Source organism: Barbatula barbatula (assembly GCF_947034865.1).
Source record: "Barbatula barbatula genome assembly, chromosome: 13".
NCBI lineage: Eukaryota > Metazoa > Chordata > Actinopteri > Cypriniformes > Nemacheilidae > Barbatula > Barbatula barbatula.
In genome coordinates this window covers 13,303,303-13,447,481 of record NC_136776.1, presented here as the reverse complement: position 1 = coordinate 13,447,481, position 144,179 = coordinate 13,303,303, and the positions used below count along the sequence as shown (strand labels likewise).

Sequence of the window (144,179 nt, the reverse complement as noted above, 5' to 3'; positions counted from 1 at the left end):
ATATAATTTATATTCTTTATCTTTCGACTGAAGTCACACAAAAACATCTATAACATGGGCTATAAAATATGACTTTTCAAAAAAGTTTTCCATTGACACTTGTCCCAAGTTAGGATCAAAAACTGGCACACAAAATAAAATCTGTTAGCATTTACTCATATAGGGTTTTTACTGGAAGGGATACAGCTACAGTGGTGGGGAAAAGTGTTGGCCCCCTTCCTGGTTTCCTATTTTTTGAATGTTTGATCATCAAACAAATGTAAATATTAGTCAAAGATAACATCAGCATCTCAATAGGATTCAGGTCAGGACTTTCACAAGGCCACCTCAAAAACTTTCAGAGGTGGACTTTCTGGTTTGTTTTGGATCATTGTCCTGCTGCAGAACACAAGTTCGCTTCAGCTTGAGGCAGGGGCGGACTGGCCATCTGGCTTACCGGGCGTTTTCCGGGTGGGACGCTGTTGTTTTGGGGCCGGTAACGGACGCTTTGGCCGTTCAGAAGAACGTTTTATGAATGCGAATGCACATAACGCGAATTACGCACCCAAATCTTTGTTTTCTTTTTGCTCAGCAGCTGTGTTCCTCTTGGAACCAATGGTCATGCAGTCCATTTTGATCTTTTGGTCTACTTCACTTCTTCTTTGTCCAATTTTATGGCCGAAGACTCCTTTGAGTATTACCGCCACCTACTGTATATCTTGGGTGATGAATCTGTATTGTTCTGTTATTGTTATTTTATTTGGAGACGTGATGCCCCCCTCACCCAACAGGATCATAGCCTGTGTTTCAGATGGAGCTGCGTCTCCAGCTCCTCCATATTCCACACTAGGCTCCTCAACCTCCAGGATGAAAAGCATCATCCCATTCTCCAAGCACTATATCCTATCCTCTAATCCTGTACTAAATTTAATAACTCTTGCAAGTGTAGAATTTAAACCAGTACGTCCTAATCTAAGCCTGGAAATCGTTACTTCTTCCATCCTACATCTCCCATTACATTGCCTTTTTCCTACTATTCTAGCTATGATTCATTCTGAGGAGTATACTGACAGTTTATCTCTAATTCTTAAGCTTATTCCTATTTTAAGATCCTGAGTAAATACCCCTATACCAAGTTTTTGACTATGTGGATCTTTAGATCCATCTGTGTATTCCTGTCTGAAAGTGTTTCCTAAATAAACACTCATTTCTGTTACTGTAACCTTCTCCTCTGTCCCTGCCTCTAATGTCATTTCAACAAGAGGTCTGACAGCAAATTGGGGCAGATGTTTTCGTTCTCTAAACCACAATCCTTGACCCGTTTTATATATTTCTAATTTATATCTATTATTTTCTCCATTACTTTACACAATGTAGAAGTAAGAGCAATTGGTCTATAATTACTAGCTTTGGTTGCATCCTTCCCTGGTTTAGCTATGGGAATCACAATTGCGTTTTTCCAATCCTTAGGTAAACCGCCCTCCTTCCATATTTGATTGTATAGATTTAATATAATAATAATCTCTGGTAAATTTTTGAACATGCTATAACTAATCATGTCCCTTCCTGGAGTTGCATTCTTGCAGTTATCAATCAAAGTTATAATGTTTTCCTTCTTGCTCTATTTCCTGGAATTTGTTTGCTAACCCCATTCAATTTCTTTATCATTCTCCAGACCACATTCATATCGGTCTCTCTTCCAATTCTATTACAAAACTCTTTCCATGCCTTTCTTTTTGCATTCTTAATTACTCTTCTTGCAAATTGCCTTTGTCCTTTGATATTCCACAACTGTGTCTTAACGCTTGGAATGCTTTATTCCTTTCTTTCAGTGCCACTGTACACACTTCTGACCACCACAGTACACTTTCATGTTCTTTCCATTACTGCTTAGTTAAGGTATATTCTGCTTTGCTGCAACTCGAATTAATTCTACTGTTCCATTATAGTTTTCCTCTCTACTTCCTTCCAGTTTCATATAATTTCAGTCTACTTCACTTGTCAGGCAGGTCCTATTTAAATGATTTCTTAAATGAGAACAGGTGTGGCAGTAATCAGTTCTTGGTGTGGCTAGAGAAATTAAACTCAGGTGTGATAAAGCACAGTTAAGTTAACAGGGGCAAACCCTTTTTTCACACAGGTCCATGTAGTTTTGGATTTTGTTTTCCCTCTTTTAATAATAAAAACCTTTATTTAAAAACTGCATGTTGTGTTTACTTGTATTATCTTTGACTATTTAAATTTGTTTGATGATCTGAATCACTTAAGTGTGACAAACATGCAAAAAAAAATACGAAATCAGGAAGGGGGCCAACACTTTTTCACACCACTGTACCTCCACTGGGCATGCGCATTTCAATACAGCATCATTTTTGTAACGCTGAAAACAGTTGATTAATATTTTTTTATTATTGTACGGTTAGGTGTAGGGTTGTGGTAGGTGAAGCGTTAATAATTCATTATTAAAAATAAATAACATTTTAAAATGTTTTATAATTTTTCACCACTTCCGGCCTAAGCTGTATCCCTTCTAGCAACCACCCCTCATGGACTCGTAGACGAGCACACGCAATTTAAAACCACCAGACCGCAACTCCAAATGAAGTGCGCCATTTGGGAAATGTGATTGACACAACGTGAGGTCGTGTTTATTTTTTAACGTGCGAAAATTTCGTGCTCAAACTCAATGTGCGATTACTAGCCTACAAAAATACATCATCTCGAGGCCCTGGATTACTTTATCCCATATGACTGTGGTGTAAAAAATATACTTTAATTTATATAAAATTAATTTAAATTCAACTAAATAGATTTTAATCACCTTAAAATCTTTATAAAGTACATGCACACTGTAAACAACAACCTTTTGTGGTCTTTTAATGTATTGCTGTACAGAAGCAGAAGGTAGCTGTGAGCATAAAACACATATAGAGCAACAGTGTAACAAGAATTATAAATGATTAAAATGACATTCATATACTTGAATTAATATGTTTATTAATATGACAAAAAAAATGACGAATGGTTAATAGCATCCTTAGTGTGTACGACGACCCAAAAATAAAACCTATTCAACGTTGGCCATGTACCAAATGGCGCACTTCATGTGGATTTAAATTGGATTTAAATTTAAAGTCTGCTCGCAAGCGCCTCCTTTTGACCCTCAATGCTGTCTTTGGCGAAGCCCGCATCGAAGCATACTCCGCTTAAGTCCCCTTCCCAGGAATCCTTGCGAACGCCTAATCACAGAACGGATGGGAGAACCGTCGTGGATGTCAGACATTAACGTAAACATGACGGATACATTTTTAAATGTTTCTTTGATAAGCTGCTAAATTAATTCATTAATTAGTTACTTATTCATATTATTGCTTAATTATTTTCTATTAAGCCAGCTATTCAAGAATAAAACCTTTTAATGCAGTGCATTTTATTACTTAAGGTAATAGGCCATGTATTATTGCAGATGTATATAGTTGTCTCTGAGCTCTGTAAAGCTGAACAACACAAATCATGTATTATAAAAAATATGAAATAACAACATATATGCATATTAAGAAGTACAATACAAATAAATAAATATACATAAGCAGTTGTATTTGCGTCATGACAAATGAATGCATTACAAACATAAGTATATATTGCATAATGCTCGGGTGGCATATCAACATATGAAATACAGAACAATATAAACCTGCAGCTCCTGTCCTAAATAATTACAATGGGACAACAAGAGTGGTTGACTTCACGCGGCGCAGAATGATCAACGATTGACCACACAGTTCCGCGAAAGTGATTAGAAAGCACCGTTTTCTCTTTCCGGTGTGATGACCAAAAGTCTGTCCCAAAATGCACTCCTGTGTACGCTTGTGGACTCCTGCATAGTGCCCTGTAGGTCTGCCCTTCCTGACTTCACCAAGTGTGGACTCGGATGAGGCCGCGATTTGGGACAGGACCATGCAGTGAAATCGCTCCGGGTGGGAAACATCATTCCTGTTGTATTCAGTTCCGGAATTGAAATTAATGTTTGGTCGTCACATCGCAATTATGCTTCATTACATTTTAGAAATAATCGGTCAAATCCATCTATCGGTTAAGAAACAATAATCGGTCAAATCCATCTATCGGTTAAGAAACAAATAAACTATATATATATATATATATATATATATAAATACAGCACTGCTCTAGGCATATTTCAGGTGCCGGACGTCCGTAAGTTAGTCCATACTGAAACTCGGTCCAATCCTTGGTTTGTGACGTTACGTCACGAATAATAAAACTTATCATTATTAAGGAGATTTCCTGTTACCTTAAGGGTTATCTTCCAGAGTGAAGTCACAAAGGTAGGTATGACCTCCTCCTGTAATGTATTGGCTTCAATACGAGGCACGCTTGACGAATACATATCAAATATACATTCGTGCATTTGATCTTAAGCCGTTGATGATTATTTATCACATATAATGAAGGACATAATTTACGTTGTTCTAAACCGCTGCGTCCCCCACAAAACGCCTGTTTTGTTAAGAGACCCTCTGTGAACATACAACCTGAAATACACTTAAATGTGCAAACAACCACGTTAAACTCCCCTCCTGAAAATCCCAAATGGTAAACTGAGCATGGCGATACACTCCATAAACAGATGGGCTGTTTCAACACATGTTGGTTAAGACACCACAAGGCATATACAGAGATGAAGAGGAACAATAGCAGGCAGAAGTGCACGAGTTTATTAAATAGACATAATGATCATCCACAGTCTGACTAGAAACAGATTCAACAGGTTATGCAAATGATTAGTCTTATACCATTTTCCCATTATGTTATTGAACACTAAAAAAGAAACACATCTCTAAATGTAAAAACAATACAAGACACGACAATACATTACAAATTAATTGAAACACAACACTGTAAGACCCAAATTCAGTCAGTACCCAGACACGCGCACACACACACACACACACACACACACATACAGATAAAGCAAAGGCCAAGTATTTTATGTATAAGGCGGAGAAATAAAAAAGAACAGTAAAAAGCACACTATATTTACAATAAATAGACTGGTTAATATTCTAAACATATAAACAAAAACCAAGGGCTTGTAGCAACTGTATTTCAGATTGAAAGAAAAACAAACCCCCTTATGCAACCTTACTGCTTGACCAAATTGTTTCAAATAAACGACCAACCATCAGAAAATACTTTTAGAATTACTGTGAAAAACTATGTGGGTGTAAATACTTTCTACTTAAAATTTGATTCAGGTAATGTTGTCGAGCAAAGGTAATAAGAGAAGGGCATTGAGTTATTGTTGTCTGGTATTCTGCCAGAATATAAAACATTTCAAAAGCAGAATGAGAAGACATATTTTACTAAATGTCATCGCCTTTTCATTATCTTAATATGACTTCAGCAGCCATTTGTCATGCAGTCTAGTCAGAAATAAAAAACAATGGAAAAAAGTCCAGCTGGACATCTATGGACCATGCACAAAAACGTCCATTGAATAAGACAGTTTTGAAATGTAGCACAGGAAATGAAATTTACCCATCTACCTTGTGGACAAGCTCGTTACAATGTCACAACTGGCTGTATTTTAGAATTCAGAGCATCTAAATCAGTTCAGTAGCCCCCTAGGTCATTAAGATGAACATGACATTAGCTGTGACCCATTTCGACACATACTACTCGTACAAAACCCTCAAACCATTCAGTTTTAAAATAAATAATTATAAACAAATGTGGCTTGATGAAATGATACAAGGTGGAATATAGTAGTTGGGGTAGAGGAGGTATATAGAAAGAGTTGTCACTTAAGACAGAAAGGTGGTGGAAGAGTAAGCAGGTAGGCTGTGCCAGTAAATCAGGTACCCGAGCAAACATTTACAGAACTTTGTGGCATCAGTGCCACTGATCTTACATGTGAGAGGGGAGCCCTGCGTAATCCTGCTGACTCTGATTGGTTGGTTCAGGTGTGTTTGAAATCTGTTTGAATGCTCCAGTAGCAGATACCCCTGAACTAGAAGTTTTATATCCCCTTTTTATCACGCAGGCAATTATTATACATACAACAATAAGCAGGGAAACACAAATCACAGGAATAATTATGGTCCTCTTCTCTTCATGTGATGAATTTTCTTCATGTGATGGCTTTTCTTCTGGTGATTCTGTGCAAAATAAATAATTCAATTAATTTATCAATTCCTGCATCAGATTAAAAAAATTGGTTTTTACATACCATTCACAAGCAGCAGCACGGACACATGTTCTAAAGAATGTGAGATGAGGCACTGGTACTCTCCTGCATCAGTGCGTGTAAGATTGTTGAGTTTTAAGGTGAAGTTTCCGTCCTTGTACTCATCAGGGAAAGTTTTGTTCTGTTCTTGTACTTGAGCTTCTGATGCTCTACAGAAGCTTCACCATTAATGATGGCCAAGACATTTATGCTGTCATTGTATCTCCAAAGCACATTAATATCGTGAAGGTTCTGCTCATTTTTACTCGATTCACATGGCAAGGAAACATTGCGTCCAATAACCCCTTTAACTTTGTCGAGTGAATACACTGAAATAAAAGAAAACATTTTGTTTTGATCTGGTGTTTTTGCGTGTGGCCTGAAAATAACTTTCAAACTCTTTTGCTCACCTGTATCAGCAGTGCAGATGTTTTTCAGTAGAACAAATACACAGATGAAGCAACAACTGCAGGAAAAAATATACGAAAATGTGTTTCTGTAGCTACGACGATAATATAGTACTAGAAACATCAAGTTCATAGACTTATTTAGCTTCATACAAAACTTACTACAACCAAAAAATTGAACTACCACCAAACTAATATTCTCATTAACAAAACAGGGCTGTGGACTTTCTCTTTGGTACTGTGCGATTTCTTAACATTAAACGTAACCCAGTCAAAACTATATTAAGACAAATGCTAAAGACAAAATCTATAAAGTTGTTACCTAAGGCTATTGCAAAAGCATAATTAGCCCGTAACTTTAACCTGACCCCCGAGTATAGTTAAAGTTCTTTATATAGTTACAATTTGTAAAAGGGGAAAAGCATTAGCCATTCAATGCTAACAACTATGACGCATTTGACGATCTATGACATTTTACTCAGAATTCATTAAACATACCCAATGATCATGGTGCCACAGTATTATGAACCGATGAATATCGTACAAATATCTGAGAGTCCAAAGTCAGAAACTTCTTTCCTTTTTAAAACGACTGTGTAAACCAAGCATTGTTTGTGCTTCCGTCTATATTCCTAATGTTGTTTGTTCACCTCCATGCGGCGGTGCTCAGTCTGATCGGGTATGACATCAAAATACCGCGAGAGCGATTTCAGCGCTTACTGCTGCATATGTTTTAGAAACACTCTCGCGGCACCTTGATGTCACACGCTTTTGGTTGGCGCGGCATTGCATGATGACGTAAAACCCTACGATAAGGCGGGCTTGCGTATAACCCTCATATTGCTTCTCAATCTAAATACTAGTTTGAAATCTAAGAACTTGGCTTGAGCCAACAAATATAATAGTGTAAATCACATGACATTATGTTGGATTTTTCATGTGCTATGAACACATTTCCATTAAACAAAATCTCTTGACCACTAGGGGGCTTAAAACTTTACATTTACTCTCAGGATATGGTTACGATGGACCAAAGGTATATAGTAATGAAACTCAATTCCGTTCGTAAAATACTACATTTTATGACAAATTGTGAAATAAGTGGCGCCCCCCCATGGCCGACCGAGGAACATTCGGTAATAGTTCGACTTAGCATGACTCAAAGAATCAAACGAGATCACTCTTATAATTTAAGATGAAATATTTCAGAAGTTATTCAATCAAAATAGCCATTTTTATATTTTATGACCAGTAGGTGGTGCTGTGCTGAAACTTGATGTTTCACCTAAGGTCTTAACTTTGATGACAAACCTTGTTTCATATAAACCCGAGCTTATCCCCGAGCCCACTTCAGAGCCTTCCCAAGAGCCCTTTCCAATATTCACTTATGAACCCGAGCACAGCCAGGAGCCCGCTCGGTGCCTCGAGTGCGCCGGGGAGTGCTCGGATGATTGCCCGGACCCAGAGTCCACCACAGGGACCGTGATGGCGTTGGCGGTGGCATCCATTTGGCGGAATGACGACCCGTAATTTTTCAGTCTCGATTCCCCCCAGCCAGCAACAAGCTCTGGCAATAAGAGCTCTCCCTGCTGCAGTGTTGTGATTGTTATGGCCATCAGCAGCTTCCTTGCTATGGCCAATGCAACCAAATTCTCCTCCGTTCCCAGCTCTATTGTCACAGCCGCAACAGCCATTATCTCTGTTAACTCCTCAGCTCTCCGCTCCAGCCTCATGGCCAAGGTGGATGTTTATTCCTCAGTTCCTCGCTTCAATGTAACGGTAATGGCGGCTGCCCTCTCCTGCACCGCCCCGGCCCCCTGAACTACCTGCACCTTTCTGACTCCCGGTGCTGACCCTCCGTGGTTGTACCAGAGTAGGCATGAGGAAAAACCGTCCCGGAGGGGGAGTACTGTCACGGTCCCATCAGTTCCCCTTGTCTGTGTAGTATCACATGATGTCAAACACACCTTATGACAAGCCAGGCGGCGTTTGAAGTGGGCTTAATATGTACATTTACTTGAACATGCTATTTGATTATACATACGTGTCACAATAGTTTATTTAAACCAAGTCCATTTTATAATCCCATAAATTTGTAACAATTTTGTAACAGTGTTTCAAAAATGGTGTTTCAGATTTTAGCTCTCTGTTATTTCACAGTGGGCAAAGTACATCCACGACAGGTGACAGACACTGTACATGAGCATAGATCCCAGCCTCATATACTCGCTGAAGCAGAGAGAGATATCAGGCTCGTCTGAGATGAGCAAATCTGCACAAAACTGATCACCACAAAATGGATGCCATTTTGAAATATGTCTGAGAGTGTCCTTGCGCCAATGTCATACTGACATTTGGCAAAGTATTCTCCCAAGAGTGAGATGGCTTTCCCGGATTCTGCAGCTGGGCGTGATTGCTCTCCCCCAACTTTTTTGTTCAAAAGCACAATAGGCAACAACTTAATCCTCATTGGCTAAGAATGTCAGCTGATAACGTTATTTCAATTCTGTATCTTTTCTTGATTCTTTTTTTGAAGTGCATTAACTAGTAGTGTTTAATATTTAATATTGCATTGTTTCAATGCATTTATTTTTTCATTTGATCTACTATGACTACATGCAATGGTATTTGTGGCAAGGTAAGAGAAAACACGGACACAAGTTGGCTAGAAGTCAGCAACCCCGGAAGGAATTTTATTCACATTAAGAGCAGACAAAAAGGTTCTCCGGTGTGCTGGGGTGGAAGCGTGTCTTTGTGTCCAAGCTTGTGCTCGTGCTCGTTCTTGTTGTCTTGTTTTTTCGTTATCACAACTTAATTTTTATGTGTTCTATTGCACGTTCAGCATCATCGCAGCACCATGGATAATCGCATTCACTTTTACTTTGATCAGGGACTAACCCAAAGTGAAATGGCTCTGTGTCTGTCAGTAATTGACAACTTAAACATAAGTGTCCGACACTTGAGAAGGAGGCTGTCAGGGCTGCAACTTTATAGTCGACAATATAGCAACCCTGCGCGTGTAGTTCATTTCATTGCCAGCCAACTTGAGGGACCGGGACGTCTGCATGGCTACCGAATGATGCATGAAAGATGCCGTTTGAGGGGCTTGCGGCTGACTAGAGCAATGGTCAGAGAGATACAGTTAAGTCTTGATCCATTAGGTGTGGAGAAAAAAGAGGGATAAGGTTGCGGAGGCGACATTATCGTGTTCCAGGCCCTAACTATCTTTGGCACATGGATCCTAATGACAAACTGAAGCCGTATGGCATAGGAGTTAACGGCTGCATTGACGGTTGCTCGAGGCACATAATCGGGATGCAAGTGTAACGGAGGCCAGCTAGTGAAGAGCTGTGCAGTGTGTAAAGCCTCACTCCCAGACCAACAGAGACGCTCTAGCGACAGACGCTGGCCTAGTGGTTAGAGCGTTGGGCTTGTGATCAAAGGTTGCAGGTTAAAATCTCAGTGCCAGCAGGTCATGACTGAAGTGCCCTTGAGCAAGGCACCTTACTCCTGATTGCTCTGTAGTAATGTGACACTGTAAAAAAACTACTTGTAAGTCGCTTTGGATAAAAGCGTCTGCCAAATGAATAAATGTAAATGTGTACATATTACAAAAATATGTCAACTTAATTTATTTGAGTACATTTAAATGCAACATTGCTGCCCAAAGCGCTTAACACATTTAACTTCATCAGCATCTTCAGCTGGGACTTAAAAACCTCAATAGGCGGGGCTTGCCGAATATACAGGGGAAGACAGTTCCATAACTATGGCCCTATTACAGAAAAGGCTCGGTCCCCTTTTGACTTGTGTTGACAAATGAGGGGGAAAACAACACAAAGACTGCTGTGAATCATAAGACACTGTTTATTCTTTCAATTTTTTTAAGTTTTAATATGCCATATATTTGTAATTAACATTCTACTGCTTCAGAAAATACTGCGGATTCACTGGATTGTACTCCATTATTAATGCCTAATATGCTTTGTTTTTAGGACGAACTGGACACTGTTGTAAACATGTGGAATAACCACAGAATACAACGCAGCATGGGAAGCCCTTCGATCCTCATGTAAAACTTACCAGAACTTTATCAATCAAAAGACTACTTGAATCCTTTAGATGCTGATAGATTGGATGTGATTATCCATGAAAATAACTGCCTGTGGAAATCAGACATACCCTTTGATTGCAACCTATATGACCACTGTGTTCTTGTTGTGGAGGGAAATAATCTACAGCTAGGTGCAACAACCACAGAGGCATTACGACTGTAATGGAAATGTTCTAGTCTAGCTTCTTGATGTGTCTGTCTATATGTTTACGAAGTGTTTATCTATGTTTTCTTTTAATTGTTATCATGTTTTTCTCTATACACGTCATACCACTCTGCCTTTGCCCTCGAGCAGAGGCCAAGATGTTCTGTTTGGAATAACGGAACTCCTCGTAAACCAGCTCGGGATTCTTGTTAGGGGGCAAAGGGAGGGGGTGTCACGTTTTTAATCATATATATACTCTGGGTGCAGGAGGAAAGAGCGCCTTTGCTCTGCACCATGCTCATTGCTTATGATGCAGATTAAACGACAATAAAATACTTTGCAAAGTACCTGATGTCTCTGTATATTGCGTTTGTCAAAATTGACTCACCTTGATTAAGGAATAAGAAAATTCCACAACACGACTCTACATAAACCTTCAACCTCTGGTTAGGGAACTTTTAGGTATTTAGATTATGCACATATGCCATAAAACATATAATTTAATTTCTAAATGTATATAATGGAATGTTGTAATTTAAACTTTACTTTACAAAATGACATTCTGTATGCAAATGTTTTATTTTAAATTCATTCTTTTTCTGAAATTTTGAAACCTAATGAAACCAGTTGCGAAGGTATTACAACAAAAGGTGAATTTAAGAATTTAAATACCAATCATTCATACAATTGTATAAAAAAATCATAAAAAATAAACAATTCAGGTGCACATTTTGCTTACATAACAGATTATTGAGACCTGTTGTACGTATTGTGACGAGTCACCCCATGCGCAATCAGCCTCGCACCTCATCAGAGCCGCTATAAAAAGTTATGCTACAGAAGCCAGGGTGAGCAAGATCTCCACAAGCACATACCTAACTTATGTATGGTGCCTTCTAAAATGGTTCGGACGACTGAACGACCGTCAGGACACCGCCACCCAGACGACCGGCAGGACACCGCCAGCCTGACAACCGGCAGGACACCGCCACCCTGGCGACCGGCAGGACACCGCCACCCAAACGACCAGCGCAACACACCGCCCACTCAAAGGTCCGGAATTTGGGATGAGCTGCCATGGTTAGCAGGAGCTAATTTCCCTGTCTTCTATTCCTGCTCCCACAGACATTTATATAAAAGTTGCTTTACAGGGTTGAGTTTGGCAATTTTCGTGTACGTGTCTTTACTCTGCCCGCCACAGTATGTATAAATGGGAAATAAATATTCCCTGATGAATGTACACATGCTTTGTTGAGAAACAGTATACAGTACGACTTCAAAAGTTATTTTAATACAATTTGTGTCAATATAACTTTTTCAGAAAAGGAACATTCAGGAGACAATTGTTTGAAAAATATCAGTTGATGCAAATAAAACAATTTGAGTGCAAATGCATTATAAAAGCTTAAGTGCAACAAACGCAATTGTACATGAATGGAAAAACCCCATCTGACATTCAACCGTCTTGGTCAAATCTAAAATTGTATTTCCCCTTCAGAAAAAAATACTATTCCAATAAAATCACTCCTATTTACAACTTCATGAACTTGTAAAGTATCAAAAGAACTTTAATAAAGAATCACATCAACAGGTTCAATACTGGACAACGTTTATTCGGGCCAACCGCCAAGAGAGCATCAACCCAACAAACTCAAAGTACAAAATTCTTTATTTCTATAAATGCAAGTTAAAAACACAGGGGGAGCCGACCGATCAGTCTCATCCCATTAAATTAAACATTACATTAAACTAATCATTACATTAAACCCCTAGAGTAGCGGAGGGTCCACAATATGTCCCGGTATAATACTTCCACAACATATGCAACCAGCAGGGATACAAAAGTATCGTACAATTCATAAGGTTAATTATGTGCCCACCCACAGTATACACACGTTACACAGCAAATATCAACAAACCCAGAAAGCTTCACAATGCACGTTATTCAATATTCCACACAATAATAAATAAACACCATCAATCATAAATTAGTACATGCAATTCATATCACTCAAGCTATACACATAGCTGTCGTCAATAGCGGTAAAATGTAAGCTGATAAATACATGAGAAATTAACGAAATGCTCTCATAACCCCTCATAACACACTCCCAAACACACATAAACAAACGCCGGGGGACCATTATAATTCATATTCATAAGGCTTACACTGCAGCGGGTCAGCTACTTCTGCCCTTCACGCCATGGCCATCCTGCAGATCCACCAGGCTAAGGTGTTGGAGTGGTTAGATGAGGGAAAGCAGGACCCAGGTCCCAGACGGTGTCTGCATCCCGGCTCCGGTGCCCCTCCTCAGGTGGCCCCCCATGGATGGAGATTTCAACGGAGGACATCAACTCCCTGCCAGGAAGCGGCCCTGGCAGCAGCAACCCGGGGAGACCCAGGACATCGGGCGCAGCTGGAGAAGGGGGCAATCGAGCCCGTCCCTCTGGCTGAGACGTTTCAGGGGTGACAACCCTACTTCATCGTCCCTGAGAAAAGGTGGGGGGCTGCGCCCCATCCTGCGAAGTTGACACAGAGGCGCATCCTGGAGTCCGTCCGATACCAGGATTGGTTCGTGGTTATTGACTCGAAGGATGCAGTTGCGCCCGATTGGCCCAACCAGACTTGGCTCTCGGAGCACATGCTCTGACGGATACTCCCCCTGGCCGATTCCCTTAAGAAGGGCACGGTCTGCCATCTGAGACCAGACCTCTGGAACCTCCGTTTCTGGACCCTGGACGGGAAGAGGAGATCCGAAGTGACCTGTCTCCCGCTCTCGTGAGCATGGTCACTCAGGCAAGAGTACCAACCACTAGGCGTTTGCAACTATACTACTTCCTGCAGCACAGAGTGCCCCAATCTGTGTCGTGCTGGGCAGCACGACCCGATCAGCAGATTACTAAGGGGTGCGCATTGGGCCATATCTCCCCTGTCCACTATCCGTACCCTCCTGGGACATTAACATGGTCCTGGTGGGCCTGCGTAAGGTCCCGTTCGAGACCCTGGAAAACCCGATCTTTCTCTCTAATGATGAAGACTCTTCTCCTGTCTGCGCTCGACTCCATCAGGAGGGTAGGGGATCAGCACGCTCTCACCGTGTCTCTGCCTAGAGTTGCAGGTACACCACGTGGGCTAGACCCCAACCTGGCCACATGCCAAGAGTCTCCATCACTCCCGCCGGGGTCTAGGTGGTGGGGAACCTGTAGGTGCTCCCCCAGGGAGGAAGTCCCAACCCTTTCTCTGTCGTGTAGTGTCCAGTACGTGCCCTGTGCCTTTACTCGGACCGAACACAGAGCTCTCGCTCTGAGCAGGCCACCGCTTGAACAGCCGATAGTAAGAGCCTCTCGTCGTGATCACATGAATTGATGCCTTACCACACCACTGGATGGTTACGGTTCGCAGGGACGCTTATTTTGACCCACCAAGGTTGGTCAGTGTCGTTCCGCTGGAAACCATGACACAGTGGCGTTTTCAATAGGAACCCCATTATGTCAGTGTCAATACAAAGCCGAGAGACCGACAGAAAGAGAACGTCTTGGTTATGTATGAAACCTCAGTCTGATGGAGGGAACGAGATGTTGTGTCCATCACGCCACATATTTATAATTTTAAATGACAGCTCACACATTTGAACATGTGGTGGAACTCCTACCAGGGGGTAGTCAGCTGTGGCTTTACTAAAAGTTAGTGAACTGAAAAGGAATTTCCCTACTCTCAAATGTGCCTTGGGAAATTAAATAATGCCACAAACATGAGCATAAGAGATAATGATTTACAGTTTTTTTCGATTGCTAAACGACAGTGAGCACAACTGCAGCTACATGTGCAAAACTCTAACTACAGTCTGCACATCACATCACCTGCAAAACTCATTCCAAGCAACACAACTCTTAACACACGGCTCAAAACAGGCTCAGTGCACCCTCACTGAGATAACACACACTGTCACTCACAACACAATGAGAGTAAAAACAATAGCATCAAACACCAATACAGAAAATTCAAACTTTTCATCTTTACAGTTTCAACTATTTCAGTGACTTTATACAAAGTCATATTTTTCCTCTTCCTCCTGTTGGGGCCGGCCTTTGGGTCCTGTTGTAAAAATATATTTTACAGTCAAACTTACTGTAATATATATCTGTGTAAATATTCTATAATTGCAATACAAAATACTGTAAATTCCTGTAATGTTTTCATTTACTGTAAGGATGTAACTCTCACCTGTTTGTATGATCGAAAATTCGCATTACAGATGCCACTGTGGATCTTTGCAGATTATGTTGCACCCTCAACCCATCCTCTCTCAATGAGAGACCATGATTCACGACAGGGTCTATAAGTGAAGTCCTTATTTCATCTGAAATAACAGCTCTGTGTCTTCTGTGTCTTCCTCCACGCATCCGCCCTCTCCCTGCCACGAACCCATCTTCCTTCCCAAAATTTGTCTTTCTGAGCTCTACTTATATATATATATGTATATGAAAAAGGCACAAGGCTGAAATCTATTCTGTTTTGAATGTGTGGTTCACAGTTTTGACAGCAGTGTGTTAGCATTTGAACAAAGTGCTGAAAATCCACAGTGTTGTGCAGGTTGTGGTTAAAGTCGTGGGATAAGTGTGTAGAGTTTTGAAAACTGTGTTCAAGCAATGAAAACCGAACTAGAGTTTGGTCCACATGAACTGCTGCTGTGCAGACTGTAGTTAGAGTTTTGAACATGTAGCTCCAGTTGTGCTCACTGGTGTTTAGCAATCGAAAAAAACTGTAAAACAGGTAATTTACCCAGTCAATATTACAGTTTTTTACGATTGCTAAACGCCTGTGAGCACAACTGCAGCTACATGTGCAAAACTCTAACTACAGTCTGCACAACCAACAGTCACCTGAGCTTAACTGTTCAGATCACCTGCAAAACTCATTCAAAGCAACACAACTCTTAACACACGGCTCAAAACAGACTCAGTGCAGCAAAACACAATGCACAACCCTCACTGAGATAACACACACTGTCACTCACAACACACTGAGAGTAAAAACACTAGCATCAAACACCAATACAGAAAATACTAACTTTTCATCTTTATAGTTTAAATAATTTCAGTGACTTCATACAAAGTCATATTTCTCCTCTTCCTCCTGTTGGGGTCAGCCTTTGGGTCCTGTTGTAAAAATATATTTTACAGTCGAATTTACTGTAATATATATCTGTGTAAATATTCTATACTGTAATTGCAATACAAAATAAATTCCTGTAATGTTTTCATTTACTGTAAGGATGTAACTCTCAGCTGTTTGTAGGATGGAAAATCCGACTTACAGATGCCACTGTGGATCTTTGCAGATTGTGTTGCACCCTCAACCCTTCCTCTCTCAATGAGAGACCATGATCCACCACAGGGTCTATAAGTGAAGCCCTTATTTCATCTGAAATAACAGATCTGTGTCTTCTGTGTCTTCTTCCACGCATCCGCCCTCTCCTGAACCCGTCTTCCTTGTTCCATTTCCAAAATTAGTCTTTCTGAGCTCTACCTATATATATATATATATATATATATATATATATATATATATATGTCTGTGTGTTCACTCACAAATCTAAAACAAGACACCTGCTTAGCCTTTCAGCTGAAATTGCAACCAGCAGTGTTTGAAAGGCACAAAGCTGAAATCTATTCTGTTTTGAATGTGTGGTTCACAGTTTTGACAGCAGTGTGTTAGCATTTGAACAAAGTGCTGTAAATCCACAGTGTTGTGCAGGTTGTGGTTAAAGTTGTGGGATAAGTGTGTAGAGTTTTGAAAACTGTGTTCAAGCAATGAAAAACGAACTAGAGTTTGGTCCACATGAACTGCTGCTGTGCAGACTGTAGTTAGAGTTTTGCACATGTAGCTGCAGTTGTGCTCACAGGCGTTTAGCAATCGTAAAAAACTGTATGTGGAAAACAGACCGGTTTGCAGCACTTGGATTAAAAAACGTGTTTAAATAATCATCATGAAAAGGTAAAAGCCATCAGGGCCTCAGTATTGTAAAAAGAAAAAGAGGATGAGAAAAAGAAATTAAAAAATAGAGGTATGCTACCAATTAGTAATTGTTTTGTAAGCTGGTCGCTGGTGTGTATCATCATTACAGCACAATATGACACTGCATATTAGAACTGAAGCATGTGAATATTTCAGTAAAAATATATATTAGCATAGTAAAGTAAACTTGACCAGAAATTCAATGTAAAAAATAATGTCAATAATTAGCTTTGTGAATTTTTGGAATATCAAGACAAGAATAAATTAAAAACATATCAAATGAAGGAATATTTAGGCTGTAGTGTTAATATAGCTACAAACAGACTGGCATTGATGTCTGTGTGTGTGTGTGGATTTGTTGTTTTAAGTACCGGATATATGTTAATGGTATAAACAAAACAATCATGACAGATGCACTGTTTTATGCTTACAGTTTTTTACGATTGCTAAACGACAGTGGGCACAACTGGAGTCACATGTGCAAAACTCTAACTACAGTCTGCATAGCTGCAGTTCATGTGGACCAAACTCTAGTTCAGTTTTCATTGCTTGAACACAGTTTGCAAAACTATAAACACTTATCCCACGACTTTAACCACAACCTGCACAACACTGTGGATTTACAGCACTTTGTTCAAATGCTAACACACTGCTGTCAAAACTGTGAACCACACATTCAAAACAGAATAGATTTCAGCCTTGTGCCTTTCAAACACTGCTGATTGCAATTTCAGCTGAAAGGCTAAGCAGGTGTCTTGTTTTAGATTTGTGAGTGAACACACAGACATATATATATATATATATATATATATATATATATATAGGTAGAGCTCAGAAAGACTAATTTTGGAAATGGAACAAGGAAGACGGGTTCGGGAGAGGGCGGATGCGTGGAGGAAGACATAGAAGACACAGAGCTGTTATTTCAGATGAAATAAGGGTTTCACTTATAGACCCTGTGGTGAATCATGGTCTCTCATTGAGAGAGGAAGGGTTGAGGGTGCAACACAATCTGCAAAGATCCACAGGGTCATCTGTAAGTCGGATTTTCCATCCTACAAACAGCTGAGAGTTACATCCTTACAGTAAATGAAAACATTACAGGAATTTATTTTGTATTGCAATTACAGTATAGAATATTTACACAGATATATATTACAGTAAATTGGACTGTAAAATATATTTTTACAACAGGACCCAAAGGCTGACCCCAACAGGAGGAAGAGGAGAAATATGACTTTGTATGAAGTCACTGAAATTATTGAAACTGTAAAGATGAAAAGTTTGTATTTTCTGTATTGGTGTTTGATGCTAGTGTTTTTCCTCTCAGTGTGTTGTGAGTGACAGTGTGTGTTATCTCAGTGAGGGTTGTGCAGTGTGTTTGGCTGCACTGAGTCTGTTTTGAGCCGTGTGTTAAGAGTTGTGTTGCTTTGAATGAGTTTTGCAGGTGATCTGAACAGTTTAGCTCAGGTGACTGTTGGTAGTGCAGACTGTAGTTAGAGTTTTGCACATGTAGCTGCAGTTGTGCTCACAGGCGTTTAGCAATCGTAAAAAACTGTAATAAAAAATTTGTTGCTTACATGACCTTGTAAACACTCGTTACTGTTTACGAATGTAATATGCTCTCCTACCTGTACGTCACTTTGGAAAAAAGTGTCTGCCAAATAATTAAATGTAAATGAAAGGGACTGTGACATTACTGTTGCATGTGTTCTCCTGTTTAAGTTTTTGTCTTTTATTGTTTTATTGTGGTTTGGGCTTTTTCATTTGCATTCATTCAATCTTAAAACACTCTATAAAAAGGAATAGGGGTCAGTTGTGGCCTGGGGGTTAGACCGTTGGGCTAGTGATCAGAACGTTGCTGGTTCAAATCTCAGTGCCAGCAGGTCATGACTGAAGTGCCCTTGAGCAAGACACCTTACCCCTGATTGCTCTGCAGTAATGTGTCACTGTAAATAAACTACTTGTAAGTCGCTTTGGATAAAAGTGTCTGCCAAATGAATAAATGTTACTCTCAACATGTTTTTATAGAGAATTAATAATTTCACAATACTTTCAAAAGCAAGTGTCCTGTGCAATAAACACAAGTGTATCAAAACAGTTGTGCTCTTTTACTCTTGTGATGTTAAATTAACAAAATCTTCACATGCTTCATTCACCACTTGCGTGGGAACTGTTTTTGCCATTGTGGTGATCTACAACTGCACTGTAGCACCAATTTGAGAACCACTAAACAGCACATCACCTTAGAATTCAAACATATATTATTTAATATTGGTCTATTCTCCCAAAAAGTGTGAAAAATAGTAGCTACACACTAATACTCTTAAAACAAAATAATCTTATTATTACCCATGATCTTACTTGAGATGATTAGTAAAATGATTACAGTTTTTTACAATCGCTATGACAGTTTTTTAATTACATTTAACAAGTTTCCTAAACTCTTAACACAGTTAGCACAACATCCATCTTTGTAGGCTATACAATTAACACATTTCTTGTTGCTATGACACAAAATGCATTCAGTTAACACAAATTTAAAATGCTTGAACTTCTTTTACACACAAGCTCAACCAATAACAAAACAATGTAATTTTACAGCCAAATTTACAAATGCTTTCACACTGTATGTCAGAACAGATAACATCATGTTCTAAACATAACTTATATAAGCTAAAGTCAAAGTGAACAGCTGTTCATATTGTGAATTGAAACACGAATATATTCCCTGTATTTTATTCTATTGCTAATGAGAAAAAGCTTATTGAAGTTATGCAAAAAATAAATCACAGCTGATTCCCATCTAGGAAGCACACTCAGGTGTTGAGTTTCTTTCAATCGCCTGACCATATGTTATAAAAGAGGACTCTTTGGGCTGATCTTGTGTGGAAAAGGAACAATATAGAGCAACACAAAGAGAGAAAGAGAGAAAGAAAGAAAATGCCTGCACGAGGGAGAGGAAGACGAGTACCAGGACAAGGGAGAGGAGTGGGGCAAGCGCAAGGGAGAGGAGTGGGGCAAGGGAGAGGAGTTGGGCAAGGGCAAGGGCAAGGGAGAGGAGTGGGGCAAGGGCAAGGGAGAGGGAGAGGAGTGGGGCAAGGGAGAGGAGTAGGGCAAGGTAGAGGGAGAGGAGTGGGGCTAGGGAGAGGAGTGGGGCAAGGGCAAGGGAGAGTAGTGGGGCAAGGGCAAGGGAGAGGAGTGGGGCAAGGGCAAGGGAGAGGAGTGGGGCAAGGGAAAGGGCAAGGGAGAGGAGTGGGGCAAGGGCAAGGGAAAGGAGTGGGGCAAGCGCAAGGGAGAGGAGTGGGGCAAGGGCAAGGGAGAGGGAGAGGAGTGGGGCAAGGGCAAGGGAGAGGGAGAGGAGTAGGGCAAGGTAGAGGGAGACGAGTGGGGCAAGGTAGAGGGAAAGGAGTGGGACAAGGGCAAGGTAGAGGGAGAGGAGTGGGGCTAGGGAGAGGAGTGGGGCAAGGGCAAGGGAGAGGAGTGGGGCAAGGGCAAGGGAGAGGAGTGGGGCAAGCGCAAGGGAGAGGAGTGGGGCAAGGGCAAGGGAGAGGGAGAGGAGTGGGGCAAGGGAGAGGAGTAGGGCAAGGTAGAGGGAGAGGAGTGGGGCAAGGGCAAGGGAGAGGGAGAGGAGTAGGGCAAGGTAGAGGGAGACGAGTGGGTCAAGGTAGAGGGAAAGGAGTGGGACAAGGGCAAGGGAGAGGGAGAGGAGTGGGGCAAGGACAAAAGGGAGAGGAGTGGGCCAAGGGCAAGGGAGAGGAGTGGGGCAAGCGCAAGGGAGAGGAGTGGGGCAAGGGAGAGGAGTAGGGCAAGGGAGAGGAGTGGGGCAAGGGCAAGGGCAAGGGAGAGGAGTGGGGCAAGGGCAAGGGAGAGGAGTGGGGCAAGGGAGAGGAGTAGGGCAAGGTAGAGGGAGAGGAGTGGGGCAAGGGCAAGGGAGAGGAGTGGGGCAAGGGCAAGGGAGAGGAGTGGGGCAAGCGCAAGGGAGAGGAGTGGGGCAAGGGCAAGGGAGAGGAGTGGGGCAAGGTAGAGGGAGAGGAGTGGGGCAAGGGAGAGGGCAAGGGAGAGGAGTGGGGCAAGGGCAAGGGAGAGGAGTGGGGCAAGCGCAAGGGAGAGGAGTGGGGCAAGGGCAAGGGAGAGGAGTGGGGCAAGGGCAAGGGAGAGGAGTGGGGCAAGGTAGAGGGAGAGGAGTGGGGCAAGGGAGAGGAGTAGGGCAAGGTAGAGGGAGAGGAGTGGGGCAAGGTAGAGGGAGAGGAGTGGGGCAAGGTAGAGGGAGAGGAGTGGCTGGTGAACGTGTACAGCCAAATCTCAGCCGGGACACAGTGGCATCCATTGTCCGTATTTTCAGAGAAACCAACAGGTAGGATATGCTTCTAGTAAAGTGTAAATAATTTTACCATTTAGTAGAGTGACTCTATGCCTCTGATCTCTAATATGTAACTGTATTTTGTCCCTCTAAGGATTCAACGTCTACCTCCCTAAGGGGGCAGAGGAAAGCTCCTAAATGAAGAACAGGAACTTGCTATTGTCAACATGGTGATTGCTGACAATGAAATAATACTGAAGGACATTCAGTCCAGTGTTGTAGAGGACAACCTTGTCTTTGGGAACATTGCAGCAATCAGCATAACATCAATTACTCGGACTCTAGCTAAACACAGAGTCTGAATGAAGCAACTATACAAAGTTCCTTTTGAAAGGAACAGTGAGCACATCAAAGAACTCCGTCACCAATATGTCCAGGTAAGGTTATGCAATACAGTCATTACTGTACTATACATTGTGTGTTTTGCAGTAAACTACTCTATGAACATGGAGAACATTAGGACATACAGTAAATATACAGCACAGCATTTACATACACTGTGTAATTACTTTCAGAGAGTCATGGAGTTGGAGGCCAATCAAGTCCCACATGAAATTATATATGTTGACGAGGCTGGCTTCAACTTGGCAAAAAGGCGTTGCCGTGGGAGAAACATAATTGGCAAAAGGGCCACAGTCACCGTGCCGGGCCAGAGAGGAGCCAACATCACCATTTGCGCCGCAATCTCCAACAACGGTGCACTCCTGCATAAATGTGAGATTGGCCCCTACAACACCGACCGCAATGGATGCTGCATGCCAAGACATCACAGCTGAACACTGCCAGGGGTGGATAAGGCATGCCAAAAGATTCTTCCCAAGATGCCTTGCCAGAGAAGATATCAGGTGTGATGTGGATGAGAACATGTGGCCAAATGCAGAAGACCGAGCAGATTAGAAGATTACTTTTTTTTATTATTATTATTATTATTATTATTCCGGTGCTTTTTCTGTTTGTATATCTTGCAGTAATGTCCTTTTTCAAATAAAGTCTTTACTGCAGCAATTATGTCTCTGTCTTTTTTTCATAAACTGTGCATTCTATAAAGCTACGCTGAGATGGTCATTCATTTTTGTATTATATTTCTGCAGCAAAAGAAACAAAATGCATGCATTTACTAAACCCAACAAAACTAAAATGTAGAGAGGCTTCAAAAGAAACTACAGTGCAAAACACAATCTATGATCAATACAATAAACTGTCTATTGTATAAGGGCAGACCTGACACATAAAATAATGCAGTTTCTGTAAATTCAGCTGATGTTAGTGTTTTTTTTTGTCATTGTGTTATGATTAACTAAATGTTCCTGTTGGAAGAGAACATGTGTTAATGTTTTGAATAATTATTTGATTTTGAAACATGTTTGCAGTGTTTTGTTAGACATAGTGTATTGTGTTAGTGAATTATTGTATTTTGAAAATTAGTTTTGGAGTTTAGTTTACAATGTGTGATTTTGAGCATGAAATTAACCGTTTTGCCAATTGTGTGTTTTAGGGTTAAGAGTTTAGGAAACTTGTTAAATGTATTGAAAAAACTGTAAGCCAATGTAGAATTCCGTGTTGAAAAAGAGTGTACATGTGGTCAGAGCAAACTTGACATACTTCCTCTACATTAGACGTTTTTTCCTCTCTGTGTGTCAGAGCTCTTTAGTGAAGTTCATTATAAACACTGTGATGTGAAGCACGTTTCAATATATTGAAGGTATCAGACCAAAGCAACAACATGAGGATTATTCTCCTTCAACTCTGTAAGTTTATTAAAGATGTCTTCTTGTATTAATGTACTAACTATTGTTAATTGTGCCTTTGAGTCATCTTAAAATGATTTTTATTGTCTTTTATAGATGTGTTCATATGGTGTCAGGCTGCAGAGACTTTAGATCAACCGACTGAATTGGGACAGAATGGGACTATAAACTGTGATCTGGATGATGAGGACGTTTATTGGGTTTTACAGAAACAATCAGATTCTCCTTCAGTGATACTGCGCTCATTCTCAAACCCAACATTTGCTTTTCACTTCAATAAAACATTGAAAAACAAATATTCAGTACAATCTAAACATCGTCTGGTTATATATAACATCACTGTAGATGAGTTAGGAGTTTATTACTGTATGAACAAAGATACACCTCCAAAACTCAGTAACAGCACAAGACTGAACATCATTGGTAAGTACTTTTGCTCCCCTAGAGACCAAAACAAAAAATTAATGTACAGAACTGTTCCCACTACTGGGGTGGAACCCTTAAGGGCTCCTTTTTGTACATCAGGTACAAAACAAAGTGTTTCTTTTGGGTACATAATTGTATGCGCCTATTGTGTATCTTTTAATGTACTGTTAAATGCTAGAGATAATAAACATTTAACTAATAGGTACCAACTTTTCTCCTGACAGTGTACTGCAGTTTTTAGATGAATATAATTGATGTTTATTTGTTGCTTCACCCACAGATGAATGAACTTATGTTGTTTGTAAGCCCTGATCCTGTAAAAATCAAGTAACCGTGACTATGGGGTTTGGGCCCATAAATTAAAAAATTTCATTTCATAATGTAAGGAATGTTAAGTTAACAGTTCAAAATGCAATGAGGAATACCCATAAACCCACTTGAATGTTATTTATTAGAAATTGGCACTTTGTTAGACGCATCTATATACTTTGTGTTATGATTTCATTAAATAAATTATGATTAAATAAGCACAAAGTTCAGCCAATTTAACAAATTAAGATGTTAATCTGCATGAGCATCAAGTTAATTAAACTTTAATATGCAAGTTTCGGGACACAAATAAATTCAGCTAACTATAGTCAACTTTCAGTCAGTCAATTTTTAGTTTATATAATAAACTTAACAACTATGCAGTCAGATATTGTCATCCACAGACAGTAACACTCTGTAACTTTACAGAACCAACTCAACTAAGTGAGTTCAATAGAAAGGAGTGCAAGAATCACACAGATGTAACAGAACAAAATTCAACACATTGGAAAACTTTAACTCTCATATCTGGTCTGCTGAATGCTGTTCTGATCATTACATTGATAGGTGAGTTCTAATTCTGTTGTAAGGTTGTTGTAATTGTGTAAAAAGCCTTTATACTTTTGGCTATTTGACATCTATACTGCATTTGTACTGTATTTACAAATGATCTTAAAATATTTCATAACCTTTATGTGGACATTATTAAACACTCTTTATTTTTAATAATTAGTTCAAATGCATTCTCATATACAATGAGAGACTACTTAAAAGCTTTACAACCTTAAAACCACTTTACACTTTTATAGGACTAACAAAAGTTTTCGTTACTAAAAATGGATGTTGGAAAATATCCGGAAACAGCTCAGAGCAACTTCATCAAACGGATCTACAGCAAGTTTCAGAACAGCCACAAGACCCAAACCAACTACAGGTAAAATATTACAGAATGTCTTTTTTATTATGAATTCTTGTTATAAACTGTTACTGCCAAACTATGAATGACTATGAAACATCAATGAAAACTGCAGTTTGAATGTTACTGATTCTCTGTTGATCTTACAGTATGCTGCAGTGGACTTTAGCAAACTGCGCACAAAGATTCGGCCAAGCCAAGACAACAGCACATATGCTGCTTTGAAGCTGCCAAAGTCGAAAGCAAAAGAATATGAATAACCAAAATATGAACAATTTATCTGCAATATACAGTATTATTAACTATAAAAATCATAATTTTCTGTTTAGTTCTTCGTTTTTATACTTGATAATCCTCTGCCCGAAATAACTTATCAATACAATACAACTACAGTTTCTTTGTTAGTCATTAGAAATTACTTATTCAATCTGTTTCTATATGAACTGTATTAGTCCCTCGTGTTTTGTGTTTGCTGTCTCGTGCTAGTTGGAGACATTATTTATTAGCATTATACTATGAACTAAATTATTTGTAAAAAAAACAGCGATTATTTTGTTTATTACTGACAAAGTCGGTCACCATATGTGCCAAAACTGTGAACACAGGTAAAAACTGACCGCAATGTAGTATGTGGCAGGTATGATGAACTGTACCTCACAGTGTATCCCTTTGTCCAGATCTCCGCAAAAGAAGCTGTCCATTCCAATCCACATATGCCTCAGATAAACTTCAGATAATACATGCACATTTTTGTATAAAGGAAGTCCTGCTCCTCTTTTTCTCCACCTGTAAAACTTTTATGTTTTGCTATAACATTATATAGTGAGCTATGGGTTAAAATTGTGTTCCTTTTTTCAGAGTTTGAACTGTTTATTGCTTGATTACTGTTTATAGAAGTTTAACTTGGTCTCTTTGATGTGACTGAAAATGTAACGTAACCTCTCTGGCATTTTACATGTAACATGGTGAAATCCAATTCCATTTAGTACTGTAAATGTTCATGAAGTCATTTATTTATATAATAACGAATAAATAACAAATAAACTGGTAGAAATAAACAATTCACATCAGCCACTGTTCAATGTCACTGTCTTTTTAAATTAGATATTCAGTTGAATGTTTTATTCTTGACTCACCGGTACAGTTTAATATAACATTTTTAGATACCGTATACTGTAAGCTGCTGCCCATAATGCATAAATAATATCACCAGATATTATCAGACATTAAAACCAATAATTTGGTTTCATAACAAACAGACTTTCTGTTAAATATAAGCATGTTATCAAGGGTAGCTTAATTCATATGTTTCATTTTGATATCTGAAATTAAAAAAGTTATAACAAGGTAGAAGGAAAAAAGAAAGAAAGAATTGCATGCAAAGGTGTATGTCAGTGTATCCAGTGTGGTTTAACTTAAAAAATAATTCCACGGGTTTGGTCACTTGGTAACCGTTGACTTAAATAGAGTCTCAACTTTGACTAGACTGGAGGTTTAACCTTCAACCGAGTGCAGTGTGTTTCTCATACCTGTAAACATTTGTTTAAACCGCATGGGAACATGGTGGCATTGCAGTTTGCAACAGGGTAGCATTTGCAATGATGCTCTTTGTGTTTGTGCAATGATGCACGTGTGTCTTGATTTAAGCATACCATAGAGTCACCAATCAAAGCCTCTTCTTTTCTATGAAGCAAACTTTTTAACCAAAATGATGTAAAGAAAAGCACAACATCTTCATGGTACAGCAGGTTTTCAGAAAATGACTGGAACTTGTTGAAGAATTAAACATTAGTAGGCTTGCTTTCAGTCGTGCATGGTTTTCCAGTACTGAACTAAAAATAATAAATATATAAAGGAAATGAATCATCCACACTTTATATTTAGGTTTTGTTGCACTGGCATTTACAAAGACACTTAAGAAGGAGAGCCCATTGTCATTGGGCAAGACTTGATTCTATTCGGAAATATGAATAAAGATATTTATTGCATGGTTATATATTGCATGCTACTTATTTAAAAAAGCTACTGAGTCAAAAAGTTTGTTCTCACCCGCAGACCCTTCAAGCCAGGGTGACACTTCGAGGTTTCTTTGAAGTGTCTTCAGCTTTAGTCTGGTTGAAGTTAGATTTTAAACATGAAAAACAAGTGTTTCTAAGTTTTATTTTTTAAATAAAGAGCATAATATCAATCTCAGTAACTTCAGCTTGTATGAGTTAATTTCCATCATGATCACACCAAGATCACATTATTTCCAAATAACTGGTGTGTTTATTTAAAGTATCAGTGGCTTGATATGTCATGTTTAGATATGTTAGATAAAGAGTAGAAGCATTATAATAAACAGATATCATAGGAACCCAAACATGAAAATAAAAATGTCAGAAACATACAAATCTAAAGTGACATACAGCTTATAATTAAAATAGAACATTTCTTTCTATTCTGTGACCCAGAAAACATCTCTTCCTCTGAGTGGAAACACTACCAAGCTTTAAACAAAAGCCTCCACACAAAAACCACACAGAACAGTTAGTGTGCCATAGCAGAATTAATGGCATCTTCTCTTTATCGTTTTATTTTTGTATTTACTTTTTTGTATTTATATTTATTATTACCTTGGTGAAGGTATAAAGTGTGCATGTAAAAGTACAAAAAGGTGCGTCAAAGGGTTATTTTAATAGAAACCCTAAAGAAACTTTAACGTCTGAAGAACCTTTTTGTTTCACAAAATTTTCTTTGTGGCAAAAAGGATTCTTCAGGTTATAAAAAATAAGAAAGAGATGCTTCTCTTAAGAACCATAGACTGAATGATTCTACGTGGAACCAAAAATGTTTCTTATATGTCATCGCTGTGAAGAACCTTTTAAGCACCTGTATTTTTAAGAGTGTACACAGTATAACATAGAATTACGTCTTGTAACGTGGAGTCAGAGATGTACTGATCCAAATGCGGTATTTATTAAGAGAATGGTCAAACAAGCAGAGATCAACAACAGTGTATGGTATGTTAGGGAATATCCAAAATCATCAACAGTCACAAGCAGAGGTCGGGGCAGGCAGCAGAGCATCACAGTCAATATCAAAAGTCCAAGGTAATACAAGGAAGGCATAAACACAGGGCCCCGCTCAGAAATGTCAGAATGGCTAAACAATACTTCAGGTAATACTTCATTGAGAGTCCAAACACAGTTTATATAGCGGAGGGGTAATGGGGAACACCTGGTGGCGGTTAGCATGGGATTGTGGGAAATGGAGTTGCCAGAGTGGAGTGCCCTCTACTGGAGTTCATGGGCACTCCAGCTGACGATCGTGACACGTCTGTAAAAAATCTGAAATGCAGTGTATTCTTTAAAGCAATGTGTCTAATGTGTCATTCATAAAAATAATGCATTAATGTTAACTTGAGATAAACAGAAATACAATAATAATTACAACTAACTGAGAAAATGTCAATTTAATGGCTATTTATTATACGGCTATTTATACATTACAATGACAGTTTTATATGCAGCAGAATACTCACTCCTGCCCTCTATGAGGCCTTATAAGGCCTAACCATGAGTCAAGGAGAGATTCTTATTTCATGCTATGCACTATACTAAATATAGATTTTTAAATACATATTAAATGTTAGCATCTAAGTAAACACCATAAAAAATGTAATGAAGATGTATATTTGACTTCCTCTCTGCATTCAAATATGAAACCGTTTGAATTATTTGCTGCGTAGTGGTGTTATAAAGACAGTCAGCAGCATTACTGCTTGTGTATTTAGGATTAATAATAATTGTTATCACTTGTTAAACCAAAGAGTTTGTCACTTCCACAAATGTAAAATGCAGGGACATACATTATTGTAAACACAGATGTGTTAGCGAAAATAGTCCATTAGGGGGCGCCACTAATGTAAAATTCAAGCTGCTTAGTTTAGGGTTACAGTTTAGACACAAAACAAAATTCACAAGAAAATAAAGTGATGAATATTTCATTTTTTCAGTCACTACACTTTTTATTTCACAACACACAAAAACACAAAAAGAAGAGCCTGTATCAATAAATCAACAAACCTTGGATAGTAAGAAAAACTTAAGCAAATGTTATGGTAGAAACGTTGTAAATACACATGATTGTAAATGCATGTGTAATTATGTTAAAAGAGATACAAAGTCTGTTGTGTGTTACAAGTACATAATCTAACATTTAAACACACAACTTAAAAAACGACTGTTGCACTTAAAACTCTGTAATGCAAACTTTGAAGCTTAGTTATTTAAAAATTTAACAATCCAATAAATAACCAATATTTAATTGACATTCTAAAATATATACAGTTATGAGTTCATAAACCTGGTATAATGTATTCATTGTATAATCTAAAATCAATTTTGAGCGTGCGATAAAAGTGAAATGTCTTTCATTATTTTTCATAACATTTGTCATTATAATTATGCATTTGCACTGCTTTTAATAATAATTCTCATTGCACATGACTGTATTAAACGGTTGCTGTACTGTACGGTTAAATGTAATACAATTATTAAAACAATTGAAATCAGCACTGATTAAAGACTTAAAAATCTTAAATAACTACATATTTATATATAGATTATGAGAAAGAAATGTGCTAATTGTCATAAAAAAATTTAAATGAAAAAGAAAACAAAACTTAATGGTCCAAAAATTAGCATCTTTATATATATTTTTATTTTCCTTTCCATTCACTTTTGAATAAAATACAACATGTACGTGACTAGTTTTGTTGAATTTCGATTTCTGAGATGACATGATAAAAGTAAATTTTTATGCTTAATACCTTATTGTTTATTATTTATATATTTTTTATTGTTCTGGCCCATAATCTGAACCAACTATGAAACAATCTGGGATTATACCAGAGGGCAGGCAAGGACACAACTTCGACAGCTGCAGAGGAGAACAGATCCTGGAAGTGGTTTTCATGGCCAGTGAAGGTCATTTTCAAAGCTCAATGCTGGATCTATGGGGCCATCTCTTCAATTTATCTGTCCCAGATGTCTCAACACATCAATATGTCTCAAAAGACACACATAGAGTTACTGTATTCAGGTGGGCTATGACGTGATGTGTAGAGAGATTTGCTTGACTTTCGAGACTAACATGAAAAGAGTCATAAAAACGAGCAAATTATTTACTCAAGGATGTTCTCAGGAAAGAGCCAAAGAGATTGGTCATGGAGAGGAAGGAAACATATGAAGGGCACGTCCTGGGTTGTGTAAAAGAGTATAAGCAAACTTCCTCACAACATGAAGGCACCTGCCACTGTCAGATTTGTACACTTGAGAACAGTCAGTAAATTACAGTCTTTTTTCTGATTTCTACAAATTATCCACCTTGGAAAATACTTCAGAATAAAAAAAATGATAAAAAGACGATTACATCTTAGTGAAGGAAAGAGAAGTCTGTTTATGGTTGTGCAGAGGTTTGTTCCTGGCACTGTGGTTGGTTGTCTTTTTATACCATAAGCTTTCCAAACAATCATAGCTGTTAGCATAGGTGCTTTTCTTGTCAAAGGTTATAGATGAAGAAAGACTCACAAAAGCTGTCTTCAAATCTGGGCTGAGAGAACATATTTACAATATGAGCGCATATGAGCAAACAGTTTACATCGTGAATTTTCTAAATCGCTACATTTCCTACATTTCCAATCATTCTCTGGTGCAGCGCAAGAAAAGGTTTGCAATTTTTCACATACGTTGGGATTGATAAAAAATTAACTTATACAGACACGATACAAAAAAGTTGTATACATTGTATTCCCTTAATGTGCATTTTTAGTTTGTAATTTTATTATTTACATTTTCTTTATTGAAATCGAAACAATGTAATCACTCCCCATATAGCACAGGTACTTTCGTAAGATATCTGCTAAAGATGTGGAAAACATCTGCTGTTTAATAACATCGGATAAACGTCTTAGAAAGAGCGGTTTTACATCCATTCTAATCATAAACATCCTACAGACGTCTTCTCGATGTCTATATGACATCTGAGAGTAGATGTCTCATAGATGTATTGCAGATGAGCACCTAATACAAAATATGTGGTGCAGATGTAAATGCATTAATCAAATAAACGTCTCTCTATGTATGCTATCAGGGTCGTCATGCTGGTTTCTGAACTCGTAAAAACAAAACGTCTAGGAGGACTTAAAGACAGAATCAATAAACAACAGAAACAGATTGAGAATAACACAAAGTGAAGTATGGAATAGTTACAGCTACAGACTACACAAATACATTCCAGCTGCCCAGCTACAGGCTGAGCGATTGGGTCATTTTGTGCTAATGTTACATGTTGTGCTGTTACTGCCAAGGGCTTTAAAACTACAAAATAAAAGCTTGCTTAAACATATGAAAGGACTCAACAGAAATAAAAAGTAAATAAAAGTTTTTTGTTGTCTGTAGCCCTTGAAGCCTTAGCGATTAAGCTACAAGCAAGCAATTTTTCGTCCAAATAGTCAAACTGTCTTTTTCCTTATTAAAAGTCTGCTGTTTCACCTCATTCAAGAGGTTCGTAGTGTGGATTTTGCCTCCTAACTCTCGCTTTACGATTTTCTGCCTCTTGCTTCCACTTCAGCGTACGGAGTTTTTGTTGTCTGCGTTTTTCGCGGTACCAGAGCTGTTCGCAGTACTCGTCTGCCGTTAACCCGCTGACCCCCATCAAATGAAGTTCTTTGAAGCTTCGCGGCAAGGCAGCATGATTCCCGTCGGGTTTCGAGTCGGAGGGTCGGGGGGTTTGCGATCTTGACATGTGGTTCTGGGGAATGACGTGCAGCTCGTAGCGAGCTAACGTGCGGGAGAACGAATGTTCGTAGGCCACGCACATGTACAGCCCAGCGTTGACAGATGATAAACTCCGGAGGAGGAGCCCACGTTGCATGTGGATTAGGTTTTGCTCACCAGCCACCAACTAAGAGACAGAGAGGAGTTTGCGTTAGATGTTAGCAGGCTAACTGGTGGAGATGCCCCGATACAAAATTTCTCCATAGCCGATTATTCAGCGTGATATCTGCCAATACCGATTCCGAAGGATAAATGTAATGACTATTAATATGGAAACTCAAACTGGTGATTTTCTTGTCCTCCTTTTGACTGACAGGATATATCGGCCCTGATCGCTTTTATTGTCCAATACCGATTAATGGCCGATATATCGGTGCATCTCTACAAACTGGTATACTTAATTCTGATTCGTCAAGGCTGACTGTATATTATAAATTTATGATCGCCCTAAAAAGTTTATAAAAAGGGATGCAAACGCACCTCTTTGCTGAATTGACTGTGGGTTGGCTGCATTATCCACTTCATCGACGCCTGCGTTGATCTTGGGATACATTCCAGGAAGGTTGAGTTTCCCTCCACACCATAAATGGTTTTCAGCTCGGCCTGATCTGAACATGTAAAAGAAACACAGCATTATTAGGAACAGCATCTTACAAAAATCGAATGAATTTTAGATTAAAAATGGAAACAAAACGGGTGGAGTAAAAAACGAATAGACATCTGTGGGAAAAGCAAAGGCTACAAATTTAAGATTCAAAGTTACAAACATTCAGTCACATGGTGAATGCAAAATTTCCAAATTTCATAGAGTCTGAACAAAGTTGTAGAGTATAGGTCTATTAGTGTTATATATTTATACACTAGAGGGAGTAGTCTGCTATTTATTTCAGTGTTGGTAATCATCAGAGCATAGGGAAAAGTTTAGAAAGGTGAAGGGCAAGTCATTTGTTACCATCTCTCATGTCCTGACACTGGCTCCAGGGGTCTCCGTACCTCACATCCTGTCTCCGGGCGCGCCTGCGGACCAAGAGAGGATGTTACCCATGTGTAGGACCCACCCTCAGATTTATTATTTGACAGCTTTGCTCCGTGTTGTACTGGAATATTCAGGGTTAACGTGATAGTTCACCCAGAATGAAAATCTTGTCATCCTTTACTCACCCTCTCGCCATTTCAAACCTGTATGACTGTATTAAAGATGTTGATAACCGAACACTGGTGGTACCCATTCACTTGCATTGGTTTTGTGTTCATACAATAGAAGTGAACGGATACCTTCGCTGTTCGGTTACCATCACTCTTCACATATCTTCTGTGTTCTGCAAGTCATAAACCTCTTGATTTAAATTATGATCTTGATCTTGAGTAAATTATGACAGAAGCTTCATTTTTGGGTGAATAATCATTTTAAATACAGTTTACTCTCCATCAACAAAACTGCTTTCCAAGCAAATGTGGCTCAGCAGGTTTCAGCAACAAATAAATTGTAATTCAACAAATGATGACAGAACACTTAGCTTACAGTTTATCTATTGTCTGTAAATATTAAAACGCAACAGTTGGAAAATGAGATCATTTCTAATAGACAGTACCGCTTTTGTCATTTTTCGAAATGTCTGGGCAGCACAAGATAGGATTTCACAGACCCCTTGCTTTTTAATAACAGGATTTTAAAAACATCAAAACAGCTTCCAAGGTCTTTTCTAGACTTTCATACATCAGAAGTGTAAATTAGTTTTTTATTAAATAAAAGATGAAAAAAATATACGTATTATTAACAAATTCAGACAACATGAGAATAAAATATGCATATAATGTGTGTTATATGCAATAGAAAAGAGATTGTACCTCTTGTTGCTGGGGAAGTAGTTGGTGCACGAGGAGCCGTCCCAAGCGCAGTATGGATCTCGAGCTAGACAGCAGTCTACACACGCTTTACCGTACAGATCACACCTCTGAACGGGCAGCTGGACGACACCTTCATCGCTGCTCACAAACAACACTTGCTGCAGGAAATAATAAGAAAACATGACATGTAAATGAGATATGAACAGTCCAACATTAAAGGGATAGTTCGGCCAGAAATGTAAATGACGTCCTCATTTGTCGGTGACCAAACAACAGCGGTGTCCATTGACTTCCATTGGCTTTCTGTCCATACAACAGAAGTGAATGGGTACCGCTGTTTTTTTTTCGGTTAGCAACATTCTTGAAAATATCTTTTGTGTTCTGCAGAAGAAAGAAAGTCATACAGGTTTGAAATGACATGAGGATGAGTAAATGATGACAGCATTTTCATTTTGGATGAACTGTTCCTTTAAGAAGCAAATGTTTAGTGAAGTGGATCCTTAATAGTGTTAAAAAATATCAGGGTATACACTTCTTTTCTTAAACGCTTGCCCCATTCCTTCAATTTCTCAGATGGAAAGTCTCCTGCTTGGCCACCCACCCTACAGGTCCACTTACTCTTTTTGTGGACAGCTCCATGTTCACAACTGGGGTTTGAGACTACAGAAAGAGAAAGACAGGAAAACACGTGTCAACGCATAAAATGAATCGTCTCCTGAACAAAGAGGAAAAAGATACGCATTGTTGGTTCTGAATGAGGTCAGATCATCATAACAGACCCTTGAGGACGTTTTAAAGCGTTCTGCTTCACTGGTTCATTTCTTCTCTATAATACTGACAGCAAATGGGCCTTGACTCCTAAAACCACCCGCTTTCTCCAAATTGCTGTGGGACGCCAGTGGACGGTGTCTGCTATCATATGTCACCTGGTGGCTCAAGAGCCCATACAGAAATCTAAAATATATGGCCATATACTATGTATATACTAAAAATACTAACAGAAGTAGTACAGTCACAGAAATACTGTTTATGTGACATATACACATAGTTAATTAATTAATTTAGTATTTTTTTATTGTATACTGTATATATACACAAAAATGTGATATTGTTATATATGCAAAATCCATACTTTACATTTTTTGAAAGTGAGGGCTAAATTTACAAAATATCACTATTTCCTTTAGTATCATCAAAAGAGACAGTATGTTCCTCAATGTTTGAAGTTTCAAATAAATGATCTTCTCTTTCCATTGAAAATAACTTGTGTCCCATACGTGCGATCGTGTGATACGTGTCCCATCACTGGGTTTGGTCTCTCTAGCACCTTTGGAAATCTGACAGTATCTGTTTTTCCTCTTTAGCAGTTATTTCTGTTTGGGAAGTGCTTGACATGGAAACAACAGTCAATAAGAGCACGGGGTAAAAGGTCACGAGAGGGTCCTGTAGATTGGTATGACAAACCAGCAGAGGAGGAAGAAGGAGACAGAGATAATATTCAACTACCTTGAAAACATTGAGCTCCTCTAAAACGATTTCTTCAGTCACCCAGTTGTCTTTAGGTATGGAGACCACCTTTAGCACCTTACCATCATCTGAAAACACAGAAGTCTTAGTATGATTCCACAATACAGGATGAAACCTGTGGAAATAGTTTTTGTAGTTTCCAACATAAAACTCTGTCGGCCATTTGTTGGACAAACAGGCAGCCGCATGCCAAACCAGCCAGACTCCTCAAACAAACTTGCAATTGCAATTCCATTCACCACTAGTTGTGGCAAACACATCCCATAATGCACAGTGTCTTAGTTACCATGGCTAGTGAGCCCTCCGCTTTTGGATTCCTCCCAGCATGCCATGTGGCTTTATCCAGCTGTTACATTGTTTTACTACTTGACACAGTACAAACACAAGCATGCTCTCTGTGCACAAAGGTTATTTGCCCTAAATGATTCACTTAGAAGTGGCACTATGGCAGAACTCAACACATCTACGGAAGGGCAAATGTTGGACAGGAAAGGAAACGTTGGCTCTCTGGAATGTCAGGATGATCCCAGGCAACAGGACCAGTGACCAGCGTGGGAACAGAGGTCGCGTTTAATACAGTTTACTCATTCCACAATAACAACATATCCTTAAGTCCACCTAGCAATACAAAACCAAACATTGAAGCTCAAATGTGTTAGCAATTGCAAAACAATTGTCAGAGCATTGCTCTGAACAGTCTTTAAACATTTACAAAGAAAAATAAACAAAACGAGAAAATATATTCAATAAAAAATTATATTTTTATGAGGTATCTTATGATTTGTTTTTTTCACGACATTGACAAATAGTTTAGTTCGTTTAGCATAAGCCATAACAAAAATAATGTGGTTAGGTCCCATGTTTATTTTCTTGAGCCCATAGATCTCCAACGTACCTGTGCCCAGGTGCAAGACATCATATTGTCCATCCTCTGCATCCACCCTGTCTACCACCAGTTTCTTCAGCCTGTATGGTGTGTTGATCCGAGTAAAGACAGGCCGTCTGTGGATGGGTACCACCGGCTCCCACATAAGCTGATGAGACCTCATGAAGCTCATAACATCATCTGGGAAATCACGGGTGGACTTGTGCAAAGGGTCATAGGTCTCGCTGGGACACTGAAAGGTAAGGCAGAAGAATGAAACGCATTCGATCTGAGTCACACAGAATTTGTTTTTATACCGCAACCATCCCAAAGTAAAATAGTCCAAATCAGTTGTACAGATGTGGGTTTTGCCACTGCATAAGCATCATAATTCATTTGTTCTTCCTATTGGGCAATTCAGTAGTAAAAAATAAGGCACTTCAAGTCTTTTAAAGTGAAAGTTTGGTTTCTTGAGAGGTTCTGGTATTGTTTTATTGTATACAGTATGTACCATTACGAAACAAAATATATGGCTATGTATTATACTAGAGAATATAATGCAATATGGAGAGATAATTGACAAAAACAGATTTTTTTAAGTGTTTTTTATTATGTTTTCATTTTGTTTGACTGTGTTAGTCAACTGCAGTTTAATTGATATCAGGCTACTTGGAAAGCACAATGAAAAACATGACTTTTGAAAGAAACAAACAATGAGTGTTCTTATTAATATATTAAATAATACATTGTTTTTATCAAAGTGCTTATATTTTTCAAAATATGAAAAGCTGAAATTCCTTATATAAATAATAATAAAGACATTAACATTGTTAGATTTAATTGTATGTATTGAACCAGTAAAAATGTTATTCACTTTCAGAAATGTGTTGATGCTTTTATTTCCAAGAATAAGCGTGTAACCTGTATGTTGGGAATATTTATTTTGATATAATTTATATAATAAATAAATTACAAAGTTTAGGCCTTATAGAACACATCATTTAAAACGTATTTGCCTAATGCATTTTTCTATAAGATGTTGCAGCCCAACTCAATCTTTAAAATGTTTTAATTTCAGGTAATCTGTTCCTTTATTTACAAAGAAAATCTATTTCTATTAGTTTCTATTTCTTTTTAATGTGATTTTATTGTGTCATCTAAGCTCTTTCTGCCCACAATGTCTCCAAATTCTATAAGTTCAAAGCTTTTATCTGTCCTTTAGGACAACTCTGTGGTTGTGACCTCGGAGGCTAATGGAGCAAACCTCACAGACCTGATGATTGACCTGCTTCACTGAAGAACTCAGCACTAAAAGCCCGCACTTTAGCCACTTCACCCTGACGCGTGACCCCATGAGCGACTGACGACAGTTTTACAGCCCCCTTGAGACAGTGCAGCTAGTTTCAATGGCTTCAATGCAGTGACACCACATGTGCAAATCAGAACCAAGAACCCAAGAGAGAAGGATTGCTCGAGGGTCCGGAGATCACCTGCGGATGTCATCCCCTCCCCCAAGTTCAGCCTAATATCGTATAGCAGAAAAAGTAAAAAATGTATTGTAAACTCACCGTCCCTGGCCGTGGATAAGGGATTTTCCCCTTGTACTCCATCCAGCGATAATCGGGCCCCTCCTTGTGTGCGAAAGGCCCGTTGAAGGCGGCTCTGATGGAGGCCATGGAGTAGACGCACACAGCCGAGCCTCTAAACACAGAACTGTTGAAGACAGAGACGCATGGAAACATGTTATAGTCTGATAGCGGGTTAGCATAAAAGAGTCTCTCCCGCTCGGTGACCTTTGAACCTTCTGAATGGCCTCAAGCTATCCATTCCTTGAGAGGGAGAACCAAGACGGATCGTTCTAGATGGATCGGGTGGGGAGGAGAGCAGACTGTTGATATTAGGGGCGTTTGATAGCGTTGGATAAACTAAGATAATCCGATTTTGGTTGTCGGAACAAACAAAGAGGTCTGACAAACTGAAAGGGTCGAATGAGTGTGACTGATGGGCAAATTTGGATGGAGACAATGATAAAGCAGGAATTATGAGGTAAACAGTCATGACATTGACAGGGAATGTGGTTAGAACGGGATTGTGGGTAATGTTCCTACCTGGAAGTGGAAAAGACACCATAGATGACTGGATTTTGTGGATCTTTGGTCTCCAGAATGAAAATGTCCTCTAAAGTAAAAGAAGTATAGGAAAAAAGGATGATACAGTAGGACTTAATGACATCATCGGAAAAAATAAGTTGTTTCAAGGGCAACATTGTACAGACTAAAGTTTATTTAGTGATTTTATGTAGATTATTGAAGAAGGACGTGGTTTGTGATTGGAGTGTGTGAACGTACGCAGTTCATCAAAGTGTGTGTCCATGCCTCCCGGTCCTGGTACTGAACACACCAGTCTGGTTTTTAGGAAGGTGCTCCAGCGATTTATTAAACTTCTCTTCCCTCCGATGTCATTCTGATAAACACAACAAGAACACGCAAGAAATTACCGTAGATGACATCACGGTATCTTCATCCAACTAAAATACTGTGTAAGGAAAACCTCTATAAATCATATCAGAACCTTGAAAATCGAACCCACAACCTTTGCAATGCAAACACAATATTACAAACACTATTAAAGAATTATTCAAATAATTTAGACATTAAAAGAAAATATGTAAAAATGTATATTGTTGTAAATAATCTTACACCGTAAAAAGAACTGTACAAAAACTGTATTTTCAGTAAAACTACGTAAAATGACAGTTGTGTAGTTTAGTTTCCAAGTCTCCCAAACAAACGCTTCATTCATTCTTCATTAGATACATGATGTTTCTGGATGACACAGCGGCTTACACATCCATTTATAAGCGCAAACAAAAGACGCTTTGTTTCAGGACACAAGATGAAAGCTCTTTCGGATATATTTTCATGTTTTAATTGGCTCATTACGAGACGTGACTCGGCGCTCACCTTGCAGACGCGGGCCACTCGGCTGTAGACGCGCTTGTCAAGTTGGTTGGACTCCACAGCGGTCTCTTTAAAAAAGAAGTAGACCTTGTCATCGTCTAAGCTGTGCGTGTCAGGGATGGAATATGATCCAACAAACTCCGGCTCTGTGAAAGAAAATTGCATTAAAGGGAAGGTCTGATGGAATTAGTTGCATAGCTGTTTTAGCAACCCTTAAGTCACAATGCTCAAAGTTCACAGAAAAGGTAGATGTTTTCTTTTTACAGGAATCACTTTTTAAAAACTACAATGAACCACGACAAACTGGACCCCAAAATTTATATTAAACCTGGCGCCTAGAACATGGATAGGGTAATGAGGAGGACATCTGATAACACATTTTTAAAAAAGTAGACCAATCATAAAAGACTGGCTCAGCTTGACCAATCAGAGCATTTCAGAAGGAGGGACTTCATAGGACCAGGAACTCAACAGCGTGTTTTTTGAGAATCGAGATGACTGTGTAAAACACAGAAATAACAAAAGCACAGTGGAGTTGGGGGGCACCAAGATGGGTCCAGGGGCCACAGTTTTTGTAGCATTTATGAAATTCATCATAAATTCTGTGCAATTAAACAACAGAAAAATAAGTCCACCAACAAAAAGAATTGATGTTCCAGCATTGTATAATTGTATATGTTTTTCGTTTATTTAAGTTTAGGATTATACGTTTTTATTTGGGGGCCACAAAGCGATGCACCAGGGAGCCTTACAAAGAATATGATTGAGAACCACTGGTTTAGCACATCATAAACATCATAAAGACTTTGAAAATAGACAAAATAGGAGCCCTTTAAAGTGCACATAATGCAATTAGACTTCATTGTTCATGTTTGCATACACACATATTAGACAGGATTGTATGAATTTATGGATTGTGGATGTATATCTTGATTTTATGTCAATTATTATAAACAACATTCAATATATTCTGACATTAAATTTACTTAATACAGAAAACTGATGCAAATTTCATAATAAAAAACGACTTTTTGTTCTTTATGAAGTGTATTTATGATGGGATCTTTAGTAATATTGTAATATGTATGTTTCACGCACAATCATTTGTTTATATCTCATATGCAATACATATAAAAACTCTTCTCTCTATACAGTATATTATTTTTGAAACATTTTTACTTCATTCATAAATTAAAACAATTGCAATTAAAAATATCTTATTTTGGTCCTTAAATCTATCAGTGATACATGCAATGTGAAATTTATTGACATGTATGGTATAGTTTGACATAAATTAGATCAACTCTCCAACATTACAAATATTTTGCTGCGTAACAAGGTTTGGGAATGGCGACAAGATGATCCTTAAACAAAAACGACGAACGATAAAATAACAAACTTTTTATTACGTGACCTCACCATTTAGCCAGTGGTCCTGGTAAGCTTCAGTGCGAATATAATGTTGATTGTTGCTATGCACAGATGTGCGAAATATGGCGGCGTTCGTTCCCATGAAGTCCACCGATGTCCCAGCGTACAGATCTCCATCTAAAGCGAGAGTCAAGAGCAAAACATCCAGAATAGCTTAAAATGATTGACGATTTCTAGATCATTTATACTGAATCTACTCCAGAGCTCAAAACTCTGTTGATACAGCAGCATGTGTGAATATAAAATGTCAATAATTTCAGATACACAGGAGATCATTAAATCACAAAAAGGCCTCTTTTTACTGTAATAGCCTTTAATTGAGAAGCATATGGTCTGTGTGAACCTCTGGGATGTATATGCTTTCAAAAAAACGTATAAAATCTAACATTTGCGGCTGGGTTTCATTTCCTGAGCACATTGTAACAGCGCCTGGGTAATTTTTATACATTCAGTAACTGTAACAGTGTAATTTGTGTCCTGTAGACGCTGATAAATATGGGGAACTTTCAAATTGCCTCATTTGAATCTAACAGCTGGTTGTGGGTTTTACCGTTTCATTTAGCAGAGATTTACAGTAAATGGGAGTATGTAGCAAACGGGACGTTTTGTGGGATTTTGATCATTCTTTCTTCCTGTGTGGGGCTGATGGGTAATTTTCAAGGCCGGTACCGGGGAACGATGTGTTTGGGAAGTCTTCTGTAGGGTCAACAACTCACCTGTCAGTCGGGCGGTAAATGATTCCTGCGGGCTGAAGGGACATTTTCCACGCCCGGATTCTACAGCGTGGCTTAGGAGGCGGAACGTGGGTTTCTAGGACACACAGAGACAAGACTGTCACACTTTTTGCACCATTAACCCTCATTGTTAGTTTAGCTTTACAGTCAACAACACTCACGCCAACTCCAAGCCCACCAATTCTGTCATCATTTACTCACCCACGGTTTGTTCCAAACCTGTATGAATTTCTTTGTTCCGCTAAACACAAAGGAAGATATTTGGAAGAATGTCAGTAACCAAACAGATCTCATCCCCCATTTACTGCCATAGTAGGGGAAATAAATACTATGGGAGTCAATGGGAGTCATTCTTTAAAAAATCTTCCTGTTTTTCTGTTTAGTGGAACTAAGACATTTTTACAGGTTTGGAACAATCTGAGGGTGAGTAAATGATGACAGAATTTTTATTTTTGGGTGAACTGTCCCATTTAAGTTATAGTCATGACTGCTTACCTCAAGATTGTGTCCGAGGTCAACATAAGTGCACTGTGGGTGAAAAGCGCCGGTCCCGCATACATACACATGGGTTTTGTTGAAAGGCTGCAGAAGTCTGACGTAATTGGCACAGTCTGTCTGTGAGATGCATGCGGTGTGTGATTTAAATTGTGATTTGTATTAAAGTACTAGAGAAAATAAATGCAAAACATTATAAATTACTCAATAATGTGACTATTGATGCTATGCCGGAGGGAATCATATAAAAAACAAGCAAAGAGACACAGATTTCCCCTCCCTCAAGACTTTCCAGTTGAATTATCTCCCCATGGGGCCATAAATATAAATTTTCATGCTTTATTCTTATCTCGAACTCTGAGAAAACATATAAAAATGTAACGACGTACAACCAGATGGGTTACTGAAGCTTTTCTCTCTACCCAGATCCACCTTTGTACCCTTTAAAGGTCTCTCGTCTTACCGTCACATTCTTTCCAGCATATTTGCAGTGTTCGATGTGCTCCTGCGCAGCTGGCCAGTGGATCTATAAATAAAAGAAGCTGTTTTCCCAAAGATGCAACATTGCATAACATAATAACTTAGTATATTTGTATATCAGGGTCATTTCTAAAGAAGGGTTGAATGCTTGAATGCTTCTGCAGAAAAATGATGAAAGGAATAGTTTGCACAAAAACAAATGTTATGTCAAACGTATCCATGTGTCGTATTTACAAACCCAAATCCTTGTATTGTAAAGTGGAACACAAATGCATTTTTTTAAGAATCTTAATGCAGCTTTTTCATTTTGACCATTTGGCGCATTACAAATCTGTGCTCGCTGAAACGGAGAAAAATACACCAGAAGCTTTGCAGAATTACAAGACGAATGACTTCAGAAGACTTGTAATATATCATGTGAACTACTTCTACTATGGGTATTATTTGGTTACTATGAACTTTAGTTGTACAACGTATGAAGTGTATTTACTTGTATGTGTAAATGACTAAATTTGACTAAATATTGGGACTCAATAATGGCAAACTTTTCATTTTTGGCTGAACTGTTCCTTAGTTATTATTCAATATAATTTAACGATGTCATTGCTGAAACTATAAATCCACTGAACTGAATAACTCGACACATTTGATAATTTATACATTTTAACATTCATGTTCCTGTAACAATATGCACAATAAGTCACAAACTCATGTGTTCAATGTGTTTTTGGAGTACGGCCATTCATTTGTGGTCAACCGACTTCATGCCTTACAAAATGTGATGATTTCCACATGGTCACATGTGCCGATATTGGCCTGGTCATCAATTCACTGTACTGTAAATTACAACATAATTGTGGCGTGAAAAAATCTGACGTGCTTAAGTTCTTATTAAAGATCACGCACACTTGATTATGACACGACCTCACATGTGACCTCATCATTTCCTACAGGCATCTTGATGTATTTCACTCATTAAATCAAAAGTAAAATGGAAATGAATGTAATTTATATTTGCTTATTTAACAGCATCATGCGAAACATACTGTACTTCACATGTGTGCTCCTGCAAAAATAGCAGTCAAGATGGACACGTTTTCTTACTTGAGCTGTAGATTTGTATAAAGTTGAAAGATCGAAGCTCGTGAAAAGTCCTGTCACTCCAAATCCAAATAAGTGCTTGTGTTTTGCAAGTTTGCTTGCTAAGCTTCTATTTTAAACATAGTGTATCCTGTAATTTCCCTCAAATTCTTAAAAACTCCTCTTTGCAAATGAAAGATCAAGTGGTCATTTTTTCAAACAGAGGTAATCGGCAGCAGACCACAGATGCATTCAATAGGGTTTATTTAACCTGAATTGCATCTTTGACCTCAGTAAGGCCATTATGACAACACTGGATGTCCGCTCATTATGCTGACAGTTTCAAGGTGGTGCTTAGTTTTCTGACCTTGCGTGCCGGTTGGGCGAGGCTGTCAAAGTTCAACATGTAAATGTGGTCTCGGCCTCCGACCAGCAGCCATCCGCGATCTTCATCAAGCAGTAAAGCCTGGTACGCTCCACCTTCTGCTCCGTCCCAAAACACGGCAGAGCTGTTCTTCGACCTGATATCTACCAAAGAAGAAAGGATAACTTGAACAAAACGGTTCGACTTAGCATCTGTGCTTAGCATTGCGATGACACATACTTAGAAACACCAGGTGGGTCTGATCTGATAGTTGATATGTAGAATAAACACGTCAATCACACACAAAAAGGACTTCAGCACACTTGCATTAATCTGATCATAAATATTTACGTTGCCACATGGAGGTACAAAGTCATCATTCATAGACATTCACGTAAGCTCACCAGTGGGGTCTGTGAAAGCAATGAAAAAAGATTTCCAATTAGAGCCAATTAACCCTGAACGCTGTTGCTTGACAGCTGCACTCAACTGCTACCCACAATTCCAATGGGACAGCTCTCTGACAGGCATATTTGGAGGCAAAGCAGAAAGTGTGTGCGATTACACCTCGACAAGTAATTTAACCGCCGCAACTACCGACTTTCGGAGGTGTCAGGACGCGTGGGGGGTATTGCGGTAACAAGCTATGACAGATGTTTTCTTTGCCTCACGCCTTGCCCTGGTATTGACGAAGGTGAACCGCAAAGGAAATAGTTGCAGGGCTAGAGAATACATTCTTGTCCCATGATGTCTCCAGCTGGTAATGTCCAGGTGATGCTTAAATGATACACCTGGATGTTGCTTTACTGCTTCTCATTGTGCGGCAATTCAGTCAGATTTATTGATTGCTTAAAGAAAGTAAACTAGGCATTTAAGTATTTAAAAACAATATATTTATTAAAAGATCAAAGAAAAGCAAGCAAAAAACAGATAAGAAAAATTCTTTGTATCTGCACTATTAAAATGTATTGCATTGTAAAAAAGATAATGTAAACAACAACATGTAATTTTACTTATTTATTAGTTTATTTTTTTAATATTCTATTATATTCATATTTCTAATATATTGTAATAAAGTATTTTTTAATTTATATATTTATTTTTACTTTAGAATTTAATGTTACCAAAGCCTTGGTTTTAAGTCATCATTTTAATACTTTAATAATTACAAATTGTATTTCATATAAATAATGTTTATGCCTAAATGACTAACAATGACAGACAACACAACATTTCCCTTAACTGAACATCACAACACATTTTATGGTACTTTTAACTCAACCCTTGTGTTTATTCTATTTTATTTGTTAAACACTAAATGACTCATAATGTGTTAAAAACATATAATTAGGGATGCACGATAAATGATTGGCCATATCATTTTAATGTTATCGGGTATCGGCTGATAATAAAATTTAGGCCGATATATTATAGCCGATAAATCTTACATCATTTCCTCTATTAAACGACTTCATCTGCACACTGCTCACAGTTAGAATACAGTACAGTACAATACAATATTTCTGTTGTTATCATTCACCTACTGCTATTATCCAAACATTGCTGATGCAGGTACAGTATGTAGATAGGATCAAAAGCATATTGTTTGAATCAGACTGCTGTCTGAATGCTTTCTGTACCCGTTAGACATGTGGCTATTTAGAACATTTTTATGGAACAACATCTATGATTTGTTTATTAAATATACCAGAAAAGAAAAAGAGAACTAAGGGTTACCTTGTTTTCTGCAGCAATATTTTCAAATAAAAGCAGTTCTTATAGATAAAAATATTAATATTAAGATACTGTATATCGTCCAATATATCGGTTATCGCATTCCAATGTTCAACAATTATCGGCCAAAATATACATATCGGCGCATCCCTACATATAATGTATTTAAATGTCATCACACAAACATAACACAAATACTGTATATTATATTATTTAACACATCCTTTTTGAGAGTGCAAGGAGCCAAAAAGTCAAAACAAACATTTGTTATTAAACATGACTCTTTCATTCGGTCGTTTGATCTTTCTTTCTGTCGTTCGTTCGTTCTTTCTCTCTCTATGTTACCATTACAGTTAGTACATTTACATTTACATTTATTCATTTGGCAGACGCTTTTATCCAAATAAAATGTAAATAGTATAACTTCAGTATTTTCCCATAACATTTAAATTTTTTCGGCGGTAACTACTGCCTGTTATTGAGTTTCTGTCACTCGCACCTGCCGCTTTCTTCTCTAAAGAATGTTGAACTTTATCCTGGTGTCAAGCCCATAGGGGGAATGCATTAAATGTTGGGTTCATTCATTTAAAAGAAAAACCGCCTGGAACGTGATTCATTACAATACATGAGATAATTACTGAACCCCTTGTATGTAATTAAAATGAATGCAATTAGGATCTGTGATTAATGTTACACAAGCTCCTGGCCGTATTATGTTTCACATCTTTACCTGTACTTCCTGAACTTCCATAGTCCATTAAAGCTCTACATTGCACGACTCACCATTAAAAGAATTCTCTACATGACAAAAGGCAATTTCTAACCGACATAATAAATCTCATAATTGGGGCATGTTGATGCCATCCATCATCAAACACATTTAGCAATGCCAATAAACAAGTCACGGCACCTGCTGGAATCCATTGCCCCACAGACGAGAGCAGACAAAGATCTAACTAAGGAATGTATTTTTAATGAACACTAAAATGAATACAACGGGGTATAACAACGGGGGTATAACAACGGGGTATAACAACGGGGGTATAACAACGGGGTATAACGACGGGGGTATAACAACCGGGGTATAACAACCGGGGTATAACAACCGGGGTATAACAACCGGGGTATAACAACCGGGAAATTACAGCGGGGAACGGACAATGAGTGCATGGGAAGACTGAGTCTATATAAAGAGTCCCGGTGATGAGGGATGATGACAGGCAGGTCCGATGATTACAAACACGTGACAGGTGCAGGAGCATGGGGTGTGATGGGAAATGGAGTCCTTGGGGGAAGCACAGGAGAAACAGGCGTGGGGACAGACGAGACTTTGATATATAGAGCTAAAGAGAATTTGGCACCCTTTCCAATTGAGGGTTGTTTAAATAGGTTGCAATAGCATCATTAGTTCAAATACCAATACATTAATATACAAAAAAAATGTATACTGTACATTTCTGCATTCACATAATGTATATGTATATTATATATTAATCGGAATGCACAATAAAAAAAACATGATTTTTTTAAATCTCTTATCTCATTTCGGAAACAAACTGTTTGTTTGTTTGTATTTAAAATGGAGTGTATCTTATTTTGGTACACTTAGACATTGTTTCCATTCTCACTACTGGATCAAAGGAAAAGTATATAAACATGAAGATAATAATATTTATTTATTCACAGTATTTGTAATCACAATGCTAGTGACTAGTGACTTAACTAAGAACACAAACCAAAATAATCTGAATTCCATTTGTTTTAAATGGATCTGAGATCAGTCTTGACCATCATATAGATCATCGTTCACATTTGTGCCAAAATTCTTGCAAATCATTTTCAGATCTGTAAAACACCCTAAAAAGCATTTGAGTTTGTGAAACACAATCTGGCCAGACGTGCACCATTTTCATGATCGCCAAAGGAAACATTTAGATGAGATCATGGCCATTGAAAGTCTAGCTTGTGTTGCTCGCGTGTCATGCGTTGGATCTCAAGCGTTTCCCACACTGTCTTATTTATCTGGATTTCGGAGGAAAAATCCCCCATCCCACCCACTTCCTAAACCCATACTATACATTCTCATTACTTGAGACAAGCATGTCCACAGAAAGTTTCTTTCCTCACTCCACCCTCTCCGTCGGGTCCTCTTATCAATGTAATGGGACAGACTGTTCCTGGCGGTTATAATGTTAAGGTATCGTGCCACTGTATGCAGGTTCATATCAAATGTTATTGAACAGATTATCCCAGGTCTTAAATTGTATTGACTTTATAAGCAGTATTTCAGTCCTAGAGGAATTGATTTGTTTAACGTGTCCCAGCAGTACAAGATCCAAGCGTTGTACAGTAGCCAATGAAATTTGCCCATAATGTAATGCATTAAACCGTTAAGTAAGAGATTACCATTATCACACAAAAAACTCTTTCAATTTTATGCTGCGATAATGACTAGCAGACTGTATATTATCACAAACGGACGTATTAATTACAGTTCAAATATTTATTGTGTAAGACAAAAAAGAGTGACACAGAAGTAAGTTGTCAATGACTATACAGAATGACAACTGACCAATCAGAATGAAGCATTTCCTGCGGCTTACTGGCAACGTGCTAATGCACCGCCTCTGTGACTGATGAGAGAATTTGGCACCCTTTCCAAATGAGGGTTAAGAAAATAAATCATAATTGAACAATTTGTTAAAGTTGTTTAAATATGTTCCAATAGCAATACCAATGTCATTAGTTCAAATTCCAAAAAATGAATAGACAAAAAAACTGTATAAATGTATTTGCATGCAAGAGTTTGTTTCCAAAATGAATTTTGATTTATTATGTTATGTGTATTTGTTTGTTATTATGGTTTAATCAAAACAAACCATCTGCAGTTTCATAGATATTAATTGGAATGCACTATGAAAACATCATTTTTGAAAAGATATGGCGTTCAGCCATGAGTTCTTCAACACAACGCCACACTGATCAAGACAGACGTGAAACATCTGGTCGACACGATACAGCTGGAATCAATCAAAACGTATCAATCGCATACGGAGAGCACTGGTGCATCTTGCTCCATTTATTAAGGTTCAAAGTTATTTTGAATTCAACCATCATGAACAACAATACAGTATAATAATGTTCAAATTACTTGTTGATTGTTTAATAATATTCTGAGTTGTTTAGCAATTTTATTCCAGGGGTATTACATCAACAAATACATAAAAACCAATAAACGTTTATAATTGCGCAAAATATTGTTTGTTTTTCCATTAATGTGTTTAACTTAAAATAAACGAATATTGACATTTAATAAAAAGATGCTGAGAAAGATAAAATAATCGGATAACAGGTTCGTATCCAAAATGTGAAACACAGGCAATAGTCACCAGTTTAGGGGGGATTTACACAGATTTGATCAGGGTCTTTAAATACAGCCATGCGGGACTCCTATTTGTACCCTGCCAGACCCTATTTGGTTCGTTCTTCGTTTGTTGTAACATTTCAAAAGACTTTCAATGCATTACCTATGTGACCATTGATTTGCCAGGTAGGGGGTCTTTCATTCACTATAAGTATTAAGTGTTTCAAACCGACAGATTAAATGGGTCAGAGCTCATCTCTTAATTGTGCACAGCAACACGTGGATTAGACTCTGAAACGGATTAGGCCACCCAGCACTCTATTCAACGCAGACCTTTTATTTCCAAACATCCCTGCCCTCTTTAATGAAGTGTCTTCCCAAATTCAATATTATTCAGACTAAATCCTGAAAATCAAGTCCAGAGTTGTTTTCCTCCTAGCGCCTTGAAGTGGGCCGCCAGTGCGTTCACAGCGTTGAGAGACTGTAAACACGAGAGCTCTGGTGTGTGACTCAAGCCATTTGTGATCTCCGCTGGAGCTTTCTCCAAACACCTGTAACAATCTTGTGCTTATCACAGGAGGTCAGAGGCCAATGGAAATGAAGAGAGACGGGTGCAACTCGCAGTCAACTCTGGAAAATGAAAGGGCGTGTGTCTAATGGAGCATAGACGCGGCTTGTTTGTGACAGCTCAATAACGTCACAACTTATTGGCTGTGGGGCTATTGCGCGCATGAATGGTTTTAATCAGTCTATTCAGATTTCAGATCTCTATGTCAGTGACCAACAACGTAGAAGATCTTAATCTGAAGCTAGTTTAAAACACATGGGCCCTGTTCCTATAGATATGGTCTGTGGTTGATTTGATGTTTTTCATTATTATTAAACAAATTGTAATGCAATGATGACTCTAATAGTGTCAAGTGATGTAACCGTCACATACATTTAATGTATGTTCTAACAAATGTGTACATTTAAGATTCAAACATGTTTTCAGGTAAAAAACATAGACATTTTGATTCATGTTCAGAATTTTCCAGGAGAATGTGAACTGAACCTGGAAATGTTATTTTTATCACATACTATTAAAATAGTTATGCATGTTAAGGTTAGCAAAAGCAAATGAAGATCAAGATAAGAAGAAGATCTTCTTATTTCCTGTTTCAGCCTTACAAACTTACTAAAAATGGTTTGTCACATAAACAAAAAAAAACTGAAAATTTGTATTTATTATGAACTATTACTAGATAACATAATCTTGTCACATAAACTAAAAAACTAAATATTAATACGTTTTATGCACTGCTCGTTTATATTACACTATTACTAAAGATATACTCTGTTCATTTAAACAAAATATTATTATTAATATTTGTTATTACCTATTATTTATTTTATTGTTATTATTATAACAATAATTATTCTTTTTTGTTGTTGCTACTGTTCTTTATGGATACAATTAAACAAAATTTGATTAAGTAATATGACTGCATATTAAAAGAACATTAACACTAAATTAGGTGTTTAACCTTTGTAATGAGCTCAGGACTGTTACACAACCCTGACATTTTTAACCAATAAATTAATAAAAATATGTATTTAGAATTTATTTATAAAACAATAGGTCTGGGCAAGATGGAAGTAAACTGTCATAGAATCATAGAAATACAAATCTTAATGGTATAATAGCATTTTAGATGGATGGATATACGACAGACCCTTAGCTTGACAACAGACCCTTCAGAGGTCATTGACAGATTCAATCACTCATCAAGCAGTGGGGAGTCTGTTCGTCTCATTAACTCACATTTCATCAAGCGCTGGTCACACTGGTGGTCTGAGTGACAGGAGCAACAATGTCAAGTTTTTTTTGCTGGCATGCTGGCAGAACATAAGTCCCAGGCACACAGGGAAGATATCTTGATCAAGAAAATATCTCCCTGTCCTCATCTACATCTGTGTCCCACAGCTTGAATAAGTAAACTGCTGTGCGGTATCAACATCAACATGTAGGTGGATCTGGTTTTGTAGATCTTTCCCATCTGCTGAAGCAAGGGATGCGTGTCTGTACAAATCAGCATCAATCTTTCGAACAACATAGAGGTTTGCATCTGTTGGCCCGCCGTGCCAAACTTTTCAGGCAGACCACTCAAATCAGCTCTTGAGTTTAGATGGTAGCCTGAACATGATATCTAGTCCATGCAAATAGACTATGTTGGAAAATGTATATCCGTGATCTTATTAAAAGCTGGTAGATCATCTTGGACCAAAGATAAACCAACTTGGACCAATTACAAATCTGCTGTCAGAAAGACTTTCAAGACCAGGTTGGGAGACCTGCAAACCATTTTATGGTGGAAAGACCAGCTCCCAAATACTCTTTTTTTCTCCTAAATGAATAAATGTATGTTGTGCCAGTCTATATATTTCGAGTGACGCAGGTATAGTTTCAGTTTTATAAATTTTTATCTCTAAGGTATCATATTTTCTATGTATTGAATATAACTCCTGTTGTTGTTCTGTTTTTTTTAAGACCGCTCTTAAGTGCTTTTGGCACATCTGTAATGACTCAAGTGTTGTATATAAAGTAAATGAAGCATGACTCATGGACTAATGATAACAACTTAATTACCCTGTAGTGTAGGAACACTCAAGAACAAAAGTGAGCTTCCTACTGTAGCCCTGGCAGGATTTTAAGTTAGGTACGTAGGTGCCTCCCAAAGCAGGGGTTGATCCAAAATCCAGGAAGAAAGATTATGCTGCCCTTTAAAATATCTTCGGCAAAACTCTAAGATGGCATCCTACAAGAATGAAATCCCACGAATAAAGCTGTAATTTTATGGTATGTCTCACTGAATTATCACATATTTTTTAAATGCGATAAAAAGGTAAAACTGCCAGAAAAATATTTTTAAAAAGTGTAAAGTGTTATTTTACACCCTACTTGCAAATTTGGAGTCTTTTCTGAAATTTGATGGGATTTAAGCAGTAATATCAAAAGTACATGAAAATTCTGTTAAAATAAATTTTTACAGTGTATGCTTATTAGAATACATCATTGTTAGCTTTCTAACGTGTCAAACTCTGTTGGTATCCGTTGTAAGTACAGTAAAGATCTTTGCTTTCTATTTTAAGTGCAAAAATGTCTCCTACAATTATGTAGACAATAGACAGCTAGTCGGCTCGATTGTTTTTTAACCAAGCTCAAGAGTGCTTCGGGACTGAACCGTCCCTGCCCTGTGAAATATGTGCTAAAACGTCTTTCACATAGCATCTGGAATCTGTGGTTTCAGCAAAGATGCCCCCACTGTCATTTGGACCAGACGTACGTCTAACTCCAGCAATTTCAATTCCACACAAACCAAACATAATGTGCATACCTTCATATTTGCAATTTTCCAGAAAAACAGGAACTAGCTGTAATGCGAAAAAGTTCCCAAACATGTATTTGACTAATAGCAGGGTTTAGAGGATTTGTGTGTACACTAAGTGCAGAAAGATATGATTTGTGGAGAATATACGTTAAGAAAATAGTATAAGAGTGCCAGTAACGATAATTTCAGTTTAGAATAAATAAAGAAATGGTATGTTAGCGATTTACGTTACAAATTATGATACCCACTACCCAGCAAGAGATCTAAAGATAAGATTTTTTCTCCTACTTGATGAGGAAGAAAAGGAAACCAGGAATCAAGACGTCCAGGAAACCATTAAGAACTCTGACTGAACCTTCTGTAACACTGGGGTCGATCGATTAACCACAAAGTTAAAAAACATAGTTCTCAACAAAAGATCATATGCTGTTGTAATCTGATTTACAAAAGAAATTGTATCTTTCTTTGACAAACAGTGATCACTTTTGCCTTATCTTGTTTCTAGTTTAATAACAACTCATACAAGCGTAACCGCATTACAAAATTGAATAATATATGATTGTGGTTTCTGAAATCCATGGGGCAATAAAAGCATTTATCTTGTGGTCATAGCGCAACATTGAGGTTTTATTCTCACCGAAAGTGTCTGAACAAGAATACATTTGGATTTAATGAATCTGCTCTGAATAGGAGTTGATCTGCCAAGTGTTTGCAATAAAACAGAATTAGCAAGAATGCTTCAGGCTGGCACTAAATGGCAACCAATAAAACATTACGGGTTTCCCAAGAGCTCCCCTCACAGAAGACGATTCTGACTGTTAAGAGACAGTAATGATTATGACTTTTATGAGCATGTTTACTTCTTTACTCTCTACACTTGCAAGTGCCAACCTATCACATACAGTATATAGTAAAAACTTTGGAAATCTATGATGGTTGTTGTTACTTAAAAGAATGAGCCAAATCTTGTATTAAGAAAAATATATAATTCCCATAAGATGTGTAGGTTCAATTTCAGCTTTATCCAAAATGAAACGACTGTCATTTAATTGATGCAACAACAGAAGTCAGTGGGAGGTCGATTAAGAGGGTGAACAACGTGAACTGTGAGAACGCGGGCCGTGTTTGTATTGTCTTCGTATCGGGTGGCCGAGCGACATCCTTTGACTGTTTTTCAATGCCAAGATGCATCCTTGTCTCCCTGCCAGGCCATTTCCAGCTGTTTGTTCAGAGGGATTGCAGGGAATGTTCAAGGTGCAAATGTTGCGCGATCGGGTTTCCTCCTGTAGGAACAGGTCTGAAAGGAACTGGCTTCAGGGCTTTAGTATGTTCTGTTGATCTGCACCCAAGTTAAACAGTGCTACTTTTGAGATAAAATCATAAGGATCTAATATATCTTGAATGTGTGACGTTAAAGGGATAGTTCACCCAAATATGAAAACGTGTTCCTTATTTATTCACCCCCTTGTCATTCCAAACCTGTATGACTTTCTTTTTTCCGCGGTACACAAAAGAAGATATTTTGAAGAATGTTGATAATCAAACAACATTGAACTCCATTGCATGAACACAACACCAACGAGACGTTGCTCAAAATATCTTCTTTTGTGTTCCTCCAACATATGACTTCAAAACAGATCGTTGTATTTGCTTGCGAATTTTTGAAACGTACACCAGATGAGGGTCTCTCTGAGAGCTGAGGACGGGCTGAGGTTAACTGCAATCTCTCCTCATTCGTCCCTCACAGTCATTCATTTTCCTGTCCTCCACCATTTGTCTTTTTCATACTGTCTAGAAAGGCTTTCTGCAGTGATGGAGCACATTGGCTGACTCCATCTGAACCGACTTTGGGTTTCCGTTTGGGTCAATGGCAGCATGTCACTCTAATTACTCACAAGCCTCGGTTGGAAGTTGCGTTCTGGGTCACCAGCACGAGCACAGCCAGGGCGAAAAAAGGAATAGAAAAACTAAGTGCATTCACTTTCATTTATCAAACCCCGGTTCGTTCAGATGGGAAATAATGAATGTAGGGGAAGGTTTGGACTGCTTATTACATAAAATTCTTTCTTGTATGCCAAATCAAAATGATTGTGTTTCACGTCATTCATTTTGATGTCAGGAACATTTCTTTATGGCTAGAAAGTAGAGGTTAGAGTGAACTGCTCCTTTGTTAAAAATCATAATAAAGACTAATCATGAAATCAAACCGAGTAAAGAGATTAGAAAGCAGACAGAATAATTTTAATGTAATAGTTATATATGGAATATATATATTTTTAATGTTGACAATAAAATGTCATCTAAAAATGTTACCTAACAGAACATGACATATTTTGTGAGAACTGATTCCTCGAAGGATAAATCCACTTCATGCTCTAACATGATTCATTTAAACAGTGTCAAAAAAAGTCTGTTATCCATCATGAAGTTTGGAATGCATCGATCTAACCCAAAGCAGCCAACAGCAAAGCCGCACACACGTCCCATCTAGAAAAGATAAAAAAATAAAACCTAAGTTTTGAACTCTAACCAGCCACAAGTTCAGTGGGATATGGCGTCCATTTGGTTATTAAGGTTCTAATGGCATCTCTCTGACAGTTGGAGGTCATCCTCTTGGCCCGCCTCATAAACCACTGCAGACCGCTCCATAAACCACTAATGACACTAATATCAATTCATTTCCCAATGGAATTCTCACTTTATACTCTGATGTTTGTTTTTAAAAGACTTTTCTGAACTTTACGGCCAAAGTTAAGATGTTGTTGTACTTCTTCAAACTTGTCAAACTTATGATCGATGAACTTTCACAATTCAGGTCTGCTTCAGCCATCACGCACTGAGAATTAAACAAACTTTTTAATCCTTTCGTAATAGTCTCTTTCATAAAACATGACAAAATAGAAATTTCCTTGTAAAGTGAATTTATCTTGATTTAAACATGCCTAGTATGAAAGGTTATTTTTCTAATTTGTATAATTTAGTACAATCTGCTTTCGCACTAGGTATGGTTTTGGGGTATACCGTCTATTTAGTTTTTTCTAATAAAATTTACTTTGTATCAATTCATATGAATCCTTTTCATAAAATAGTTATGAATTCTCGTGAGATCAAGGTGTGTTGTACAAACCTGTATTCTATATTATAGTATTTTAAATTCATACATGTCAAACTCATTTCTTGAATGAAAAAGATTTGACGTTGAGTAAATATTTGTTTTTGGTGTACTGTTCCTTTAAATGTTTTCTTGTGAAGGGACATTTACTGCTCCTTTGAATTATTAACACGAACAACACTCATAAAATACTGGAAGGACCCTGGAGGAAAACTAAAACTAAGACTTTCAGAGGGCCGGCACATGTAACTCTTTGTGGATGTGACCTCCACATTTTTTTAACAATCAGCATGGACTAAACGCTTCTCTCTGGGGATTGACGTGGTCGTACAGACCCACAGCTCTGATGAGAGGCCTCCAGTACATCACCTTCGACTTCAGAGCTGTTTTCTTCGTTATGTTCTGTACCACGTCATCTCCTTCGGGGGCCGCGGGGTGCATGTTTAATTGCTTCAGTGCCAAACTGGAGGTGCTGAAACTGTGCTTGCAAACACAAGGACACACAGACGTATGCCGCTTAAGTGCAGTGTGTGAGAGATACTTCAACCAAGTGAGGCAACCCAGATCCTGTCAATGACCCGGAGCTCCCTGCTGCTTCGCTCAAAACTCGCTATCATCTACCATCGTTCTGAAGGTCTTATCTGCTGAGCATGAGTGAAACGGCTTTGGTCTTTATCGCCAAATGTCGCTGTCTTTCATTGCAAAAGGTCGATTGAAAAAAGCTTTAGGTTTTTAAGCTTAATGTATAGGCTTTGGGAAAAGGTCTTAATTTTTAAGGAATTAAAGAACAAATTAAAGAACGTTGAAATCTAACATTAAAGGAATGTTTTACATGTTATAGAAGGCAATCTGTGACATCCTTTTGATTTCTACAGAAACCTATTTTTATGTGTCCCTCAATTGAAGAAGATAAACAATAAACATGTTTATGCCGATAAGACGAGCAAAAACAGTAAAAGCCCTTGATCTTTCAGATCGTAGCCTTCATTTTCATTGTTTTGCTTTTTGAATGACTTTAATTGTCTTTTCTTATCCTCTAATAAGCAGTGTTCTTCTCCTTGCGTCTGTCCAATATAAACACCTTGACGGAGTCATCAGACCCCTTAGGACCCCGGGACCCCGAGTCATCTGCCATGCTTATCTTCTGCACCTTGTTTCCATGGATACAGAGGGGGTGCAGAGTCAGGGGTCACCACAGTGACACAGTATTTTGTCAGCTATTAAAAAATACATCCCACAGGTCACACTGTAAATGCAATAAGAGCTGTATTTCTTTCATGTAAGAGAACATAATAAAAATGTTTTACTGTCTCACTTCGACTAAACCTCTGAGGGGCGTTGTGAAAATGAACTCACTTTATTTCACGCCTCTGTTTTAAACATGGTGAACAACCGTGAAGAACAAAGGAAATCTTAAAAATCAAGTAATTTCATGTTTTCTGGCCTCCTTTAATTTATCATTGATGACCACTGGTAAAGATGTGATGTGTTTTGACAGACTATAAAAATGTATATTCTGTTTTGCAACTAAACAGCATTGCGGATGCAAAATAAGTTGTGATTACCTTTTCATGTTGACCTTAAAGACTATTTCACTCTTAAAAGATAAAGGTACTACACAATACCATAAGGTTAAAAACTAACTGGCTCACACTTTTCAGTAAACAGGACTCACCTGTCACTTGTTATCATCATGGACTATTTAAAAAGTGATCTCTCAGGCAACAATTGTTTGGTTTTAGCAAAGACTTGAAGGACTGAGCTCCTGGTTAGATTCAAAAGTATGCTGGTGACATTTTCCTTATTCCATTTAGATTTAACAACGCTTTTATCCAAAGTGACTCACAGGGAGCAATGAGCGATATGTCATACAGGAGCAATAATACAATAGGTGCTAATACAAAGTTAATAGTTTCAACAAAAGCCAGACCAATACCATATTCAGCCACAACCGTTCCCCCAAGTTTAAGGGAAGTCATTTTGTTGACTGTTTTCCAGGACGTTTCTGCACGTTCCTCTGGCTGTGTTTTAAATGAAGATTAAAAGGGTTTAATCCAATCTAAGTGCAGATTGTGTAAACCTGCAGTGATTTCTTAATTCTGCTTTCTTGGCATTTCTATGAAAGGCATGTCTCCAGTTCTTGATCCTTTTGATGTTTGCTGCTAGTTTTGGACTTCCAATTGTGCCTTAAGACTTGTAGACTGTTGAACTTTTTCTGTATCACCTTGTGTTACTCGGCCGTTGTCTCAGTTCTATTTATAAAAAATCTTGTGATTCTGGATGTTCAGCATTTGTGTCATTACCATTTATGTACCATTTAGGGCTGGATGGTTTCATAAAGAACCATTAAAATCTGAAGAACCTTTGTTTCACAAACCTTGTGGTGGAAAAGTGTCCTTTAACTTTGGACTATCAAAGCGAATAAGGGAAAGATTTTGGGAAGTTTCAATGGTTCTCTGGGGAACTAAAATGTTTTTTATGGTTTCTCTGAACTTTATAACACTCATGTAAGCGTGCGAGCAGTACTTAAATGGAAAATAGAAATGGTTTGCTTGAGTGGCAAGTTGGGCCTGACCATGGAAGCCTCACATGTCCTGAAAAGTGAAGCTTTGGGATCTTTGATCGTCCCATGGTGGCTGGCTGCAGAACAGGTCATAAACCCTGCCCTCACCATGTAAAGAAATGGGACTGCAGCCACACTATCAAATCCAATTACACTTCAAATAAATAAAAAATTAAAAGTTTTCTGGTATTTTAGTCTGTTTGTATCACGTTGGTTTGTCCAAGTGTTCGTTTCTTTTTAATAAGTTTGGTCTACTTAAGTTTGGTTTACTTAAGATGTTATAAAAGGTGTATTAGCACCTATTGTACTATTGCTCTTTATATGAGATATCGCTTATTGCTCCCCGAACTCTTTGTACGTCGCTTTGGATAAAAGCGTCTGCTTAATGACTAAATGTAAAATGTAAATAATTTTTTGTTTATGATTTATTCATCAGGGAATATAGGCAGGACCTCGGTACCGCGCAGCACTTCTTGCTTCTTGCTAAATGTTTTATTTACACACTTATAACATCTAAATATTAGCTTTACAAAAGCTTTATTTGAAATTCAAGCATTACCAGAAGCAGACCCTTGAAACATCCCACCTTTGATATGTGCATTTAACAGACTCAAATCCTACAATGTGATTTTTGGGATGAAGTCAGAGATTCCACAAAGTCTATCTTCACTCCACACAGACTATGAAACGCAGCTGTCAAAATCAGACCTTTGGGTGTGAAGCCAACAAGTCTTGCAAGCTTGGAGAAATCAAGACATTTAGTCATTCTCGAGTGCCAGGAATGTTTCTCTTGGTTTTAATCCACCCATCTGCCAGCAAGACCATCTTCAAAATTTACAGGGAGTTTCAGTGGTCAACATCAGCGGGAATGTCACAGGTCATTGGAATATCAATTGTATGTCTGTCTGCCAGCAGAGATTTAGCTTCAGAGGTTAAACAAGCAGCAAGCGGGGAAGTTGACTCGAGTCAAACACAATGAATTAATTTTATATTGAAAAGGTTAAAATACATATCTGCTTTTCAACAAAAGTATCAGGAGCAACTGAGTATCGTAGGTTGATTATTTATACAACTATTGAAGATGAATGACTGAATAAAAAGTAGTTTATGAACCTTAGGGCAAACTCAAAGGTCTTACATTATATCAACCCCTTTACAAGTTAGTTTAAGGTAAGAGGAATTGTAAACCGTAAAGAATATGACGTTGAAATATGGATCTCCTAACCAATCCACCTGAAAAGCCGCCTTTGTATTCAGTTCCCATCTCTAGATTACCTTTTAAACCTGACTAGGATACTTGCAAGAAAAAAAATTTGCTTCACATTTTAATAAATAACATCTGAGTTTTCAGTCTCCGTTTGTTAAAACAGGCGCCGCAAAGATGATGTATACGCTAGAACCTTCCATTAACAGCACAGGAGATAATGGGAAGCACATTTACATTGAAGGAACAATATACTGTCCGACGCCGTCGTATACAGAATCTTCCTGTCAGGAAGCTGGCTCAGTCTCTCAAGTTCCCGAAAGTTCTGAGGGGTCAGTAGACGGGTCAACTATGACGCTAATAATGGGAGAGGCCTCGGGAGATGAGCGACTCCGTGGCGTTGGTGTCCAGACAGACGGAGAAATATCAAGTGACGTAATACTGGGTGGATAGTGTGATTGCCAAAAGCAAAGGTTATTTCTTCAGAGCTACGTTGTTTTAGGTTAGGAAATTTAATGCAAGTTTCTGTAAATTGTATGCTGTTAGATAGGCCTAACGCCATTAGTCTTTTTTTGTAAATTCATTTAAAAAGGAAATTTCCATTGTCATTGGCAATCACCTGACTGCAAAGTCCAAAGTTTATCTGGAGTCAAACATATTAGATACATATAAGCTTAAACTTGAATAGACTTGACTTGACTTGAGGCAAACACAGGGGTAGGCTATACATGCACAAGACAATCAAGGCTAACAAGACACACCTGGAGACAACTAGGGAAGGGTAACACAAAAGACTACTAGGACTACGAACTACAACTTCCAAATAAAAGACACAGAACTAGACAAAGCACAAAAACCCTTACAGTTCATCCATAAAGAGAAGTGTTACGATGCAAATATCCTGAAGTTTATTCAATTGTGCTATTACTGTAGTTCTTTTGAGCTAAAACAAATAGTGTACTTTTTGTATGTACTTCCTTATATTCGTAAGTTAAATCATCTTGGCTTTACAAGTCATTTGAACTAAGCTGACTTAAAAAGCAGCTTTTAAAGGTTTAAAGTTGACTGTTTAACTGTGTACTTAATAGTACACTTAAATAAACTTGACTTACACTGACAGAAAATTCGTATATTTTGCTTATACCTACACTCAGTCATACTTTTTGTGAAGTATACTACACAATAAACAATAAAATTGTTGAGAACTATCACTATAGTTTACCTGTATGGTGGCCGTACAAAAAACATATCTACTATAAACTAACTGTGTACTTAAACGTGACAAACGGTTATCCTAAAAGTTAACTTTTATAAACTAAATTTAAATCCAAGTAGTATTTAAATCGTAAATGTACTAGTCTACTTATATTATATAACTATACTATAACTAAACATAAATTATATAATATATATAATATAACATATATATGATACCCTACTTGTAAGTGTACTTAATAAAATGAGCCTAAAGTACAATTCCCAGGGAACACGGCTATTGATCAAATATGTATATCAAAAACATATCTTTGACTGCAACATAACAACTATTGGATATAAATGTCTGCCAAATCCCTACCTGTTAATGTTGTTAAAAGTACAGTAACTATATGCAAAAGTGCATACTCTGATTTGAAATGTGTCTCATCCAATTAGAATTCAAAGCAAATAAATGAACCTGTCTCAGGCAAAACCTTAAACTAAGTCCTTACAACCACAGACAAGAAATCGCAGCATCAGGGGATCTCAAAAACATGGGTCTGAGTTCATTTAAGCCTGCCACAGTGTACTCACATCCATGTGGGCTTCGTGTCCCAAAAGAAGTGACAATGGTTCTAAGATCAACTTATGGTTATAATTCTTTTGGGAAATGCATCCGTGGCCCATGTGATGCCCTAAAACCATTTTCCAGCACCTGAAAACTGCAGACACACAGGGAATCTGGCAAGCATCTCTTATATACTTTATTATTTTAAAAATTAAGTGATGTATCATTGAATTAATTTCATCAAACTGTATTTAAAACAACAAGGCAGAATGAGAACTCTCCATACACGAGACAGTGTAACTGTGTCTAGCTCCAGGAAGCAGAGGTTAACCCCCCCCCCACCCAACTAAATGGAAATAAGAGACGGCAGTTTGATCTTTCACTAATGGTGCTCTTATTAAAGACTTTGCTGAGATGTTTAATGTGAGGATCTGCAGACTGCCACAGCAAAGAGGCTTGGACAACATAACCATTAGTACTGTAGACATGATTTCATTATTGAAGTATTACAGTAACAATGTGAAAATTTTCTCCATGGCCGCCACAACACAATAACATGTGCTGTCATTGACGCAAAGATATTTTCATGATAGACTAGTCGTAGATTCAAAACAGATGTGTGCATTATATAGTGTTTAACTTTGCGTGTAAGGTTTCATCTTGGTGTGGATGATTCCTTAAAAGTGAGCTCGCAATGGAAGAAGTGGTATTGCAGTTCATTGGTCATTGTTCTGGAGGTCACTGATTTTAAAAATATATTCAGTATCTGTATATGTGTGTTTAAAAGAGAGTGAGATAGAGTTCTGACCTGTGTGAGAGAGCTGTAGTCGTGGTATATTTTGACCTTCTGATTTATCGGACCACACAAGAGGCAACACCAACTGGAGCAGAGCGACCAGCAGTGGACTGCATCGTCCAGTCCTCCACAGTCCCTCAATCCTCATCTCTAGCTTCCTCTAGTCTGTCAGTAGAGAGTGTCTTCTGTCACATTACCTTTGAAGCTCTGTAGAAATAAATAAAAACCATTATAATTATTGGTTGCAACTTATTTAACTTTCGTAATCAATTGTGAGAAACTTTATAGGGTGGGATTTGTTTCAAGAATTGATTCTATTTAGGAATTGGTTACAATAAAAAAGAGACATGCCTTAAAAACAAGGCTTCGTAACATTTTTTGTTGAATTTAAACCCATTTTTATATATAATATTTAAAATAAGATTTTTTAATCTTAATAAAGCAAACAAAGTCTAAACACCAAAAACCACAAGTTTGCTTCCAAGTTTTTATCAAAGGCGTTAGACTCCCATTTATTGACAGAATTTACTCTTTTGTAAACAGCAAACGTCACATGTGTCTACCAGACTGATTACCCCACATCAAACAAAAAATGCTTAGCCTCAGGATGGTAAAGACTCCCAAAGACATTCTTTTACAATGACACGAATCCTTCATATGTCATGTTATCTAAACAGAAAACAGATCACAACCCCCAGCCTCGGGGATGCCAACTACCAGGACGAAGCACGCGAGCACCAGCTGTGTGTCCCTGATGGTCTCCTCAGATCCAAACTGTCTGGTCAAGTGCTTAAACAAAAAAAAACAACGGATGACAACAGTGACCAATTATGTAAGAATTATTGGAATGACTCAAGCTGACTGAAAATCCAACACCTTTGAGCGTGCGAGGGACACGACGGAGCGACAATGAGGCTCACGCAAAGAGGGAAATCTAAGCATTGTTTCCAGAAAAGTTCCCATGCCTAATCAGCCGCCCTGATCTTTATGTTCTTTCCTTCAAGAGGTCACAGTACGTAAACAAGTCGCATGCGCAACCTAGAAAAACTTCAACAGTTCCTCCTTTAAATTCCTCCGATCGTCGATAGACATGCACTGTTAACATCTTCAACGCTGCAAAAAAAGAAATTCTTACGATGTTTCTTTGTCTTGTTTTGTAGTACTAACATTCTAAAATCAAAATACAATTACTTGACAAGAAAAGTGACCTTAGATATTTGTTCTTAGATAAATGTATGTTAATGGTAAAAACAAGCATAAAAATCTGTCCATGGGGTGAGAAAAATCTACTTGAATTAGGTACTTGAGAAAAAGGTCAAACTTTTCTTTTCAAGTAATTCTATATTGATTTAAGAAGTTTTTCACTATATATTTCACAATATTTTCAATAAAGACAAAACAGAATGCTTACTAGGAATATCATTTTTGCAGTGAATTAAATGGATTTTGGCCAACTTACGTATGATGTACGGTATTGAAAATCCAAGAATAGGATCTCATTGAAAGTTCTGCACTTTTTGTGTTGGCACTCAGGGGAACCATTTTCCCATGATGAGGGTATTGTGTGTAAGACCACAGAGCGCCACTTAGGGGACCCCCGGGGACAGTCACGAACCGAGAAAAATGGAAAAGGCCTCAAACATATGCAAAATGAAGATAGGCTTTCTCTTTTGCTCCATTCATTGATTCAAAGCTCATTACGTCATTGCTAAGACATAAAAACTCAAGTGAGATGGAAACCAAAGGCTCCCAACTGAGGTCCGTCTTGTTTGGTGAAATGATTTATGGGTACATTTCTGTGGGTAAATACCTGCGTTTATCAGACACTCGATATTGAGGATTCATATTCCAGTTTGATTACTCAAGGTTAAGAGAAGCAAAGACATTGGATTCTCTTACGGCCTTGACTTGACACGTACTACACCCCCAGGGGTGATTTACACCGTGCGCTTGTGATATTTTACCAGGGTAAGAAGCTGGATTTATTGCGTTGGCAGCAGCACAGGTGCCCAAGGAGTGATCAGAGACTTATTAGCTTACCTATGAATCTTCTTGAGAAAGTAAACACATCATTCTTGACTCAACAGCAACTATGCATGAGTTGTGCCAGGTGGTGATGATCTGGCATATACTTATATAGCATATTTTTTAAGATTATTTATGTAATATATCATGTCCCTTTTAGGAGTGAGTGAAAATGGCTAGCAAAGCATGAACGTTTTGAATTATTGTATTAACAAGAATTTCCTTCTGTAATCTTGACTATTGAGTGAATGAGATATGGTTTCAATCATATTTAATGACTCTGTGGAGGCATGTAGCATCCCGAGACAATTTGTGCTGACTACTTAAGAGTCTGAAAAGTTATAGCCTTAAGTAAGCCAGACTTCTAATCATTGCCATAGAGTCTGATCTACGTGTCTGGCTGCAAAACTACACATTTAGTGTGGAAGGGGCTGTTTAACAGGGTCTGAAATCGATGAAACCACAATAAATAGACAAGTGTTTAGAAAAAATCAATGTCATCTTTGAACAAATGTGCAGAAAACTGTTTAGAAATAAGCAGAAAAAAGGTGTAGACTTTTATTAGATATCTTGTCCATCTAAATGTAGCTTACCCTTAGCTCAGTGGTTAGAGCATGGTGCTAGCAATGCCAAGGTCGTAGGTTTGATCCTTGGGATTTCTTATACAAATGTATGGTATAATGCAATGTAAGTCACTTTGGATAACAGCGTCTGTCAAATGCATTAATGAAAATGTAAAAGTAACAAGTAGTGATAAAGTACACATAATGTATAATACAGGAGAAATGTGCACAAGTTGAGTTGAGTTTTCTTTTTTATTATTTTATAAATAAATAAAAGCGACTAACAGCATTACACATTTTTGTTTCAACATATACAAAAATATAATCTGCATCATTTATTCTTTTGGTCTCGATAATTGTGAAAAATTTAATATCATGATAGCCCTAATATAAACCCAGACTCCTGGAAGTTGTGCAGCAGTGGGCCAAACTGATTGGAATGACAAAAATCATAAAGACAGGCAGAAAATCAGACAAACGTTGGCTGTACAACACCTGGTCATCAACTTTTTCAATATGAGGAAAGAAAACAAACAAACCGTACTTGTGGGAAAGCCATAAAGCAACTGCAAGAGGAAGTTGTTGATATTAACTCACTTCCAGGTGACAAAGTCACACAACGTGAAACAAGAAAAATGCCAGCTCACTCCAGAGCCTGCTTCCTTGGATACGTCTTGTATCGTATTCTTGTCGTACTGTTTAATACATCTTTAACAACGCAATGCATACCAAAAAGGACAATTTAGACAAAAGACTGTTGGGGTCCGATTTGGGGGTCGGAAGTTAAAAATCACAAAATAGTGAAGTACCAGCATGTTTGTTCCTTCCAAGTTAAAAGGCATGCTGAGCCACTTCCAGTACAAAAAGTCAAGGATGTGGAAATGCTACAAACACCCCAAGCAGTGGACAGGAAAACAATTATCCCTGCAGGGTTACACATTGTATGGGACTTTGTCAAGGCACGGATGAAGACTCTCACTTCCTGTCAGCTCTGTGACCAGAGAGAATTCTGGGAACAGCGGGAGTTTTCACTATTCTGCTCCAATGATCTCTATCCAGATTCTTGACTGACAGACTTATTCGGGTTCTCTCTGTAGAAGTTCCATTAAAACCTGAACAACAATCGGACTGAACAGATTAGAAAAATGAAGCCATATTAATGGGTGAAACATTTATAGCCTACCGTGATATATACCGCTCAGATAATTGGCACATACAATGAACTGTACAAAATCGTAACTGGATTAAAAATGAGCAACAGAAACACAGCCATACAAAGAGAGATGTAGATTATGTATTCATTGAGAGCCTCGTTGTGAATGAAAAGGCGGGTCCGCACATTAAGATCCGCTCTGAGCCGTGAAAAGATCTTCTACCGCGTGAGCAAACAACACTGGGCTCAACCAGCCGAAAAACAAGCTACATAGTCACCCATTTTAACATTCACAAAGGCACCGGCTTAACATGGCGGGACATGTATCCATGGGCGCCTTACAACAAAACACATTCTAATTCAGCCCTATTCTTTCCGAACCACTGCCATTCATGTCAAAAACACAGAATTTTTCCTCAGGCGAGGAACTTTTATTATAATGGGTCTTATTATAATGCAAAACTCCTAGAAGTTTCTTGAAGCTTTCAAGAAATGAGGTGAAAAGGTCTGCTTGTGGTTTGATTTCATAAGCACGGGCATCTTAAGGGCGTGGGTCTAGGTGTCATCTGATTCCCATGGATAATGCCATGTTTCACTAGTGTTAAGGTTTTGGCGACACAAACACAATCTATGCCAGCGGCTCAAGGAGTTAAGAATGGAGGTGTTTACATGAATATGTCTTTGTAGGCTACAACAAGAAATTTGTTGAGGCCGTTAGGAAGACTTCAGGAAGGATTACAGTTTCTCTCCAACATAAAAATTAACAACTGAGTAACAAATGCCTCAGGTGCTGGAGGTCTTGAAGGTTATGAGTTTGCATGCAGAGAAGAGCTGAATAACGAGGAGGTGTCATTATTTCTTCAGTAGTGAAGGAGTGTCTTGAGTCAATGCACATCCACCGTGTTTGCGTCATGCAAGCAAAAGATTTAAGGAAGTTAAAAAAGTCAGTACAAGTTTAATCACCATTGACCAGGATCTGCAACTTTCTACTAGTGTGGCAAAAGGCACATTTACATGACAGCAGTGTACTACAATGGAAAAGTGTGTTTTTAAACGTTTCAACAACGTTGTCAAAACGATGCCCGTTCATGCAGATCCCCCCAAAAAAATGCTGCCTTATTCATGTTAGGCAAGTAGTTGGCACATAAAAATTGTTAAATTTTTTGTTAAAAAAAGGTGTCACAAACATGGTGCCATGAAAACATCTCTGCTAAAAACAACAATAGAAACCATAATCAAAACTCTAATGGTTTTTATTAAAATACCAGATTACAATTTATACTAAGGTACCCTTTATAAAGCATTTATAAATGTGTTTATTAATGATTAATAAGTCATTTACAAATGCATTATGAAGCAGTTATAACTGCATGAATAAAAAGAGGGATTCTAACAAAACACCTGCCAAATAGTGAGCCATTTTAACTTACATATTATAAATGCTTAATAAATGTATTTATTCATTATTTATTTGACTTGAAAGCAGATTCATTATTATCTTGATGTTGTTTGCAATAAAGGCTGTCAAACTGGACACTGTAGGGTGTTATGTTGTTTTTCTTATACCTGCTCACAATTTGGCAGGAATTTCATTAGAACCTCCCCCCCACCCTTTATTCATATTCATAATGCATTTGTAAATTACTTATTAATCATTAATGAACACATTAATAAATGCTTCATAAAGGGCACCTTAATGTAAAGTGTTACCAAATACCAATATGAACCGTCAGTCTTTTCATCACTATTCAAATAGTATCAATCTGCCAGATAAAAAATCCATCACATACCATTAGACACCGTTGTAGTTTCCATTAAAACCAATACAATCTCCAATATAACCATTTATTTTTTAATTGTGTTTTGGGCAGTGTTCCAATGTTTTTCTCATTAATAACCAGATAACCGAACAAAATGTTGAATGCTCCTTCATTTACAAGTCGCTTTGGGAGAAAAGCATCTGCTCAAAGCTAAATTAATCAATATCAATGTTCAAGCAAAATACCCATTTGTTTTAACTGCGAGTTATCTTGAAAAGAATAGATTTGAAAGTGCCTCATAGCCTGACATGTTATCTCTTTAAATAAAAAAATTGTTAAATTAAAAAGTGGTACTAGTCCAACATGTGATCATTCATCTGAACAAGCCCTCCCCATCTCTCAAAAGATAGTGTAATGGAAATTTTCTAGTCTAGCTTCTTGATGTGTCTATCTATATGTTTATGAAGTTTTTATCCATGTTTTCTTCTCTATGTTATCATGTTTTTCTCTATACGCGTCATACCACTCTGCCTTTGCCCTCGAGCAGAGGCCAAGATGTTCTGTTTGGAATAACGGGCATCACTTCTCGGAAACCAGCTCGGGATTCTGGCTAGGGGGCAAAGGGAGGGGGTTTTCACGTTTTAATATATAAACTCTGGGTGCAGAAGGAAAGAGTGCCTTTGCTCTGCACCATGCTCATTGCTTATGATGCAGATTAAACGACAATAAAATACTTTGCAAAGTACCTGATGTCTCTGTGTGTTGCGTTTGTCAAAATTGACTCACCTTGATTAAGGAATAAGAAAATTCCACAACAATTTGGCGACGAGGTATGGGATCACAAGGCTGACGGAGAACGGACTAGAGTTGACTGATCATCCTGGACATAGCAAATCCAGCTCTAACCCCATACAGGGATGAGAGAACTCTACTCCGGACCCCAAGCTGACGTGATCCCAAAAGAACTCAGTGCAAGGCACAAAAGTGAAAAACGGTGAGTCAAAAAGATTCTAAACAGCCTGATTAAGGGGAGACTACTTAGCGCTAAACAGTCTGATTTAAGAAGGGGGGACTACTCTGAATCGTGTTAGATTCTAAACAGCCTGATTAGAGGGGGGACTACTCTGAATCGTGTTAGATTCTAAACAGCCTGATTAGAGGGGGGACTACTCAGAATCGTGAATATGGATAAACCAACATACAGAGAAATGAGGAAAAGGTGGGGAACGGGAAGTTTACAAGGTGTACCCTATTAGAAAAAGCTAACTTTCCAGAAAACGGTACATTTAGTACCACAAAATTAGAGAAAATAAGAGAACACATGGGGAAAAAAGACATATTTAAAATGTCCAAAAGAGAAAGGGAAAAATATGATGAAGCGTGTAAATGTTTAGAGTTATGGGAGAGGGAAGCTAATAGACGTGACTATGTTTTTAAAGGAATGGCATTGGAAGAACTGCCACCACCGAAAACTCCATTGTACCCTGTTTTGCTTGAATATAATGATTTAACCCCTCTGTCTTCTTTACCCCCATCTATGACTGAGTACAAACACCAACCGGAGGATGATTGTGTCCCTCCTCACCGACATCTGAACCCGATCGAGGCAGCTCCAGTGCCCCCACCAGTGTCTCCACCAGCACAAGTGCCGTCTACACCACAGCCCGTGGTGCGTCAAAAGCAAGAAAGAGCGCAACCAGCACCGACAGATAAAGAACTTTTGACATTTTGCAAAGAATTCTCACCCTCAATGAAAGAATTAGAGAGACTGTTGAAAGTCAAACTGAAACCATCTGACCTGAGAAAGTTACAGGGTAAATGACCTGTGGAGGAAGTGTTTAAAGAACATTCTGGACTTCAACCTGATGCAGACGGACCAGACATTGGTCCCTTCGAAGGACATTTCAGATCCGCTTTTCTGCGAAACCTAAGGGGAGAGCTGAGACGAAAAGTGGAAAAATCGTGCATCGAGCCAGATCACATGAGAATGAGTGAGATCGTCCGTCATGCTGTACACGCCGAAAGACAAACAGGCAAGAAAGAGCTTCAGAAGAAAAACACCCAAGATAAAGAACTCCACATGGCTCTAATGAATATCGGAGGAGAACACGGAAGAATAGGAAGATGGCGAGGGAGAGGAGGTTTTAAACCCTCTAGTAATTATGATCCAGAGAAGTGTTTCAATTGTGGAAGAACGGGGCACTGGCACAAAGATTGTCCTGAGCCTCGGAGATCACGGAGGTCAAGAGAAAAGGTAGATGGAAGTGAGGAGGTGAGGCATCATTCCGAGGGTGGTGAGTATGATTTCCCTTAGCATATGCAATGAAGAAATGCTTTTTCCTACTGTATGCAACGAAGATCTGCTTAGCTCACATTCCATGATGAATGAAACCGCTTTCTGAACTTTGCTAAAATGCACAATGCTTGTGTGCAACAAACCGCTTGAATTTTTGATAGATTCAGGGGCAACAAATAGCCTACTGTGATTCACAAGAAGTGTTTAAATTTGCCAGAGTCTAAACTAGCTGTGTTTTCCCTAAATGCTAGTGGCTCTAATGTAAAATAATTTATGTCAAAAGGGTGCAATGTGAGTTGGGGAGTGTCAAATTTCAACACAGGTCTCTCATGTCTGACTGCTGCCCGATTCATTTGCTGGGCAGAGTCATAATGTGTATGATGACAGATTGAGCATGATACCAACACGACCCGAGTGCAGCGCTCGTACAGCTGTACGATGTAGTTTTGAATTACGTAAGTACGATGTAGAATGTATTGCCTCACAGAGCCTCATGACGTTGATTACAATGGTGTGGGGAGCTGTGGGTGTTTTTCTGACAAATATGCGCACGCCATAGAATGGGTTAAAAGGGATGACGTGCAATATTCAAATTTGTTGCATGCCCATCGTGAGAATCATGCCTGTCTGTCAGCAACAAGGGGACTTGAAGTGTTTTCACACACTAAAAAAGATTAATGATGAGTATTGACATACCAGAAATTTTGGGAAAGGTGCCCGTACAACTGTTGATAACAGGAAAATATTATGTTTGGTTGATTAGGAACTGTGAACCTGTTGTGTGATAACGCCCAAGGGTCATTTTCGTCCACGCAAACAGCAATTCCCCCTCAAAACAGAAGCCTCAAAACAGAAGCCCTCAATGGCATAAGGCCAATATTTAATGAGTTTAAAAAGATTAAAAAATAAAGGCATAGTTGTGCCATGCCCAAATTTACCGGTGCGCAGGTCTTTGTTTCCAGTTAAAAAGATAAGAGAAAAGAACACAAAGTAAATGTATCTAAAGTCCAGCTGGCAAAACGATTTGTTCATTTATTGGGTCACGAAAATACTGACCGCGGCAGACAGCTGTCCGCAAAGCGTGTCTGCAATTACAGACATCGCAAGTCCAAAAGAAAAGAAGCAATTGATATCATTTTTAGGGACCATTTCTCTGCTCAGACAGCAGAGCTCATTGCACTCACACGCGCATGCGAATTAGAAAAGACAGAGTGCAGAGAACCAGGTGGTAAGAAAAGTACAGAATTGAACAGTTTGGAAGTAGGGAATTAGGATTGCAGGGTAGGTTAGTTTTAGATGTGTTCACCGCAGAGAAAAGCAGCGTGTGTGTAAAAAGCTCAGGGTCAGTTGTTGTTTCTACATTCAGGAAGCTGGATGATATGACTGAACAGCCTGTTGAAGTGGTGGAATTGCTAAAGTTGGGGAATGGGGCTGAAGCAGGTGGTGTTACCAATTCTAGTGGGATTTTAAGAATTGTTTAGATAGAAGAATGAAACCTGTAAGAGAAAGGGCGTTGCTCATCTTACATGGTCAAAGTATAAAGATTTTGGTTATCATATATGATAAAAGGGGGGAATGTAATGGAAATTTTCTAGTCTAGCTTCTTGATGTGTCTATCTATATGTTTATGAAGTTTTTATCCATGTTTTCTTCTCTATGTTATCATGTTTTTCTCTATACGCGTCATACCACTCTGCCTTTGCCCTCGAGCAGAGGCCAAGATGTTCTGTTTGGAATAACGGGCATCACTTCTCGGAAACCAGCTCGGGATTCTGGCTAGGGGGCAAAGGGAGGGGGTTTTCACGTTTTAATATATAAACTCTGGGTGCAGAAGGAAAGAGTGCCTTTGCTCTGCACCATGCTCATTGCTTATGATGCAGATTAAACGACAATAAAATACTTTGCAAAGTACCTGATGTCTCTGTGTGTTGCGTTTGTCAAAATTGACTCACCTTGATTAAGGAATAAGAAAATTCCACAACAATAGACCTCCAGGACACTTGGAAACTCTGGTTTGCTTCATAACCAAATAACCAAACACAGCTATGTCATGCAGTTCATGTGAAGCCTCAGTGGTTTAGTCCATGCATCAGAGATTTATCAACCTTACAGCCTTACACCTCCCACGCCCACACCCCCGGTGACTCTGAACATCACAATAACAATCTGCACCCTACTGTAATCTACTGAAGTCTGGAATCAGTAGAGCAGGAAGACGTCTCTTTCACATACCGGCAGCTGAGCTCTGTTATCCTCACCTCTGGCAAGGTGAAGTGCAACGATGAAGAGGGACAGATTTACTCTCCACTTCACATGTTTTCAGTTTGACAGGATCCAGGTCTCCTCTACTTTGAAATGAGATTTGATGGGCTGGCTTAAATATCAGATAATATTCAGAGGTCAAGTGTGTAATTTTTCTATGTTAAAAGTCTAAACTTAATATGCAGAGACAAGTTTAAGCCATTTGTGGCTGATTTCCCTACAACATGCAAACGTGGTACTAAATTGTGGAGATATTAAACAAGGCTCTTCTTGTTGAGTTTCTTGACACCAAAACAGAAGATACGAAGATACAAATGTTACTTTTTCTTGTCCAGCATTCTTGGCAACGATAAATAATTGATGTTTTCTTTATTGTTGTTATTTAATGTTTTTAATTGTAATGACTACATTCTATAAAAAAATATCTTTAAAAGTAACCAGTATGTAACAATGAGAGTCTTCCTTCTCAGGATGTGTATTACTAGTGGTGTATGGTGTATGTGCTTGTGTGAGAGAGAGCGATAACAATAGATAAGCAAACATTTACAGTAACATAGGTTATTATGACTATGAATTGTGAAAGAAATGGGCAAAACTAATTTTATTTTAAATCTTTAAACTCAAACTTCCTTGTAACTTCTCTCTTTTTTCTCAGGAGCACCTGCAAATGTCTGCATCAGAAGCGTATCCCGGATGGGAAAAGTTGGGAATGAACCAACAATTAGTAACCTGTCAACTCGCGTTTACTACTGGAGCTTTTAAATCAACATTTAGTCCAAGTGACCGTCAGGACTCATTACGGCTCGTAACATTACAATAAACAGCCACCGGTCTGTACATTTTAAAACTGGGGAAATATCCACATGTTTGAAAATATCGTTACAGACAAATACCTTTGGTTTAGGGAACTGGAGGGGAGTGTATACCAGCTGTAGAATCCTGAGGGAATGTTGTGGTAGAGTTCCCAGACAGCAGATATTGTTACAAAACAGAAAGGGAGTGAAACAACACATATGACAAATGCGTCAAAACTGTAAAACATCTGTACATACTTCTTCAAGGTCCCTAGAGAAATTGTAGTCCATATGTAACCCTTATGCAATCTGCCATTGGCAATGGCAATTGAGCAGGAAACTGGTGGAAAGCGGAAAAACAATGTGCACAATTCCTGCCCATTTCCAAGAATTCACAAGCCATTGCTGTTGGCAATTGTGTAAACAGCTAATGAACCATCTACGTAGCAGGTCCCTGACCTAAGGGGACCAAGCCCCTTCTTCAAACTCTTTAAAACACAGCATGAATCTCCCAGGCAAAGGATGGTGACGATTTTCCCATTAGCTGAGATTTCCTCTCAAGACTTTACGGTTATCTCCCCTCAGGTTCTGAAATCATCTCCATTTACAGTACACTTGACCAATCTAGATGATAGTTTGATTCTTTTGTATTGAGCGCAGCAGTCTGGTTCTGAAAGTAAGAAATCTTTTAAACAGATAGTTCACCCAAAAAGTCATTTCAAACCTGTATGTCTTTCTTTCTTCTGCAGAACACAGGAGAAGATATTTTGAAGAATGTTGGTTAACAAACAGGATTGATCCCAATTGACTCCACTGTACGAACACAAAACCACTCAGACCTTTCTCAAAGTATCTTCTTTCCTGATAAAACACTGTCCAATCAAAGAACGCTTTTCTGTGGTGCTTTAAATTAAATGTGGTGGTAATGGTGCGATTTATCTCAAAGCTGTTTGATTTGGTTCAAGGCTGTTGAACTCTTTACTGAATATTTATTTTTAAATGTCCATGGAGGAAATGATTGGAAAAATATTTATTTCCAGAACCAAGGTTGCCAAAAAAGTGGGCTGTCACTGTTGCACTCCATTGAAGCTGATTTCTTTTCTATATCGGGACTTTTACTACAGCTTGTTAACATCACTGTCTAGACACATCATGTTGCTTTGGGATTTTGTTTAGTCTAAGATGATAGAATGCCAAACAACACCTGCTAGACTTAAAGCCGGTTTGATTCGGTGTCAAAACAAACAATGCACATTTATCCTTACCAAAAATCCATGGCAAAACATTTAACATTCTTTTTTACAAAGGGACATGTTCGTAACTCACAACTGCATTGAGCAAACACACAAATATTGCAAATTATGCTTGCTTTGGCTTGGGTCAAATGAGATATAGTCATTAAAAGTATGCAGTTAAAAACTATTTCTATTAACCATAACTCCAGCTAGAATCTTTAAAGGGATAGTTACTTAAACTTAACAACACACCCATTGACTTCTATTGTATGGACACAAAACCAATGGGTACTGCCGTTGTTCGTTCTCCAACATTCTTAAAAACATCTTCAATTGTGTTCTGCAGAAGAAAGAATGTCCTTCAGGTTTAAAATGACATGAGGGAAAATTCATTTTTGGGTGAGCTATACCTTTAAGAGATATCAATGCCGACACACCATCTGACCTCACATGAACACCACTTAAATTGTCCTTTATTAGATCATTTTCAGATAATTAACAACAATTATTTTGATTCACGTGCAAGGTTCCTTACATTTCTGACCGCGCTTACAACGTCAACAAACTTCTGCTTAACTTATAGGTTTTCATCCCCGGTGGTCCGAGTGACCTCATTCTAGACACTGGATGTCACACCACCCATAAAAAAGATTGTTACGCTTCCCGTTTATCGACCTCCAGTATTTTGACATTCAGACAGCAGAATCTAACTTTGACCATCAGTTTGTTTAAAATGATGTGCATATTTTGTCTTTGCTTATCCCACTTAGGGACATTATTTATTTCCCTTTAAACTGAAGGCCAACCTTTTTTTCATTACTGTTTTGTGTGATGGGTTTGTGGACCAGTCCCAATATTATGCATGGTTTTTGATCAAAGCATGTGTGCAGTTTATACAATAAAACATAAATATGTTCCATTCTTTCTAAAGGCGCCTAATTATAAGCAGACCCATGTAAATTCTTGATTCTGTACCCACAAAAAAGAGATCTTATGCAAAACTGGACGCCACAGTTCTACATATCATCCTTGCCTAATAATTTAATATAAAATGTGTACATTTCTCATTAAACGTTGATGCAAAACAAACTGTCCCATGTTTCTTTTAAAGGGATACTTTGTACAAAATTTACAATTATTTTATCATTTACATACGCTCTTGTCATTTCAAACCTGTATGACTTTATGACTGTATGACACAAAAGAAGATATTTTGTAGAATGTTGATAACCAAACAACATTGACCCCCATTGACTTTCATTGTATGAACACAAAACCACCAAGACATTTCTCAAAATATATTCTTTGGTGTTTGCTGATAGAAGGAGTCCTATACAAGTTGATGGCAGTATTTTCACATTTTGCACATACCACCCACCCCGCAGACATTCAACCAACACCTCCACGTACACAACAGAGAACAGTCTATCTGGGCCTACAGGAAAAGTACTCCATTTGAATTAAGCAAACTATTTCCAGAGAGACTCTTTTATACAAAAATGTTCCCAGGGCATTTGAGGGGACATGTATTTACAGCAGCGACAGAGCGAGAACTGTTCTTGTTGCTGTCTGTGAATGCTATTTATTCTGATAACTGTTTTAGCTCAAATGACATTAAACCCGAGAGGATATATATTAAAACTGGGGGCCAATTACAAATTTCCTCTCTTCTAAGCCTTTGAGAGCGATTTACAGATCCTTCTTCTAAGGACTTCTCTTTACAAACGGTAGATGAAACAGCAGGGGTCGACCCGCTCACTTAAAAGAGCGTACATCTTTGCAACGTGCCGCTCGACGGGTGTTGGCTTAGCGATAACTTGTAAATGATTTACACCAAATGTGAAACAGTGACTACGTTACTAAATCATGGGAAGTCTTTAATCTTTTAGCTGGTCCTACTTGGCCGTCGTACCTTTTTAATTCCTCTACCATATCATTCGTTCTGGCATGTAGGAAAACACAAAGAAGAATCAAGGAATGATACTGTAGGAGACCCCTTGACGATGGCGTTTTGTTATCCACGCTCCGAAAAGCTGCTGATGCGCAGTCGCCTATAATCTCAACATGATTTATCTTTGGCTTCTTGGCCCTGAAGAATTTCTGTGCTGATAGTTTGAAAGGATGAGAAAGCGGAGTAAGAGCCCCATACCAGGAGGTAAGCTTCCCCCGTGGAGCTCTCTGACATGCCAAGACCTCAAGGGTCATCCAACCAAACATTGAGAAGAATAGAAAGGGGGGAGCGGTTTGCTGCTAGTTGTATCTCTGCTCCAGGTGCGGCTTTTTTATTTGATGGAGTGCAACGGCCTGGTTTAAGTATCAAGAGCGTTGGTATGTTTCAGACAAGAAACTAAGATAAACAGTGATCAAAAACGAAGATGGACACATAAGGCACGCTTTCTCACAAAGTAATAAAAAAGTAGTTTGTAGCTCACTTGGTAGAGCATTGCGCTGCCCATGGGTTGGATCCTAGGGAACACACATACTAAAAAGGTATACGTTGGGGGTGGGCTTGTTTATACGTATTTTCTTTCTACTTTTTATTATTAATATTTAATGATATTTTTTTTACGTTTTTCATGTATGTGATTTTGATGTGTTAAGTTGTATGTTGTTCCTGTAAAAAAGAATAAATGTATACACTAGATATGTAAGTCACTTTGGGTAAACTTTGCATCCACCAAATTAATAAATGTAAATGTAAATAAAAAAACTTATATTGGTTACATTGAAATAGGATATAATCATTTTATAAACTCTGAAAATTTGCATGTGCTGTGTTCAGTTAAGGACAACACATTTTGTTATTTTTTACTTTTGTCCCTTTCATTTATTTCACACAAAATACACACAAAATGTAGCATAATGAACAATGTGTTACGAATAACACATCCATTTAAAGAGTGTAAGACGTTGCTGAACTTACATTTTTAATGGAACGTTTAAAACATTCACATATAAAAAAGAATGTTCGCAAAACATTCTTAGAACATATTTATCTTAGCTGGGCTGTAAGTTCACCTCAAGTTCAAGGATGTGTCCTTGCAGAGTAAAGGTTTTTCATATTTGAACATCCTTCAGGCTAAAATTGTATGTGTGATCTCTTAGAAAGGTTGTAACATATTTTTGACACTTCCAATTAAACATCATTCATGTTCACAGCACAAATGGAATGGGTGGTGTAAAGTTACTTATACATGTTCTTGCTAGCACTATATTCCCAGTTTAACTTTTTTCTTATGGGCAGAGAGAATAATATCCGTTTCGCAGTACTGCAATAATAGTGCATTTTATTATAAAACCCCAGAATAGACATTGGTGCTTCACTACTTTGAAAGACTTCATCACAAACATCATGAAAAATAAACCGTTTCACTTTACAATACTACAGACGCTCCAACACAATAGAAGTCGAAGATATATATGAGTCACGGCAGAAAAAACTGTCTCCCAGAACTCATAAGAACAGGGGCTTTCTGAAACTATATAACACAGCAAAATTTAGCTTGACTAAGGAATCGAGTTTGGCTAAATGATGACATAGTTTAATGACACAACAGTACACATAACTATTATTTGTCGAAACAGCTGGTTGTGTGTTTAGACAGAGCTTCCGTACTGACTCCCCCACATGGAGCCATTTCCAGCCTCGCTATGATCTTCCTGCGCTTGGCGCCAGACAGCAGGTTACAACAGATGCATTGTGGGAAGGAAGTACAGATTTTGCCAGAACGCTGTTATTGTTGAGCTGATGGAGAGAGGGGCCAATTAATTAAGATAATAGAGAGGCACCACAATGGGTCATTGAGTCATTCGCTCAGGATGTTGTTTGCCCTCTTGCCAACACACGCACATGGCTGGTGAGCCAATGACAGCCATTCTTTCACAAGCAGCCAAGCACAATGACAGTTTATCTGTACCGCTGGACGACTGCCCAAAATCCACCTGCCCAGTTCAATGCAGACAATCCCTAAAATGTACATTGAAGGAGGGACCCCAAACCGAATATTATGGGGTAACTTTTCCACATAAAAGAGAAACTTACTTTTGGAAAAATTATAAAATCTATTTAGATCAAAAAGAATATTTTTGTCATTTTTAGTTAAAAAGGACCTAAACCTTACCAAAAAAAGTTATATTTAGTCTAGTCTTCAAGAAAATGACATTTTGCGGTTCAATTATCTAATACCTGTGAAATTGGAGAATGCATTTCCACCAATCTTCCCCTATGTTGGGTCGAAACAGTGACAGTCATCACCAAACACTTCATTTCTAACAGAATCTTTTTTCACGCAGATATATGAACTTCAAACTCATATTCAGCTGAATAGTCTGACCAAAGCTTGCGGACACATTCATTCCACATTATTTATGATTCTGAGTTTCATCCAGAGGTACAGTTGGAGAAACATTAGTATAATAATAGATGAGACACCTGACATAACTTTAGCACATCACCTGATTATTACACAGCCTATACAAACCCATGAAAGCGCTCATGAATCCCAACTGACACTGCGATAGACTTTTATGAGACACGGCATCCAATTCCTCTTTTCCATATTAAGAGAAGCAAATTAACTTTTTCTGGGAGAAACGGATTTCGTTCAAGTGAGTCAATATTTTCCACATTGCACAGAAATTTGCAGAGTGGTTCTGTTATAGACTGTGTTAACCCATGATGAACGATAGAGACGGCAGATCTTTGGGTGGTCTATTTGCTTTTATCTCTTTTCAATTACTCAACAATTACTTTCCACATTTTACAATAATCGTAAAGACATCAAAACTACAATTTTGCAAAGAAATGAATGTCTTTATTAAATATGTCACATTTATATTGGCAAAGCATTAAAGAATTAGCCGTTGGATCAAAAGGTTTTTGAGATCAGAGGGTGCTTAAAAAGAAACATTTTTTTAAAGTTCAAAGAGTTAAAGAGGCATTTAGACAAATGCAGTAGGTTTAACTTGTCCTTCTCTAAACCCTTCAAAATAAAACTGCACTCACACAAAAAGCATCTTTAAATGCCATATACTATAAATGAATACCTGCTGAGATCTATTGCAACATCTATAAATGAAAAAAGAAACCTCCAAATGAGCTTGCAAATGAATTTACACCGAAGACCTGGCAGATCAGTATGGATGAAGGAAACAAATGGACAACCAGACGCAGACCTTTCGATAATAGAAAACAGATCTGCATTTATAAATCAAACCATATACCATAGCAAAAACTGGAGCATGGAGCAATCTGTAGATATATGCATAGCAAGAACAAAGAACGTTGACGTATCGGATGTTCCAGAGCCAAGACGTGAAATCATTCATGTGCTCTCAAGGGGAAAAGATGAACGGCATTGAAGTTCTTCTCCACAGAGAGTCATCCATAAAGGTCTATAAAATATCATCTGATACCCTGAAAACAAACTTCAACTGGTAAGATGGATTCAATTGTAGTCATTGCTTAACCTTAAAACCATGTTAAATACATAAACACAACATTAGCATAATATTCAAGCACAACAGATGCTATTGATTTCCACAGAAAGTAATTTTAACCTCAAATGGTAAAAAAAAATTATTGTTAGAATCAATGGGTGTGTCCCAACTTTGACACTGATTCTGGCACTTCAAGTACACTATAGTATTGGACAGTTCAAAGTGTATAACTGTTCACATTGACTTCAGTTATTGTTACCAGCAGAACAAAGCGTACTCCCGATAAAACAACAAAAGCTTTGGGACTGCAGTGCTGGTCAGCACAGATAAGGGTCTCACAATCACCGCCTGGCTTTTCTCATGTGGGCTCTACGTGAGGACCCCTCCCAAAACCAGAGCACACACACACACATCTGTCCGCGTGCTAGGAAGGAGTGTGAAACATAAACTCCCTGTGACAAGAACATGCACCCATTATCAGATCAGAGGTTTCACAATCTTCACAGCCCAATCCATCTGGCTTCAAATCATAGATAGACAAATGGCAAGCAGGCGTGTAATAAGTCTGATCCCTGGATTGTTTTAGATGTTTACTATATATGGGAGGAAATTTACAGTGTGCACAGAGGCGGAAACAAACAAATACACACACAATACGTGGAGCACCAAACAGGAAAAGCAAAGAATCAGGGGATGAACACCAGTGACGTCCAAAAAATGAAATACATTTAATGTACATCCTGCCCCATCTCCAAGGTTGTGTAAGGTTACAATGTAAAGTGTTAAACACTTACAGTCAGTATGACTTGAATTGATTATCATTATGAACTAACCCCCGTTCCATTTTGGGGTCTGAGAGACCCCCGTGCTCATTTTATTAGGCCAAAGACAATACTCCACATTTAAAACCTAATGAATTTGACTAATAACTGTTTATCAACTGATTTCAAACAGTTAATAAAGTTTCATCCGTCCAAAGTTGGCATTTCAAGCCAAGGCATTAATAATGAAAGGCAAGGAATAAATCAGGCATCTATGTTTACTGTAGGCATACACCTGTAAAACGCTTCAATATTTGATCTAAAAATATTTATATTTTGCTACAGAGGGAATGAAAACATTATTAGTAGTATTACGTAAACGTTAAAATAAACAACACCCTCAGATTTTCAGTCTGAATTGAGTCTGCAGATTTGATCAGCAAGTTTTCTTTCCGAAACTTTAAAAAGTAATTTCTATCTTAAGAAAAATTCAGATTTTAAAGGTCTTGTAGTGTATCCAGCCATAAGTCACACCTTCACTCAAATGAATTTAATTTAACTTCACAACATCATTAACAAACACCATAAAGAAAACATACATTTAGTTATACATATATCAATAATTCCGTATAAAGCCTCACCAATTGACATCAACACTGTGCCATACAGTCAGTAACTTTTACAAAATGGTTAAATATGACACATTCCTCAAAACAACATTTAAACACCTACCGGGTGTTATTTCCCTCTCCCCGTTTTTCGTTCTTGACACTGATATTCCACTTTACTGCAATGTGGACAGATGGGACAGAAGCGTAAAGATGCGCAGTGAGACTTGTGCGCTGTCCGCACCTCATTCACTCACTATAAACAAATGCGTTTGTTGCGTGATGCGCTGGACAGCCACGCCCCCTCCTGATTCAGACGCGGTGTGAGCGTCTTTTGTAGTTTATCCGCCAACAACAGACCACAGTAACAGTTAAAAAAAATACAAACGTGTTTCAGCTTGATGGAAATCTTAAGTGTTCTCATTTGGAAAGAACTGCGTCTTTGTTTCTGCCAAATATTAAGTTATAAAACCGTTATATGCGTTATGGGAACGTGACACCTGTGTGAATTTGGGTACATCGCATTCACAGCACTTGGCTAAAAGTAACTGAAAAAGCGCGTTTAACTTGTCTGGATATCTAATAAGCACCCAGCAACATTCTGACGATATAAGTGCATCAAGTGGCCAAATTCCTTTTAAGGATCTGAATGACACACATCAACAAAGCACTTCAGGCCATTTCTAACATTAAGTGTTTGATATGCATAGGGAGTCTCTTCATCAAAACATACTTCTCGACGTCAATATAATATGACAGATAAGTTACGGTAAAAGTTTCATCATAGGGAAAAAAACAATTTTATAGGAATTTATCAAATTCACGCTGGACAAGTATTCCTTATGGGGAAAAACAATCAGCTTGCGTCTCCTAGTGGATCAACGACGTCACTGCCAATTTGTCACAACACAAAATAATTTATGAGTTAAAATATTTACATAATCCAAATAGAAATTTTCAATGAATCAGTATTTCGAGATTGTGGTCATTCCAGTCCAGTCTCTGTTGAATTTTAACAAAATCAAACCTCAGGAGCGACACAAAGTCATCCAACAGCAATGTAAAAAACTGACAGTGTGACAAGACACATGAAACATTTACATTTAGTCATTTAGAAGACGCTTTTATCCAAAGTATGAGGTAAACAATGGAAGGATTTGGAACAACGTAAGTACAACAAAAAGCATACATTTCTTTTTTGATAGAAAGAGTAGAAAAGAGATCAGCTTAGGGAAAAACAGGGAGAAACAGGTCAAAATAACAGAAAGGATGTTCTGTATTTTTTGCAGATCATGAAAACTGATTAAAATCTGGGTTTTCACATAACAAATATTTGAGAACTTTTCCTAAATGCATGTTTATCACTGTTGTATTGCCTAAAAGTGAATATGAACTTGTTTTCTTTGCAGTGGGAGGTCTGTAAAAATACAGAACACTTTTTCTGTTATTTTGACCTGCTTCTCCAGTTTTCATTTTCTGCAAATAAATGCAAATAGAAACAAGATTTTGATTTGACATATGAGAGAAATAATGTTAGTAGATCACAGAATGAAATTAAAACAACCATTTTACCTAAACACAAATTTGAGAGCGGTATCTTATTTTGTTCCGCAGCTGGATGACAATGAATGTGAAATACATATATATACTGTATCTATAACCACACACGTCTCTGTTGAAATCATCTCACGGCAAATCTTTCTGTAATGTTATGTACACTTTTTTTATGTGACATTTTATTACCAAAAATAGTGAAACAAATTATAAATCATACTTTCCCAATAAATTTGTAGATGCACACTCAGACAAAAGAAAAAAGCTGTGCCAGTATAGCTCATGATGCATTATGCGTTTGGTCCCCAGAAGAACATGAGTAGAAACACTACAAAATACTGCAGGATGAGGGATATTTGGTGGTGTGAACCTTGTTTTCTCTACCAAAAACAAAGTAATCGTAGTCTTTCCCATTGTACGTGTAGAATACGTGAGTGAGAGGAACCAGCTCAATTGTTTGTCGCTGAAAGAAAATAAAAGTTTCTTCCTTAGTTCAAAAGAAAATATAATAGATTTTGTCAAATCTTGCCTTTCGTTTATTTTAATATCTTTGTTGAACCAAACAAATCCCTTTCTAGTGGTCAAGTGTTTAGTTGCACCCTCTTGAACATTACATGCTTTGCAGCACGAAAGTCTCATTATATTACTTCGTATAAGTACGTATATTCATTTGCTTGAACAATTATATTTATTGCGAATAATGAGTGTAGCTGTCACAATTACATTATAATGCAATGTTTGCTCTAAATATATTGTGCCTACCTGCTGAAAGATGCGGCTAACAGCAGAATATTTGAGGAGATGACTCTGAATTGTCCTTTTTGAAGCCTCACAGATGTCCTGGTCGGGAAAGCCATCTACCGGATAGACCTGAATGCAAGCATTTTCCCTAAATCTATTTTTTTTGGCTGAAAAATCCTCCTTACTTCGTGAAACACTTCACAATTTTTACAATAGTTATGCAATACGCATTAGTGATACGTTTTGGATTAATGCATCAGGTCAAAACATTATAACAAGGGATTGTTGTTACAAATATCACTATGTGCTTAGAAATGAAGAAACATATCTATACCAGGAGGTTTTCATCTACAAAGAACGCTTCTCCAGACACCTTGTCAAACTTCTTTAGGGGGAATTCAGGCACACGGTCAGGAATGAACTCAAACACCTGGTTTTTCCTAAGAAACACAGTCAGAACGGACATTATTGAACATATTTTTTGTGCATTCAAAACTAAAACAAAAACAGAAGGAAAAGTAACTAAAATTATACATTTACCGTAGTAACTCTCTCAAATGTTATGGTTAAATAATCTTTAATAAATTAAAGAAGACTTTATGTAAATCAGAATGAATGGATTTGATTTCGTCAGCATGTTTACCATGTAACTGTGAGTCGTATAAAATGCACAAGGTTTCTGTGGCCATTACACGTTACACAGATTTGGTGACCCTTTCTTTGACAAGAGACGCACCTGAAAAAGTGAATTAGCACATTTTATATTCAAGTAACATTTCAGGTAACAACAAGAAACAAATGCACTAAAAATACCTTCTTCTTCCTCTACCGTGACAGTTCCTGCACCCTCGGTGGTGAACGTGACCAGAGCCGTGACAAAACATACAACGAGTCTGATACACAAAAAGACAAACAAATTACGGGTAACTCAAGAGAACGTACGTGACAGGCTTTCACTGTTTAAAGGGTAACTTTAATTGACACCACCCAAAAATGAAAATTCGGTCATGAATAGTTGTTCCAGACATGTATAAACTTCAATGTTCGGTTGAACACAAAGAGAGATATTTTAGAATAATGTTAGCAACCAATATTCCTGAAGCACCATTATGTGCCATAGTAGGAAAACATTTTTGGTAATGATTTGGTTCTATTGAACACAAAAGAAGATATTTTGAGGAATGTAGGAAAACAAACAGTTCTGGGACACTTTTGACTACCATCTAAATGTGTCCTACTATGGCAGTCAATGGGGCTTCAGAACTGTTGGTTGCCAACATTATCATAAATATCTCTCTTTGTGTTCAGCCGAACAAAGAACTCATTTATAAATGTTTGGAACAACACAGTCGTGAGTAATTCATGACAGAATTTTTGGGTGCATCCCTTTAAAACATGCATTAAAAGGCATAATAGCAAATAAAATAAAGATTTAAAATGAAACTTCGACCCACCCATCCTTTTCCACGGCAGTGCGTGCACCTGACTCGGCCGATACCTTGACATCGGTAACAAGTCTGTAATCGCAATAAAATACAGCAGGCATAAGAACTCCATTAAAATTATGACTTTGAATTTGCTTTGTTGTTATGAGGAATAATTGCCCTGACAGACAACTATGAAAAGGTCAAAGCATTATGATAGCGTTTTGTGCGTGCACAGAGCCCATACATGGTAAACCGGAATCTAAGAGATTAGCAGTTGTTGGCTTGTCGTATGAGAACTGTATTTTGGTAGCATTACTTTGGAAATGTACCTGAAGGTCAGTGTAAAGCTTTGTTTACCGTTTAGGGTTGTTATTCTTTTTATTGTTTTTATCATTAATAATGTGTGCTATGGCACCAAAATGACCCACTGTAACTCTTAAAAGAAGAGGTGTTTGAAAATGGTATCTTCGCTTATATTTGCAACACCTTAAAGTTGATTAGTGAAGAAATAGAGGTGAACATTAATCGAAAACTTACTTTTTGTTATTTTTTAGTACTCAAGAAGTGTATAACAATAAATGGACTGCAATACCTTTATAAAAGAGGAGTGCGGCACCCTGACTTTCTGAACAAAATCTGTGAATTTGGGTGGGTAGGACACCTGGACCTGCCACGGTGGAGGACTCGCTCCATTCTCAGGCCCATCCACACACTGACCTGAGCAGACATCATTTTGTAAAAATGTAAGAGAGATTAATCTCAGGTTAAATCATATTTTTTCTCACGTATTCATTTCATGACACTTTAGGCACCTGTGTGTGGCTCTGATTCCCAAACACTTGATCTGGACTCTGTAAATGTTTCCAAGCGGTACTGAAAAAATACAGGACAAAGGATTTCTATTAACTTAAAACAAAGCAAATTAAACAAAAATGTCTTACAATTTCGAGGAAAACTGTCGTGGTTATTCATGGATGTTTTAGGTGGTTGCCAAATCAACGGTGCTACTATTGCGGCGGAACTTACACGGTAAACTGTAAAAGGCCTCATGTCTTTAAAGATCAGATTTTTGGCAGGCTTGCTGCTATATGTCCACTTTTTACCCACAAACTGCAGTAAAGCATCTCTTGCTGCATCTTCTGAGACAGTGGGCAGCCTACAGTATCAGAAAAATATATCATAAATAAATATGAATAAAGTGTATATAGGCATGCTACAAGGGGTGAGAACCAGAGGGGCGTAAATTATATTTAGGGTGAAATGGAGATATATATATATATATATATATCAAATGAAAGCTCTTTCTACTGCCAAAATGACACAAGTAAAATCGTAATCAATTTGGAGTTAGAAGCCAAAACTCATCACTGAACATAATAAGTCAGTTGGTGCCAAAAGAGTGTAACTGTATCGTGGAGAGAAGCCTATGGATAGCAGATGATTCAAAATGGCTGAAACATTGGTGCCAAAAAGGCGTTTTAATATGTACATAGTCATCTATGGCTGTGTATCGGCAAGTGCCTCCCGATGATACATATCACGATAGATGGGTCATGATACAATTACATATTGCTTTGTATTTCGATACGATACACATTTGTGATATATTGCTATTGCAGATCAAACTATGGTATTTTTTTGTTCTGACTCTTCGGTCAAGTTGATGAAATGTAATTTACGCCTCTCTGGTTCTCACCCCAACACGTTTTACCCACATAACATTTGAAACAAAAGCATTCTTTTCATTTTCAGGCCGAGGGACATAGTCTGGTGGAGGGGGACAAATTTGATCCGTGCACTCTGCAAAAGAAAGAAATCATAGAAAACAAGAGAGAAAACAACTTTAAGTCAAAATACATCTACGCATTAAAAACTGACGTTCATGATGATTTTTTAACAAAGGCAAATTTTTAATAACTAACACATTTTTACATTGTAAATACATCTGGGTGATCTTTTTACTATTTAAAACATAATTCTAGATAATACATATTTGCACAAACGTGTACATCACTAAGTTTTCTTGAAGCTGGTCTTCACGTTTCACTTTTTAATCTCTTGGGTCTGTGTTTAATATTTCTGTGTGAAATGTATACATGAGGCCCTCTGACCTCCACCTTTGTGCTCCTCATAACCTGTAACATTGTCCAGCCAGCCGGGGGGTGGAGCAGACGGACCCTCCTCGGGAATGCTGGGGTCAAATGTGTCTGCGGCAAGAAAGAGAGGAACTGTGACACTTCTATTGACCGTCCAATCAAGTGTTAAAACCGTTGAAAATTCCCGAAGGAACCCATATTGAATTGACTTTTTGTGTTGGGCTACATATTGTCGCCATGAACAGCTTTATTGAAAACACAACATCATAAACTCTCTCCCACTAGAATAAATGTTAATGTTGCATTACAAAGCAACAAAGTATAAATATAATTTTTTGCAATCAGTATTTGCCAGATGGTAATTTGGGACGTCAGCATCTGTGTTTGGAACTATATAAATACTTCTCACAATCAGCTTGGTAATGTTCATAAACAATGTTGCTAACAAGTGGATATAAATATCGCCTCGAATGGGTTTCCTTAAGCGGAGATCGTGCTTAAGATTTAGCGTGAACAATGACCTCAAAATATACCAGTGAATGAAGGAAGGAGCATGTAATCTGTGATACTATTCAAAAGTTAACTTAGCACGCGCATCCATCAAACTTCTATCTGTAACTATGAAAACGTTATTCTTTGAGGTCAGCAACTAGTGATATTAAAAGTGTCGAGACATGGAGCTCTACAGATATAAGGGCTGTTAACAATAGTTAGCCTAAATTAACATTTAACTATCTGAAGTTGAACTTTAAGTACAGTCCCCTATCCGTAAATAAATAGCTGCTATACAGAAAGGAAAAGTATACACTTAAACGTGATAATATAATAAAATAATGATGTTGGCATTAAGTGTAGGTGCTTGTAGTAACACAGTAAATATGTAAAGGTAAATTATCTGTAAATCGCTTCTTCAGTCTACAATGAATTATGTAGGTCATTGTTGCTTTAAGAATACAATCAATATTTGTGGCATAGATTTGTATTAGCAAACCAAAAAAACATTTAAGTAACATTTATATAACAGTTTTAGAATGTGAATTTGTTTTTGGGATACACGAAAGTTGTAAAATAATTTAGAGCAAGTAAAAAATAGTTTCTAAGAAGTATGTAAAGAACACATTGTAAGGCAGTTAACATATTGTCTCATACAGCTACAGACAAGTGAAATTGTTGCAAAAAGCTTGAATTTTGACTTAAGCATTGGTTTAGGACAAATGCTGAGCCAAACCTCCATATGTAACATGAGCTTTAGTTAAATGACCATGAGATGTTGATGAGTGTCACTCAGTATTCGTCCTGTTTCTTGTTCTTTCCGTAACTCATATTTGCTGTACATCTTCACTCAGAATACCCCTTTACTGTGTATAAATAAAAAATGTTCCACGGAGATGCATATCTGTGAAAACCCATTGGTGAAAATCCACATTTTGCACATTTATTGAAAAAAGATTCTAATTTATTAGTATGGTCCAAGGATCTGAAACCATAAATTTACAGTAGTCATCTCTGTCAGTTTAGAAAATAAGAAAGATTTATGATTTTGATCATTAAAACAAAAGTGTGGTTCTGAACTTTAGCTTACATATTTGGCAATATAAAAGAATAAGTATTTTAGTATCCGAGCATTTTAGTGTTACATATTGAAAATTCATGTGTTTATGAGAAGCCAACCATGTGATATTTATTTGTCACCAAATGGTTAAAGGCAAAGCCATCTATCTAAATTCAGAATTAAGCGTTTTAAAACAACACATATGTTTAGTTAAAGTTTCTGCTTTATGCATAGCCACATGGTTCAAAAATCATGCTTACACTACATATTGTATATGAACCCTTTCAAAGTTACATGCAAACTCTTCTCAGCAAACACTGAACATATGAGAAGTGTGAACTGTAATGAAATTGAGAGCAGAAGACGTTTAAAAGCATTTACAAAATCTTTTTAAGCATTGTGTACCCACCTATGTCGTCTTCATGATCCATAATATACACGAAATGCAGCGTGCCACCTTCGCTGAGAGCTTCTTCACCAAGTGAAACTCTGAAGTATGGCATGAATTGTGCACAAAAAAAGACACGCCCACAATAGTGTTCCCTCAGCTTGACTCGTTTTAAAGGAGTCTGAGTGATACTTCATTATTATCCAGGCTATTAAAAATCTCTTGCCTTGTTGTACTTTTTCTTTGTCATTCAGGCTTGAGTTGTACCATCTGCCTAGACTTTTCACAGGCTGCTCAGCAGACACTGTCGGTATTGGGTCGTCCCTGATACAGAACCTTATGTCTCTCAGTACCCCTTCGACTATGGAGATCTTCTTGATGCTCATTCTAACTAGAAATATAGATTCGACGGCCATTATTTTGCCAGTAATGAAAACTATTGATTCACAACTTCCCACAAAATGTTGACATTCAAATGAAGCACAACGTAAGATTATATAATGATATTTTAAAAGAAATAAGAATATATACAAATGTAATTGCACACATATAGAAATGAAAACCCATTTGATTTACCCTTTTTGTCATGTCATCCTACATAATGTAATGAACATTCTTTGAAAAATATTACCTTAATATCTTTAATACTGACTTTTGCCATTGAGTAATGCCATGTAAAAAATAAATTAATAACTTAATCAAACTTTGATTACATTAAGAGACTTTAGCCTGGATTCCACAGACAAGGTCACAATTGTAGAATTGTAAATTGTTAAGTTATGTGACATGGCTTACAGTCATAACCTTCTCTACCATAAAATACTGTCTCTAAAAGTTTTTAAAATGTTAATATTTCAGCAAATTTCACAGAGAACTATAGAACCATGTATTGCATCTTAGTAAATTCATTAAATTCAAGAGACATTTGCACAAAGCCTGCCATAGCCATGTATTTGACCAAAAATGAGCAGCATCTGTAAAAACTGACTGGGCATTGTCGTCTATTAAAAAACGAATTATTCACAAATGATTAAATACCACTGAGAATTCAACAACAGCCTTACTAAAAGCACGTGTAGAAACCTTGTTTTTCACAGATTACCATTTGTTAGTTTTACTACCAATAAACATTTTTGGAAAGACCATGTAGCATTAAAAATAATAAATATAAAAATTTAAAAAAATATTAACTATTAACTTTGTTAGTTCTGAAAACAAATCACAAAAATTGCCTTGATATCAAATTCAGCTTAATGCAATTTCATTGTGCGAAGAAATAACGTTCCTTCAGGACAAACACAGACACCCAGCCGAGACTACATTAAGTGAACAGTACAACGGTTGAAACCTTGGTGTTTTTTTTACTGTAAAGTTGCGTTTTTACAAAAATAAAGTATAAAACACAAGAATACACATATTAATAATTGAAAACCCTAAAAAGTACATTAAACTTTTTAAAATAGTCAGCACTAGTGGACGGAACAATTTCACATCTGTACCAACTTCCGCTGCCTGATAGTACTTCCGGGCCTTCGCTGCATCGCTTCCCTCTCTTCTCCTTGACTGTGTTCGGTAGAGACAGACCGACCGGTGAGCTCAAGCGAAATCTTCATTCATCCTTTAGTAGATTTATTAAAATCGCTCATCTTTACTAACTGATGTTGTGTTATTCGTCTCTACATTTAAACGCAGCAATATCGCGGATCACAGAGAGACAGAAGTTTAGATATTCATATGATTTAGCGCACAGGATCCGTATATGGCGGCTGTTGGTTCGGTGCATGTGAACTATCGAAGCTAGCGAACAAAATCCTACAATTTGCTCCTAAGCGTCCCAAAGAAACGTGTTTAACCTCTGAATAGTCCCGCAAGGGCGTTAAGCTGTCAATTTAGCATTTAAGGTTAGCTATATTAGCATCTTGCGATAGCGTGTGTTGTTTTCCTGCACGGCCAACATGTGTTGTTAACTGTTAACGAACATGGAAGCGAGTTTATAATTAAAGTGTCTTTATTAAAATACGTCTTGTTTAGGGACTGTGTTGTTTTCTCATTTTAGTCTTGACGTTTTATAAGTGCGCTAGCAATGTTTGCCGACTTTAAAAGGTGTACTCGATGTGTGTCATGAAGTATTACGATTGTCCATGAACATCTCTGTGCTCCACGAATGAGGTATTACCTAAACTGATGCTTTATTTTTAAATGTTTTGTTGCTTTTGTTTACTTTAGGCACCATGCCAGCCCTCCGACCCCTCACCAAACCTAAGATCGTAAAGAAAAGGACCAAGAAGTTCATCAGACATCAGTCAGATCGTTATGTCAAGATCAGTGTAAGAGACCATATTTAATACATTTGTATTGAATTTACTTTTCTCTTCATTGTGAAGTGTTTTTTTTTTCTAGTAGGTCCTGATCAACCAAACACAACAGTGTGTAACTATGACATCTGTGTTCTGTGTAGAAAAACTGGAGGAAGCCCAGGGGTATTGACAACAGAGTGCGAAGGCGCTTTAAGGGTCAGATGTTGATGCCCAGCATCGGTTATGGAAGCAGCAAGAAGACCAAACACATGCTGCCCTCTGGTTTCAGGAAGTTCCTGGTCAACAACGTCAAGGAACTTGAAGTCCTTATGATGAGCAACAAGTAAGAGTTTAAATGTTGTATTTGTTGCTAACTCTTGGTGTGTGCGTGTGTTAAGTGGACTCCTTCCAAAATGATCATCTTGCTTTAATTTTGGTCAGAAGCTAGAAATGTGCATGTCTCCAAGATCATACCTGCTGAATCGGTCATGTTCTGTCAGGTGTTAAATTTGGAGCGATAGTGTGGCAGAGGAAATGCCCATTCCACCTCTAGCTCTCTTCGTAGCCAGCAGGTGGAAGATAATCTGCAACAAGTGACTATCATTTGTCTTAGGCGTCTCTTTGAGACTTGGGGTGTTTTACTTATGTTTCTGACGTCAAAATGCATTCATTTTGAATGAGTTTAGGCATTATTGCTTTTAAACTACAATGACAGGGCTTGTGGTAACCTTAACTTTTTATTTGCAGGAGCTACTGCGCCGAAATTGCCCACAATGTGTCCTCCAAGAAAAGGAAGCTTATTGTGGAGAGGGCAGCTCAGCTGGCCATTAAGGTCACAAACCCCAACGCCAGACTCCGCAGCGAGGAAAACGAATAATCTGCTTGTCTCGTCTTTTCAATAAAGTGGAAAAACTAAAAAAATACAATTGTCACGTTTTTTTATGCACATTTTAGTTTGCATTTGACTATAAAACAGGTTTAGCTTTGTCAAACAAAACTCTAAAAAGAACAATGCAGTTTTCAATATCACAAGGGTTTAATGGGATCCTAAGTAGTGTCCATGGGTTCCACAGCCCCTGTTAAGGGGTCTCCTTGCAGGCTCTCAAAGATGGTTGCCATTTCGGCATTGCTTCTGATTTGATTGGCGAAGTCGGCCATAACAGGGCTCTTCTCTACTTCGCTGATGGACAGCAAGGCAGCAACAGCACGCATGGCGGAACGTCTCAGCTCTTCCTGCTTCTCAAATTCTTGCTTGACAGAGCCGGCTTTAACCTTTGTATGCACACAGATGAGACTTGAGTTGATGGAAAATTTTAAAAATGAAAGACAAACCAATCTCGGAATTTAAGTTTTGGGCACCCTTGAAAATGACTTTAATTTAAACTTCGAAGATGCAGCTTTACTTGGATAAAACTTACACCTCATGGAAAGGAAACTTGAGTTTTCAAATAACATTTATTCAGAACAATACAACAAGAATCGGCAAGAAACTAATTTAATAGAATCTCTTAACATAAAAAATAAAGGATAGTCCCAGATTCCAACTGCTGGTATTCAAGACCCTTCATTGTCATTGGCAGCTCAAACCTTTGTGTGACCTGATGCGTGAGTTAAAAAAATTGATAATGGGTTAAGAGTTTTTTACTGTGTTATTATCCATGTGACACTGAACTTTGACAAGGTTTCCAGTACAAGTTGGGAATAGTTTTTTGTAGAACAGCTTTCTTTAGCCTTTGCATGGTATAATAACTCTGTTTTATCAGTCCACAGTACATCCTTCCAAACTAATTATGGTGTGTCCCGATAATCCCTCGCATATCTCAAACTGCTTGTTGGCAGTAAGCAGAAAAGGTTTTTCTGCTTTTTTAACTACCCATCAAGCCGTTTCTCAACACAAAGATATTTTGGGAGCTCCCATTTGGAGGAGGTCTGCAGTTTGCCTTTGATCTTTACTTTCCAAATACTCTTCTTGCCCTTCCACATGGATTGATCCTTTCTGTGGTGGTGGAGACTTTGGACTTTTGCAATAACTCTCTAAAAGTGTTTTTAGGCCATTAGAAGTTGTCATGAGCAGAGCTTCCAGCAGAGAATCGAGAAGAAATTACCCATCAGCTACCTTACATATAATGAAATGGATGCACCTGTGTTTGCTGCATAAGGATTCATTGACCTAATAAAATCTATTTGTGTTTGCAAATAAGTGAATACAGGTATCCAGATTTACCTAATTGATAAGGGGCCTAAACTTTTGCACAACCTATTTTTTACCATTGATTTTGTTTCGTAAAAGTCAACCCATCTACACTAAGAATCTTTGTCTGAGAACATCATGTTATCCAGATTTCTCTAGAAACTAAATAGTCTATAACTACATTATTTTCTTATGAAGACAGAGCAAAATATAACAGTGCCTCAAAAGGGTGCCCAAACTTTTGCATAATACTGTACAGGCATCTACTGATTCCTTTTTAATTTCATTTTATTATAGCCATGAAAGTCGTTTTTGGATCTTTTACGCAATTTTTTAAAAACGTAGAACTTGCCTTTGTAGTGCACGTAGCTTTAAGTGGTTCAACTAGCCGGTCCAATCTTTGTATCACAGCAGCTGGACAGAGTTTAGAGAGTCTGGCGAGCATAATGAATGTCAGCATCTATAGAACCAGAAAAATGATAATTTTACTGTACAACATTCTTAATCATGTTCTATGTTAAATATTGTCAATAACATGATGTTTAGTTTATATTGGGAATACACTGGCAACTAATCTGTTTAATTGTGACAAATTAGATATTATAATATGGATAATGTGTAATTATATTTTATAAATGATGGAAACAATAACTTCCTTCAAGTGTGCAGTAGGCCAAACCCTTCTTAATTCCCACATCATCCAGAATATACTTACTTTAATGTCATAGTGATCTTTCAGACCTTCTTCCACATGATTCAGAAACTCAAAGATATCCAGACAGTCCAGACAGCTGTCCAGTAGAGTGTACATGCATTCAAACGCCGCCTTTCGGACGTCCAACCCATCATCTACCGTGTGTTTGAAGGGACCCATCTCAACCTGACAAATGATTGAAACGTTCAAAAAAAAACTTTATTAAAGTCAATAAGCAAAACATTTTCATGGGTGTTTTTAAAGTTGTAGCAAGTTTACCTCCCGGACCAGGTCTTTCCTGATATGGGTCTCGTTGTACAGATGTGGGAGAAGTGAGGTCAGAAGCCCACGGATCAGAGAGGGCTTGTTGTGGGCTGCCGAATTGAACATGACCAAAGCCACCCGCCGAACATTGAGATCAGGGTCCTGAAGAGTTTTCAAGAAGTCACCTAATAGGTGAATTAAAAAATGGATATTTAGTTCAATTATTTCAAATATATATGAAAATCAAGATTTATACACTGTTCATAAAAAAATCAAAATGTTCTTTTTTTGGTTAATTATTAAATTTCTATTTCTACAATATACATTTTTTAGAAATAGACGTATTTACAGACAGCGTCACAAAGTTTAAGGTGTAAATAATACACATTTACCAATGCATCCTTTTAAAAGTGAGTCTATGGGCATGGGATGATCGACTATGGTGAACTTCACTGCAGTTACGACTGTACTGCGGGACAGTGGAGAACCTGAAACAAACAACAGCAAAATTGCTTCTGATGTGTATATTTGAGCAACCGAATTATGAGACATATAAAAAAACAAAATCTCACTTACTCCTTTTATAAATGTATCAGTGTAACATTGACAATTTACAGCTTGTTTTATATTATTATATATTATATGTAAATAAACAAAATGCATGTAATTCTTTTTTGCAAAAAGCTGCTGATGATACAAATGGACAAAATAAACATGAATTCTATTCACAGATGGAGAAACAAAAAATAGTAAACACAGTTTATTTTAATATATTCTACTGACATTATTATACAACGTATGCTAAAATACACCTTAATTAAATTAAATGTTACAGCAACACTTTGTAGATTTTCAACCTTAAAATAATGCCTTAACCCGGACGAATTCTACTGCCGCTGCTACCTGAGCAGCCTCCTAGCGGCTACAACCAAACTCTGTAAGTTCTGTGTTTCGTGTCGGTACTCACAGCCCCGTCCATCCCCTGCCTGCGGAAGAGTGCGATGTGGTTTCCAAATAACATTTCTGCATTCAATGGTTCCATCAGTTTACTTAAACAAATTCATGTGTATTGCGCTGCCCACGGGGAAGTCAATTGTGCTTATCAACCACATGGGGGAACCCGTGAGCAAAAGATTTAAAGTGTTGCTTTAATGTATTTGTTTACAATAACCAGCCCGTGATCTACAGATGATAGTCAAACCAACATTTCATCTTTTATTACCTGAAGTGAGGTGTTTCTTTAGCCTCGGCAGAAGCTCAGACGGATTAACCAGTGTGAGTTTCCCCAAACATTCGGCGACGATATTGCGCGTACCCTCCTCCGCACATTCACAGTGTTTGAACAACAGCGCCCAGATGTTCTCCACGTGCGGTTTGAGAGACTCTGCGGATAAAGCGCTGATCGTCTCCTTCAGCGAGTGCAGAAGCAAATACTGTCTCTTCGGTTGGCTTTCGATCTCCTTCAGCATGAACGGCAGGTACTCTCCTAAATTTCCGACGCAGATGTTTCCCAGCGTGAAGGAGGCGGCAGACTTAACTTCCTCATTCGGGGATCCGAAAGCCTCCATTAAAACGCCCTTAAGCTCCTTCTGTCCTTCAAAATTCATAAGGCGTCCAATTTCCCCAAGACTCAACAGAGCTAGAATCCTGAGCGACTCCGAGGATTTGGGGTTCTTGACCTCTTGGATGAAGTTTGTGACCACTCCGGAGGCTTCTTTGGGACAGGCTGCCGACAACGCCGCTATGCACTTGGCCACTGAGAAGTAGGACTGTTTATGCGCGGATGTGTCGAACGACTTGGCTTCGTAAAACGGCCCCTTTAAGGCCATTAAGAGATTATTGTAGCTCATATTGTTGGCCTTGGTTGCCACGAGGACCCTGAAGAAGTCGAGAATTGAATTTAGGGCAACTCCTTGTAGCAATGGGGAATGGACTAAGTTGAGCACTTCGGGCAAGATGGTGCCCCCGATCTTGCTCAAGCAATTTGGACAAACTTTGGCCATGCAGGTGATAAGAGTGATGGCCACCTGCGAGATATGCATATCACTCTCCTGAATCAATCCAGGCACCTCAGTCAAAATAGATTCGATCATCGGAGGCTTGAGGCTGTCGCTGTAGTTAGCAACAATGACGTTCAAGGCTGTTATCGTGTTTAACTTAAGGGCACGCTGGTTCTTCCGTAAGAAGGATCCGAGTATTGGGATGCCATCTGTTAAAATTGGTTTTAGGTCGATTTTAAGTGGTGATGACGCAATGAGGGTCAATGTCTTTATCGCTATAAGTCTTGTGATTTCGTTTTTAAGTCTCTCCAGAAATATCTGCAAGGTGGGCTGCAGGTCGGCTCCAAGCTGGTCACCTAGATGACTCAAAATGTGACCCATGCAGAAAATGGCCCTCTCTTTGACCTCTTGGTCTATATCAGCTGCCTTCAACCTCTTTAGCGTACAAGAGAACACATTCTTCACGTAAGGCTTCATATCGAATGAGCTGGGTTTATCCAGCGGTCGGATGATCTTCACTATCTGTTGGGTGACTTGGAGGGCCTCAGATGTGATTTTATAAAAGGGATCTTCGATGCATTGGATTACAGGAGGTAAAATTACATTGATGTGTGGGTGGAAGACCTCTGGGTTGTGGCTACTTAGAAGGACATTGAGGAAAGATAGAGCATCAATCTTCATATTTGTAGAGGTTGACTTGTCGTTCAAGGAGTAAATGATACCTAAAATGAGATTTTAAGTTTTTAATTAAATTGCAATTGCACAGACTTCCAATGATAAGCCAGTAGACACCCGTGCATATTCCTGTTCACCTAAAATGTAGCATGATGTGTAAAAATAAAAAATGCAGGTATGTGTATGAGGTTTGACAGCTATGATGGATTTTCAGTGAATAATATGTCAAATACTTTTTTATTACACAAAGCTATGATATGGTTTTATAAGACTTGTTTATGCATAATTAAAAGTATAGACAATATAGCAACAATATAAACAAACGTTATGTGGTCCAAACTTAACTTCCGGTAGACATCCGAAAAGAATCAATAACTGTTTAATTTAATTTAATACAATAAATATACAATAAAATATACAAATAAGTTCAATATAAAATAAATAGTTTTATCATAACCAAACACACTAACTTCGAGCCAGTGCATCCCGATGAAACTGAAGTGTACCAATGGATAAGAAAAAATTATCAAAAAGTTTCAACTTTATTTAGTAAATTGAATTCAAGTTATTGTTTATTATTTTTGTTATATATGTTTATTATTTATGTTATATTCTTACTACATTGCCAGAATTGTTTTAAGGATACACATTTTTTCCCCCAGAAAGCAAGACTAAGGTCATTTTGCTTCTCAACTAAATGTATCTTAATTTAAAGTCCCATTGAAATAAAAAATTACTATGCCTTTTTTTAATGAAATATTGCAGCGTTTATAGTAAATAGTTTATCAAGGTGGGTCATTCTCTTTTAAAAAAATTTGTGCCCTCATTATCTTCAATTAAAATCTGAAAATGCACTTCTGCCCTGTAATGACTATCCATCTTAGATGACCTATGTTAGACGGCTTTGGCGGAGCATCCTTTAACTCCTCCCACTCAACTGTCAGTCTGCTGCCAGTTTCATTTCAAAATGCAACAGCAGTTTTTAGTCAACCAATCAAATCCCAGAGAAAGACGAAAGCCATGCCTATTTTCTCATTGAAAATTCAATTTCACTCAGGAATGCGTCAAAACCTGGAAGTGAAAACGATCGCAACTTCCGGTTCAAGGGGACTTTAAGATAAAGAGTTTAAAGAGTAGCTCACTTTTTCTCCCACAGAAGAAAGTCACACATCAAATTTCAGATATTGTCAAGAATTGATGCCCAGTTACTATACATTGAAGATTTATGTAAAGTATATTTATGTATTTATTTTTTATAAAAAACAAGAATTGTAATTTAACCTGGAATTAGGGCTGGTATGTGCTCTCCTAGTTGACCCGGCAGCACATTGGCCATCTCTGTCAGGAGACTAAAACAGCCTTGTCTACATCTCATGCTTTTATCCTTCAGCTGTCTGTGTAGCGCCTTTACTATTGTCGGCACCTGTGAGAACAAACGACAGATGTTTGCCATAAAAATTTGAAATAAGAAATAAAATGACTGAAATGATTCAAAATGAATATATAGAATCAGAAACTAATTTGAATTCACTGCTTTTCATGGGACACACAGGTTTCGACGTTGTAAATAAACATGCCCAACACACCTGTTTCTTCAACAGAGTGATCGCCGGTTCCTCTTTAGCCGCCGCGTCCAGAGTGGGACCGTGAGGGTGTCTCGTCTGTCTCATCAATGCCACGAAAGCTAAGAAAATATCAGTCTTAACATTCTCCTCTCGTTCTTTGAAGCGGGACACCAGGGTTGGACCTACAGACCCGTAGAGCTCCACCAGAAGGTCCCTGCGGCTGCTAATGATGGCCTCCAGACATTTAACAGAGGAACGTCGCACCTTCCAGCTCATGTCGTCATCGTCGCTGTATTCATCATCTGACTCTGTAGAGAAGATTACAGAAGAGAATGACGAATTGACCATGGCAACCAATGATGAAACGATGATGGAGACAAAATGGAGACAAACGTTACCCTGATCTTCATCATCCCTGTCCTCAATGTCCATGCCATCGTCTTGGTCCTCGTCAGCATCGTAGTTGTAATTGGGGTCGTAGGTGATGTATTTTAGACACAACTTGATAATCGTTTGGATGTGAGAGGACATTTCCTTTGGACATCTTTCCAAATAGTCATACAATAATTTGAATGTATAAGATAATATAATAATTTGAAATAAAGTTAATAAAAATACATACAAATACGTTTACCTGCTAACAAAAGCTTCAAAGGCCTGAAAGCAGAACTCGCGTAACTCATCATCCTCCACATTACAAAACTTCACCACCATGGGCACAATCGTCTCCAGATGTTCACCTTCACAAGACTCAATATTATATTTCTTGTATTATTTTAATTTGTTCAACACAATGTGAGTGTGTTTAATGCTATATTAACGAACACCGCTCTCTGTTGGTACTAGAGCAGTACTGCATACAGTTCGCCCTCACCGATCCTGTGTCCTCCTCGTCTGCTGACCGTAGCCAGGCATTGAATGTATGTCCCGACGTTGGCGGTGGGCTGTCCGCGGGACAGCTCCCTCATCAGGTGTTCAGTGAGCTGGGTAAAGAGGGCGGAGCTACAGCTAGGCACCAGGTGACCCAGGGCGATAATGGAGCGTTTTCTTACAGCCATACGAGGGCTTATGAGCTGGGTGAGTAGGCTGCTGAGAATTGACTGATGGAAGCCTGTGAGAGCAGTGCTCAACCTATATAAATGAAGCATGTTTTTTAGCAGGTATGAACTACAGTTTGTTTCTGTACGCCATTGAAAGCCGTACTGACTGACCTGCCTAGCATGTCAGAGAGAATATCCAAAGCTTCCAGTTGAACAGACACATCGTCGTGCATTCCCAGAGCTCCGATCAGCTGAGATGTGATCTTCTTACAGACGTTGACCGTAAGATTTGAACCTTGAACAAAATGACAATTACCATCATGATATCATTGAGTAAGTTGTTCCTGAATCACAAGTGGTCTTGGGTTCGAATCCCAGTGGTTTAAAGCAACGAAAAGTCATTCAATCATTTTAATGAATATCTGTGATTTGAGTTGACATCGTGGAAAATAAGGAGACCATAAATTTGCATTACCATGGTTACCTATAGGTGTTGGTGGCAGTTCAGCGATGACGGCCTTCAGGCCCATGCTGGAAATGTCTCTCATCTGCTCTTTATTGGACACCATGTTGGAACAAAGCGTGTCCACCATCGTCTCCACCTGACATTCCTTTACCTTTCCCACTAGAGGACCAAGACTTCACGAACCATTAATAATCATCAGTCACAAACCATGAGACAAATTCCGTACTCTGTTTTTCATACAGAAACCTTAACAAAGATCCTATTTTGTTACCATTTGACAGCCAGATTCTGAACCTCTCCATTTTTATCCTCCAGGAGTTTGAGCAGCATGGCCACGATCTTACTCTCGCTCTCCTCGTCCAGTTTAATGGAGTCTTTCTGAAGCTCCATCATCAGGTCATTGGCGGCCATAAACCTTTAGAGAAAACACATCTGTTTTTTCAGTTCTGATATACATAACTTCAATAAATTCTCAACATGGTTCAGAAAAACACTGTTCTGTCTTAATCTATAAGCATAGAGAAAAAAGGATTCAGACCATTATAGTGACCAATTACAGTTTACGTTAAACCAACACAATCTGTACCATTAAAACCATTATCATTTCTGTAATGTTTTATTCTATTCTGTATATTTGGCTATTATTCTATTAGTTTACTGTATTTAGCACCCGCTTGGAGAGTCTACGAGACCAGCAAAACCACTTTAGTCTGGTTCAGTCTGTTACTATACATTAGGGCTTAAATCTATGACATACATTCCGTGATTTCCTTATAAAGTCAATATTTATGTAAATTCACTCTTTGAGCTATCTTGAAAGCTTTATTTCAGGTATACATAAACAATGCAGACATTTGCTTTGTCATTGAGCTATTTTTATGTCCAAAAACATGCGTCTATAACACACACACCGCCTTACCGAAAGTCTTTATCGGTAGATGTCATTTTTTCCAACAGGTTGGAAATGTAAAACGTGACACTCGACATCTTGACTCTTAAAAGTACCGCAACCAAGACCGGGAATAACGCGACAATGTCAATTTAATACAAAAAGTTGGAGATCATCGCGCCCGTCTGGACAAGCTGGGAAATCTGACACTTGCGCGCAGTTATTTATAGAGATGAGCGACATTAATGTTGTGCACTTTGTCGCCATCTGTTGGAATGCACTTGAGTCGCGGTATTGTGTTCGACGCATCAGCGGAACCATTTGTACGTTCCGAGTTTCCGGCCGGAGAGTTTGGTAACGGAAGCGCAGTCCGCACCGGCAGTCAGTGTGCCACGTCTGAAATAACTACAGTAATAAAGATAAGCAGCGCAAATCAGACATATTTATAGGATAACATTAAAAAACAAGCTGTTAGGAGTCGTTTACAAACATGGTGAGTGTGTCGTTATTCGCTGTATATTCATTAATAGCTGATAATGGTTTTAAACATTTGTTTCCTGGGCGGTTTGACTGGAAGGCAAAACAATCTTCATTCTGTAGTTTTAAAATAAAAACTTCTGATAGAATATTTATTTGATTAAAACAGCAATTGTGTGTTCTGGAGAATAGAGTCTAAGAAGCAGCTCTGAATTGTTTACGTTACCATAGTATATACGTTTTTTTCTTGGACACGTACCATAGTAATACCATGTTTTAAATAAATAATCTACGGTATATTAATATATAAGCATTCAATATTTAAACATTCAATCATGGTATATGGTCCCTAAGCAAAATGTGTCTATGGTAACATGTACCATCCTTGTTTTATTATATCAGATTTATATAAATATATATATGAGAGAGAGAGAGAGAGAGAGAGAGAGAGAGAGAGAGATTACCATAGTTTACTACAAATACTTTGGTTAAAATAATATGTTTATTCTGCTCTGTAATATATAACAGTGGCTGTCCCGTTTACATTTTTGTGTCAAACACTTATTAGAAAATTACAATCTGTATGCTTAAATGTTTGAAATGACTTTTGTAGACAAAAGTATGATTGTGTCATTTCATTAGAAAACAGAAATTGTGTTAAAAAGAATTAAAATGGACGAAGGAAAATCAGCCAACGAAGAGCCCTAAGTAGTTTGTGGACTCCTTCAATACTCTTTTCAATATATTTTTGATGAGTTTACTAATATTATATAAGGTGGAGAAATCTAAATAAAATTCCAAACATTTGACTTGTACTCTATATGTGCTTACTACAGCATTACAACAAATGAAACCAAACGAACTACGGTTATTAAAGTTAAACCATTATGGATTTTTGGAAGGTTTAAGGTTATTTAAATAAACAGTACGGTAATCAAATCATGAAGTTTTGAGAAAGTGACATTGAGCATGTCTGTGGTCTTATATCTTTCAGGTGTCTGTCATCAATACAGTGGACACCTCACATGAGGACATGATCGTGAGTATTCTCTCATTCATACCCTGTAGCAATAACAGTTCAGTTCACTTATAGATGCCCATAAGATCACATAATATCTATACCTTCCTCTGAAATACAGATCCACATTAGCATCTATTAATACGACGTAATACAAGTAACTCCGTTATAACTGTGTCTCTTTATTCCCGTCTTTAGCATGATGCTCAGATGGATTACTACGGCACCAGACTAGCCACCTGCTCTTCTGATCGCTCTGTCAAGATCTTTGATGTCAAAAACGGTGGACAGATCCTTGTGGCCGATCTCAGGGGGTAAGTGATGTAGGGCTGATGTAAATCAATTGTAACACGCAAAATTTTCTCATGCAGTGATACTTATTCGGCTCAGCAGGGCTCTATCAGGTCTGTCTACAGAAGTTTTAATGCTTTTGGATATAAGCTTGTATTGTTTGAAACATTTGCGAAGTTTGGACAGCTGCATTTTTGAGTAAACTTCCTGAAATGACGACTGGATTAAACCCCATCAGAAGATACATAATCCTGACCAAGATCAAACTGATGACTGATCAAGCTATCTATCAGTCAACCAAAAAGTATTACATTGAATTATTGTGATCTGCTTTTTGGTCGCTGTGCGTGTAGTAATCCACTGTGTGGTCCAATTTGGCAAAAAATCTGAATAACACCTCACACACACATAAACACATTTGAATGTTTTGTGTCATTCTTGGCAGTCATGAGGGTCCAGTGTGGCAGGTTGCCTGGGCTCACCCCATGTATGGCAACATCCTGGCGTCCTGCTCTTACGACAGGAAGGTGATCATCTGGAAAGAGGAGAACGGCACCTGGGATAAGATGTATGAATACACAGGCCACGACTCCTCAGGTAACATTAGATTACAACATTGCATTTGCAACATCGGGGTTGTGGGATCAAGTCTCATAGAATGTAGTCATTAAGTGTTTACCCTGAATGCACAAATGTCATTGTAATGTAAATTGTTTTCTTGTTAAAATTGTTTAAATGTGTTTTGTTTTCTCGCAGTGAATTCTGTTTGCTGGGGACCGTATGACTTTGGCTTAATTCTGGCTTGTGGCAGCTCAGATGGTGCCATTTCAGTAATAACATGTTCAGGCGATGGCCATTGGGATATTAAAAAGATCAACAATGCACACACAGTGAGTATTCGCAGAAAGCACATGACTGACACGCAAAACAGCCAATGACACCGTTTGTTTGGTCATTTAGGGAATGGGGTTAGCGGAAATTTATTTGAACACATTAATAGATGTCTTGAGAAACATATTGGTTTGAACCAAATAGTTTTTGATCAAATAAATTGATAGAAGAACCATGCTTCAATGCATTTAAACCATGCTTTTGAGAAATGTGTTTAATTTTCACTGTTTTTTTATAAATTCAGCCATTCAGTTTAGTGCACATGTAAAAAAAAAGTCATTTCAAGTTTATAAACAATATGCTTCAGGTAGTTAGTTGAACAGATTGTGGGTGCTCGATGGACCTGAGGCTCAGACTATCACCCCAGCAACCACATAGTGGCACCCCTGCAGACCCCTTGCAGCATTCTAGCATCCCATCACTCATATTTTATTCAAAACATGTTAAATCTAGTCCGCAGTCTTGTGAGTTACATGCTGTCTTTTGTCTCCGGCAGATCGGCTGTAACGCAGTGAGCTGGGCCCCAGCTGTCGTCCCCGGGAGTCTGATAGAGCAGCCATCAGGACAGAAGCCCAACTACATCAAGAGATTCGTGTCTGGAGGCTGTGACAATCTGGTCAAGCTGTGGAAGTAAGCTCCGAACTTATTTTACAGCGTGTACTGTTTCGGTTACCTGCTGCCAGCTTTAACCGCATCGCTTCATATTAATGCTCTCTATTTTGTAACACAAAGATTTTGTGCTTATATGTTAATGTAGGCACTATACAACAAGTAATACAGCAATAATAGTTGCGCAGCATTGCATTTCGAAATATCTCAAAATAAAATATTTATACGGTCGCAGAAAAAATAGGAGATCATTCTAAATGTTCATCTCATCAGCATTTCTAGATGTATTGTTGCCATTTTATTTCAGTTCTATTGAATTTCAACAAAATTAAACCTCAGGGGTGATTAGACTAAAGTCATCCAACAGTAATGTGAAAGACTGACAGCATTACAAGACACATAAAAACTGTCATAATCCAGGTTATGACCTAATATTTTTTTATTTTTCCTATATACATGTACCAATAATATTTATTTTGTACTGCTCAGTGAATATGCCATATTTCAGATCTTTTTTGTTGTTTCTGAAGTTTTCAAATAAAATTATAATTATAATAAAAATAATAATCAATACTTGTATTCAAAGTTTGGAAGAAATATTGTTAGTAGTTCACAGAATAAAACAAAAATGATCATTTCATCCAAACGCATTAGATTTTTTAAAATGGTCTCTTAATGTTTTCGCAGCTGTATTTACCTATTCATAATATTTATTGTGTAAAGCCTTAAATTATGTTTTTGTTATTAATTGTATTGTTTGTGTGTTATGTTAAAAAGCAGATTTGTTTTTGTTTTAAGCATGAATTTAACAACATTGGATTTATACTTATACTTATAACCATAACCAAAACTATTCATACAAATGAGGAAAAATACATGTAAATGTAATTATTACTAATATATAATTATATTATCAATATTATTCATATCATCAAAATGGTTGATATGAATATTAATACTTTTTCGTCAGAGAGGAAGATGGACAATGGAAAGAGGACCAGAAGTTGGAGGCACACAGTGATTGGGTGAGAGACGTCGGCTGGGCTCCTTCCATTGGTCTACCGACTAGCACAATTGCCAGCTGCTCTCAGGTAACGTCAGAAAAACTGTACACTATATGTTCCAACTATAAAATCCTTTTTTAATTTCCAGAAACACGTTTAACTCTTTTTAAAAACCTTACAGGATGGCCGTGTGTTTATCTGGACGTGCGATGACCCGTCGGGCAACGCCTGGACGGCCAAACTCCTCCACAAATTCAACGACGTGGTGTGGCACGTGAGCTGGTCTATCACTGGAAACATCCTAGCTGTGTCAGGCGGGGACAACAAAGTATGCGCAACTTTCCTGTAACAGTTTGTTTGTTTTATAAAACACCTAATGTTGTTCCACAACGTTGACACCGAAGTTAGAGAAAATGATGACCACTTGTAAATTCAGAACAGGCCTTAAATCTTTTGCGACAAATCCACTGTGATTCATTGGCTACTTAGCATGAAATTTATGTTGAAACGCTTTGGCTCTCATCCTGTGAGATTACTGAAAAAAGTTCACAGGCCGCTTTCGGTGCCGCAGAGCAGCCATTTACCCAACGCCATTACTTATTTTACTGAGCCTGGGTATTAAAGCACTTTCAAGTTTCAGTGTTGTTTTAACTCAGGGTAACCCTGGCTGTGGAATCCGTCCTTAGCATCACCGCTTATATAAACGACGACTCTGTTTGTTGTGCTTCTCATTAGATATAACACCTTCTCATTATTCACAAAGATTGGCTCGGGCTTGTTTTTTACAGATGAACGCACTATTACCTGATGCATTCATAAACCGCCTGCATTCTGTGAGATTAATAATGCTAAAAGGTTTATAAATGAGATCCGATTAAATAGTCTTTTATTAAATGCCGGCATACTTTCACTTATTTTGTGTAGTCTTGATCAACTAATAAGGGTAAATTCATTATTAGGCCAAATGTTCTTTTACATTTTTGTAGCTGAATGAAAGATGCTGTCTGTGAAACGTTATTTAAAAGTCCTCATGGTGACCTGATTGAGGTTTTCTATTAACTTCTGCCCGCAGGTGACCCTTTGGAAAGAGCCTGTGGACGGCCAGTGGGCTTGTATCAGTGACGTCAACAAAGGCCAGGGGGCCGTTTCCTCCATCACAGAAAACCAACAGAACGAGCAATGAAGCTCATTTCCTCCGATCTCCAAACGTGTAGGATAAAGGACCTCAGATCATCCCTCAAAGACTTTTCTTAAAACGTTTAAAGGCACCTCTTGCCCGCAGATCACCAGGTTGCAACACCGAAATGAAATTCTGGTTGTCCGATTTTTGGTTTGTTTTCAAACAGGATGTTTTGTATAGTGTGTAAAAACAACACTTAATGTTAATTATGTTAAGAAATAAGTCATGTAAGTGAGATGGGCGAGAATTTAGTGAATATAGACTAAATGTCCAAATAATCTGGCAACCGTGGATATGTTTCAAGATCTGCACACTATTGAAGAATAAAGTTTTCTATAATATTCACGTTTACTTTTTTATAGTCATGCATATTTACTTCTCTTGCACTTGTTTGTCTTATCTATTGTGTTTAATTCATCAACATGTTCGTCTTTATAATCAAAATGTTATAACAGGCTTTGCCTCTAATAATCTATTTCAGGACATCACATATCCTTCTTTCCCCCCACTTTTGGCTACGTAATGTTTATTTAAATAGCTTTTTTACAGTCTCCATTCTGTACGGCGTTTCTTTCTGAATATTACGTTTAACAAGAAAAAGCATTATAAAATAATGTCTCTTAACAGGTTTGACCATAATAAAACAACACCTGGACTGAAGCAGATGGCATCACCTGCATGTATCCGTCTCAAACATCTCAACTTCTGTAGCGTGAATTTACTGTGGCAGTTGTTTCCATTACTGTCATGTGAAATTATCCCTAACATAAATTCTTGGCACAGTTGCTGAAGGGTTTGAAAGGTCAAAACGAGGGCCTGCCAATATTCTCTTCTGGCCTATAGTCATGAATTTGCATCTGGATGAGGAAATAAACACTGTATGCCAGTTTCTAACAAAAAGCAAGTGAGGTGTCATTTAGATTAATGTGTTGATTTATTGTTTTCAGAAATGGCCTTCACAGAGTGAAACTAGTGCCGGAAACATCAATGACAAGATCTTAATTCAACCCAGATAAATGGCAATTGGACATGCACCAAAATATAGAAATAAAGCATTTTTAATAGGAGTTTTGACTCGAAACGCATGACATAATATCAACTTAATGTCCCATAGCTCGTACAACTTCCCCATGTGACAACTAGCCCCAGTTCCCCTTATATAAGTTATAAGTGCAGTAGTAATATCCCGTTAGCTGTACACATTTTTTCAAATGTGTGATGTCAGACCCAATCCAAGGGTTTAACTTTGGATTTTAGCATATTGCATGCATCCGAGTGTCTCACAGTTTGATGGAGGCGGTGACACTCCGTGCGTCATTTGCGCTCCGATCTCCGCGGCGCGGTGCATGTGCGCGTCCTCATCTGGACCCGGAGTGACAGCTGATGCTCGCTCATGGACCACTGCATGAACACTACACGCTCTGTCCACGATACACCTGATCACCAGAAGACCTCGTCGTGCTGCGTATCCATCACCATCTGAAAGTCTCCGCGTAACGCATTACTCTTAGTTATCTGACATGCCAAGCTGGAGGATAAACCTGACTTTCTGTCTGCAGAAAATGCACGACGAAGGTAAGAAAGGCGATTTGTCATTGACGACTGTATGCATATTCGCTTATGTGTTGAAATAAACGCGCAAGATGTCCAAGTAAATGTCTGTGGTGTGCGTAAGAGACAGCTGCTGGCAGTGCGTTGGATTTATCACGAGTGACTGCGTTTGGCGATGTAAAACCACGTGTTAATTAAGTGGCTTGTTTCACTCCTTTTGTTTTGCTTCAGTATAATGTCTGTATTGAAATGTATAGTGTTTTAATTTTGTTCAAGGCAAACTGAGTTGTGATCCAGTATCCAAATCCATTATCTACCTATAATGAGCCAAAAAGTGTTTCAATTTTATGATATCATACTAGTTGGTTTCCTTTAACACAATTGCACATTGAATTTAAAATAGTATTACTATGATTTTGTTTTCTTTGCATTTTTTATTAAGGATAATATACTGTATATATGTTTTTCTTAAACATTTCTGATCCTTACCATCACTTTCCATCTTGTTTTTTCATATACCTAGACCTAAAAGCCAAAAGCCTAAATGACATTGTCACCTAGGAAGTGACATCATGCTTTGTTGAGAAAACAACGGCACAAACATCAGCAATGGATTTAATATATTTAGTTCTATGGTATTAGTCGGTTTGTCCCACTCTGAATCGTTGCATCTGACAAAATGACAAAAATGAGAATGAAAATTTCAAAAGGTCTCAACTGAGCTGGGCCTAAACACATAGCCGTGAGGGTCTCCCTAGCACTTGATTGATAATGATATAAAAGAGACAGTTTGTTGTTATTCATGAATTATTATGTACAACTGAGGGTTTATGACTTGAGGCTGAATGGTCTGATATTCATTGCCCAGGTGAGAGATTTGGAGTTCCCTAAACTATCTGATATTCTGGTATATGAATAAATCAGCATTAAAAGGACAAAAACCCATTTCTGTTTTTTATATTACATCTTTCATTCAAAAAGAGCTCTTTTTCTTATCAGCATTTGAGCTCAGATACGGGGCTCTCATTAATCATAAGACCCGAGTTAAATGAAAAGAGTGAGGATGAATGTGCAGTTTGCAGATGTGTGTTGTGTATGCGTGTGCATTTAGAGGAAGCTGTAGCTTTGATAGAGAGTAGGTTGATCATATCTTGGAGTGGCTGCAGCGGTTGTTGTATCTGGACACAGTCCCATGCTTTGTTCCAGCAGAATTGATCTTAAACGCATTGACTGCTTGAGCCCTCAAGCTCAATTTTCTGCAGTATGGTTTTTACCTTCCAAAATTGTTCAAAGTTATGATAATTTTCCTGTTGCATTTTTTAAGAGGCAACGGTTGGTTTGTTCACCAAAAGTATAATTGTTATAATGCACCAAATAGATTTGTATTATAGTTGTATTATAGAATAAACAAATTATGATGATATTTTGTAACGTAGGAATATAAACATTAATGTTAAATGATAATTCTTTATTTTCTTTGTCCTGTTCAAGTTTTTCAAGAATATTTCCATTTTCGTATAGCAAGTGACCATTTTCCATTTTAAGAAAAGGCCCAGGTGAACCATAAAGACATAAGAGAACATAACAAAACTTTCCTCTTCAAGTGGACGAATTCAAATAGTCAGTTTCTTCAGCCAAGTTATCATCTCTCAGTCTATGTGGAAACGTATTTTTCCTGTAGAAATGTTTTTACAAACGATTTATACGTTCCACTTGTGATTCAAGACTGAGGTCCATTTGAAATGGCAGTTTCTCTGCCATGTGTCTTGGAGCAGGACGAGTCCAGACAGCAGATTGTTCATATTCCATCCATCCATCACACTTCATTTTCCTCCTATTTATAGAATGAAGACTTACTGAACAAAATATCACAGCTTGTGTCCTGTTGACGAAGTCCGGTCATAGCAAACTTTAATTATGTCAGGAGTCAACAGGTCTATTAAATTGTTTGTTAAAATGTTCCTACATAATTGGACACGTTCATTCATTTGTATCTGCAAAGTGCTCTGAAATATTTGATCATCATATATTTATATTAACCTATGTTGAGTTTGCCAAGAAACCAATGTTTCCAAAGTTTAAAACTGTAGCAGAGACGCATGCGAGATCTCCTTCAGAGACAGGGACTTTTGTATTTAATATAATTACATGAAGAACTAACTCAGATTGAGTTTGTCTGTGCTTATGAATATTCAGTGAAATTAAAATATGGAACACTGTAACCATCCGCCCACTCTACCCCCCCAATGTCACTCAAGTGTGCTTTAAGTTCATCTTTCAGCACTTTTCATCTATTTCCACAACTGATCAAGATAACGTGTCCAATTTGCATAATCTACTCCTGTACTGCTCTTTACAAGTCCCTGTGGCAGATCTCACTAATAACCCATTTCTCTCCAAAAAAACACACACACTCTAGCTGTCTGCATCACATCAGCGTCTGCTCTCAACCTGAGACCCCGTATGCTCACGCACCGATCCTCGGCAGAGATAAAACTTTTTTCGCCTAATGGGCCAGCTGTTTAGATCTCCCCACGTGTCGTGGCGTGACGAACCCAGAACGTCTCTTCAGCTCTCATCTCCGGAACGCTTCATGTTCCATTAGAATAATAATTAGAGGTACGTCGGCACTCTGTGGGAATGTTGATGACTCCGTGCCGCCTCTGGTACAATAAAAAGCTGTAATGAAGAGATGTCGCGTGTTATCTTATGAATGAAAATGGGCGAGGAAACAAGGTCCTCGGGAGACGCTTTGAACCGATGGCTTAGGATAAAACACTCCCCAAAGACTGAAGTTTATATCAAGCACAGAATAGTTAAGCATACGAATGGATCATGATAGAAATCTTTTGTAATGTCAGTCCAGGGAGGTCAGCACCGGCAAAAAAGAACATTTCTTCACGTGAAAAACAAAGGTTTTGTGCTGGTGATCTAGTCTTTTTTGTGTATACACCCAGCATTGGGTTGTTAACCTATTCTGTTGTTTAACCCCAAATGCTGGGTTTTACGCCGTTGTTGGGTCAAATGGAAACATTTCCTGGTTTAATTTAACCTGTTGGGCGTGTCCCATTTTTGCCCCAACACTTGGTTGAAAATAACCCATGATTTTTGTATGCATATTTATTTTTTAAATAGAAGTGCTAAAACTAACATGTTGCATATAGTTCCAGTCACAATATTTGTGCATTTTGAGTTGTAATCCACAACTTTTGTCACTGTATGACCACCTCTGTTCCAAAAATGCTGGGTTATTTTCAATCCAGCGTTTGGTCAAAAAGGGACAAACCCAACTGTTGGGCTAAAACAACCCCAACAGTTTAATATATTGACCCGAAAATAGGTTAAAACAACCTCAAAAAAAAGAGTTGAACATAACCCAGCATTTTTAAAGTGTATCTTTACGTAGGTTGAAGACAAATGACATCAAACTGACATTTCCCACGAAATTGTGCCTGACAGCGTATAGATCATTCTTATACATTCTAAAATAAATTAACCCACCATTGGGTCAAAGAGTAACACAACCAACTGCTGGGTTAAATTAACCCAGCAATTGGTTTATATTTGACCAATCAATGGGTTAAAACAACCCAGCAATTTAGGTTGAACAAAACAGCGAAGGTTAAATGACAACATACGTTTTGTTTGTCCCTTTTAGACCCAACACTTGGTTTAAAATAACCCAGCATTTATTAGAATGCAAGCTTACCGTCATGAATCAGAGTAAGCAAGGTAGGGAAACCTTTTAGGGACTTGGGCAATATCAGGTTTTTTACCAAAAAGCTTTTAAAAACACATATGCAATATTTTTATTATATACAGTATATATATATATATATATATATATATATATATATATGTGTGTTATATTATATAATTTATTCTGAAGTTTATTATGTTATGTCTTGTTAATACATTTTATTTAATACAAATAATGCTGTCAGTCTTGTTAGAAAGAAATAAGCAGGTCAATTCTCCAACTTATTTAAAGTTAATTTATTGATATATAAAAATATATATATGAAATGATATTGTTTTTCAAGTACTCGACTTTTTGTCCTTAACCACCACATTCACGTTGATGTTGGCTATGTTCTTCCCAATCAGTAGTTGGTTCAGCATGTGGCCAAGTGTTTAATTGCTTGACTGTTTTTTTCCCAGCCCCACGTCGTGCCAGATCGTCCTACAGGCTTAGCTGCCGCTCGCACGCTTTTCAAACAGATAACAGTCAGGACAGGATCATTAAGCAAACCTGATTCTGAGCAATTCATTTGGCTTCCTGTATGCTTATTTCAGTGGATTATGGGATGTGAGGGGGCTGCGCACGTCTCTTTAAAACAGAAGGCGCCGGTTGAATGGTGTTTGCGTGAAACCATATTAAGTGACATGCGTGCCAGCAGCGTTGGCGAACCTTCATCTAGGTCACTCGTTGGAATTGTGGGTAATGTGTTTTTCATGACTCACCAAAGCAGATAAAACAGTATAGATTTTGCTCCTCATCTGAGAACGCCACATGTGTTAATTTAAAACAGACTAGACAACACTTCTAATGTTTGTTTCCTATTTCTTTCCCCATGAGAGATTCAGTGTGGTGCTCTGTTTGTTTGTGAAAGCGAATGTTTCTCACCGTGACTCATGCCACTCGGACGTGACATTCGACGAGCGACACCGATGGGTGAGCAACAGCGTCTCCGTACTCTCGTTTATCCGGCATGCTTGGTTTTGTGAAGCAAAGCCTGCTGGGATGCTCTGAGATGCAGTGGCCTGTAAATGCAGATGGCCATGGGGAGGGCAGTTCCTGTGAAAAGTCGGTCTTGCCATCCACACTTAGTCAGAGATCTGGGGTTCAGCTTGTTCACAAACATACGGCCGTGCTCTTTAAGTGTGACATCTGCGCCCTTTTATGTGGAGTTGCGTTTGGGCCACATCATCTGACCTTTACATGTTCTCACTTATGATTGGTTGCTCTACAGAAGGAAATGATTCCTCGATGTTATAATGTCAAAGTGAAAACCAAAGCATTCATTAATCTGATCAGATTGTTTTGATCAGGCTGTTCAATGATTAATCACGATTAATCGCTTCCAGAATAAAAGTTTGTGTTAACACAATATATTGGCGTATGTATATATTATGAAAATGCATACATGCGAATATTACACACACATACAGTACATAGAAAAATATAATTTTATTTTATTTTATATATATACAGTTTACTTATCTGTTTATATGTTTATCTGCTAGAGTAAAGTTAGTATAATTTTGTGTTCAGTTTTGTATACATAGAGTTTTCATGTCAATTAAAGGTTAATGTTTACCAATTTTGATATGAGCATTTGTCAGTGTTTTATTTATTAGTTTATTCTTTATGTATTAGCACCTAATGATCTATTGCTCTTTTATGACACATCGCTTATTGCTCCCTGAACTCTTTGTAAGTCGCTTTGGATAAAAGCGTCTGCTAAATGACTAAATGTAAATGTAAATGTTGCTCTCAATATAAAAACATGGTGAATAACCAATTTTATTTTTATAAAACACATAAAAATGTGATGACTGCAGCTTTTATATTAATAAACAGAATAAACAGTTATTATAAATAGACTAACTGTAGGTTGTTTACTGTTGCCAAGCCACGATAAATAAAAATAGTTTGACATTGTAGATTAGACTTTTCCAAAATGTTGCGTTTGTTGGAAATGACTGAAAATGTAGATGAGAAGCAGACAGGAACGATAACAAGTAAAACAGATAGCAGGCCTGAGGAAGAGATAGTCTGTCTATAAATTTTAAAGACATGTATTATCTGTTCCTGACACTCCCTGTCATTGGATTTGGTTGTTGAGGACGTTCGCCCAGTTCTTTCAGTTATCTACACAGATAAATGAACCAAGGAAAATGTATTGAGCCATAGAACTTGTCGAGCTGTAGTATCTGTGTGAATCTTTTACCGTGTCCAGACCAGACTGGATAAGTTTTAAAGCTTTAGTCTCAAGAGTTGTTTTTGGAATAGCAGACGCAAAAGAATTTCCTTCCTCGCATCCATACCTGACAGCTTAATACACTTTTTAAATAAATTACTTTATTCAAATTTTTGTCTTGTTTTCTTTTCAGACAAATATCTAAACATTAACATTAGTTAGCTTGTGTTTACAATAATAAACATCTATGCACTGTGCGTATTTATTTGTAGTTTATAAACACATACACATACATTTATTAATATAGTAAACATGAATGTTTATATATAATTTGTATTACTGTAAAGCAACCTGCAATTTAACGTTTTCAAACAGAGATGGCGACAGAGAGGCAGGTATACTTTGGTTTATTTTGTCATATTGCAGTGGTTTTATTCCTTCAGATAAAGTATTTTCACCAGTTTAGGCATTCCACACTGGCCAGAACACTGCTTTAGTATTCCTTCAAAAACATTTTGTGTATGGCGAATGTTGAGGCAATACAGGTTTGTTTAATACAGCGGTCTTGCTTGAGGAAACTTAATTTATTTTCTTTCCAATACACTTCGTAAGCTTTCCATCTCAAGTGGAAACTTGGGAAATGCTATGAATTCTGTTGTCATTGCTAAACCACTTATTCTAAAAATGTCCTAGTGCGGCAATGACTCACCGTGTCCACTGTCTTATCGGCCGACGCTCCTTTGGGCTGCACTGTATTAATTTCTCCAGTCCGGTTAATTAACAATTGAAATTGAGAGCTATTGTGAGCAGGGTTGCCATGGCATTTATGTGCCTTTACGTAAAGATGAAGCAAAAAAAGGAAGCCTGGAATTGTACTCAATCAGCAAACAAAGCTTTGTTTACAGCAGCGGATGCAAAGAGGACAGACTCGGATGAATTTGTCTCTTTGTCGGTTATCATGACAGCAATCTATTTTGGCTGGGGTGCACGTGTACGCACGTGTACATAGCATGGCATTGATTTACTTTTACAAATAATCTACGAAAGGAATTTACAAATCTACTGTAGCGCACGTAAACACTCACAATTCACTCAAAGCTCATCAGTCTGATCGGTGTTGGATATCATCACCTGCGTGATTGCTTCCACCTGCGAGATGTTTCAGACCCTTTTGGATGTTAGAAATGAGGCAGATGGCCATTAAGCAGGACAACACTGCGTGATTGTGCTTTCAGCGGTTAGCGGTTTCAGTTTATCTGTGCTAAACACTTGCCATACATTTATTCCACATCTTTATCGCAATCATTTGGTCTCTTTTGCTGTCTGCTCACAGATTCTGTTATTGTTTTATAATGATTGATTCGGGTCTATTTGAATCAAACCATGGTTCATTAAACCCGTCAGCAAAGTTTTGCATCTTTTATCATGCTATGCATCACTTTGGATGACAACGCTGGTTCAACGCAGAAGAACTTCCCGTTTTCAGTTTTTGAACACTACACAAACGTTTGAACAAAATACGACCAACAGACCATTTATTACTGAATCGAAATGTTAAACAAATACATTTAGGATTTAATTATATGTGACATTTAGACAAAACAAATGAAAGCAATTTTGACATCTTGTGAAGTGGTCTATATGCCTTTATCGCTGTTTACTTCTGTCATTGTGAACCATTCAATATCTATTATATAATAATATACAAATATATGAAGGTACATATTCCTATTTATCTTGATTTTATTGTCTTGGTAAATTCCTTAGATTATTCAATTCTCTTAATCTTAATTTTCTAAATGGTGTACTTTTCTCTCAATCTTATGTTTTCAGATTTCTTTCAATTCACTGCATAATGTGAGAACAGTTTTGTATAAAGCATTTTAGTATACAATATCATACTGTGTATGTTTTTACAGGACATGCATCTAATTACAACCACTCCTGTCATTAAAGATCCCTCAAAATGGTGCCAAACATATCGTATATGTTATGTATTCGACACTTATCTATAGCAACTAACATTGCAATTATGTAAAATTTGTGTCCCGAAGAAAAGTGAAAGTAATTTCAAGCAGAAACACGGCTTTTAAAATTTAATCATGACCTTAGATCTTTAGTTTATACAATAATCTTTTATTTTCATACAGTTTACAAGTGTCAAATTAAATAAAAGTGGCATATAGATGGTTTCAAAGTAACAACACGAAAAAAAAAGTTACTGCGCATGCGCACGTTCATAGACTGGACTTAACTTCCAGTATACATTCGCAAATAACATACAGCCCGTGGATTATTTCTGATGACAAGGAAAAGAAGAACCGTTACTTGGCTAAACTTGTCTCTGCAATATTTAGAATTTAGACTGCGATACCAAGCTAAACCGCTAGATGTCAATGTACCATACTGTATCTTTTAATGCGACCACACTACAGGACCCATTCAACAAATTCTTTATTTAATAAAATTAACATGGGTCTTAAATTGGTCTAACTTCCTGGAGTACAAAGAAATTGTAAACACATGAATGAACAAATGAGTTAAGTAGTACCAACCATGGTTTTCGTCCGATTTTATCTAGTTTTACTTCAAATCCCACAGGTAGACTATGGTTACTGTATTTGGGATTGCCACGGTTTTACATGTTGTTGTTTTTTTAAGTAAAACCATGGCTAATCTTTAAAAGTGACTCATATGTTAAGATTTTATTTCATACAAATTTAGTTTCTGGGTGTTTTTGGGGGGGTTTCCCCTCCCTTTTTCATTGTAAGTTCAATTCTGTCTTTCTGGCTGAGCTGATTTTGCGCATCCATGAAAAGATATAAAGATGAAGCACCGCTCTGTCATTGTGGCTGTAGGGCTTCTGTCACTTTGCGTTTAAGATCAGCGTATCATTTAAAGGAACATCCAATGTATTTGCATCTCTTCAGCATAAACCTTTAGCTAACATTGATTTATTTTTAGCTAACAATTGTAAGTATTATACTGTACATGTGCTTCTGAACTGTGTGTGTCAAATTAAACTATACATTGACAAAACTTTGAGAAGTGTATAAAATGGTCACTATTGTACTCAAAAGAACAGTAGTTGTAACAAATGCATCATGCTATCAGATGGTAATACAATAGACTTAAATTACTATTCATGTGGTTTTACAGTATATGACACTCCAAAGTAGAATTAATAATATAATTAACATATTATATCCACAAAAACATGGTAATAACATAGTACATGTCCAGAAACATTGTACTGTCAGGGACCAGGGCCAGTTACCCCCAAGGACCCCCTTATCATTTCCCTGTTCTTTCCTTTAGCTGCGTGGTTATAGAAAGTGAAAATTAAATTATTCAAACCGTTTTCACTCTGCGTCAAATTCCTGCGCTACGCTATTTTTCTCTACAAGTTGAATTAGTTACACGAAAAATCAATAATGAGGCAAAAGGCAGCGTATGAAAGACGTCTTTTATTAATCCCCATGTGACACTTGCCTGTAAGCATCAAGTCATACAAAAGATTCAGAAAATGTAATAAGAAAATTTGAATTCCAATACATTTTGGTGGACAGAAATGCAACCCAGCATATAAAACACTTGGCATCCTGTTCATGAGTCTCTTTCTTGTCTTCTTTGTCGTGCACCACATCATCGAAACTGAGTGCTTTTAAGAGTTCAGACTCAATGGCCATAAGCGACAAAGAGGTGAGACGTTCTTGGCAAATTCTTTTCGTGGCAAATTCGTTTTTTACTCGAGATATTTTGGAAAAGGAGCGCTCTCTGGCTTAAATAATAAGTTTAAGTAACATAAAAACATATGTTGCCAGACATTGTTGATCATATCTTTTAGTACAGTGTATTCACAGGGCCCAGTGCCAGGGACCCCTTTTAGACTTGGAGCCCTGCCCAAGAGGCCTTGTGTAGGCTATGCGAACCATATATTAAACACAAATAAACATTTGGTTTTTGTAAAATGAAAACTAATTTAATTCCCGGGCACAAGGTGGTCAAGGGCCCCTGGGCTCTGCCCCAGTTGGTAATCCATCCCTGTACAGTACAAACACTGTAAAATACTTTGTGGTACTGGTTTTGTTAGTTGTAGCTAGTAGCTCCATTGCACACCTGTGATATGAAATTCATCAGACGATTACTCAGGAAACATTTAGAAAAAGACTTCAGGACAGCAGAGGTATGCTCTGGAATTTCACGATCTGTGCCAAGCCCCTGTGCGGTCCAACGGAGTGCGAATAAATCTTTCTTCTCTCAACCTTTGACTCACACTGGCAGATTTGTCTCACACGAGCGCTCACGGCTTCCCGATTCGCCCCTATGCCACACGAGTGTAACATGAGGGATGTGAATTATCGGTGTGATGATGCACGAGAGAGATGTCTGCGCCTTTTCTCTTTTTTCACGTGTCGGTGGGTGGACGCTAAAGAGAGCTCTGGGGCAGGACTTGCAGACTGTGTGCTCGTCGAGATGAAGAATATAATCCAAGATGAAAGCTTGTGTTAAGACGGCAAGCATCTAAACCCATTCACTGAAACTGGCAGGAGGCCATGGAAACTGCAGCGAAAGCAATGTTTCTGGCTACGTGGCTTTCTTAGCTTAGCTGAAACTGGCACGAAGGCTGCATTGTCCGTTTGAGAAAGGTGAAAAACACATTCGGGGATAGAGAAATATGGATAATGGATGGATAAAACCCTAACCTCGAATTTAAAATCACAGTAAGGGTACAAAATGAATACTTGAAACACTAAATGCAAGTAAAAAAGCAAATTATATTTTGTGTATTATTGCATTCAGAAAATTGGTACTGGAGTAGAGCTGGTACGATATATCGTGCAATGCTTATGCTCAGTTTTTTAATGAATTACCATTAAATGCTGTCACATCCGCTAAATGCCGACAGAGGGCGCTCTCGCAGAGACTCCAAATATGGGACACAAAAGAAGAACGGTTTTCACACGTAGATTCAAGAAATGCCAATGGTCAATTTCTATCGCTGTTCTTCAAACCTTTTCAGGTATTTTCATGATAATAAAGTATATTTATAATGATGATGTTTGACAAGTCTTTTTCAAATGCACGTTATAAACGACTTAATCTCGTATTGAGTTTAGGTCGAGTACTTCCTGCTGATCAAAGAGCCGTAGGTCACGGCAGAGCTGTGCATAAAACACAGAATTGAAGCTTTTGCGATTTCATTATAGCCTTAGACAGGTGCATAATTAGTCAAGTATAATTATCATTTGTATAACTTGTGTGAATCGTGATTTATATCGCCCCCGCCCTAGACTGGAGTTTATAAAGCCACACAATGCATTTTATTTGTGTGGCCACAAGAGGCACTGTAGATCCCAACATAAATGTAAAAAGAATATGTGTAATTTTTAGGAGGATCTGTTGACAGAAATGCAATATAATATACACGACTATGTCTTCAGAGGTGTATGAAGACCTTACATAATGAAGTGTGATGTTTTTACTAGATTCAAAATGAGCTATTTTTCATCTACATACACCGCGGGTCTCTTGCATGGAATTCGCCATGTTGTTTCTACAGTAGCCCTAAACGGACAAACCGCTCTACAGAGCGCGATTCGTAAATATGTTTTCTCCTTTGGCAAAGAAGCCAAAACGTGAAATCGCCTTCGTAGTGCTTCAAAAGGGGAGGGTGGAGTAAGGCGTTATTTGCAATTCGCAACCTCACCACTAGGTGTCGCACAGTTTTATACTCTGGACCTTCAAACTGACAACATATTTATACTGTAGCTGTAGTTAAATAAAAACAAATAAAAAGCACACTGATGATAACAAATGTTGTTTAAAAAAAATATAATATTTCTATTTATGAATAATATTCACTCATTACGACATTAAAAAAAATTTGGAACTCTGACCAAGCGTTTTGTACAAACTTCTTTGCTTATTTTAATGCAGTCATGAAGTGTTTTTTTTTTGCTGTTAGAGAAACCGTTCAGAGCAAAAAAAGAGAAAAGATGAAATTGCATCCTTCATTCATACATTCACACAATATCCTCCCATAATTCCCATGATTACAGAGTCATCTCGGCATGGCAGATTATCGGATGCACAGAAGATGACAGATGATTGGTTTGAAACCTTTAGCTCTTTATGTGATCAATAGAGCTTGTCTAAAGAATCTATTTACTCGCACCGTCACATCGATCAGACATCACAACGCTCTCTGAATTCTCCCCAGTCAGGGAAGTTTCTCTACAATAGCAATTTTCTCTCACTGTTGAGACTGTTTGTAAGGCATGCATGAACAATATTAATTCAGGTTTTTATTTTTGCCTTTTTTAACCAACAAAAGCGGGGGAACAGAATCTCTTCAGGGTTTCGTTGTGATATTGTGCATATTTTCATTCCCAGCTCGTTGCTTACGACATTTTCAGCCCAGCGTGAAAGCCAATAAATCCTTTGTGGGGGGAAATTTCACAGTGGGTCACCACTGGTGGTAATGTGTGATGTAGCTTGTAGAAAGACTGTTGAGATAATTTCTCGAAGTGTTTGGTTCTTATGAGGTTGGGTTCCAACAGTTGTGTATATTGTCATATGTTGTTACTAAACAAGTTATTTTTGCCACTATATTGTCAACCACAAGGCCATTGCTCTGACATAGTTGGGGTTAAGGGTACCCCAATTTGTTTCCAAATCATCCAGTCATTTGGGACCAGCATCCCAGCCATCCAAAGGCAGTGGAGCCCATGTCAGCCCAACCTGTTCCTAGCTGCGCAAACACGCATGGCCGATGCTGTAAAGGCTGTACCCATAACAGCTCAGACCACTGCCGATCACAGCTAGCGTGGTAAATCAGAGCTTCAGAGATCGCCTCTACTGTCTGCTCTTCCAGGCGGTGTGTAATTTGTAAATTGTACTGTCGCGGAACACGGAGCAATGATAGATTTGACAGGTTGTGTTGAGGAAGGACACGGAACATCTATAATGAGTTTAAAGGGATAGCGCACCAAGAAATCTTAATTTTGTCATCATTTATTTACCATCATGTCGTTCATAACGTGTCTATGAGGAACACAAAAGAAAGTGTTTCGAGAAAGTGTCCACACAATGGAAGGCAATGGGGGTTGATCTTAATGGGGGTCGTTTGATTAGGAACATTCTTCAAAATGTCTTCTTTTGTGTACTGTGGAAGAAAGAAAGTCATATAGGTTTTGAATAACAAACTGCGGTAGATATTTTCCATAACAAAGCATCATTAAGTCCTTCTGAATGTTGTAACATTGTCAAGTTTAAGAGTGAAAAACTAGGTACCAGCGGGCCTGTTACAACAAATTATGCCCTGCTTCCAGGTTGGGCAACCTAACACTTTACATTCTGAGAAACTAGACATTACTGAAACTAGACATACATGTCAGATGGTTTCCGAAGTCCTGATTGACAAGGCTGGGTGGATATTTTGTGCGATCTTGATGCCAACGCTGATTATTATAAAAAAATCATGCTTTTATCTTTGCCCTTCTTTACCAGTTACGCTACACGAATACTATGATTTTCTTTCATTGACAAAATGTTCAGAAAGACGTCTTAGCGAATGCTGTCATCAAGTCCTCAGTGAAAAGAAACAGATCCCATGCCGAATTCAAAGTACTGTAGGCTATGCAAGTTTTTAAACATCAAACATTCAATGTGGGAACCCAGCAGAGAGAAAGCGCTCTTACTATGAGGTGTTAATGAAACCTCAAGATGTTGGGTGAAAAATAAAGCTGTTTTTTCCTACTGCACTGAACGGCTGTGAGCCACTTGATAGCGTGAAAGCCATCTGCTAACGTAACACTTCTCTGTGTGGGTGTTATATTATTTTAACAAAGATCTTATAATGCTAACTAATACAGTTCCACAAGAACGGCAAGGAGAGCAGTGTGGGTTTATTTGTGGAAACGTGATGCTAAATTCGTCAAGTTTTCGATTTGATTGAACTGGCAGATTATACTTGAGTTCAATTCAGTTTGGAGTAATAGATGTTGTTATTGGATTTGTTAGCCTTATATTATTTACAGTTATTCTTTAAACAATGCATTGGGATATGTAGGTAAACCACATACAGACCAATAGGCCTTTGTGCAGAATATGGTTCCAAGATGTACTTGGCCACTTAGCGCACACTTAAAAGTTCAACGCATGACATTTAGCGCCATCTATCAGTGAGATTGTGAATGGCAACCAACGGCTCACTCCACCCCTCCCCCTCCTTTTGAAGCACTATGGTGGCTGACACAGGACATAGAAAATAATGTATTTACGAAATGCACTCTGTAGAGCAGTTTGCGATGTATTGTCCTCTGATTTTTTTCTTCTCGTTTTTCCCCTGTAAAGCTGATTTGGAACAATGCAAATTGTGAAAAGCGCTATATAAATAAAATTTAATTATCTTGTCAGTCTGTTCACAAGGGCGCTTCGACGCATGCGCATTCGGTTGGGCAAAAAAGTGCAAGTCTTCCTCAATATCAAAAAAACATTATGCGAAGATCAGCGACTTCTTGTAAACACAGAGTTGCTTGTTGCTCGTTATTTTGGTTTGTTTTTCGCACATAAAGGATTCTCGTCGCTTAAAAAAAATCTATTGAGTCACTATGAGTGCATGGACCAATTTAACAATGTCTTTAGTACTTTTCTGAACCTTGGCCACAACTATAACCATCATGTCTACGGGGAGGCCTGGAAATCACTCGGAAGTCACCTAAAATATCTTTATTTGTGTTCCGAAGACGCCGGAAGGTCTCAAAACATGTTTAACGTCATGTGGGTGAGTAAAAAATCACACGCATTTGATTTTGGGATGAACTTACCCTTTAACAATGACGAGTAAGTAAACAATGAATTATAAAGTTGTTTTTTACAAAGTTAAGTGAATTATAAATCCTTTTTTACGTTTTCAACAGAGAATCGATATAACGGCAAAATTCTAAATTTTCCAGCAAAATAATTGGATTTTATAGCTAAAACAATATACTGATTTAAATGAAGAAGACAGTAGTTTAATATGATCTGTGGTTACTCTATATGACACATGTGTGAACTCGAGGGGAACAGACTGATAAAATCCCCTAGTCTTTTATTTAAGTTCTCATTACCTGGTTGGAAACATGTTATTTGTTTCAGTTAGTATAGTCAATAAAAAAAATATGACATTATCCCAATACGATCAGTAAGATAAACTGTACTCTGCAGGCAGAACTTTGTTTAAAAGATGTTTGACCTTTCGAAAGGGCTATATTCTATCTTGACTGATATACTAAAGGTTTTTTAAATTGATGCTTCCGGCAAGTCTGTCTTGCATGGCTGATTTGTTCCTCATCTTTTTTTAGAGACGCTAAACCAAGCTGATTATTTGCCTCCTCGCTGTGAGATAAAATGAAATCAAGCGCCAAGCGTGAAGTTCCTGTCCCCCCTTATATATTCGTTCAGTTTGCAAGTTTGGGATTTTTTACACACTTTATGGCATTAATATTCAGACGGGTCTCTTTGCTTTACATCATCAATTATCATCAGTTCAATCTGTCAGTGTTTATCTCTTCCTAAATGTTCAAGTGTACTCTTAGGTTGTTTTATATTCATCCTTGGTGGTTCAATGCGAACAGAACGTCATATTTTGGGATGTTTTCTTCACAGTGGGTACCAGCTTTGTTTTCTATTATTATTTTACCCGTCTCATGTTTTTGTCATCTGAGCAACAGCCAGATATCTATTTACCAGTTTGTTGAGCCTCACAATTATTTTATTCCGCTAATCGTTTGCATGATTTGGAAAGACAATAAAAACAATTTTCTCTCTCCCACCCCAGCTGTGATTTACGCTCAGCAGTCACATTAAACATTATCCATTTTGGGAGCCAAAATGTGTGAATATTTAAGGAGCGTGGCTTAGTTTATATGGGGGAGGCTTTTAGCGATTTACATTTTTGCCAGAAAAAGTCTAGTAACGTAGACACAAAACCTAACCACAACCTTCTGACCTAAAAAAATATTGATGAATCCCAACAAACATTATTATTTCTGCATTACAAACAGCCTGAAACGGGCTTTGGTACAATTACATAAAGTCTTATTTTAAGGCAAATGCATATGAATGTTGCTGAGCATCCCTGTTTCACATAGCTGACCTGTACCCAACAGCCCCAGAGCATAACATAATCTTTTTTTGCAAAATGCATTATGCTCTCTTTCCTGACAGGAGAGCTTAGAGTCATGAAGCCGGTGACCCCACAGTTGAACATCTTCAGGACATTCGTGTATGTGATATTTAAAATACTGTACTATACAGACTACATTTACTATTGTTGCTGTATTAGGACTATATTTCATACATACTCAGCCGTGACTCTACTTTCTCCGGACTGTTTTCTTCTAAGCATCGAAATGAAAACATCTTATTCGGTATTTCTTAATAGGCAAAAGAAATCTCACATGAAGGACATGGGAACAATAAGTGACAATTCATTCACAGAGTATGAAATTAGCATCTTGCTTTGCCAGCAAAAATTACACCAAGTACACATACATTTGATATCAAATAAACTCTTCCACCATCTTGCAAATTTTTGCAAATGGCCAGTGCAAAATAATGCGAGAGGCGCAATAAAAACAAAACGCTGATGGGATTGGAAATTTCTGTGGGATATTTACTAACAAGGAAAACATTAGAAAACAGACGCAATATCTTATTCCCATTATGACCAACGCAATCTACCTTGAGCAGCACAAATAAGTGCAGGGTTTATATGGCACGGATACGTGTTTTTCTGAGTCTTTGATGTGTTATAAGTTGCCATTGCATGTATAAGAGGGGTAATAGTACATCTGTAAGACGTCTGCTAAAGATCTGGAGATCTGGAAAACCTCTGCTGTGTAAAAACATATGCTAAACATCTTGGAAAGACAGAAGCCTATAAGACATCTGACAGCAGACATCTTCGAGACGTATTAAAGATGAGCAAACTACTGTATGTCTTGCAGATGCCAGCTAGTCATCTTAAGTTCTTCAAACCTACACCAAAGATATAGTGATGATGAAAGCCGACTGGGTTACACCCTAGAGAAAACTTTGCTCTGCAACAGTAAAAATATGTATGTTTTGCTATTGCATCGGAAGAAATATCTTCATGTGGATCTTGTCAGCTCTTATTCTGACGAAAAGATCAGAACTAAAGTGTACCTATGATTTTTACTACAATACAGCGATTTTCAAGTAGAAATAGTTTTTAATGCATAATAGTGACTGTAAAATATGTATTTTAGGTGGGATATGGGAGTGACATATTTTGGGTTTTGCTATTTGGCTTAGGGTCACAGGGATAGTTTTGATAAACCTTAGGACTTTTTTGCTATGAAGATCTGGCAACCCTTTGTTTTACAAAACATAAACAAGCTGCGCCTGCTTATTTATACTTAGTTACTTATTTATTTATGCTCATTTTATACTTGCTAATTCCTAACCTCTTAAAGTATAACAAGTATAACATTTAAGTTATTCAATTAATATAAAACCTTTATAATGTATTGTAACAAGATCCATAAAAGAAAGGAAGGAGGCGGGAACCAGCGAACATAAAAAGACTTTTAATAAAAGAAACAATCAATGTAAAAGGTTAATACAAACATAATAAAAACCACAACATAAACTCCAGGCATGGTGGTCTCTCACTGACAGCCCGGTCGCCCGTCCTCTTATGCTCCCGATCTCCTCCGTGATCCGAGATCCCGGCTCTCCTCCTCGAATCCCGGCTCCTGTGTACCTCACTACATGTACTGTATGTATTATTAAAGCTTCGAATCAGAGAATCAGATCCATTGATCTTTCTCACAAGTGATCTCAAACCAGATTCAAATTTGCCTTCAGAGGACACCTAGAAAATACGGTGCTTTATAAATCGCAAAAGTGGGAATTGGGACCGAAAACAACCGGCCATAGACTTGTCATGTCTTTATACCGAAGAGCTTTAGAAACATCCTTCATGTCAGGAGCCTATACCTACAGCATGATACCTTAAAATGCTGACTAGCTTATCGGGGTTAAAACAGAACTATTGTGTATCAGACAAAATAAATATTTGTATGCTTGCCACATTCTTTTAATCAGTAAGAGTGAAATGTGTGATCGTAAATGAAGCTGCGGTTCATCTATTGAAAGATTCAGTTTGCTTTTAATTAACTCCTGATGTCAGAGATATCGTTTCGGAGCAGATTCATAATTCATTCATAATTCTCCTTAATATTAAACGATACACAGAATGCACATTTTTTTCCCAGGTCTGAAAATTTTAAGGTTCATTTTAGGAAGGAACTTCAACTCGCGTCATTCACATAGATTGCATGAGCCTGGGTTTCTTCGATTGTGGACGTTGATGTCTTAGAGTGGCTGTCATTCTCCTTGAGAATGTTACAAGAGGAGATTAGATTTCCCATCAGCCTTAAATCAGTCAAAGCATCCAGAAGTCTTTTTCACTCTCTTTCTATTCTCTTTTTTTTCTTGAATGCTAAAATCAATGACAGTTTCCTAGCACAATGTCACATAGGCTGTGTTATATGGGAGACTGTTAGATTCGTTTTCAATTGTTCTAAAACAAGGTTAAAACTTCTCATCTCATCATTTTGTCTGCCCCGTTTTGCCTTAATAGAATAATTCACTCAATGACAAATGTTCTTTATTATTTATCCTCTTGGTGATCCAAATACATATGTCATCATTTGCTGCGGAAAACAAAAGCTTCCAGTACATCACATGTGTCTTTTTTGTGTCTAGTTATAAATCTTTGTGGCGGTTTCCCAGACAGGGATTAATGCTAGTCTTCGACAAAAGTGCACTTTTAAACTTGATTAATAGAAATCGTATTTCTAAGACATGGTTTAAAATAGTCTGACTTTTACTAGTCTTGATTTAAAAGGTCTGATTTCCAGAAGGAGGATCCGAGCTAGTCTAGGTCTAAATTAAGGATTCATTTAAACCTGGCCAGAGGCATGTTTAACTTCAGATTAACTTCTGTTGGCCACCAGGTTGACCCTGGCAATAGAGGAAAATGGATAAACTGGACTATTTCAATGACAATGAAAGAGCACCACCAGATAGAAGGGTGATTATGGACGGGAGCAACCCACTGAGTGATTTTGATGACATTAACTTTCGTGATCGATTTTGCATGTACAAACAAAATGCAGTTGACATAATTTGCATTCTTGAACCAAAGCTTTCACCCCACTCTTTTAGGGGAAGCCCTATCCCTCCTTCCCTGCAAGTACTGGTCGCCTTGAGGTATTTGGCATGTGGAATATTTCATCCTGAAACAGGAGATTTGTGTGGTGTAAATTAACCGACTGTGCAAAATAATCCATAAAGTTTGCAATTCTATATGTGAACTAAAAGATAATTACATGAAGTTCCCTGATGCTGCTGCACAAGCCATCTACAAGGTGTATTTCTAGGAATAAGGTAAATTCCCTGGAGTCATTGGCTGTATTGATGGATGTCATGTTCCCATAAAGTGTCGCTCTACAGCAGATGCTGAAGAGTACAGAAAACGTAAAAACCGGTTCTCAATAAATGTACAAGGTGTGTACGCTTTGAACCAAGATGTTGCTGTATTGTAATAATTTCAACAGCAGTGCTTCACAATTACATCAAACAACGCGGCTGGCCAGATCCTGAAATAGAAGATGATATTGACCCAGTGATTCCTATAGCTGAGGCCAACAATGACAGATATGGAATATTGCGCTCTGGTGTGCAACAGATATTGCGCTCTGGTGATCAACTGAAAAATCACTGTATTAATCATTAAAAAACTCTCTTTAAGAACATTACATATTTCCTGAAATGTAAGGATGGCACATTTTGAATGAATATTAGTATAATCTGTCTTTAGTCTGTGTCTGCATCTTTAGTCTAGTCTGTTTTCTTTAGTTTATATCTTTAGTCTAGTCTGTTTTTAGTCTAGTTTATCTTTAGTCTGTTTCTTTAGTTTATATCTTTAGTCTAGTTTTTCTTTAGTCTGTTTCTTAAGTTTATATCTTTAGTCTAGTCTGTCTTTAGTCTAGTTTTTCTTTAGTCTGTTTCTTTAGTTTATATCTTTAGTCTAGTTTTTCTTTAGTCTGTTTCTTTAGTTTATATCTTTAGTCTAGTCTGTCTTTAGTCTAGTTTTTCTTTAGTCTGTTTCTTTAGTTTATATCTTTAGTCTAGTTTTTCTTTAGTCTGTTTCTTTAGTTTATATCTTTAGTCTAGTCTGTCTTTAGTCTAGTTTTTCTTTAGTCTGTTTCTTTAGTTTATATCTTTAGTCTAGTTTTTCTTTAGTCTGTTTCTTTAGTTTATATCTTTAGTCTAGTCTGTCTTTAGTCTAGTTTTTCTTTAGTCTGTTTCTTTAGTTTATATCTTTAGTCTAGTCTGTCTTTAGTCTAGTTTTTCTTTAGTCTGTTTCTTTAGTTTATATCTTTAGTCTAGTCTGTCTTTAGTCTAGTTTTTCTTTAGTCTGTTTCTTTAGTTTATATCTTTAGTCTAGTTTTTCTTTAGTCTGTTTCTTTAGTTTATATCTTTAGTCTAGTCTGTCTTTAGTCTAGTTTTTCTTTAGTCTGTTTCTTTAGTTTATATCTTTAGTCTAGTTTTTCTTTAGTCTGTTTCTTTAGTTTATATCTTTAGTCTAGTCTGTCTTTAGTCTAGTAGATCTTTAGTCTGTTTCTTTAGTTTATATCTTTAGTCTAGTCGGTCTTTAGTCTAGTTTATCTTTAGTCTGTTTCTTTAGTTTAGATCTTTAGTCTAGTCTGTCTCTAGTCTAATTTATCTTTAGTCTGTTTCTTTAGTTTATATCTTTAGTCTTTCTTTAGTCTTTCTTTAGTCTTTGTCTTTAGTCTAGTCTGTTTTAAATCTGTGTCTTTAGTCTATCTTGAGTCTGTGTCTTTAGTCTAGTCTGTCTTTATTCTTTGTCTTTGGTCTAATCTGTATTTCTCATTAATCTAATCTGTGTTTAGTCTGTGTCTTTAGTATATCTATCTTCAGTTTGTGTCTTTAGTCTAGTCTTTCTTTAGTCTTTGGTCTAATCTGTATTTAGTCAATGTCTTTAGTCTAGTCTGCCTCTTAATGCTAGTCTATCTTCAGTTTGTGTCTTTAGTCTAGTCTTTCTTTAGTCTTTGGTCTAATCTGTATTTAGTCAATGTCTTTAGTCTAGACTGCCTCTTAATGCTAGTCTATCTTCAGTTTGTGTCTTTAGTCTAGTCTTTCTTTAGTCTTTGGTCTAATCTGTATTTAGTCAATGTCTTTAGTCTAGACTGCCTCTTAATGCTAGTCTATCTTCAGTTTGTGTCTTTAGTCTAGTCTATCTTTAGTTTGTGGCTTCAGTCTAGTCTATCTTCAGTCTGTGTCTTAGTCTATTCCTGAGGTCGGCAACCTTTTTGACATGGCGTGGCGTTTAAAATTTTTCTTGGTAATCACTGTGCCGTATCAACATATTTATCTCAATATAAGTATCCAGTATACATAATCTGTTTGCCATATCATTCGAATGAATTTGAACAAACATTCTATTTTTGAGGAAAAAGCATAATGCATTGAATACCTGTATGATAAACTGTGATCAAACAATTTTTTTTGTTTAAATGTCTTTGATAACAGTTGTATTATCTTAACTAATAAGTCAATGTTGTGGAAGTATTTTTAGTCAAGCTTATAATGTAGTTAACTAATGTTAACAAATAAAACCTTATTGTTTTCTGGGACAGTACAAACACCAGCTGCAGTGTCTGCACCACAGAGCCCCACACACGTAAATACATGTCATTTGTCAAAATCATATTTTTTGCACAAATAAACTTTATCATTGAGACCGCAAGATATATTTATCTGTTTGGGAATAACGTGTTTGTTTGTGTTTATTCTTTATTCTGTTTATTCAGTCTAGCCTATTTTTTGTCTAGTCTGTGTCTGTACCTTAGTCTTGTCTGTATTTAGTGTTCTGTTGTATATCTGCATCATCCGTATAGTGTGTCTAGTCTTTAGTCTTTGTGTCTGGGGTAATGTTTTGACAGCAATGCTGCAGTAAATAAAACAAATGATTTATGTATTACCAATGCTAGAAATGCCCAACAACAGTAGTTATAACAACCATTGTTGAATCCAAGTTTCAATTGAGTAGGCTTAGATAACTGGACATTTTCAGTTCACTTGTATATTGTACGTGCCTGGACATAAGAAGGTTTAGTCCAGCTTCTCGCATTTGCCTGAACTTTTCTCAATCTCTTCCCGCTCACAGGTTTAGACTGCTACTTTTGCCCACCGAGAGCATGCCTGGGTAATCCCTTCAGTTTGCAAAATAAAACGCTGCTCTATGTGGAGTTGTTCAAGCAGGAACAATGCAAACCATGAATTGAATTTTATAGTACAGCAGGGCCTGGTGTCATTTCAATTAAAACAACTTTCCCTCTGGGATGAATGTGAGCAAATATAGTCACAGGAACCCAGAACAAATATTACAAGGTTGACTTGAGTTCATTGTGTTTACTTTGTTTCATTTTACGTCTCGTGAAGGTTTTTACAGCACTTTCATGTTTCATGAGGTCTTCTCGCTGTTGCTTGTCGGAATCCAACTTGTTGAAGAAGAAATTTAACAGGTTGGACAAGAAGTTATGTCTTGCAATACAGGTCTTATAGCATCACAACAAAGTCTCACAGGAATTAGTGTCACAAAATGATATACTGTATATGAATTTCCCTATTGTATTTACATGTTATATGTAAATATATATTAGATAAAGATGTGTTTTGTAATCTTTTAGGGATACTTGGAATAAAACTAAAATTGACATTTCACGTCTTCATAGATGCAAAAGCTACGCTTACGCTTTCAACCTTCCAACGTTTCCACTACCGAAATAACGTAAATTGCTCCGTTTTCTTTCATAAAATGTGGCTTTTGTAGGGCCGCTAATACTCTTCACCCTCCAGCCAGGCTTCTGTTGCTGCATTCAAACTCGTGTCTTTGAGGTGGCATGCAAAAGCTTATCGCACACACTCACTGCTTCACACCAAGTGTAATGGATTCTGCCTTCAGGATAAGACTCTGAAATATCCCAACAATACTCAGCAGAAGCCTGGTGCTCGGGCACAATTTCCGTTTTCCATGGGGGGGAAGTGGCGAACGTGGGATATTTAAATGGAGATTATTTGATACAGTGCACATTTAGCATGTAGGGATTTGCATGGTTGTTAGCTGGAATGTCAGTGTTGTAATGCGCAGGTCACCAACACATACAGCACATCACTGCTGTATGTAATGTGTGTAACTTTTTGACTGGTTTTTCAAATAAAAAAATCATATATAGATATATTTAGTGTATACTTAACCCTTGTGTTGTGGTGTTCAGCGAACGGTTGTGGGTCTAGTAGACTGCATAGACATTCATGTAAATATACAGCCTCGGAAAAAAATTAAGAGACCATTTCAAAGATGCATTGTGGCCATTTCGGTTCAGTGTCTGTTGAATTTCAACAAAACCAAATCTCAAGAGTGACCAAATCATCCGACAGCAACGTGAACGATAAAAATCCAGGTTATCGCATAAAAAAATATTTACAATTTCCCAAATCAATGTACAAATATTACTGTTGTATTTCCTAAAAGTGAATATGAACTTGTTTTCTTTGCAGTGTGAGGTCTGAAAAAATATTTGACATTTGGGAGAAATATTGTTAGTAGTTTACAGAATCACACCAAAATAATTATTTGACCTTGAAAATAATTCCGGTTATTCCACGGCTGTGCATTCATATTCATAACCGGCAGCTTGTTTACAGTACAGTCCTGTCTCTGCCTTTACTACAGTCAGAATGACATATCCTAGTAGGAGATTTTCTATTCTGACAGTTCCTAGATAGAAATGTAAGTGGATGATAAAAAGCAAAGCCTGTTGCATTAACAGCCTGATGAATTTTTCAGGAGCTCATGGCCAGTTGTGGGTTTATTGGGGGACGTGTTTTATGACACCTTGTCACTCAACTGCACCTCTACTAGTAACCCATAGGGGGAGCTCATATGTCAGATATTAAATTGCATGGGTCTCTCTCTCTCCCTCTCTGTTTGCATACTTTTCTCACAGATAATACAAAAATGTATTCATTAAGTTGTGCTAATAAACACATAGAAGGTTAGAAGAAGGTTACCGCTCTTAAATTAGTCTGGTTAGAAGCGCATGGTGCAAAAAGCAATTTAACAATTGCTGAATTCATCCTTTGCGAGCGAATCACGGCGACTCCTCCAAATGAGATGTGCATCTGAGCACGAAGATTAATGGCACCTTTGAACCATTATATTACAGCACCCAAAATAATCAGGGCCGCGCTGCTAATGTTCACTGTGATGAGTCCCCTAAGCAGGAGCGAGAGAAACACACACCGCACACTTCACCGCTCTCAATGTCCTTGAATGACTGCTGCGTTCCCACCACCTGCTCAGATCGACTAACATCAAGTCGGTACTGTTTGATTTACTCTTCGGATGAAGGTCCAGTGTGTGATTTAAAGCAAGCGCTCACCAGAAAAGAAACGGGATAATTCACTTGAAAATGAGAATTCTTGCATCATTTATTTACCCTCGTGTCATTCCATAACACGTGTGACTTTCTTTTTTCTGCAGAACACAAAAGAAGATATTTTGAGGAACGTCTCTGTAACCGAACAACATTGAAACCCATTGACTTCCATGGTATGGACACAAAACCGCTCTTCTTTTGTGGTCCCTATAACTATGGAACCTAAGATACACACGGTGCAAAGCGCATTCAATAAAGTCAATTTACTAATAAAATGACGATTATAAAAGAACACATCTGTGTTTTGTGCACGACATACACGTTAATCCCATACACAAAATCATTCATTTACATCATTGTGCTGATGTGATTCTGTAGCTTGCTGTTTCTGTGTCCTTCCGTTGCATTGTGGGTACATGGAGTCAACCAATTTGTTTTCTTAAACATGCATCATTTGTTGCAGTCGACGGAATGCATAGGGCCCATTCATCTGCTTTACATGCCGACTCTGTGGGTTTAATGCGATGGAGACTAGATGACCTTTGATCATCTTTGGGTCAGAGCTTGTGCTATGAATGAAAAATTAAAGCGAATAAAGTTGAAATCAGCCACTTTTATGCTGCAGGGGTCTTATTTTATCCTCTTCAATGTATGTTTGTAGACAGCTGGGTCTCGTAAGCGGGCGATTTAACTAAAATGTGTGTTTTAGGAGAGTAGGCCTATATTTTTTCCACAGGAGGCAGTGCACTTGGGGTTATTCACCACAAGGTGGAGCTCTCTTCCACAAACTAGATGCATGTGCCTTCCAATTTTCTTTTTAATGTGCTCTCATTTAATGCTTCGGTGACTTCTGTTCTCTCAATTCCCATTAAGAGCCTGTATCTTTGACACAATTACTTGGAAAGAGCAGTCTTTTGAGGAAGAATTTGAGGAAGTGTTTTTTAAATGGTTTCGTAATCTTTGCATTTATCAATACTGCATGTCTAATGTTTTTTTGATGGAAGAAGATCGGTTCGAGCAAGTTTACGTTTAGCCTTCAACATTGCCATCATCATTGTTGACAATGAATGGAAATGGTCTTAATCGTACCTGTCTGGAAAACACCATTGAAAAGAAACATATAGCTTCAGCTTGTATTTATTAAAGGGATAGTCTATAGAAATAGTCACAAGATTGTGAAGTGAATCTTGGAAACATACAGCAGATCAAAGAATGTATCTGTACATACAACGGTTGCATATGTTTGTGAATTTTTCATTTGTAAATGTGTGCATTTAAACTTCTCCAACCTGACTTTGGGATTGGGATTGAAGGATGCTGTTTTTACATATTAAATTATTTATGTCCATAAAATATGTATTTATTTATAATTAAATACACTTATTTATGTTCATTTACTTGCTAAATCAATCATTTTGGATTTAGAAAATTACATTTCCACAAAATTTTACAAATTTGATTTCTGATGCTTTACAGATCTAAGGCATCCCTAGGCTTCCCTTACATAGAGCAGATCTCTTCACCTCAATATCCAACATCATCCTCTTTTAAATTGGAAAAATTCTTATTCATCCAGAACTCCATATTAAAAAAATACAGCCTTTTCAGTATATTTCAAGATATTTTAGATATTTCAAGATAAATGTAGTTTTTGTAAAGAGTTTTGTAAAGATTTATCACAATGTTTTTCCATAGATTTGATGGAGTGACCCAAATCTTAAACAGAGACTTGCAAACACTATTGGTTTAGTATTACATCCACTTCGGGCATTTTAGCAACAGCCTGGCAACGCATTAAAATCATTCAGAGCATCTTTTTCAGAATAGCAACACCCTAGCAACAGCCCCAAATGTGGCTTTTTGACAAGCGCCACTCTTTGAACATGTAAAAATCGCATTGGACCATTGCATGTTCATTTAATCTATTCAAAAATATTCTGGTCACGATTTCCGCACACGTGTTCCTCTAATTTGTTTGGAACTGTTAGTACAACCTTTTACAGAGACTGTTGTTGCATTAATAAAATGATCCGGGCGGTCTGTCTGGTGCACTATAGCATCAGTTTCTGGTTCAGCTGCATGTATAGGTCATGTCTAAATGGCTAGAATGGGATACAGTGTGCACCAGAATCATGTCAATAAACAACTCTCCTGTTCATAACGTTGAATCTCTGAGGCACTGTGCCTCTCTAGGATATCACTAAATAAATGCTATGATTAATTTATGAATGTCTAGTCAAGCAAGAGAATTCTGTGCTGTGATAGAGGTCATAGGAGACGGTTGACTGGAACACACACTGCATCAAAATGATTTTAGCCTGGCGGCTACAGCGCATGCGCTCCCACACACAGGTGACACGGGTTCAAATCCGGCTCATTTCTCTTTTTTTTATTTACCTCTGGCTATGTTAAGAATGAAAAACTTTCTGCCGTTTCCTGCTTACTCTTTTAAATGTGTAAACAATGATATATACAATATCAATTCAAACGAGACACACAAACCCATTACATCATTGTTCATAAAAGAAGAGGGAAATGTTATTGCTCAGAGGTTGTTCTTCTATATCTCATATTTGATATTTGAGTTCTCAGTTATGTTTCTGATCAATTTCACAAACTTTTAATAGACCAAGATATTTTCTTCCATGAAGATGTGAACATACAATAGATCAAGATCAGATTTTGACGCAGTTTCACATACCGTCTACGGTTCATGTCCGGCATCTTTTAGCGCTGGCACCATTTTGTCTATCAGTTTCAAACGATCTCCAAATCCAGCGTTATATCTACTGTTTATATGACATTCCTCACCGAAATGCAGTGAACAAACAAACACAGCTGAACTTCTGTTTTTTCGCATTGCCGGGCGCGCTCTTTCTCCCACTCTGGATGGCGCGTGCGTGGGCGTGCTTTTCCGGGAGAATTATCCAATAAGGGACTAAGAAAAGTTGTTACCTAAGGGAAATTCATGTTAAAAAAAACCTTCCGAAACCTATGGGGGTGGTTCGAGCCAAGAAATACTATGTGATTGGTCCAACTAGTTTTTTGATAAGTTGACCATGTTAAGCATGAGTAACCTGGACGTTTGATATTGTAAAGAAGTCAGAATGCGTAAAACATTATTGCAACACAAATAAAATGACAAATTTTTATGTTATTTTACGCCCAACTTGTAAATTTGCTGTAATTTTATTTGTATTTTGACTTTTTACCGCATTTCAGAAATGTCGTATTCTTTCAGAAGATGTCTAACAGCACCCCCTATTGTATAACAGTGAAAACATGAAAATCTGCAAAAATCATCAAAGGGATAGTAATTCAGGTATCATTTACTCACCTTCGTGTTGTTCCAAATCTGTAAACATTTCTTTGTTCTGACTAACACAGAGAAAGATATTTGGAGGAATGCTTAAAACCAAACAGATCTCGCCCCCCATTGACTCTCATAGTAGGAAAAAACACATTGGTTGTCAAAAGTGCCCCAGAACTGTTTGCTGTACATTCTTCAAAATTGTCTTAGATGTTCCTCCCACAATTGCATAGGGAGATAAAAAATACAGATAAATGTTAAAATTCATGTAGAGTATGTGTAAAATGAATGTAGACTGGGGGGCGGTTTCCCGGATAGGGATTAGGATATTTAAGCAGTTTTTACAGTCATGCAAAAAAAAAGCATTACTTTTGAAGTTGAAATTGCATCTTGAAAGTTTTTTTTGTCACTGCAAGCCATTTTCGGCTCTAACATTTATTTTAGTCTAGGACTAGTCTTAAACCCTGTCCGGGAAACCGCCCCATAAGTAACATAATCTAGATTTGGGTACATTTGAGGAGAAATGCTCGAGTTCATATTAAAATCCTTCTCAGGGGAAATTAAAATCTAAAAAATACGTATAGATTTCGGAGATATTAAAGAAATTACATCTTTGTTTTTTGGGGGGAAATGTTGTGTTTTTAAACATTTTGCAGTCAACAAACACAAACACAATGAGGTCTATAATATCTATACAGAGGATATAATTGTTAGCATTCTATTTTTTTGAGCCAATCTCCTTGAATCCAAAATGAGCATGAAAAATAACTTAGGCGGACAAACACACCCTTTTAAAATATAATGAAAGTATAAATGACTTCTTCTGTGCTATGTGCTGTGTAAGTCAGATGGGTGAGAAAACACCCACCTTCACCATATTCACCCTGTTTGAATTGAGATAGGTGAACATTATTACATTTCCGTCTATTCCTCACACAAAGCGTAGGATCGGACACAGGTCACACAGATTTTTTTTATAAAGCTTTTTGTCATTTCTTGTAGGTTTTTATGACGCATGGAAAAACAACAGAAACCACACGAGTGTGTGTTAACATAGACAAAATTGCTCAACCTCTGTCTGCATTAACGCTGTATTGTTGTGGGTCACTAAAGTCCCACAAGCATCGCTTTACATTCTGAGCCGAACCCCCACAATTCCCTGAAGCCCACGAGAGCAACCAGAGCGTTCGCTGAATGCTGAGAACATAAACACTTGTGTTCGTGTGCTTCAGAAACAAATTAAACTTTAATGGTACGCTCGCAAACTCAATCTTACAGGGGGAGGGATTTCACACAGATTCATAAACCACATATATGTATGCACTTTGAGATATACTATATATATTTATAACAACCAGTCTGGAGAACTTCCGAACGTGTTCTTTCAAACGTGTCTTTTTATGACACAGTGTCTGGCTTTGGAATCGACCTTGGTCTGTGATTTAATGAAAGTGAACATCTACTTACACAGTTCATAAACATCTCTCTCATGCATCTGTGTGTGTGTGTTGTCTGGGAGGTTAATTAAAATCTTCTCAGCCTACAGTTCATCTCTAGGGTTTTACTCTTTAGCACAAAAAAGGCTATTTTCAATAATAATGAGCATCATCAAAATAGAACTAACGGAGGAGAGGTTTGCTGGGATTTCTCTCATGAAACATCTGTTTTTGCCTCTTAAAACCGCGTTGTGCATCAGAAAGCGTGGCTGGAGCTTGACTGGAAGTTTGTGTTTACTTCCGTAAACTGACTTTACCGCTCAACATGTCAGTGCACAGCCCATTGGACCACTGGCACGGAAAAATGTATTAATAAAGGTTTACACGGATACATTTGGTTTATTTAGTTGGTAATGTGCACAGATGAAGATTTTAACAGTCATTACATCACTGCTGTTTTATTATTTTATTATACGTTCACGTCTATTCATTTATTATTAAAAAGCAATTCATTCGGAGAATGGCATGTATACATCTCTTAAATTAAATAACGGCAATGCTTCAAGAAAAATGATCTCATTAAAATGCTGGAAATGAATCATTTTTTATTAGTTTGCCATAAAGTATAATAAATAATTCAGATATGGCGATGTACCTTGAAATGCATTTTTTCCTTTATGAATCCTGTATGTGGCTCCTTATGAATAACTGTCAACAAACAAAGATGCAGAATGAATTAATCTGAAATAATGTTAGATGTATATGATATTATACTATATACCACATATACTATACCTCAAAAAGTGGGTTAAAACTCGATAAATACACTTTGTGGTCTGCTATTGTGGTCCAATATGAGCTTTAAAAATCGGATCACCTATTTTTTTTATTAAATAAAACTATTTTTTTTATTCAAATGTGATATATCAAAAATAAGATATAAAAAGTGTAGTTAGAAAATCGACCAGCAGGGGGCCTTCGCCTGTAAACACATAGTTTGTATTTAGTTTTATCATACTGTCGCCAAATGCTAGAAGCTACAACGAAAATTCGGTCTATCCTTTAAAGTGCATATTATGTTTACCTTAAAAATATGAAGACGATTGTAAATGTTACAAACGTTAGTTGTATTTTAATCTTAAATGTCACAAATAATCTGTTGATCGTATTTTGTTCTCACGTTTTTGTGAACTGAAACTGGATGTTGGTCTCGACCAGCTTAAGTGGTCCAAGGTTAACTTCCGGTCTGTTTTTGGATTATCGGTCTGGCTAGTGGCTAGCAATGTTACAATTTATTTTATGTTTAATTTATATTCAAATCAATTTAAATGAATATTACAATGTATATTACTTGTATTAAATGAAATTAAAACTACTCAACAGTTTGTTATTCTTTGCGGAGATCTACCCGAAGTTCGGTTTGGTCCGCATGTTGTTATTGCCGCTGAACCGTCTATATCTTATGCTACCACATACATACAAAATATGACAAATTTGATAAATACACAATCAGTTAATCTTTTGGATAGATAAGATATCATGATCCTATTTCCTTCTATTTATTTTTTGACTGACACATCTAAGCAATATATACTGTATTATAAAGTCAAATGTTGTACTATAGGTCATCGCTCACTGTTGGAGGTATAGAGAGTGTTCTCACTACAGGAGTGAAGAACGATTCAAGATAGATTGTTCAACTGTGTGTGGCTTGCAGAAGATTAACTCTCCTCTGTCTAAAATCAATGTACTTGTGCCCAAGTGGGTAATGTGTTAAACGGTGTAATTCATGTGATGTTTGACAGGTCGATCTGGCTCCTCTGTGAGTTTAGGGCTTGATGTGATATAGTTATTAACATGGCGCTTTTAATGGTATGAATGTAAATCACAATGGCAAATGCTCAACGTGACGTATTATCGATTTTCTCATCCGTTTATGAATGTTATGTGTCTTGGCTGTTTATTTGTTGTATGGTGATTTGTTTGCTGATATTTTGAGGTTATGGACGGAAAATATGGATTATAGCTGCAGCGGAATTGCTGTCGTCTAGAGTAATGGGTGATATTTTTTAATGTGGTGCTAAGCAGGCACGCTTTAAAGAACTGGGCCAGCTTCCCAGATAAAAGATTAAACTGTTTATTGGGTAATGGCCATAGGTTTAGTCTAGGTAAACCTTAAACACATCACGTTTCTCATAAGGGTAAAAAAATGCCAGCCATTTATGATGCCAGATGCATTTTATGATGTCCCCATCCTATTCTTGGCTACAGCGTTCCTTGTGGATTATTTGGGTGACTACTGAGAATGCAGTAGTGTTGGCAGTCAAAGACGAAAAAGTTTACCCTTTTGTTTTTTAATCCACGTTCTCACTTTGAAAACATTCAAGGGATAGTTCACCCAAACATTCATGAATCATGTACTCATACTTATGCCGTTTCAAACCTGCGTAACTTACTTCCGCGAACCTGTACACACACGCCATTAAGAGTCGTCCTATACAATCCTTGTATCCCAAAACTACACAGCAGGTTTTGCTTTTAACTCTTCTCGCATCTCCAGTTGAAGTGTGTCGGAGTCGGCGGCCACGTCTCTGTAGAGCAGCTGTTTAGACCGATGCCCGACTCCTCAGGAAGGACGCGAGCGAAGATGAGTGCCCCTCTCTGCAATTACCAAAGGGGGCTAACGGGAGCCAGCTGGAGGAACATCAAAGAGCGCCGGATCAGAGAATTCCATCCGCGTCGAGGTACTGATGCTCCGAGAACCCTCACACTGTGCTAACATGGAAAGAGCAATACTCACAGCCTCAGATATCTAGCCGCTTCCCTCCCAAGTGCACTAAATCAAAGTCAAATTGAAGATTTATGGACATGCGAGTAAGTGCCGTTAAACAACGTTTTCAATTGAATCTTTCGCATATTAACTTTAGTATTTTCTTTTTACTAAATTTGTAGTGTAAAGTATGTATAAACACCTTTGAGTGTCGCCTTGAACTTTGGTTAAGTGACATTTTAGGGCGCTGCGTAAAAATTACGCCGTCAAAACAAAGCCATCAATAATCCATGCACGCAGTGGGACACGGTCTTATAATTCTTGACATCCTACCCGGGAGGCACGGCAAATGAAATCTTCTGTCATCTGCATAGATTAATTATTAATTACATATTACAATTTGTAGCCGAGCGAGAAAAATGGTTCAGTGATTTTTCAGCATGTGGGAATGCACCCAGACAGTAAAAGGAGGAACGAGATGAAAAGAGAAGGATATTGTTTTATTTATTTGTAATTTATGCTTACTAAATCAAATGAATCATTCACGACAGATTTCAAATAATATCTCGCGGACAAACATTCAGCTTTCTAAAATGAATTCGGAAATCATACAGGATTTTCTTTAAAGCACGCCATTTTAGACTGCAGTGCTTTATATATGCGTTTTTCTTTTTTAAAGCAGTTAATGTTAACCCCATTGAAATAAATTATAATCGTGTTTTGGTCCAATCTGTGGCGTTGCATCTCTGGGCCGGATCACATTGAGTAGCACTGAAGCCCTTGGCGTGAAACTGACTTCATTTGTCTCAATGGGTAGCATGTTTATACCATTTGTATTGTTCCCTAACCCCTATATAGTGCACTATGTACCAATTACCATATAGGAAGTAGTAAATGTAAACTTCTGACCGATTTCTGTCACCCCTTTGCCGTCTTTTATAGGGTGGGATACTTCAGAATCAAAAGAGCATTTTATTGGACAGAGATGCTGAAGTGCAGAATGATGTCATAGATTTTTCCGAGAGCATGCTCTATATAAATAAAGCTGACTTGACTCGACTTAAAAATGAGCAGTAATCTTAAAGTGATGCCTGCTTGAGCAATTTCCCCGAAAGTAAATAATAAATCACATTTATTAAGCAATGAATATGAGAATGATAAATGCATATATATTTTTCATAATGATTTAAATGAAGCTCTTGCTTGGTCACTCGCCAGACATTCGTTTATACACCAGGGAAAAAGCTTTCAATGTAGAGCATTAGTTTTGATCAGCGGTCAGATGCAGATGATATGCATGGCAATGTAATTTGTCTGGAATAATCAGAGGTCATCTTATAGACCACATGTTGGGTGTATTTCAAATCGACGGTAGAGCTTCAGACATTTTGGGTCTCGAGGTTAAGAAGTAACAAGTTAAACAGAAGTAGATAATTAGGCCGACATAAACCGTTTGTTGTTTTTATGTGACATTAAGAGACGAGTAAATCTGAAACTGACAGTCGTACACAAGCGAGCTGTAGAAAAGATAACATCTCTGTCTCTAGTATGCCTTTCTTTTGGGTTGACCAATAAAAACACACAGAGCCATCAGTTTATTTTTTACAGATGAAATGTGCTGCTTACAATGTTTTGAACAGTATTATAAATCTGTAGTAACTGAGTGGTCTTCTTTGGTTTGGTGCTGGTTATATAAGTGTGTGTTTACACCGTTTTGGCCATGCACACACACACATGCTCTCTCTCCTCCTGTCTTCCACCGTTTCTTTCCATCTCGCTCTGTCAGGGATGAAAAGACACCGCATTATCTATCCTCAGCACACAGCTGACCCAGTTAAAACTCTGAAAGTATGACAATTTACAAAAACTGGAAAACTCCATTTCTCTCCTGACTTCAGCGAGCAAATGGGAACTCCACGGGAACGCTGTAACTACATTTAAAGGCGGTTTGTGACTGAAATGACAGATATCAGTTAGATTTTCAAGGATTGGTTTGACGATGGGTGTACGGTTTAGTCTGCTGTTAAAGGTTGATGCAGAAACAGATTTTTTACGTACCTCCATGTTGTTCCAAACCAGGATGACAATTTTTAACGGAGCCCAGAAGACATTTAGCAGAATGTTCACACTGCATATTTCCAATGAAATACAATAAAATGCACTGAAATTCTTAGGAAAGCTATATAATAGGTCCGTTTAAGGAAAAGACAGAAATAGAAGATAATATTCAATGAAAATCTGGCTGTTTGTCGCTCATTTGCATATTTAAATATCGCCTCAGTCCTTCCGAAACCCCCAAAGACCAAATTCACTATTTTCCAGGAAATGGAAAAACACTTTTTAAACGTTAAATACTGTTTTGTCAAAGTTGACAAGATCTTTTAATACTTTTTATTCGTTAGTGTAATAAAGTTCGTAAGAAGGGAAGGAAGAAGGCGGGAACCGGCGAACATTCAATAATAAAACTTTAATTAAATAAACAATAACGTAACTGACCGACAGCCACCTCACGGTAGACTGCCGGCCATAAAACATACACACACTAAACATATGTCCGGGCCCGGTCCTCTCTCGTCAACAGTCCTGCCGAACATCCATTTAAGCTCCCAATCTCCTCCGTGATAAGATGCGGGACCGGTGCGCGCACAGCTGCTTCCACTTATCACTCACGCCACCGGCCCCGCGTCACGGCTCTCGTCCCGCCTTCCTCACCACATACCCCCATCACCCCTTACAGGCCGGGGGGCACCACCGAGACTGTACCTACTCCCCCCCCGGGGAGCCAGTCTCGGAGTCCGCGGCGCCTGGGGGTATGCACAGGCGAGACGAAAGAACGGAGACGGGAGCCCCCGGAGCGACAGGGACGAGAGAGGGGAGAGAGGAAAAGAAAAAAAAATTGTCCGGTTCCCTGACACGCTGTCGCTCGGTCCTCAGCCCAGCCGAGAGGCTCTTCATCGCGGTGCTATGCGGTGGTGCTGGACGTCGGGGGGAAGGTCTGCTCCTCCTCCGCCCCCTGGCGGTTGGCGGTGGCTTCTTTGGCTGAGGGCAGCCGGAAGGAAGTTTTCCGTTCCCTGCTCCTCCCCTTTCCTTGGTGGACGGCAGCAGGCTCCGGCCAACGGCAAACGGCCCGAACTCCTCCGCTCCCTCTTCTACGGCCGCCACCCCACCTAGGCCCAGGAGTACGGCAGCGAGGTCTTCGTGCCCTGGCGGCCGGCGATGGCTCCAACGGCAACCACCCCACCTCGACCCAGGCGCACGCCGCGAGTTCTCCGTCCCAGCCGATTCCTCTTGCTACAGCACCACCGCCTCGGGCAACCGCTGGCGGACGTCCCTTGTCCGCGTTGCCCGAACTCCTCAGCACCGCGATCACCCTCGGCAGCGAGGGCTCTTTGACAGCATGTCCCTCCTTCCTCCCGGGTTTCGGCACCAGTGTAATAAAGTTCGTAGAAGGGAAGGAAGAAGGCGGGAACCGGCGAACATTCAATAATAAAACTTTAATTAAATAAACAATAACGTAACTGACCGACAGCCACCTCACGGTAGACTGCCGGCCATAAAACATACACACACTAAACATATGTCCGGGCCCGGTCCTCTCTCGTCAACAGTCCTGCCGAACATCCATTTAAGCTCCCAATCTCCTCCGTGATAAGATGCGGGACCGGTGCGCGCACAGCTGCTTCCACTTATCACTCACGCCACCGGCCCCGCGTCACGGCTCTCGTCCCGCCTTCCTCACCACAGTTAGGTATTTGCAAAATCCAGGTGACAAATAATTCATGCCAAAAAATTTAAATGAAATATGGAGATACAAGGTTTCAAAAGGACACCAGCAATATGGTATGATGCTGACACATCTAAAGTGTCGTTTTTTTAAAGTTGGATTTGAAGTTTTTAGTCACAGAGTTCACAATAAAATGCAAACAACTTGATGTAGCCTACTTTAGATATCGTAGCATGTGTTTCAAAACATTACTTTTTTTATTGAGGAATTTACCTTTGCGGTTTTGACAAATGTGCAACTTCATGCATGTGTATTTTACATCTGGAGAAGAAAAAGGGAAGTTTTTCAAGTTTTCTTTCATAAAATGTTGCTATACCATTGAAAAACAGCTATACCATTTGAAAACACACAATATTTGTGAAATGGGCTTTTGTCCCTTTTTGATGGAAGGTTAAAAACGCCCCTTTTCGTGTTCTGCAGAGGCCTGTACTTCATTTAGACATCTCGGGCCGGTGTGTCACGGGTGTCCTTTATCACGGGACTAACAGCGTGTCAACACTTGTTTTGTCCCCACACCCCCCTTCATTCTCTTCCATTCCTCTGACTGCAAAGTACAGCATAAAATGACTATGACCTGTCCCATCCGCAGATTCACATTTGTTTTGTTTGTTCGCTTTCTGACTCAAAACAGACTCGTTTAATAAAAGAAATACGTATTCAGTATGTTGAGCCAATAAAAGTCTAAACATCCTGTACTTGAGCGACTGGTGTTGGTTAAAAAGAATATTGGTGTTCAACTCAACAGATTTGTTCATTTAAAAAGATTCTTTAAATATCAAATTTCTGGTCACCTAAAATATTTATTTAAAACAGATTTGTTCACAACCAAAACAGCATTAATTACTGTAATTTTCAGGTATTTAGGTTCCCGTACGGTTATGAAATGCACAGATGATTCATTTGCTCCTCATTCGTGTGTGAAACTGCTTCATCTGATCCATTCTGTAGCTCATGTCCTAGATTTCTCGATCAGTCCTGCTGATCCTGGAGAAACCTGAGACATGTGAACTCAAAAGAAACGAAAGATCAGCAGAAATGGTATAAAAAGTGATTTTCAAGTGTTTAATAAGTATTTGTGCTTTTCAGGAGATTTTCGACTGCCGGGTACTGCACTTGAGCGAAGACGTCAATGTCTGGGTTTGGCTTGTGTAATTTGCCTAGGGACACCGAGAGAAGTCACTTAAAAGAATAGTTCAAGCGAAAAGTATATTTTAACATTTTCTCATTAGTTTTCTTTTTTTCTGGAACACCCAGGGAGATGTTATGCAGCATATCTTAAGTCGGCCGCTCTTTTTCAGAGAAAGTTTAACAAAAAAAGTAGATGGACGTGAAATTCACAACAACAGTTCCTAAAACTCTTGCATACTATATTTTTAAACAGTGTTAGAGAAGCAAGTTGAATGCGGCGTTGAAACTTAATCTCAACACAGATTCCTCTTTGTGAATAATTAATCCAAATCCTTT

General features: G+C 37.9%; 6 protein-coding genes and 1 pseudogene across 7 annotated transcripts; 3 read left to right on the top strand and 4 right to left on the bottom strand.

Moving 5' to 3' along the window:
* Nucleotides 1-4,679: 4,679 nt before the first annotated feature.
* On the bottom strand, nucleotides 4,680-7,275 carry LOC306902741 (CD276 antigen-like; annotated as a pseudogene). Its single transcript, XR_013788341.1, has 4 exons — nucleotides 7,132-7,275; nucleotides 6,637-6,692; nucleotides 6,230-6,555; nucleotides 4,680-6,158 (listed from the first exon to the last, which is right to left on the bottom strand). The product of XR_013788341.1 is annotated as a CD276 antigen-like (transcript).
* A 15,624-nt stretch (nucleotides 7,276-22,899) lies between these two features.
* On the top strand, nucleotides 22,900-25,750 carry LOC306902739 (uncharacterized protein). The gene is made up of 5 exons (XM_079471564.1): nucleotides 22,900-23,022; nucleotides 23,119-23,445; nucleotides 24,187-24,324; nucleotides 24,567-24,691; nucleotides 24,823-25,750. Exons 1-5 carry the CDS (start codon nucleotides 22,998-23,000, stop codon nucleotides 24,931-24,933), a joined length of 726 nt encoding a protein of 241 aa, XP_079327690.1. The 5' UTR covers nucleotides 22,900-22,997; the 3' UTR covers nucleotides 24,934-25,750.
* Nucleotides 25,751-29,826: 4,076 nt separating this feature from the next.
* LOC306902738 (semaphorin-3D) lies at nucleotides 29,827-80,367 on the bottom strand. The gene is made up of 18 exons (XM_079471563.1): nucleotides 80,208-80,367; nucleotides 61,200-61,394; nucleotides 43,282-43,442; nucleotides 41,818-41,880; nucleotides 41,355-41,474; nucleotides 40,842-40,935; nucleotides 40,114-40,242; nucleotides 38,698-38,840; nucleotides 38,083-38,197; nucleotides 37,843-37,912; nucleotides 37,303-37,447; nucleotides 35,765-35,987; nucleotides 34,849-34,937; nucleotides 33,961-34,002; nucleotides 33,343-33,500; nucleotides 32,447-32,511; nucleotides 31,975-32,102; nucleotides 29,827-31,621 (listed from the first exon to the last, which is right to left on the bottom strand). Exons 2-18 carry the CDS (start codon nucleotides 61,333-61,335, stop codon nucleotides 31,211-31,213), a joined length of 2,292 nt encoding a protein of 763 aa, XP_079327689.1. The 5' UTR covers nucleotides 61,336-61,394; nucleotides 80,208-80,367; the 3' UTR covers nucleotides 29,827-31,210.
* Nucleotides 80,368-81,415: 1,048 nt separating this feature from the next.
* ssuh2.1 (ssu-2 homolog, tandem duplicate 1) lies at nucleotides 81,416-87,956 on the bottom strand (the record flags this gene model as incomplete). The annotated part of the gene is made up of 12 exons (XM_079471886.1): nucleotides 81,416-82,100; nucleotides 82,400-82,507; nucleotides 82,713-82,818; nucleotides 83,022-83,114; nucleotides 83,192-83,271; nucleotides 83,833-83,895; nucleotides 84,398-84,522; nucleotides 84,618-84,678; nucleotides 84,832-84,961; nucleotides 85,521-85,605; nucleotides 85,917-86,012; nucleotides 87,863-87,956. 12 exons carry the CDS (start codon nucleotides 87,954-87,956, stop codon nucleotides 81,966-81,968), a joined length of 1,176 nt encoding a protein of 391 aa, XP_079328012.1. The 3' UTR covers nucleotides 81,416-81,965.
* A 1,405-nt stretch (nucleotides 87,957-89,361) lies between these two features.
* rpl32 (ribosomal protein L32) lies at nucleotides 89,362-91,053 on the top strand. The gene is made up of 4 exons (XM_079472074.1): nucleotides 89,362-89,431; nucleotides 90,068-90,168; nucleotides 90,300-90,481; nucleotides 90,886-91,053. The coding sequence occupies exons 2-4, from the start codon at nucleotides 90,073-90,075 to the stop codon at nucleotides 91,013-91,015; spliced, it is 408 nt and encodes a 135-aa protein (XP_079328200.1). The 5' UTR covers nucleotides 89,362-89,431; nucleotides 90,068-90,072; the 3' UTR covers nucleotides 91,016-91,053.
* A 7-nt stretch (nucleotides 91,054-91,060) lies between these two features.
* cand2 (cullin-associated and neddylation-dissociated 2 (putative)) lies at nucleotides 91,061-100,020 on the bottom strand (the record flags this gene model as incomplete). The annotated part of the gene is made up of 15 exons (XM_079472073.1): nucleotides 91,061-91,410; nucleotides 92,682-92,789; nucleotides 93,045-93,209; nucleotides 93,303-93,472; nucleotides 93,680-93,775; nucleotides 94,510-96,009; nucleotides 97,244-97,385; nucleotides 97,549-97,835; nucleotides 97,926-98,071; nucleotides 98,162-98,267; nucleotides 98,402-98,658; nucleotides 98,739-98,862; nucleotides 99,052-99,206; nucleotides 99,305-99,448; nucleotides 99,953-100,020. 15 exons carry the CDS (start codon nucleotides 100,018-100,020, stop codon nucleotides 91,186-91,188), a joined length of 3,693 nt encoding a protein of 1,230 aa, XP_079328199.1. The 3' UTR covers nucleotides 91,061-91,185.
* A 185-nt stretch (nucleotides 100,021-100,205) lies between these two features.
* Nucleotides 100,206-106,287, top strand: sec13 (SEC13 homolog, nuclear pore and COPII coat complex component). The gene is made up of 9 exons (XM_079471858.1): nucleotides 100,206-100,415; nucleotides 101,394-101,438; nucleotides 101,616-101,731; nucleotides 102,154-102,305; nucleotides 102,465-102,598; nucleotides 103,096-103,229; nucleotides 104,179-104,299; nucleotides 104,394-104,540; nucleotides 105,285-106,287. The coding sequence occupies exons 1-9, from the start codon at nucleotides 100,413-100,415 to the stop codon at nucleotides 105,393-105,395; spliced, it is 963 nt and encodes a 320-aa protein (XP_079327984.1). The 5' UTR covers nucleotides 100,206-100,412; the 3' UTR covers nucleotides 105,396-106,287.
* The last annotated feature ends 37,892 nt before the right edge of the window (nucleotides 106,288-144,179 follow it).

Excerpts from the sequence above, each read along its gene's own strand:
- rpl32 (XM_079472074.1), top strand. The coding sequence starts at position 90,073 with ATGCCAGCCCTCCGACCCCTCACCAAACCTAAGATCGTAAAGAAAAGG. Across the intron at positions 90,169-90,299 it reads ATCGTTATGTCAAGATCAGT|AAAAACTGGAGGAAGCCCAG; the intron begins GTAAGAGACCAT and ends TGTTCTGTGTAG. Across the intron at positions 90,482-90,885 it reads GTCCTTATGATGAGCAACAA|GAGCTACTGCGCCGAAATTG; the intron begins GTAAGAGTTTAA and ends TTTTATTTGCAG.
- sec13 (XM_079471858.1), top strand. Across the intron at positions 101,439-101,615 it reads CCTCACATGAGGACATGATC|CATGATGCTCAGATGGATTA; the intron begins GTGAGTATTCTC and ends TCCCGTCTTTAG. Across the intron at positions 101,732-102,153 it reads CTTGTGGCCGATCTCAGGGG|TCATGAGGGTCCAGTGTGGC; the intron begins GTAAGTGATGTA and ends CATTCTTGGCAG.
- LOC306902739 (XM_079471564.1), top strand. The coding sequence starts at position 22,998 with ATGAGGATTATTCTCCTTCAACTCT. Across the intron at positions 23,023-23,118 it reads GATTATTCTCCTTCAACTCT|ATGTGTTCATATGGTGTCAG; the intron begins GTAAGTTTATTA and ends TGTCTTTTATAG. Across the intron at positions 23,446-24,186 it reads CACAAGACTGAACATCATTG|AACCAACTCAACTAAGTGAG; the intron begins GTAAGTACTTTT and ends GTAACTTTACAG.
- LOC306902738 (XM_079471563.1), bottom strand. The coding sequence starts at position 61,335 with ATGAGGATTGAGGGACTGTGGAGGACTGGACGATGCAGTCCACTGCTG. Across the intron at positions 37,913-38,082 it reads CACACACTTTGATGAACTGC|AGGACATTTTCATTCTGGAG; the intron begins GTACGTTCACAC and ends CTTTTACTTTAG. Across the intron at positions 33,501-33,960 it reads TGGAGCTGTCCACAAAAAGA|CAAGTGTTGTTTGTGAGCAG; the intron begins GTAAGTGGACCT and ends TATTTCCTGCAG.